The 121,178-nt window shown below is 49.2% G+C and overlaps 3 protein-coding genes across 4 annotated transcripts; all 3 read left to right on the forward strand.

Moving 5' to 3' along the window:
- The first annotated feature begins 4,059 nt into the window (after window positions 1–4,059).
- Window positions 4,060–8,176, forward strand: TMEM250 (transmembrane protein 250). The gene is made up of 3 exons (XM_065648632.1): window positions 4,060–4,231; window positions 5,370–5,549; window positions 7,566–8,176. The coding sequence occupies exon 3, from the start codon at window positions 7,699–7,701 to the stop codon at window positions 8,116–8,118; it is 420 nt and encodes a 139-aa protein (XP_065504704.1). The 5' UTR covers window positions 4,060–4,231; window positions 5,370–5,549; window positions 7,566–7,698; the 3' UTR covers window positions 8,119–8,176.
- A 14,829-nt stretch (window positions 8,177–23,005) lies between these two features.
- On the forward strand, window positions 23,006–77,234 carry NACC2 (NACC family member 2). Its single transcript, XM_065648631.1, has 6 exons — window positions 23,006–23,184; window positions 59,423–60,340; window positions 67,432–67,599; window positions 70,048–70,153; window positions 70,426–70,523; window positions 72,013–77,234. The coding sequence occupies exons 2-6, from the start codon at window positions 59,485–59,487 to the stop codon at window positions 72,510–72,512; spliced, it is 1,728 nt and encodes a 575-aa protein (XP_065504703.1). The 5' UTR covers window positions 23,006–23,184; window positions 59,423–59,484; the 3' UTR covers window positions 72,513–77,234.
- A 15,790-nt stretch (window positions 77,235–93,024) lies between these two features.
- Window positions 93,025–112,390, forward strand: UBAC1 (UBA domain containing 1). 2 transcript variants are annotated; one of them, XM_065648272.1, is made up of 10 exons: window positions 93,025–93,423; window positions 97,007–97,127; window positions 99,184–99,257; window positions 100,140–100,247; window positions 100,844–100,961; window positions 101,647–101,755; window positions 103,014–103,245; window positions 104,337–104,423; window positions 105,335–105,473; window positions 107,748–112,390. In XM_065648272.1, the coding sequence occupies exons 1-10, from the start codon at window positions 93,286–93,288 to the stop codon at window positions 107,861–107,863; spliced, it is 1,242 nt and encodes a 413-aa protein (XP_065504344.1). In that variant the 5' UTR covers window positions 93,025–93,285; the 3' UTR covers window positions 107,864–112,390. The 2 variants fall into 2 exon arrangements, with proteins under 2 accessions (XP_065504344.1, XP_065504345.1); XM_065648273.1 differs by having other exon boundaries at window positions 100,859–100,961.
- The last annotated feature ends 8,788 nt before the right edge of the window (window positions 112,391–121,178 follow it).

Genomic DNA, 121,178 nt, shown 5'->3' on the forward strand with positions numbered 1-121,178 from the left:
TTTGTTTTAGAGACAGTTTCTCACCCACCATATGTGTGCAGCTGGTTCCTGCTCCAGTCCCCGGCGGTCAGCAGGAATCTTTCCATGACTCCAGCATCTCTAAAATAACTATTATATTAATACCTTCCCCTTCTCCAGAGGTGGGGGAACAGCCGTGCTGGCAAGGCTCTGTCTTTTGTGTGTTATTGGGGAAATTAAGTGTCCCCACTATAGGATGACATGCATTTTTCTGTGTATATCAACGTGCAAATAATTTATTTCTTCACAAACTGCAGGCTGGTCTAGATTTATATTTTGCAAGCCAGGTGTGAAATATTTATGTATAAAAATATCCCAGGAGGAGGGATTCCTGCAGGGACGGGACAGCCTGCCCTCGTTGCGCTCTGCGACCTCACCATCTGCCCTGGGATTTCCACTTGTACCTGGCGCTGCTGTTTTCCAGCTTTGCAGCCCATGTTTGAGTTGGGGGTGCGGTGCGGTGTGTACATCACTCCCTCGAAACCCCAACTAACGCCACAAGCTGAGGCTGCCGACTCCCCGGGGCTCGGGGGCTGCAGGCGGGCACTGCGGTGCTGCACAAGTGGGAATTATTCCCACTTTCTGCCACACATATTTTTATTTGATTAGTCTAATATACCGCATTATTATTTACCACATGCAAATCTCTTCCCGCTGATTAAAGCTGGCATTTCAGATAAGAGATGAGATCTGGAAAGAAGTAATAAGGGAAAATTATTTTGCAAGCTTTTGCACTTTAGATTTGCAGGGAGGATCGATTACATTTAAAATTTAAGGCCCAGACTTGACCCTAAATCTCCTTTAAGGAAAAGGAAAGAATTAATTCCTTAATTTGTTATATTTCAGCTTTACAGGCTGGCTCAGCAAAACCCAAGGGAGTTTGCACAAGATGCCGTTGGCTTTCAATGGTGTATTTGGACCCGACCAGCAGCCTGTTTGAAAAATATCATGTTAACACATTTATTATTTTTAAGACCTTAAGAGTTATGGCTACCTATATGGCTATAGGATTACCGTGGAAGTAGTTGTTTCTGGGTCACCAAAGGAAACTTGTTCACTATCTTCCTGGATATTTCTCAGCACACAGATTTTTATTTACTGATTTCTACTGGTGACCAAATGGTGCTAGGTGCTGTACATTTATAAAGCATAATCCCCATTTCAAACAAAAAGTGACAAAAAGGGTCAGTTAGCCTATTTTGCAGAGAGACAGAAAATTAAAAAAAAAAAAAAGAAAGAGAGAGAGGGAGGGAGTTTCGCGATGATGAGTTCATTCCTACAGCCGCTATATGGACACCGTTATTTTTTGTAAAACAGGTGTAGGAAGGTTAAAGACCAAATGAGGGTCTGATTTTTTAGAGGTCCAGGTGTTTTATGGGGTCAAATACCTTATAGCCTCCCTCACGTGAACCTGTAAAGGAAAATCTCTCAATATAGCCTTGCTTACGCTTGCAAAAATGCGATGTTTAGCTCTCCACAAGTAATAGTTTGAAAGCTTTTTCTCGACAGGGTCAGACCCATTTTATTGTAAGTGCAGATCCATTCAAAGTGCAGAAGGATGGAGCTAAAGGACATCTCAATATTACAGGGTTCTCGCTCCAGTGCCAGCCTAAATGCCTTGACCGAGGCTGAAGTACGAACCGGTGCCAGAAAGCGGAGCTGGAAGCTGCAGTTCCCAGCCTGGTGTTCAGAGCAAAACACCAAATTCCTAAAATGAGTAAAAAAAGAGGAGGGAATGCCTGCCTGGGTTCAACTTCTTCACTCAGACTGAGATGCAATTGACTGCGTGGGCCAACATTAAAGTCATTCATCCACACAAGGTCGATCCACAATGGGCCTCTAAGTCTCTGTTGGAAAAAATTCCCCCCAAAACACAAATAAGTTACCATTATAAAACGGTTGTGACTGCTCAGCTGTTACTTTTTTGCCCTCAACCCAGAAAGCATTTCTTGCATTCTTGTCTCAGTGCGCTACCTTCATGTGCAGCACCATCGTAATTTATCATTACCCAGTCTCCAAATTATTCTAGTGTTGATTAAATTAGTAAATGCAATCACAATCTGAAGCAAGTTAATTGAGAGAATTTATTTGTCCCTGACAGTTTTATGCATGTTTGATTAAGTATTATAAGGTTTGTTTTTGATTTTGCATAATTCAACTTTAAATCCTGCACTGGGGGGGTCCATCAACTATTAATGACCAAAATAAACTCCTTTAAGATGCATATATTTATGATTTATTTCTAAACGCAATATCTTCCAGATTTTTTTTGTTCTGTTGCCAAAGTGACAAATATGTTTAAAGTAATATTTTGAGCCATTCGGTTCATGCTATAAATCTTGTGAAATGTGTACAATTCATTAAAAGTTTTGAAAGAAGTACAAGTTTGCATTTATATCGCAACAAGTGACATATAAATGCGTATGTTTGTCTTCGAAGTGTGCCATAAAATATCTCAGCCCTCGCTGGCCGCTGTGACGAGGACTAATGGCCCGCTCTCCGGGCTGATGATAAGTTTCATCACAAATCTTCGACGCTGTCAACACAAAACTGTTCAATCAACAGGAATATGAGTTGTGTCTTTAGTAAAATTAGCACAGGGAAGAAATACAGCCCCAGGCCGTGCCCGAGCGCTGTGGGCGGGTTTGCTTCAGGCTGAACCACAAGTGCTCCTTCAGGATCCTGCCTCTTTGAATGTCACAGCTCCAGTTGATGCCTGACCTGAGGGCAGTTTATTTTTTATAAAGATACATATTCATTTAAGCAGCAAAGGGGGTCAAAATATTTCAGGCAGAAAACCAAATGGGGTCCTCTTGCGCTTTTTTTGTCACCTTGACCTAAGAAATGAACAGGGTCAGTCTCAGCACTGATGCTGCAGCATCACACCCTTGCACACGCGGGTTTCGGTGCGGGATCTGGAGCTGTTTGGGTTTTTCTGGAGGTGAGGAAACCCTCCAGGCCTCCTCGCCCACCCCAAGGGTTCCTGCAGGACGCCAGGAGCGCATTTGCAGCACTTGCACTCAGCAGCATCCCTGCTGTGCTCCAAGGCAAAGCTGGAAAAACAAAGCGACTCCATCATTTTGTTGTCTGGACTGAAATTCCCACCTCTGGGCTGTGGCCCCAGTCCCAGGGAATGGTGGAGATAAATGGAACGTGGCTCTCCTGCTTCTCTTAAGTCACCAAACAGACGTTCCCAGTTTCATGCTACTGGGAAAATGTATCAGCCTCGCGCCTGCCTTCCCCTCCCAGCACAGGGAGACGCAGCAATGGCAGTTTGCTGGGAGGGCACCGCCGCTTCTATAATTTCCCCTCCATGTACGTCCTGCCCCTCAGGCCCCTCGTTGTAATTTTGTAATTTTCAATTTGCAGAACAAAACCGCCGTGCAGGGCAGGAGCGACCGGAGGAACGGAACGCGAGGGGGAGCGTCAGGGCGGCCGCTGGGGCTGCCCCAGCCCTGGCGTTGCCACACGCCTTGACTTGTTGTTGTTGTTATTATTAAATGGTTTTCCACGGTGATGGTGCCCAATGGCAAGTGGGGCAGGGAGCCAACGCCAAAGGTTGGGTTCTTTCCATTACAGAAAGCAATTCCTAATTAAATCTAAGGAAAAACAGCAGGGAGGAAGTTTCTTTACTTTTATCTATTGCTCGCCATGAAACCACTCTCGTAAGTCCAACCGATGAGTGACTTGGAGGAGCCTTCACCACCACCACACCGGTGTCAGGCGGTGCCGTCCGCTCCGCAGGTGATTCTTGTACCGGGAATATTCCGGCACCCTCAGAACGGGGCCCAACCTCAGGCTGCGGGCGGCTGAAACCCCGGCGAGCGGTGCCGAACCCCCCATCCCCTCCGCGGGGTTCGCTGCCGGCCCGGTTTGTGTTACGAGATGACCGTCCAGGCTCCACCGGCCCCGGCAAAGGCCCGTCTGCCCCCCCGGCCCGGGGCACCGGCGGCTCCCGCGTTACCCGGGCAACGCGGCGCCCGCTGCTTCCGGCCGGCGGGGGCGGCGCGGCGCGATGACGCCATCGCCGCGCGCCTCCCCGGCCGCTCCCTGCCCGCCGCCGCCGCCGCCAGCCCCGGCCGGAACCGGAGCGCCGCTCCCCCCGCACATGCGCATTGCGGCGCTCGCCCGTAGGCCCGGGCCTGCCATCCGCCCGGGCCCGGGGCGCCTGGGCTCGGCGGCCGCCGCCCGGCGGGGAGCCATGGGCAGGACGGTGAGTGCGGGGCGAGGCCCCGGGACTGGGGCCGGGGGGAGGCGGTGGCGGGCCGGGCCTCACCTCACCCCACCTCACCCCACTGCGGCGGCCGGGTCCGGCACAAGCGCCTTCGGCGGCAGCGGTCGGCCACCGGCCCCGCCGGTCCGGGCTCCCCGCGCTGAGCCGCAGCCGGGCCCGGCTGTCCCCGGGAAGCCCTGGCCGGGCCTCCCGCCTTCAGCTCCTTTCCCAGGGCGCTGCGGTTTAATTCAGGGTCTGGTAGGATGTAGGAGGAGTCGGTATTTCCCCTCCTCCTGGTGCTCCCGTCTCTCATTTATCAGCGCTAAGCTTTGTTTGTCATTGTCTCCAACCTTGTTTGGCTCCTTCTGGAACACTTTGGTCCCGACTGATGTTCCTGATGAACGTTGCGGTATTTCTGCCATCCCTCCTCCGCCCCGAGCCATGGCAGACCTTGCCTGGAATGGGAGATAGATGCAGACAAGCAGCACTGTATTTTGGTGGCTGTCTTGCCATACGTTCCATTTTTAAAGGAGAGGGAGTGAAAACTCACTAAAATGAATAGTTATCCAGATTTTTAGCTTCCCACTGAGGCCGTCATTAGTGTGATGCTGGGAGTACTGGCAGCTTGGCCAACGTCGAGTTACCTGGGCTGTAGAGTTTAAATCCTTGGAGCTGTAGGGTGATACCCAGAAGGAACCAACTCTTTAGAACAGAACAGCCTCAAAAATGATCTTGAGGTGTGGGTGTCCAAATCTGTTTCTAGACATCCTGTGCCAACATACAGGTTTGGAGACCTGCTCCTCCATATTCTGTTTGGAAAACATTGGCTGTGCCTGCTCCCTGCGTCGTGTTTCGTACACCCTAGATAAACGGGGATGGCTCTGTGATAGGAGAAGGTGACTGACAAGAATTCTCTATCTGTGATTTTCTCTTTTCTGTCCTTGTGTACAGCACTGAACACAAGCAAGCTGATTGTATCCATCGTGTAAGCTGTGATACAGATATTATTGAGTGCATGGTTCTTTTTGGAATCTTTATGGGCTTCAAGATTCATGCTTGGGGAGGAGCCTTGTAATTCTGAACTTTATAACACACAGAATGGGCAAATTGAAACTTACTCTCTCATTTTATCTTTTAGATCAACTCATGTGTAGAATGTTGTGAGTCTCTGAAGCACCTTGGCAGTTTCTTTCCCTCTTCCTAGAAGGCCAGGTGTCACAGCAAAACTTCGCTCTTTGGTTACAAGAATTAAGTGGCATCCAGAAACGGCAGCGGATTACTGACCTTCTGCTGAGTGAATACCAGCGCCGTTAAAAATGTAATATTTCAGAAAGTTCCTTTTATTCTCACAATGTCCCTCTGCTTGTGGCTGTTCCAGTGTTGATAGTTGAGTTTATCTAAAGAGCGTGAACCTACCGGGGGCTGTTTGTGTGGTGGGCACAGTAAATGGGAACAAGCTGCTGCTATTGGTTACAAAGATTAAGTCCCTGCAGCTAAGCTGTTTGAGTGGTTTTCTTGGATTCACCTATTGAAGGTTTTGTCAGAATCAAAACTCATTTCGAAAACAGGGAGTTTGCCCCCGCAAACTACAGCTGATGCAGGTGGGGTTTGCGCTCTGTCTCTCAGGCGCAGATTTGCTGAGTGTTCTAATCATGTACGCGCTGACTTCCCTGCGGCTGCTCAGGGAATCAGGTCAAGAAACTGCGTAAGAAAACGATAAACTGCCTTTTGTGTCCCGGTGAAAGTGGTTGTAAGGAGAGACTGCATCATCAGATATGGAATGCTCTAAATCCAAAATATAGGAATTTTAACCTATCTTGCTAATTTAGTCCTCCAAAAATATCTCTGAAAACAAGCACTGAGCAGTATGTATAAAGCATGTGGGGAGTGTGTTCAGGTGCCTGCTCCAGGCACAAAACCATGCTGGTTTTCAAAATACGCTCCTGTAACACGCTTCCAAGCTGCTCAGTATTTTCTTTCTCCAGGAAGGTCCGGAGACCTTTCTCCAGATAGGAAATTATGGCAAAGAGGCGCTTAAAATTATGAGGGTGACTTTGATAATTGAGAACAGATCTTGATTTCCTAAATTCCTCAATCGTAAGTTAACCTGTGCTCCTTTTTATTAGCTCCTGATTCATGTAGAGCCAACAGATTACCTGCAAACTTCTATAACAGCAAGAAGTTAGAACCTGGGACCAAGCAGAAGAGATCACAACTGCAATTTCCATTTCCCTGTAGTTTGAGGCAGAAAGCAGTTAAGAGACTTAGGCAGTGATGCTGCAGCTTTTGCTCTGTGATTAGTTTTGTTAGTAACAAGGTAAAAAATTATTGAAGTAACTTGTAAATTACTTCAGTTTTAATTTTAAGAGTAATAGGATTTCTGGTTTGACAAAGGGAAGACCTGCCCGGATCTGGGTGCCTGGGTGTGCGAGAGGGCTGGGGAAGTCCTTGTTCTTTGTAGCATTATCTGATGAGTGCATTGTAATTTCATAATTCCCGGAATCTGGCACATCCTAAGCCTGGGGTGAAGCAGGGAGCAGCTAACGGGCTGCTGCTCATCACTTTCACAACAACAATGGATGTGTGGAAGGATGTTAAGATTATAAATCCTAAACACTCCAGAAGATCAAGATATTTCACTTATCTCTGTGGGTCCCAAAGGGAGAAATAAACCTGTAGATGTCTGTGAAAGGCCCTTGCCGTTGGTGCAATGACAGTGTGACCGCGAGGGGAGGGACATCCTGTGGAGTGTGAAAACTATGGTTGCCTCATTGTTCTTGCAAGACCTTCCATTATTTTCAGTTTGTTTATTTGGTGAAGCTTTGCCAAGTTTTGAAATGTGCAGAAATCTGGAGCCACTGCTGTGTCTGGGCTGTGGAATTTACTTGGAAAAGTACTTGGAGAACCTTCTTTTTTTTTTAAAAGAAATATGATCCAATGCAAACACATACCTTAACATTACTATTCGCATGAGTAGACTGTTGCAGGACGGCTCTTTGACTGAGAACGATCTGTGGATTAGCCAGAATAATTCCAGAACTAAGTTCTTATCTTTCCTGCATTAACACTGTAAATCTTACAACAGGTTATGACCAGTGCTGACGTTGCACGCTGCTAGGAGGCTGGTTGCAATCTGACTCGGTGATGATGGAAACAGAATTGTATTCCTGTATGTCTGCCTGTTAAACAATAAGGAAAGAAGCAAAACAAAATCGTTTTAGGCAAAGAAGTCGAGTTTTGCAAAGTAACATCCAAACCGCAGGGTATCTGCCGTGCTGCCTCTCCTCCTGCTGGGGCTACTGAAGTGTGGTTTTCCTTCTCTGCCTTCCCGCAGGTCTCTTCCTTCCTGGAAGTTCAGCAGAGAGTTAGCGTTCCCAGGCTGCTGGATCCCTCCCATGTTAACGGATAAGATTTGCTATGTGCCCTGTAACTCCTGCCCTGGGACTCGCTGAGCGGTGGGGTGCCCGATGCCTGTGATCCCCATTCCCCGCCGGGTCCGCTCGTTCCACGGCCCCCACACGACCTGCCTGCACTCGGCCTGCGGCCCGGTGAGGACCACGCACTTGGTGCGTACCAAGTACAACAACTTTGACATCTATCTCAAATCTCGATGGATGTACGGATTCATCCGATTCCTGCTGTACTTCAGCTGCAGCCTCTTTACCTCCATCCTCTGGGTGTCACTCTCGGTCTTGTTTTGCCTTCAGTACCTGGGCATCCGGATCTTTCTGCGTTTCCAGTATAAACTCTCCATCATCCTCCTCTTGCTGGGGCGAAGGCGGGTGGACTTCAGCCTCATGAATGAACTGCTCATCTACGGGATTCACGTGACCATGCTGCTAGTGGGGGGGCTGGGATGGTGTTTCATGGTATTTGTGGATATGTAAATAAAACAAGCGCATGTGGGCCGAGAAGGTGATTTTTCTTCTACCCCCAAATGTGTCGATATGTTATTTTCTTTTTTATATAAATTAACTTATTTATTAGTGCTACTTTTTATTGATAAATTAATGTATTTGTCTCTGGAATTTGTATCTTTTTGAGGGCTGAGGTGCCATTTTGATTATCAAAGTGCAACGCTTGATAGAGTGTTTTTTCTTTGCGCAATGCAAGTTAATATTAATTTCTTCTAGTCCCTAGGAGCTACCTTGTTGCTGTTCCTGTATTCCTGTGGGCATGAAAAAGCCAATGATTTATCTGGAGGACAGAAGCCAGATGACTTTGCAGCCCATGCTCCTAATCCATCTTCCCCCTTTTTCCAAAAACGGTCCTTAATGTCTCAGGCCTGTAATTTATATCCTGCTTGCCCAGTGTTATCCTTTCTCTATGTAGTTTGCATTTTGCATATTCCCTGCTAAGAATATGGGGCCAAATTTATCAGAGTGCAGGGGTTTGGTGGGGTTTTTTTCTGTTTTGTGTTTAGATTTGTGCGAGACGTGCTTTTGACCCACTCCAGTGTTCTGTTCACTTCAATGTAATTCTGTAGCTTTGAATGACTTTGTCCTTTTCAGGTGGTTAGTGCCAAGTGATTTATCCTCTTAGAACAAATCACTAGGGTGATGTGAGCAGAGTTCGATATCATGTGCTTTTGGAATTCCCAGTCCTGGCAAATATGTTATCATTTTGTAGTGATGAAGAGGAGCCCGTTGCAGAGGCCCTTGGTGTTTAGATCCTGGCATTTGGTTCTACTTTTCCCTGAATTGATTAGTCCCAGCTTTCTCGTAGAGGTACTTCTGTCTTATGGAGTACGGTGAGATGAGACTGGCTTACCTAGGAGAGCTTGAAAGCAGAGCACAGTCTGAAATGGCAATAATTGTTCCCTGTGATTTCAGAAAACACTCTCCTACCTCTGCAGCAGTGAGTGGGGTCACTGGAGAGCTTTACTAACAGCTCAAGAAGGGATTTAAGCATTGAGCTTGGTTTTACTGATCTCGATTTAAAATCTCAGACTATTCATCTGCTGTCAGTCAAGTAACTATTTATCGAGTCCAGAAGCTGGCTTAACATTCATTTTTATTCTGGTTTTGTTTGTTTTTCCTTATAATGGAATATTACCCTTTTCCTTGTGTTCTTTAAAGAACTGTTTAAAAACAAGTTGGTAAAAATGATAAAGACTCCTTTTTAACTCCCCTGAAATCATTGGAGTCAATCATAATGGAATAAGCAAGACTGGAAATACGTGACTGTACTTTTACAATCTCTTTGGTCTGAGATATGAATGTGGTTGAGTACAGAGCCAGTCTGCACACAGAGCAGGATACTTCATATTTCGGCTTGTCAGTATTGCAGCCTTTTGCTGACATACTTTGATTTGTAGGCTTATGGATGCAAAATAGAGAAGCTTCTGTCTGAAGCCCAACGCTAAAGCAAACCCAGAAATTATCTCATTATCAAGTGTTACAGATAATGCAGACTGAGCACGCAGAGCTGAATAAATAACAGGCCGTGGTGGTGTGAACTTTAGATGAGCCCCAGGAGAGCCAGAGGCTGTTTCTGCAGGAGAGATGTGTCAGCATCTGTCACAATCCGGTGTCTGGAAGTTTCCTCCTCCTTGCCGAGCTCCCAGCGCTTTGTTCTGGGGTCACTCTCTGGACTGCAGGTCCTCAGTGTCCTGCAAGTCTGAGCTACAGCTTGTTCTGTGGCCACAGGGAATTCCCAGTAATTCCCAGCCCTGTGCTTCCCTCCCCAGTCCAGCTGTCAGCCTGGGGCGTTGCAGCTCTGGTGTGCAGAGGTGTCTGCGCTGGAGAATTTCTGCAGGGAACCCGTGACAGATGGGCAGCAAACAGCCCTGGTGTGAGCTGAGGGACCAGCGGGACCCCAGTGAGGTGCCACCACAAGCAGATCTCCCTCACCCTTCCAGTATGGAGACTGGTTGGATGGTGGGACCTCGTTTCACCTTGGCGCGGCTGTGTTTCAGCACTCGTTATAATGAGAGTAAGAGGGTGATTAGTGGTACGTGTGGGTGCTCTTTGCGATGGATCCGCTCGTCTCCTTGACCAGACCTGTGGTCGTTTGGTTCAGGCTCTGAAGGAAGTAAGAGGTCTGGGCTGTGACCGGGTCATGAACTTCTCCAGTTCCAATGTGTTCTTTGAAAACCCACACAGGAACAGGGTGACATCGGAGCTTTGATGTATGTGAGCCTGGAAACCGGAACACTGATCATGCGATTAACACATGAATAGCAGGTGGTTCTTCCAAGACTAATTTGGTCGAGGAACAAAGGAGGTTGTGGGTACGGGGTATTGAAATTACTTACCTTTTCCATCGCATGGTATTTGACTACGAGCCAACCGCTTTATTCCATGAATATGAGGGCCTGAGGGGGTTTTTTGAGCTCTCCATGCCAAGCAGCTGGCTGCATGGTGATCTCTCCTTGAGCTGGGACACCTCGGGGTTACTGCTCAAGCTTGAGAGACCCCTCACCAGCTGCAGATCTTTGGCAAGTGACTGATATTGCACATAACGCAGGGCATCAAAATCTTGTATTGCTAACTTTGAATCATTATGATATCCTTTGTGTAGTAAGTAATAGATTGAACCTTGCCATCAGGCTTTGTTAAGCCCCACTTTTACAACATCTTACTTCAATAAAAGCGCTTTTGCTGCTGCCTTTGGCGGTGGTTTTTAGCAGCTCAGATCCGCTCTGCGACTCTCGTGCAGCGGCAGCTTAACGAAGCTTCTGCGCTGCTGCTCGTCGCTTTACTGCACAGGCCTCCCGTCAGCCCTCCGCACCCAGACTCATCGCTGCGTTCCGAGGAAAAAGGACATGTCCTTCGCAAATCACAAAAATGTAACATTTGCCAAATGCCCCCATGTTCCTCAATAGAGAGACCTTGGGGCTGTGTTGTTTAGCAGACGGTGGAAGGTGATTCCTCTTTCTTCTTTTAGAAAAGTGGTCAAATACCTGTGGTGAGAACGCCCTGAATCCCAAGTGGCACACCAAGGTAGGCAGCCCCAAGATTAAATAATTGAGACGGGGGCGTCAAAGTTCAAAATCTCTCATTCTTGGTCATTGCCAGCACTTGGACCCCTGGCAGCGCTCGGGTGCGTGATCCCACCAGCACGGGCTGCAAAGTGAGGGCCCTTTCAAGTCATGCTGGCACGGAAGAGGAATTAATTTTCAAATGATTTGTTTTATGATGTAATAATTTGAATGTTTTAGATCTTCATGAGTGGAGCGGTATTTGGCACCTTTGCGGTGCTTTTCCTCCTCAAAGCATTTTCCAACTGGAGCTCGTTAAACCTCATAACATCCCCAGGAGATTGCTGAAGAAGTAAGAACTTGGTAATGGTTCAGAATTTAAATTCAATGTTTTTAAATTTCAGAATTTTTTTTAAGGCTTTTAGGATTACTTTGCCAAAATATTTTTTTCTCAAGTAGTCGAGATTCTAAAAGTTTCTTACAAGCTCAAGGGGAGCCAAACCACAACTGAAGGAGGGAGAAAGAGGCAGAATAAATGTTACATGAAGTCTATGCAAAGAATAAGATGTTGGTTGTTTGGGGTTTTTTTTCCCACTTGGTTTAACTGAAAAACTTTGCATTTTTAATAAAGGTGGGAGGGAAAACAAACTTTATAGAATCCAACAAATGAGGTGTTTGGGTGACGTTGCACAGAGTTAAGCCCGGGGATGACGGTACGTGTGGTGGCGAAGCTGCCTCGGCCTGTTGTTCAGCCTGTGAACGTGTGAACGAGCCCAAAGTGCTGGAGTTTCACCCCGTTAACTCCTCAGAACGTGACACCAGCTGGTGTTTTGGGTGCCTGTTAAATTCTGTATGAAACATGCCACCTACATTCAACTTTTTTTTTTTGATGGATTGATTGCTTGGGAAGCAAAACGAGCAATTTTGTTTTAGGATGCTGGTATCGTTCTGACGTGGGAGTGTGCTCGATCCTCCTCCTCTGTTTGCACTGGTGCAAATAGAGCAGTTTCCACCAGCCGTGGAAAACAGCACAGCACGTTTACTTTCAGGAACAGCCTTGGCTGTTCTGGAGCCTCTAGCACACGCTGATAACATGCTGTTCCAGTGAAGGCATTGCTGGAAAATGTGAAGCCTTGTTATCTTTTTGCATTTTTATTTAGCCAAACAAGGTTTCCATAGCTCCTGGACAGCTCTGCTGCTGCGGGGGGATGGGAAATTCTCTCATTTCTTCACCTGCCAACTCTCTGCACTAATTTTGTCTTCCTGCTTCAAAGCGGTCGGCATGCCCAGAAAATGTCAGTTCACAGCGAAGTTTTGTCCAGTAATGAGCCCGCGGAAGTTGTTCAGTGTAAGATCTTGTCGTGCAGCTCTCAAACCCGAGCTCAGGTGAGGGCAGAGCTGGGCTGTGGGGGGTGCTTCGAAATCCCGACCACGTGTGTGCTGTGCATAGGAGTAGCTTTAAGGTAATGGAGATGAAAGGAACATCCCTGCATCTCCTGCATCTTTCTCAAGCGATAGATTCATGTACTGGGGGTAAAAAAAAAAAAAAAAAAAAAAAAAAAAGACCACATAAGTTGCACAAGGGCTGTATAAACACAACAATTTTTGGAGCTGATGCATGTCGAGTTTTGGAGCCTCTTCCCCCGCTGACCTCCAGCCCACAGGGCGCTGGCTGCAGAGAGCAGGCTCCAAAAATGCGTGATCTTCCCCCAAGGGGTGAGTGTGCGAAAGGGAGACGAAGGGTTCTGCTGCCCCCAGCGCGGCTCTGCCAGCGCTCGGCCATGTGACGGGGCTGGAGGAGCCGCATCCTGACCTTGGGTGCACAAGACTGTAGTAAATCAGGCTTTAATGCAGCCAAAAGCCAGCTTTCCCCTGCATGGAAAATACCGTATGTAACACCAAGAGACAAATACCAAAGTCCTTAGCTGGGTCTTAAAAAAAAAAAAAAAAATCTCCCATTGGCCCTGGTGAGAGTTTTGCCTGAGTAAGGATGTCGAGATTATGCATGCTAATTAAATGAACCACCCATCCCTTCAGAGTCTGCTCTCTGCTGGGAATTCCCCTCTGAGTAACTTGCTCCCAGTGAGGAAAGGAGTTGCATGAAAAATTTCCCAGATGGTGAATCCGTTAGAGAAAATCACAATCTGTTTGTGGCTTTTTCGAACAAAAAAAGAGCACAGGAGACGCTGTGGAATAAATTTGTTGTTGCAAACCATTTGCTCAGTAATGGGGAGAATTTAGATAGGCAAAGAGCTTTCTTTTTTTTTTTTTTTTTTTTTTTTTTTATTCAGAGGAGTCTTATCTCCATGCCTCTAAAAATGAGCAATGGTTTGAAAAATAAATTACAGCAATGTCTATTTTAAAAGCCTAATTCGGTTACTTTAACGACGCCTGTTCATTTATCCTGGCATCAAGGGTGTCTGAAGCTGCTGGGGGACAGTGGCCTCGTGCAAAGGGACAATGGCTGCTGTGTGCTGTGCCCGGCTTTGTGCACCCACCCACACAAAGGAGCCGTTTCACCCGCACCCACCGTGTCCTGGCCAGTGTCCTGCGTCACCCCTGGGCGCGAGGACATGTGGGACTGACCCATCGTCATCTGGGTTTAGGGCCAAATCCAACCCCAGCCAGGGGAGGGGGTTTGGGGTGATGGAGCAGCCTTGGCCGAGGGGCGGCGATGCCGGTGGAGCTGCTCGATGTCCCTGGGGTGTCCTCCATCCTGCCAGCCCCGCCGGAAGGGGACAGTGCCCAGTGGGGACGGGTGGGTGGCAACGGGGAGGACTTGGATCCCTGTGCATCCCTCAGAGCCCGAGACAGCGCGTTGCTGTGCGCAGCCTGCCTTTGCTGTGGTGCTGATGTTGCCTGGATGCATTCCACTTAAAATCTGAATTTCATGAAAAGCTCCAAGCCAAGAAAAAGTCCTTCCAAGTGTTTCCTTTTTTTTTTTTTTTTTTCATTTCAACTGCAAATGAACACTGCTTAACAGTTTCATGGAAACGCGTTTGCTTGCAGCTCTGTGCAGTGTGGGCTGTAAGTTCCTTCTTGTCCGTGTGAGGCTGGTGCAGCCTGTCTGCTGGTGAACACGGAGCCGCCGTTGTGCAAGGTGGGGCTGGGGGCGAGGGGGCAGCACCACCGCCTCACATGGACCGAATTTGAAATGTGAGGTTTTCTTATTATAGCAAAACTGATGGTGAACTCGCCTTGTGCATGCATTGACTTAATCAGCTCAGATTCATTTAATAACGCAGTCATTGCTATGAATTTCATAAACATGCGCCGTCTTGGTTTTGCCAGGTGGAGTTTAGGAGAGATGGATGTGTCTGCAGGGTTTGTACAACTTGCTGAGCTCCAAGGGCTGAGGGTCCAGCGCAAGTGACAATGGGGACTCACACACGGTTCTCTTGTGCTCCAGCCTCTCCTGATGAACCAAGCTGGTCGTGCTGATTTGCCAAGAAATTTCCTATTTACTGTTCACCAGAGCATCAGTTGTGACGAATAAACAGAAGAAGGCAGCATTTCACTGAAAGCATTTTATGTACTGGTTAAGATGCTATGCAAAGAGAGCTCCTTTGGGCACATGTGAAGGTTTGGTGGCAAAGTAGCTATTGCTGTGCTTCAGGAGGCTCCTGGGAGAGCTCTGCAGCCCCAGCCAGGTCAAAAATCACAGAAATACATATATTTCTGAAATCTGCATGTCCAAAGCCAGGAGAGTGCACTTCACAATAGCAGGGGGGTGGTTTCCACAGACATTGTTTGTTTAAATTATGCTTATATTCACGCATTGTGAACGCCTTCAGACAGGGATGAACGTGGTGCCTGGTTCCGAGAAAACACGGGATAATTTTTATGATCAGTAATGACATGATAGCAATGTGCTACAATAAGGGCAAGCAAATTTCACGCTTCAAGGGCTGTAAGTGCTTACCAGGGAGGGCAGGAGGAGACTGGTGCTGCTTTTTCAATTCTTTGGGAATGTTGGGCATGCATGAAAGGCCGATGGCATTTTTGGTCTCTTCCTTTAAAGTACCAACAAAGAGCTGAAGCAGGAACCAAGCGCTGTAACCTGGTTATAGCTCTGGATAAACATCTCGTTCTGCTGGAGTCAATGGCAAACGCCCAGCGCTTTCAGCAAGGTCAGGATTTCACCTTGTGTCCTTCTCCAACAAAACTGCCTGTTCTTGGGGAAATAAATAAAACATTTGAAGGCGATGCTCGTAAGGTCAAGTCACAATGCGCGTACGTACAGAAGATGTACGTTGCTTTGTGTCGGAGTGTAGCACAAGAAATATGAGGCCAAATCCTCAAGTCCCTCATTGCAGGCTGCTGCTGGGGGCTTCTTCCCAGGCAGACTTTGCTGCCGTTGTAGGTCCCGTGTTGCTGCCGTTGTAGGTCCCGTGTTGCTGCCGTTGTCGGTCCCGTGTTGCTGCCGAGTTCCCCAGCTTGCACAGAAACACCCCGCTGCCTTTGAGAGCAGCGAGTGGATGGGACCATCAGCAGGAACACGCGTTTGCTTGCCCTATCTGGAGCACAAGGGGTTGAATTCAGCCCCGGTGTGCAAGCTGCAGCTCCTGGGGGGGGTCCAAAAGCCCCCAGCAGAACTAGGGAGTGTGGGCCAACCCCTGTGGCTCAGCCCCTTTGGAAAAACCAGCCCACTGTGGTGGGTCCCGCTGGGCACATGGGTCCATCGCCCCGGGCTTGTGCTCTGTGTTGGTTAACACGGTGCCATAAAACCACCGAGGACAGAGATGGGCCATGGCTGTGTTTCCTCGCAGCCCGCCCATGACCTTGAAGATCTTTTACATCCTTCCAGTGCATGATTCGGGGGAGAAAGTAGAGGCGGGGGCGGTGGCACAGTATCGAAACGTTTGTTCAGCAATTGCCGCAAAAAAGAAAACTTGCTTCGATCTGCAGAGATGCCGACTGAATTTTGTTTTGTTTTGGTATCTTGGAGGCGAGCCAAAAGCAGGATGTTGTGAAGTCTTCGGCAGCTACTGCCTGCTTGTTCCATACCAAGCATAACTTTGTATATATTTTTATCGGCAAACTCGGTCCCACGCATCTTGATGCACAAACAAGAGCCCTGGCTGCAGGGCTGCTCTTCCAGGGGACTGGAGACAACAGAGCCCTTTTCCTTGGCTGTTTGCTTAAGCCAGGGTTGCAGGAGCTGGCCTGCAAAGGTATTTTTCTTTTCTTCCCTGCCAGCTGCTAAGAGGAATAGCAAGTGGTGGATTTGATTGGAGAGAGACAGAAAAACAAGTTCCATACCCATTGGGGTCCCTGCTCCTCGGTCTCAATACAGGGGAGATTTCAGCACGGTCCTGGCTGCGGTTCTGCAAAGGTTGCGGTGAATTTCGGGTATTGCTTTTTGCATTTCACGTGGGGATGAGGTGCGTTTCTGCTTTGTCAGCAGAAGGGCCTGTTCTCTCCCTTGCACAATAGAAAGCCGCTGGGTATAAATAGCCTTTCATGCCTGTCACCTCGGTGACTTTAACGGCGATGCCCTGATTTAAGCCCGGCTTCCAGAAGATGCTTCAGGTGTGCGTGCTCCCCACAGGACTGAACATGCATTTAGATTTAAACGCCTGTTTAAGAGGCTCTAAGAAGCAACGCACTAAGCCTGTGTTTTAACACTTTCCAGAGCTGGGACCAGCATGAGGAGGGGAGAACCGAGCTTGTTCTCTCTTTTTAAGCTCTACAAGTGTTGCCTTCACAAAGGATCAGTGCTCAGAGCAGGGAGACATCTTAAGAGTGTCTGACAAATATATGTACATTTGGGGACCGCGAGCTCTGAGTTCCTAATGTGGTGAAGGGTATCGAACATGACAGAGCTCCGCGGAGGATCGAGCCGATGCTCCACCTGCCTGGCTCAGCGGGGCTGGCTCGAACAAGGGGTCAGTAAGCATTGTCACTTTAATACTAACAATTTATCTCGGGGCATTGAAGGTGTGGGCTGGGCTGGGTGCAGCATCCCGACCCGAGCGCCAGGAGAGCCGTGTTGTGACGAGCTGGGCAGGAGCATCTGACGGGGTGGCCGGTCCCACCTCTGCCCTCGCCCCGATTGCGCTGCCGGCACCTGCTCGCCCCTTTGTTCTGAAGTGACTATGGATGCCTTTTTAAATGCTCATCGTCGCATTATCCATCAGATACATATTTACAATCATTCATTAAATTAGGATGTACGTTTCATTCTTCTTTCTTAGAATATTAATGCCTACTCCTGGCTGAAATGCCATATGAATATTCATTAAAAAATCAATCAATTCCTGTGCCAGGAATGATGTCATTTGAGCAATAACTGAAGCAGTAATCGAGCACGCTATGAAAAAATGATGAATGCCATCAGATCTAATGTTTATTGAACTCCATGTGGGTAAATCACAGCAGTTTTTTCCACGCTTTTGTGTGCGTTAACTGGGGCTCCAGTTCCTCCTCCTGCACCTCAGGGCAGGTACGAGACATCCCACGAGGATGGATGAGACCGGGGCTGGGCGGGATGTCACAGTGCCCAGAGCTACTAATGAACAGCGGATTAGAAATTTGTCGTACAACAATGGGAAACAAAAGCCCTCAAAACTGTTGTGGGAAACCTGGAGAATTAATAGTCTGCTTTCCAATAGATCTTTGGCCGGTGAAGCTCTTTCTCTTCACTTAAAGCGTTGTCCTGAGGGAGTTGAAGTGATGGCTTTTCTTGGGTTGTCCGATCCGTTTTTAATGATGGAGCTACCAGGGCAAATACAGCGTAACAATGCGCTTTGGGAGGGACCATTATTACTCTACATTTTCTCGAACTGAGACTTTCTCAACAATAGCAAAGGAGCTGTGCCAGTACACGGGCTTTGACTGTGGCTCCTGTGATAAGATCACACTCTGGTTGTGTGGGAAATATTAAGAGTTTTGGCTTGAATTCAGCAGCAGGAGTTGCTTTGGGAATCTTTTGTGTGCAATGCACCAGCCTTATGAGAGAGGTCATCTTCGGGATCTGCTTTTTGCCATGGCTGCCATATTAAAATTCTCCATTGACTCTGCAGAACAAATTACATGGAGCATTTATCCTGGGGAGAAGTTGGTTTGATTGTAACTCCCTATATTTTCTAAGATAACTTTAATAGTGGTGCTGCCAGCGGCTCTGGACCATGGCAGTGGGCTTGGGGAGCAGCTTTTGGAGGAGCCCAGTGGGCAAATACCCATCTCCTCTTGTTTTTCTGAGTATTTGGGGAGTTGTACCACATTTTATTGTTATTTTTACCCGGCCGACCCCTGCAGAGCATCCTCTACCTGTATCAATATATGCTTAACTTAGAAAAATTAAACGCCTGACTTCATCTCAGGCAGTTTCACGCTCTCGTTGAGGGCGTCGCTGTCTCTTGCAGAGCAGATATGTGGCCACCTTGTCCCCTTGCCACCTGGTCAGAGCTATCTGCCCCTCCAAAGGTGACCTGAGCTGCTTGATTTAAGGCATCTTGCTTGTGTTCCCATGCACCTGAATCACAAAATGCTGAGAGATGGAAGGGAATCAGGAGGGAGAGGCTGAACAGCCACCAAAGGCAACAAACAAAAGGCTTTCTTGGGTAAGAAATTGTCTCCCTGGGTCCTGCGGCTGGGCGAAGATTTCAGAGGTTTGTCCCAAAATGCGGCGTTAGCACCCTGTTCCTCCTCAAGCGGGATGGGTGACAGCACGGTGCGGTGACCGCGCCATTTGTTGTCCCATCGCTGCCGATGGCGCCTGGCAATGGCAAATCGTCATGTTACAATTGGGCAGCAATGGCAGTTGTGTCCCAGGGTCGTGGTCTGGTTCAGAGAGCTCAGGCACCGTCAAAATGCCAATTGGGAGCCCTGGGCAGATCTCTGCGGGGCTGACATGAAAACATTGCCGGGCTGGAATGAGACCCCCTGTGGCCCAGGAGAGATTTACTGCAGCAAGGTTAAAGCTTTCCCAGTAAAATACATCCCAGCAAGGCTCTGTGGCGGGAGCAGAGCGTAATTCTGGAGTGGGAAGTGAAGTGAAGATGCCACAGAGCAGTCCAGGAGCAGCAGAGCGAGAGACTAACGAGGCAGAGCCAGCAGGTGAATTCCCATGGTGGTCACAGGTTGTCATTTAACCTCTTTATCTCCCTTTTCCAAAGGGAGAGGCGGGTGCAACACCAACCTTCAGACCCGTTAGAGCTTCGTGGCCGGGAGGTGCGTACCTGCAGGAACTGCTCTGTGTGTCCTCCCGCACCGCTCTGCTCTGCCACGCCGACTGCAAATCCCCCAGGAACCGGCTCTTTCCTCACTTATGGTGTTACGGTTTTGTACAGGGATGTCAAATATTGTGTTCTTGCAAGCCGGAGGACAACAAGCAAAACTCATCATCTGGCAAAGCCCACTTGGCTGGTGAGATGGGGAGAGGAAAAGGCAAATCCCTCTGCCATAAATAAATGAAGTATGTAAGTGAGGGTTTCTGATACATTTTGTTTTGTCATTTGCTGTTATTCACGATGGTACGTTAATCCCAATGGCTGTAATACAGCTGCTGTGTCCTCTCCTCTCTCCTATGAACAGCAATTCCGCTGCAGCGTTAGCTAAATGTACATCAAAGTGAAGGGTTCTGGCAGCAGGTCATTTTCTCTCCCTACCAGGTTGCCTTGTAGCTCACAGCACAAGGCAAATACTGGTTGCGTGTTTTGGGCTGGGTAGATAACACCTGCAAAGAAAACTTCTGTCCTGGTTACAAAAAATCATCCTAATATGGCCATTGATCTGCTTTGCAAGTCCTCTGAAGGATTGCTTCAGAAAAAGGAGTCTCTCAGACAGACTTCTTGATTTTTGCATTTCTCTTCCAGTCCAGAGCCGCTCAGCTGGGTGTACGGGGCGATTCCCAAAGCTGCAGAGCGCTGGGGAGCAGCCCAGCCTGGAAAAGGAAAGCAAGATACAAAGCCTGTCTGAACCATCTTCAGAGTCCTCAGAGCCCAGAATTTGGAGAAGGAACAAAATCTCTAAAGTTTTGCAGTGGATGGCTAACGTTTAACTGAAGAGCTGCAGCCAGGAAGGGTTAAACGGACATGGGATTATTTCTTCTGCTTCACTAAACTGCTGTTCAGATGGAAAAAAAAAAAAAAGTTAGCTTTGAATGTAAATGTTGGATATTTTATCAAGTGATTTCTTCAGCCCCCTAGCCATTCTTCAATTTGAAATGCTAGATTAAAAAAAAAAATGCGGGGAAGAGAGAGAAAGAAGACATTTTCGTCAGCCCAAGAACACTTTGCAGACATTATGGAAAATGTTGCCTATTTTGTTTCCTCTAGTCGCTGAACCAATCTTTTGCATTAAAATCAGCATAGTAGTAAATAAACATGTTTTCTCTAGCCCTGGAGCCATTCCGAGACATCAAATGGTACTTAAGAAATGTTTCTTTCTCCATCGCAGAACATTTTGATAATGTCCGTGGCTGAGGGGAGGGAAGATGCTCTCTGGGCTGGAGCATTAGCAGCCGCTCCGCTCTCTCAGAGCTGGGGGAGGCCCTGGGCAGGTCGCGGAGCTTGGATTTTCTGTTCCGCTTAAGCGCTTGTGGAAGGACAGGAGTTTTCCAGCTACGCCGCATCTCACAGCTCCTCGTGGATGTGGCTGGAAGTCCCGTGAAGCTTGGAGAGGCGCAGGGGGCTCCCAAAATCCGCATCACCGACTCCCACCTGAGCTCTGCTGGAACACAGAGACGGTCAATGGAGCATCTCTGGGCAATATGAATTATTGGAGTTGCATCCTCACGTCCTCTGCAACACGGGGATGCTCCCACCTGAGCTGTGGTCCCTCCCGGAGGGACAAGGGGCTGTGTCACTGGGGGTGTTGCACGTATTTCTACTGGAATAAAACTCGGTGGATCTGCTCTGTCCGGAAAGCAGCCAAATGGGCCACCCTGCCCAACTCCCTTCTCGGTGACAGGGGCCAGAGGTGTCCGTGCGGGTGCTGAAGTGTTTGGAGCATCATGTTGAGATGCTGCAATGACAAACAAGGGAGGGGAGCGGGGAACGTCACACTCTGAGGGCAGTTATGATTGCTCCATCTCAGAATGCAGTTTTGGGACGTATTTCTCATGCATCATTTCTTAAAAAAAACCCTATTTTCTCTTGCGCAGTAAAGAAAATGTGTTTGTCCTGACCTGACACTGTTTTTTAAAGTGTCAAGTGCTAATGAAATTCCTCAGCCTTGAGCAGTTCTAGGCATCTGATGTTGATTTTTAAAATATGGGGATATTTTGCTGCAGATTTTAAGGCAACCTCGAAATGATAAATGCTCGAGATGTGAGAGAAAAGAAACTTCCAGATTCAAAGAAGTCCTGACACAATCTTGCATGCAAAACAGACAGAAAGAGGCTCGTGCTTTAAAGACGTTTTTGTTATTCCTTTGAAATTTATTTAGAAGATGTAGGGCTAACACTGCACACTTTAATCATGCAAATAGGTTTGCTGATTTTAATATTTTGGGCTTAGAGAAGCAAGAAAGCAAAATGACTTTTTTGTTGTCGTTAGGCTATAGGATGAAATTTGGAATGGAAATTTGCCCACAAGGCTGGAGCAGTCCTGCCTCCGATAACTCTGCTTTTGTGCGTAACACCTGAAAGGCTTTTTACCGCAGGAGGAGGGGATGGAAGGAGAGAGCGGAGCTGGAGGCAGCCGGGGAGGTTGGGCTCAGCGCTAGCCCGGCTCTGGGGCAGCACAGCTCTGGGTTTACTGGGGACGTTTTGCTCGGACATTAAAATCTGGGCCGCAAAACCGTCAAAAACCTGGGGATGCAGAATCCCTTGGGGTGCAGAATCCCCGGGATGCAGGCGGCGGGATGCGGGGATGCCCCGTGCCCGTCCCCTCGCCAACATGCCAAGTTCCACGTATGCACCAACGTTTGTAAAACCAGGGCCTAAACAAGTAAATGTTTGCAGGACCAACTGCTGGGATTGCACAGGGAGCAGCAAATGGAAACGAGACGGTATAGGTGGCAAGAGGTCATTAATTAGAGAAATAAAACAGATAAGGGGCTGGAAAACCCCTCTGTTGGCTTTAATAAACTGGGAGAGCTGGAGGCGCAGGAGGCGGCTCCGAGGCAGAGTGGGGACACATGGGGACACACACTGGGGACACAATCTGGGGACACGTGGGGACACAGGCTGGGGACACAGACTGAGGTCACACCAGCATTTCCCTGCTGCCATCGTCCCTATTCTATTCCATTGTCTTAAAAAAGAAAATAAATAAAACAATGAAATAAAAAATTCAAAATGATAAGATGAAATAAAAAATGAAACTAAAGGAAACTGCAATGAAAAAATTAAAATAATAATAGAAAGCAATAGTAAATAAAAATAAAAATAGCAAGATGAAATGAAAAAATTAAAAAAAGAAAAATAAAAAAAGAAATAAAAGGAAATCACATGAAATCAAACATAAAACAATAAAAAGAAAAAAAAGAAAATACAAGAAAAATAAAGTAAAATAGCATACAAATAAAGTAAAATAAAATAAAATAAACCAGAATAGAATAGAATAAAATAAAATAGAATAAATAAAATAAAATATTTTTTAATGAAATAATTTTTTTAAAAATAAAATAATAAAATAAAATAAAATATCGGCGACTTCGCCGCTGTGCCCCGGCCGCGCCCGGCGATGCCCCGGGTGTGGGGGGGTGTCCGGGGGGGTGTCCGTCTCGGGGTCCCGCCCCCTCGGTCCCTCCTCCCCGCGCGGGGCCACCCCGGGGTGCGGGGGGGGGGCCGAGGGGCGGCGGCGGGAGGTGGGACCCGCGGCGGGGAGCGGCGCGGGGGGGCCGGGCCGGTCCCAGTCCCACCTCCCGCCGCCGCCCGCGTCCCCCGCAGCGGGCCGGCCCGGTCCCGCTCCCGCTGCCGGCGGGGCCGTCACTCCGCGGCGGCCGCGGTGCCGGCGCTGCTGGGCGAGGTCAGGGCAAGTCCGCGAGAGAGCGGCCGGAACCACTTCCTGCCGCCGCCGCCGGGCCCGCCGCGCCGCCGCCGCTAGGCCCAGGGAGCGTCCATGGGGCCGGAGCCCCGCAGGTGAGCGGGGCCCGGCGGGGCGGGCGGGCCGGGGCGGCGCGGGCTGGGGGTGCCGGTGCAGTTACCCGCGGGCCGGCGCGGCCGGCATCCCCCCGCGTTCCATTTTAGTAAGTATTAAAAAAAAACCCCAATGCATGATATTAAAACTCGGGGAACACGCCTCAGCCGTCTCCCCCCCGCCTCCCCCTTTTTTTTTTTTTCTTTAATCTTTATCTTTCATCCTCACACTGCGGTTACCCGGGGGAGGGGCGGGCTCAGCCAAAGCGGGTGCGAGGGGCTGTTTTTGGAGGAGGAAGGGGTGACCCAGGGGTGACCCAGGGGTGACCCAGGGGTGCCGGGTCCCCCCCGGCCCTGGGACGCGGGGTCTGGGGGTGAATTGGGTCAGTTCCTGCTGTGTTTCCAAGTCTTGCATGAAATGTGGGAAATGGGGTTATTATTAGAAATACCTTTCTGAACAGGCTGCGGTGCTGGCTGGATATTTATTTTTTAATGGCTAAATGCAGACACAGGCTCGGACTTTCTCTCCCAGGGGAGGAAAACGCTGTGAAAGGGGAGGTATTAAAAAATAAAACCCGGCCGAACGGCTGAATTCGGAGTTCGGGAAGGATCCCTGAGGTCGCTGGGGTGCCCGGTGCCCTGCTTGTGCGGCGGGACGAGCGTCCGTCCCCCCCATCCCAGCACGCGAGACCCGTCTGTGGGCCAGGGGCAGGGTGTTAACCTGCTCCTTGGTGTCTAAGCGGGGAAAAATTGGGGTAGGTGTTGGGTTTTTATTGGGTAAGCGCCTTCCCGAGGGCCGGCGCGTTCCCCTCTCTGCTGCAGTCTGCAGCCTGCTGTAGTTAAAGTGCGTTTGCTGTGCTCAAGGACTTCTCCAAACATCTTCCCTGCTGTAGGAAAATAAAACGCCAGCAGCACATCGCATGCTGCGCTGCGCCGGGCTCGCGCGTTCCGACCCATGGCAGAGTGCAGGATCGCTTCCAGCCAAGGCTCCATTACCCGCTGCGTCCTTAATTTGAATATTCACTTCTTTCCCCCCTCCTTTCAGGAGGCATTTGCGAGGTTGCGGGCAGCTTGATGTGCTTCGTGCCTGCCAAATGTTTGCCTCGCGCCCCGTGTAATTGAGGGGCTGGCGTGCCGGGTTACCTCCTCCAGCTGAAATATTAAACAGTAGGATAAGTCGAAATGGGTAAACAAACGGGAATGATTGCTGCCCTCTCGGTGGCCTGGCGGCTTCTCGGCCGCCGTGCAAACCCCCCAGGTCCCCAGCGCCCACTGGGTGCTGGCGGGGCCGAGAGAACCGGCCCTGCTCACAGTCACGGCGTTCAAACCCAGCTAGCCCCAAATTACCTGCCTTATTCATAGCCTGCTAATAAATTAAACCCTTGAACTCAAAAGAATAAAGCTGAGCCTCTCCTTATTAGCTAAATTGATGTTGTTCACCCAGCCCAGGGCAATAAGTCTGTGACCTCAAGGTGTGGATAATGGAGGTAATAAAAGTTTGATCTGAAGTAAGCAGCAAATATAAAATAATTAAGGATCTCCTACTCCTGAGAATAAATGTCCTTCTCTAGCTATAACTACTGTAGGTTTGGGGTTTCTCCTCCTTGTGATTAAGGCTTCACAGGAGAGAAGTTGTTATATTTGAACACTAAAGGCCAGGCATGGGTTTCTAAGACTTAAAATTTGTCAAAGCTTCCAAGGCTTGCAGAATGTTAGAAGTAGTCGGGCACAAGTCAGCTGTCAGGAAATGCATAAGCGGGAGGTCTCGGCATCGTTCGAAGGGGTCCCCGGGGACACGTTCCCTGCCCCAGCACGGACGGGACCGCTTGCCGCGCTCACCGCGGCCGGAGCTGCCGCACCAGCTGGTTTTGGTCGTTCACGTCTCCTCAGGCTTTTCCCAGCGTCCTCCCTTCTTCCTCGAAGATGGACACCTTTAAATAAGATGCGTGCGTTGATGCTCTATCTTGTTATTTTGGAAGCGGTGTTTGCAGTGCCCCCTTGTAATGTGGAAGCCTTTTCACTCTCCCAACCATAACTCTGGGCTTTCCCCAGATTGGATTTGGGGCAGGGGGACAGATTTTGGTTCTTCTCTACAGATCGGCATCCCCATGGGGCGGTTATGCTGCTGGTGTGGGAGGTGTAGAGCATCCTTACTGCTAGTAAGTCCAGAAAAAAGAAAAATCTCCTTCAACTAGAAGGAGCCTGGCTGCAAAGTCTAGGTAAGTCCTTTCCAGACTGGGTTTGGGTTCAAATCCCAAGCTGAGGTGCCAGGAGATGCGAAGTGGCTTTGCCGACTGGCGCTTGGGGGAAAAAGCGCCAAGAAATCTCCCACAAGAGCCCATTTGATTCGGTGAGATCCGGGTTTGCTTCACAGAGGCCTCCAGATTAGTGTGTGCTTACCCAACGGGGATGTGAACCATCTCGCCTCGGAATGGAAATATTTATTTTAGGCTGTCGGTGAAGTCCCATTTCCCTGCCAGGCCTTCGGGAGGGCTCTGCAGGGATGTGCTGCCTTTGTTGACGTGCTGGTGCTGAAACGGGTGCGTGGCGGAGGACGGCGAGGATTGGGGATAAACATAGCGAAACAACCTGCGCAAGGGCGACGTGACTCCGCTCTCGCTTTGCTCTGTACGATGCCTGTGTTTAAAAATACCCAGGCCTGACAAAACGGGGTTAGAAGGAGGCTCAGCCATGGGTTTGGATTTTCCCAGGTTTTCAGAACCAGCTTTTTAGGTGGGGAAGTCGGGTGGGCTGTGTTGGGTCAAGAGGAACCGGTCCTAGGGAGCTCCAGGGATGCTGAGGAGCAGGGCGAGGCTGCACTTGAATTGCTTTTTTTTTTTCTTCTTTTCCTACATTTCTTGGAATTTAATTGAATGCAATGAAAGAAAGAAAATACAGGCATTCAACTGGAGGAAATTAAACTGAATTCTGAGCTCCCTGCCATACCTAATGGCCGGAGAGAGCGTTGTACCTGGCTGCAATTAGCCTTCAAACCGAGCCCATGTTTGCCATCCGAGAGCAGCCTCCCAGCCCATCCATTCTCCATCTGGGGCAGTGGAAGCAGATCCGATGCCTTCAGCACCCGGCCGGGATGGGCACACCTAAACAGGGTGTTGTACGGTTGGGTTTTTCTTTAGATCAAGGCTGTAGAGCAATTGAGAAATAGGTGAAGCATGCTTAAAAGAGGGTGAGGCTGTTGGTTTTCTCTACCTGACTTTATTTGCAAAGTGACAGGGATTTTGACAGGCTTTGTGTCTTTTTTAGCAAATCAAGTGTCATGCCAGGTTTGCCTGTGGATGAGATCATTTGCAAAATATGTTTCCCAGCTTGCTTCAGGCATAATTCATTGTGTCAACTGCAATTGCTCATTTGCTAGGAACTGTGATTCATTAGCGGTTTATTATTTTTTTTTTAAGTTCAACTTGTTTTTAAGCAAATGTTTGGAGGCAGAACAGAAATTTAAAAAAATATTAAATCTTACAGCCAGCGTATCCGCAAATGCTGCTGCTAAGGGAAAACTTGCTAAAATGCCACGATCCCAGGGAGGGAGCCGCAATCCCCGGGTGGGCAGGATTGCGCTCGTTTTTGTCATGTGCTTAGTCCTAAACGGGGACGGAGGTAATAAAAATCGGACTGCTGGGACGGAGCCTGCAACTTAGAGCCCTGGCTGATGAAGAGAGCGTGTGGAACGTCCTCCTTTTCCCTCCTGGGGGGTTTCATCCCACCGAGGGTCCCACACTCGGATTTGGCTGGTGCTGCCCTGCGGATGGACAGACGGACGGGGGGCTGCTGGTGTTTGCAGCCCATGCACGACAGTGGCTCTTGCCCTGAGCTCCTGAGGCGTTGGGGCTGCTGGGGATGGGAGCGATTATTTATTTGGTGCGGCGACCGGGACCCCCCGAAAGCTCGCAGCTCAATGAGATAAGATGAAGATAAATAGCGCTTGGCACATGGTTTTGTGCTCTGTGCCTTGCCGGGGCTGTTCACAGACGCCACAGTTTGGCTTCACTCTTTTTAGAGGTTGTCACATCAGACTTTAAAAAAAAAAAAAATTGCACGTCAAGTACATTTTTGTGTTTCTTTTCCTATGAAGACAAATATTTCAGTGCATTTTTTTCCCTTAGGTGGGTGGATGGGGGGGCAGGAATCATTGCTACTGCTTTTGCAGCCACAAACTACCCTCCGATAACAAACTGGTGTGTGGGCTGAATAAATTGATATATGTTTCACAAAAGGATTGTTTTTATTTTTTTTTTATCTTTAAGCGATTATGAACTGCACATTTAAACGTAAGTAACTTCACAGGGTTTCTTTTTCCCCATGCAACAATTCTCTATAAAGCACTCTAAAAATGATTTTTTTGTGTTTTTTTTTTTCCGTGAGAGTTTGCATATTCTCTCTCTTTTTTTTCTCCCAATTTAAGATTTTTTTTTTTAAAGCCAAAAAAACCTGGGAAAAGGGCAGAGGGAGCCCAGGAGCATGGTTATTGTGCCGGGTTGCGGCTCGGCCGGTTTTGCCGCGGGGGCCGGTGCCAGGAGCCAAGGGCAGCCGAGCGTGAGGGGAGGGACGTGACTCCATCAGAGTGACCATATATAGTCACCGGGATGAGATTAAATACTTCACCTCGCACTGTCATCCCCGCAGCAATAAAGCCAATAACAGGATCTATTAATCATGTTAAAAAAACAAAAAACAAAAAACAAAAAAAACCAAAACAAAACAGGAGAAGGAAAAAATCCTCTTTTCTTTGCAGCATCTCCCTTGTAGCGATCAGGGCTCTTCTGGACCTGTCGATGTGGGGAGAGGAGCCAGATGTTTTTCATCCCTGGGTGTCTGCAGACCGAATTTTGGTGGCGCGGTGAAGAATAACGTGTGCGAAGAATTGCAAGTTAAATACGGCCGAGCCTGTGCTTAGTCAGGCTCGTGGGCTCGGTTGTGTGGAAAGGGTCCCGTGCTCGGGTGCCAGCGCTGGCTCGGCTCCACGCGCGCGTTCCGAGCGTGGCATCCACTGGGGAAGCATATGGCAGCCTCGGTTATATATATATATTGTGTGGGGGTACGTGTTTTACATGCCAGTTCTCTCTGTCATAGGACAAACATTTACGCTCTGATTATATGAAGCATTAGGAAAACAGGAGTTAGGTTTGGAAACAACATAATTCCTCGCAGAGATGGTGGAGAAGATGCTGTTCGGTGATGACGCAGCGAAGGAGGGATAATGTTTCGGTGCTTTCCAGGGCGCTGAGCTCCCAAGGGATGATGCTGCGTAGAGGTGTGACATGCAGGTGGATAAATAAAGGGTTGGCGTTTCAGGGCGTGCCGTGCAGAAGGTGATGGCCAGGTGCCCGAAAGATGTGGGGAGTGAGCGTTTATATGTTTGAAAGTGGTTAAAATGACTTGATTTCCAAGGGAGGAGTCAGAAGGGCCAGGCCAGTGACCTTCATAGGGCGGAACCCGAGCAGGATAATGTGCTTTTTCGTTATGTTCTGGTATAGTTATGGTTGGAATCGCGCTCTCATGGGCATTTTATGATGTGCTAATGGTTGTACAGAGGGTTTATATCACTCTGACTAGTCCTTCTCCCTGCTAACAAGTTCTGGTGGATGGTGAAGTAAAACACTGCGGTTTTTGCATCACTCCTATAGCTGCAGCCCAGCCCCGCAGGCAGGTACAGAACCATAGAATCATAGAGTCATTTCAGCTGGAAGAGAGCCTCAGGATCATCGAGTCCAACCATAACCTAACTTAACTCTAGCACTAAGCCGTGTCCATAAGAACCTCGTCTAAACGCCTCTTAAACCCTTCCAGGGTTGGTGACTCCACCACTGCCCTGGGCAGCCTGTTCCAATGCCCGACAGCCCTTTCCAGGAAGAATTTTTTCTTAATATCCAATCTAAACCTCCTGTATCGCTAACAAAGCATTTGTATCATTAACTCAGCCATTTCTACAGAGAAAAGTTGTTTGAAACTTCATCTGCTCTGCAATTATCTTCTCCTTTCGTGCCTCCCTCCGTTTATACACTCGAACATCATCCATAGGTGCCTGTGCTTAATGAAGCACTGCTGCTTAGGTTTAATTGCTTTCTGATTAAATAAAATTTTGCGCGGTAGTTGTAACTGCGTCTTTCGTGTCTGTGGATGCTGCTGTGGCCACAGCAGCTGGGACGCCGAGCGGCGACAGCGATGTCGGTGCCGTTCGGTGAAGAGGGTGGCGGACGAGGGGATCACCCTGATCACGTTAGGTGAGTCGCCAGGTTTAAAACACGCTTTTCTTGATAAACCTCTGAACGCCTTTGGTAAAGCTGCCACTAAAAGCTGCGTATCTGGGGAAGTCAAAAGACAGGGCACGCAACTGCAACGCTGCATTTTTGACTCGTCTGAGCACAATTCCTACTCTTAATGCATCATTAACATGCTTTTCTGCATTTCATTCGGTTCCCATTACAGCGTTCAGTTCTGTCTGTTAATTTTGGTATGTTGATATTTTTGTTGTCAGCAGTTTTTTCTTTTTTGAAGCATATAAAACCGTTAGTGTGAAAGAAGATTAAGAAGATACATTACAATTAAAATGTTAATGAAATTGGCATCATACAACTTTTGAAACCATTTAGGCATTAATCTTTCTTGGTCTTATGTCCATTAACTCTGGTGATTCTTATTCCACACTGACCCCTGCTGAGAGAGTCGTGCTATAATTGGATTTTAAAAACTGGGGGGAAGCAAAGGAGGGAGAGATAAAAGCCTTTTTGAAGAAGTAGAAGCTGGGGGGGTTGTGGTAGGTTCCGCGTGGGTGCCGCGCTCCGCGGTTGGGATGTCGGTGTCGGTGGCCGGTCCCGCGGCGCTGGGCTCCTCCTCGGTGGCCTGGCTGGCACCGTGACCTTGGGCAGGACGGGAGCACCCGCTCCCCTGGGGTGTATCCGGGTGTAACGCAATAGGGCCGTGTTGGGATTTGGGAAGCCCTTTTTAAGGCTCTTGGAGGAAGGGAACGGGGGAACAGCAGGTAAGTGTTTGCCATTGCAGCTTCAGCTTTCCCCCATTCCTCCAAGATAGTATTTCTAGAGATTAACTGGTTTGGGGTTTTTTTTGCAGTTTACACAATATTTGGATGGGGGCCAGCCCCCCGCTTCCAGCCTGCAGGGTAAGCAAAAGAGGAGGATTGACTAATTCCCAGGCTGTGTAATGAAGCCAACAACGGGACTTCTGGACTGGAGGATCCGGCAGGGCCAGGGCTGCTCAGGCTGCTCCAGCCCCACCAAACCCACCCAGAACACCCCGTGCCCATCGCTGGGAGGCTCAGACTCCCTTGGCTCCTGGACACCTTCTCCAGAGCTTTGCCCTGGGCTGTCCAAGAGCTTCACATCTCCTGTACCTCTGGGATGCTGGAGGGGTGGGGAAAGGCAGGTCCTCTAGTGAAAAACCTGAGCAACTGTCTTAACCAGCATGGACACGGGGCATTGGCTTGTTAACAGGGCATTGGCTCGTTAACAGGGTGGGTGTGCTGCTAACGAGGCAGCGATGCGGCTCACGAGGGGATGAGCTGTAAAGCTGAAGGATGAGCACATCCCAATGAGGGAACTGGAGTGGAATAGCAGCCCAGCTTGCGTTTATGCTGCGAGCACGAATTTTAAAAAAAAAAAAAAAAAAGCTAACTAGAAATCTGGAAGTCGCAGAGCTGTCACCTGCCAGCTGCTCCGCGCCCCTCGGCTCGCGGTGCCGTCGCGGGTGCGTTCCTGTGCAGGGGCACGGCGAGGGGTGCGTGGAGGTGCTTTGGGCAGGAGGCCACTTGGGCTGGAACATCTGCAGGGGCCGGGAGGAGATGGTGACCGTCTCCTGGGGCTGGGTTCGTGCCTCGGGAAGCACAGCGCGGGTACCTCCGTGAGGGGCCGGGATGTCGGACAGCTGGGGCAATGGAGGCGATTTCTTGGAGCTCTGAACTAGCTGTTTACCCACAGCAGAGGCTGGGATTTAATTGGTTTATTCTCTTTTTATGTGGGTAAAAAAAAATCATTTATACTGTTGTTGTTTTATGTCAAGTGTTCAGGCATCGTGTGAATCTATAACCTGAGAGAATATGGGTTGAGGATCCAAAGTCATCTTATTTGTGATTCTGTGACAAGGAATGGGGAGGAAACTTGCTAGGGTGTGACCCATCCATGTCCCGTCTCTGCTGGTCGGATGAACTGGGGGTGTTTTGCTGGCACGGGTGTACCCCAGGGTGTTGGTTTGTGCCCATGGGTGAAACCCACAGCGTTTATGCCAAAGTTCCTTCGGGGATGGGAAGGAAAACCAGCCCACCAGAGTGACAAAGAGACCCACAGGACATCCTTGGGTGTTCGACCTCCGTCTCTGCCGTCCCATCCTGTGGTCCCGTGGAGATCCAGCACGAGGACAGGTGGGCTGGAGGTACCAGTCTGGTCCAGCAGCCCGCAGAGATACAGCCGGGTGATGACCAGTATAGAAACAACCACCTGGGAAGGGGATGGGAGATGCGACATCTGTGCCGCACGCTCCTTCTCCTGCGTGGGCACTGAGGCTTCCCCTGCTCGGCCATCTCAGCACGGGAGCAGACGTGCAGGCAGGGAACAAAGAAATCACTGTTTGAGATTTCTGCCTTATTTTATGGCTGTGCACTGGCAACTGCAGGCCAAGGAAGAGGGGAAAAAAGCAAAGCAACCCCAGATATTCCCAGGTGTGTGCTACTGGCCCGGCACGCAGCTGGGATTTCTAGCAAGGTGAATTTCTGTGTTGCAGACTGAATGAGAAGCAAACCAGAATCAATATCTGAGTAGTCCAATAAAATCTGGGGAATTTAATTTCAAGTCATTTCAAGCAATCTAATAACTGGTCTTTCAGATGACTGTTGGGTGGTTTGTTTTCTCTTTTTTTTTTTGGTTGGTGTTTTTTGTTCTGCAGCTGTGAAAATGTAGATTGAGCCCGATAACCATGTTGTGCTTTGGTTTTGCAGTGTAAGTGTCGAGCCCAAGGCTGGTTGACCCTGAAGTCGGGCAGTGATGGCCAAGACCCCGCGTTTCCCCCCGGGCCGGCTCGGCTCTGGGTGGGTTTTCAGATCTGCTCATGGTGGCAAAGCTTCTGCTCCCAGGTTGCGGTGCTGATTTCAGCACACAGGCAGCTTCTATATCCTCGCACCGCATTGCTAAGATTTTTAGCCCTGTATCCTTGAGGATCCACAATCCGGTTTGGGGAAGACCCCGTGGTGTGTTGCCCTGTTCTGTTCCACAGCAGGCACCGGGCTGGAGAGGAACCGGGGACATCTCGAGCCGGGGACAACTGGAGCTGTTGCTTCTCAGAGCCCGTCGCGGTCGTGGGTACGGTCCTGCTGTCACTAATACCTGTGTTGGTGTCCGTCCCTCACCCGGCTGCCCAGATCCCCTCTCGAGCTCCCGCTCAGGCCTGGACAAGTGTCCGTGTGTTTCCTTGGGAGCTTCTGCAGCGAGCAGCTGCACGCACCTGAGCGCTGTGGTACTTTCGTGGGTATTTTTACAACCAAATTTAGGAAGTTTCCTCATTTATCTTCCCCTTAAGATCCCAAACGAGCTGTTGTCTTTTCCATGAGTGGCCTTAGGGGAGGCGTATCCTGCAGTACTTGCTGACTGATCTGGATTCCGTGCAAGAAACGACGCAGAAGGGAGGACTTAACTTTTTGCTCTTTGGAAGGGAGCTGAGCTGGGGCGGGGGGGACAGGAGGAGAACCGAGCGATGAAATCACGGCCTGTCCTTGTGCGGGGCCGGGCTGGGGCTGAGCAGCCCTGGCAGCACTTGTGCTGCACGGGTCGGTTGTTTTCTGCAGATAGACCAGAGCTCTGTGGTTTTTACCAAGGCTCGCAGATCTGACACCGCTAATTGTTCCGGCCCTGCATCCCACCACAGCTCGGCACAGCATCGAGCGTTCTTTTTTCTGCTTGTCCACCAACAAAATACAGAGGGGCCACTGCAGAGGTGATGTCCACAGTGCATTGTGTTTGTTGCTTTTGAAGTGATTTTAAACAACAAAAATATTCCATTAGCCTTTACTGCTGGTTTGTAAGGTCTGATACAGTGAAAGTCGTGAATTTTTTATACTGCCTTGAAAAACAGATGCAGCCCTCGCACCTCCAAGCTGGTATTTCCCCCACTAGGTTCTTAAAGCAGTTTATATACAGTTCAATTGCCATGTATTTGTGAAGCAACACAAGTTAGTGCCGAGTGCCAGCCCAGGAGGAGCCGTGCTGTCCCTGGGTGCGCAGCAGGACACGTGCTGTCCAAACGCCGGGGCTGTGTCGCCGCCGGCCGATGAGCTGCCGTCCGCTCCCCACCCTGCAGCCGCTCCTGTTCTCCGGGCCACGGAAACGTTATGTAAAACACAATGTGCGGCATTAGCAAGAGGAGGGTTTGGTTCAGGCGGTTCCCGGGGCGGTTCCCGCACCCTTGTGATGTGCCAAGCGCACGTGCCAAGGGCTGCGGGGTTTGCTGGGGTTTGGGAGCAGCTTTGCCTCTTGGTGTCCAGGTCAAGTGGCCAGGGGGCATATGAATTATATTTGGTGGTGCCACCCGCCTGTGTTGGTGGATATGTCAGTTTGGGGAAGGAAAGAAGAGATTTGCTTGCAGTTTCTGCAAAGAAAACCAAGTTCCCGATGCTGCTTGCATTGCTTGGTGTCTCTGAGCATTAGGGGCTTCACCCATTAGGGTTTTGGGAAGATCGCCGGAGGGGACACCGCGCGCGGTGGGGACACGGCGCTGGTGGCAGCGTCTTCATTGCCGGTTCATTCCGCAGCCAACCGGGCAAAAGAAGTAACCCGAGGAAACCAGTGCCACCAGTACCTGGGGGCAACTGGGGTATGTCCCAGCGCATCACACAGCATCACGAGGAAGGTTCAGTTTTGGTCTGGTGCTCGGAGGGGTGGGCAGGTTCATGTCCACGCTGCCGTTCATGGAGACTCTTCTGCAGGTTTGCGGTTGGACTCTTTCTGCAGGTTACCAGAACTTGTGAGGGAGAGGAGCGACCATAGGTCTCTGTTACAATTTCTGCTCCAAGCGCAGCAGTTGCTGAGCTCACTCTGACATGCAAGAGGGTATTTTCTCTGTGCCCTGGCTGCACAGATCTGGTATTTGAATTTTAGACTTAGTTTTGTAGGTGGGAAGAAGCCCACCCACCCTCCCGGCTGAATGATGCCCTGTTGTGTGTTGGAGACGTGGGTAGCGCCAGCGGGACCGCATGTACTGTCCTCTGTGCTCCTGGGGATGCCATGGGCACAGCCTGGGGACGTCTGCGTTTGGGGTCACTTCCCAGCATTGGCACCACGTGGCAATGCCCTTGGGAGCAAAACCAACACCGTGGATCCTGCCTCGTGCTCTCCTCCAAATCTGAGACCGTTACATCATTTGAATGATGAGAAATAGATTGGTCGGAATGTGTTGTCTTTCTTTGCTTAATTGGAATCTGTGACTCCTGTATTTGATTGCCTTGTGCAAGGCCTGTCCCGACAACCTCTCTGAATTCCTTTCGCAGTTTTATTTTAGTTCAGGGAAGGTTGGCTCAGGTTTAAACCACTTGGTTGTGGTCGTTAAGTCTTAGTGACATATTAAGCATTTAATATGCAAGTGCATTAGCTTCCCACCCACATCCCCTGTCTGAGAGGGGCTGAGGGAAACAGCCGGTGCCCACATCTAATAGATGCTGCTCGGCACGCCTGTATCGATGGCTTCCTCCTGGACCTCTTTATGTTTAGTTCCTGACCTAATTAGGCATGAACGATGGCGGTAGCGGAGGTGTTGTGACTGCATCCGACAGCACCGAATCCCTCGCGGAGGTTTCGGGAAGATCGCGGGAGGGGACACCGTGCGCGGTGGGGACACGGCGCTGGTGGCAGCGTCTTCATTCCCGGTTCATTCTGCAGCCAACCGGGCGAAAGAAGTAACCCAAGGAAACCGGTGCCACCAGTACCCGGGGGCAACTGGGCTATGTCCCAGTGCCGCCACCTCCGCTCGGTGCAAGTAGGGAGAATCCACCTTAATTGCTGTGGTACGTCTCATTGTTTTACATCTTAATTTCTAGGTCCTTGCTTAACTCGTGCAGCCCAGCAGAAGGTCTTGTGAAATGTGATGTGCCGGAGCATCAGCACAGGAAAAGCTCTGCCTTCTGCGAAGCCAGACTGTTGCAGCGTAATTTGTTTTGTAAGATTTTGAAAGGCGGTGTTGCAATCTGTAACAGTAGAATAGTGGGAAGATGGTCAGGTGGTTCTTGGGACTTCAACAGACAGATTTCATGTCTGTGTGTTTTTGCAACACCTTTCTATAAAGGGAAACATAATTTAAAATATGATTACTTAGTGTTGTAACAGTCTTCTCAAACGTTTTTGCATTATGCAGAGATCATTATCAGAGGCTGATATTAACTTGCAAAGAATATTATGCAAATCGTTCTCCTGTTCTTCTAAAAAGAAATTTCCTTCATAATGCAAAGCGTGACAAAAAAAATTGTGCAGAGGCTTTTGGCAAAATTACATTCAGAAGATGTAACAGTTTTTCTGCTTACTAGCACAATCCATTTGTGCCTTTCTACTGGATTTTCTCAACTCAAGCTGATAAAGGAGGAATTTTAAAATGAAAGCTGAGGGTGGGGGGGGTAGAATATTGTACCTCATGGGTTCAGGAATAGACAGGGAGGCTTTTTGTGTTGAGTTCATTGTTTCAGATCCATACTGATAGTCACTGTGGGCTCTGATAGTTTTCAGCTGTTTGTCTCTCTTTGAAATTATTAATATTTGGTGGCGTGTCTCGTATTTCCAAGGGGCCGTGGTGCGCAGCGTCACCTTCACCATCAGCAGCGCCTTGTAGGTACCTGAATTAAACATGTTTCACAGTGTCAGCCTCCCCAAATCTCCAGTATCACACATTTTTTCCGCCCTTGAGGCTCCGTATCGCTGGAACCGGTAAGAGCATCCTGGGTGCTGGGCACTGCTGGGGATGGAGTTGGACCCGACACCCGCGCTGGGCTGGGGGGTCCTGCCCCAGGATGGTCCAACCTCAGCACCTTTGGGTGTCTCTGGGCACCGGCACGTTCCTGGGGCAGATCCTGGCCCTGCCTGAAGTCACTGTGCATTTTGCCATTCACTTCATCCCTCCTCCATTTTTTTTTTTTTTTGGTTACAAACTGGTTGTATTGGCACAGAGCTGCCCCGTTCTAATACAGAAACCAGACTCTGCTAAAATCAAGAGGATTGTTTTACAGGTATCGACTCTTATTATAGATTGATTGGCAAAAATAGGCTCAAATAAATCTTGTAGCTGGCTTAAATGACTAAAATATTTACAGGCTGCAGATGACAGTCAGAATTGGAAAGGCTCATGCACTGTAGAACCCCATTTTTCAGGCACGTACTATCTTTTTGAAAAACTGTAGCGTTCCTCTTGAATTTTTGGGGGGAACTTCTCAATACAAATGTGATTGAGGAAAAATCAGTAAGATTCAGAGGTATATATTGAATTACAGTGTCATAAAATGGCAGAGTTTTCACTGGCATGGGAAATTTTCAGACTTTTTCCTGTGTCTGGTTAGATAACTCAATATTTTAAAATCAAACCAAATTAGATAAATAAGCTGGAAATCGTCGTTAGCATTCGTCAGGCAACTTAGGCTGGATGTTCGGGCATTGACTGGCTCCACCTCTAGCTGCAGGGTTTCCCTGTTCCGAACGGGTGAATACTAATCCTTGTTTATTCTCTGCTGCAGAGAAATGGATCCAACAGTAGTTTTCAATCCTGAAAAGAAGCTCTTGGCGAGAGCCGGGTGGAGCGGGCACGTCTGCGGGATGCACGGTGATGCTCAGCTGCGTACCGCCGGTTGTGCCAATGCGAAATACCGTGTTTCGGTGGCATGGAGGGGAACTTTTAACACCCCGAAAGTGGCCTCAGGGTGTGGTTGCGATGCGGTAATTAGTGCAGTGAGTAATGACATGGGTCGGCTCTGCCCTGGGCATCTGCTGGTGCCCGGCTCACCCCGTGGTGACACACTGGAACCCAGGGATTCATCAAAGGACCACTTTTCATTTTTTTAAAGATTGCATTAAGAAGGATTAATCAAAGTAATGAGGGATTTTACTCTTAGGTATGGTAGCAGAACAGAATCTTTTTATCTTCTGGGTTTGTTTCCTGAATGTTTCGTAGCGCAGACTTACTAGCGGAGCCGCATTAAGCACGTTTCTGCAAATCTCTTTCTGGTGTCCTCTTGAAAATGCTGATGCTGCCAAATGAAAATCAAATATTTAGCTCTAAAACTTTGGGGTTTTTTTTCCTCCCAAAGACCCTTTCTTTTGCCTGTATTTGCTTGTCCCACAGTGTGGGCTGAGCGGTGACCCCCAGCCGTCCCTGTTGTGCAGATCCCGGGGGACGTGGGGCGGGTGGAATTGCAGTGACCCCTCCTCGGGTTGTCCTGGGTGGGTTTAACGGGGACACCAGGGTTGGCTCTCAGGTTGGACAACTGATTTCTCTTTTCCCGTGTTCCACTCATATTTCCAGATGGATATATATCTAGGAATATTCCTTATCAATGGGGCAGAGTGAATTTTGTTCTCTCAAACTGCTGCAGCAGTTAGTGAAATTTTCCAGACTCTTTAAATGATACTTTCTGTTGGTAAGCCTGACCTCCGTGAAGGGCTGCAGCGTGAAGAAATAGAATTTCTTTGCGGTTTATAGTATTTTGTAGAAGAGCATGTGCAGCGCTAATCATCAAACTCCTCTTTGTTTTCCCCTCTTTCCCAATTAACCTCATATTAGACTGTGCACATCAACAGTGGTTTTTATCCTCTACTGCTCTTCACTGGGTTGTATATTCCTACCTGCCTTGCTAAACCACGTTCTTACCATCGTGTGTTAATAAAACCAAAGCATTGGCGTTAATAAAACCAAAGCAGAGGCCAGCGTGATCATCTGCTGAAGGGAAACTCTTCCCAACAAAAAGATTGAAAATTGCAACTGGCTATGTAAATTATGGACAAAGAAAAGAAAAGTAGTCAAACCTGGTTTAACTTGTTGGTGTACGTCTTGGAAATAAGTTATACTAATGCATAGCACAGGTTATTCTAACGTGAGTTGTGGGCTCGCCCTTGTACAAACACGGTGCTCGCTCATGGATGTGGAAGCTGATATTACAACCTTGAAGAATCTTTTAGGACGTAAAAGTTTTAATTAAAATTCTGGCTTTGTTGAGAGTATTTTGGTTTAGCGTGAATGTCTTCATTTCTTTTGAAAAAGAATTAAATGAAACCCTTAGGTTTTTTTTCTTTTTATTTCTGCATATTTATTCTTGAAGTTGAAGCATTAGAAAATAATTGAGTAAAACAAAATCCACAAGGCTTCAAATTACCTCTAGCTTAATGTTTTATTTAAAAGGTTTGCTAACTGACATTCTTTATAATGAATTAGGTCACGCGGCTCTAAAGAGTGTTGTGGTTTTTCTTTTTTACATTTAAATTTCAGGCTGCTTCCCTCGAAACTTGGGCTCCGCTGCCGTGAAGCGCCGTACGGTTGTGACTCCCCGGCTCGGAGAATCTTGTCTAATTATTCTCAATCACACTAGTGTAAATGAATATATCCATGTTTGGAGGATGGAAGCGGTGTTGTCATGGCAATCTCTGTAAGGTCATGAGAAACTCGTGGAGATTGTTCGCCGCCTCTCCCAGGAGACTTTTGCAAAACTATGGATTTTGGGGGTTTGGGTAATAACTTTAAAGCACAATTTGGTAACGATTTGGCTGGAAGGGTTCTCTTGTTTCCCACTGGGTGGTTGCAGGTGCTGGGGTTCAGGTGAAGGAGATGGTGGATGTGACTCACGTTTCCCATTCTGACCCATCACCTTCCTCGGGAGCTGCAGCTGGTACCTTGTTTTGGGGGGTGGGATCCAGTTGGGGCACCAGTTCGTGGTGCTCGTTGTGCTGGGACGGGCTGTGTCTTGGGTTTGCTAGGGAAGGAGTTTTCTTGTGTGCAATTCATGCAGTTGGACTCGATGATCCTTGTGAGTCCCTTCCAACTCGGGACTTTCGATGATTCTCTTTCATTTTGTGATTCTAATTTAACAAAAATACTAAAACACAAAGACCAAAAAAACCCTCCAGCAACACAAAACAAAACAATCCTAAAAATAAGCCTTATTGATTGAGAGCCATTAAAACATTTTGATTTGCAACTAAATGCATGTTAAATCTGCAATTCTAGCCCAAAGAAGTTATATGTGCATACATATGTACATACATACACACACCCCATCTTCATTTGAGCCTTTAGCACATACTTATGCAACTTTTCGATGTACAGGTTACTTGACTTGAAAGATCTGAGAATATTTAATGATTGATATCAATATTCTACAAAAAATGTATGAGATCCATATTTAAAATTTTTAAAAATCTCAAACGTTATTTGCTACAGAAGAGACATGACCGCGCCTGTCAGGGAGCCATGTAAGTCTATTACGTTATACGTGTTCTTTACGCTTAATTGCTTCTGGTGACCGCATCTTTCAAGATTTTGAACGTAGCCGATCTTGTCCTCTCACACCCAAGGCGCACTCACTCGTCAGCGGAAGAAAACAGGTTTTCACGGGTTTTGGCGGCTGGCAGGTGTACAGGCCGGTCCCCTTCCCGAGCAAGGCCCGGCTTGCAGGGCCGGGTTTGCTCCTCTCCCTGCCCGGGGTGCTCCTGGGTTCCAGTGGAGAGGAGTTGGATAAAAAAAATAATTTAAAGATTTATTTAAAATGAACTGTCTTTCTACAGAGGGACGGAGCAGAGGCCAGGCTGCAAATGAAGCTGGTTTTCTCAGCTGACTTCCTGGCCCACGGGCCTTCTCATTTGCTGCTGTGTCCGCACCCACACGGGGCTTGCACTTCATCTTGGCACCTGCAATATGTTCGTTAACACTTCCAGGTCTTCAGGACTTGCTGAGGAAACTCTCCGTATAACTTCTTGTGACCTATTCCGGCTTGTACACCCAACAGCTGGAGAAGCGGCCAGCGAGCTGCTGTCCTGTGTGAGGGGCTCGGTGTGTCTGATGGGGTTGAAAAGACACGGTAGAAGCTTTGATGATGGGAGAGCCATTAACTGCAACTTCTGCAACATTTAACGGTGCTTCAGAAACCTCCGGTTATCCCTCGCGTTGGCTTTTGTCAATCGTTTGGTTGACTAACAAGTGGTAGGACAAGAGGAGATGGCCTCAAGTTGCGCCAGGGGAGGTTTAGATTGGACATTTTGGATCTTGGGAACAACTTCTTCCTGGAAAGGGCTGTGGGGCATTGGAACAGGCTGCCCAGGGCAGTGCTGGAGTCGCCATCCCTGGAGGGGTTGGACAGACGGACATGAGGTTCTCAGGGACACGGGGCAGTGCCAAGGTTGGGGTATTGGTTGGACTCAATGACCTTGAGGGTCTCTTCCAGCAAAATTAATTAGATCATTTTGTGTTCCTTTCAGCTTTGGTGACAATCATGTGAGAGTAAGCAGAATACCCGAATTTCTGAACGATGGCTTGTGGCGATTTCCTAATTTCCTGAGTGAGCACAGGCTTCTTGGGGTTCCATTCCTGTGCCAGAAAGCCTATTTGCTCATACAAAGTTCTTCATTGTAATAGGAAAAAAAATCAATTTGATTACTTTCATGTCAGCATGCATGTCTAATGGCTTAGAAGTTATTGCAGCCATAAAATATACAGTATCATTTCTCTCTCACTCTGAAATTTGACAGGATTAATATAGTCAGCATGAAATCTTAGTCATAAAGTCGGCCATAAGTGATGGTAAAATTAGCTGCTGAAATCGTCTGCTTATGGAAAGCATCTTCTGTTTTTCCTTCTGGGAAAAAATACCAAGGGGCTGGTGTGTGGATCGGAACGGAGCTTTCTGCGTTTCAGGCTCTTACACAAATGTGGCCCTTTCATCTCACGCTTTTCTAACGAGGGAAATGGCGAGGGCTGTGCAGCTCTGGGGTGTCCCCAGGAGCCCGGAGGGCGGGTTTGTGGTCCAGGTGGTGGTGGGGCTGGGTCTCCTGCCCGCGATGGGGGGATCGTGACTCTCCCGCATCCCTCCATCACCTGTAAGTCACCCCTCTGTGAGCCAGAGGGACGTATGTTGCCCGGAAAGCATCTCCCCCTTCAGCAGTGGGACTTTGGGTTAGAAACCGGAGGTTTGTGGTGTGGCCCTTTGTGTTCGGCTGCCCGGGGGGTTGGGTGGACGATGCACCAGTTTATCTCATGCTGTGCAGACCTCGTCGTGGTTGAAAAGCTGCTTCTTTCCATGGGTCAGCGCTCCGGTGAGGCTGGAGGGAGGTGAGGTCCAGGTGAGCTGAGCTTTGCCCGTGGTCTTCACCCATGGGCTTTGGCGCACGTTCCTGCTGGTGCAACCTGCTCCTTCGCGTGTGTCACCGGCTGTGCTCGCACAGTCCCCGTGGGATGCAGGCTGACCACCCTCATGGGGCAGGAGAAATGCCCTGCAGAAAGGTGCCTTGCCCTGAGCTGAGACTGGGAAACCTCTGCGTGAAGCTGCGTTCCCTCCTGCCGAGCGAGCACGCCGGGTGCCAGGAGGTGCCGGAGCAGCCGCCCATTCCTGCTCACCCACCTCCGCCCCTGCCCTTGGAGTGGAGATGGAGCCCTGGGCTCAGGCCAGGGGCTGTTTGCTGACCTGTCATCCCTCACCAGCCCAGCCTCTGAGTTACTTGTTAATGTTTTTCTTTAATGACAGCTCGTTTCGGCTGCTTCTATCAGGTGCCCATAGCTGTTTTTTCTGCTTATGGAGCTGGTTCCAGAAAGAAGTAATGAGCTGGGTGTTGGCATCTTTATTATCAACTTTAAAATTAGACCAAGGGAAGACAGCGTCTCACACCTGGGCATCATTACCCACCCCGTAAGGTTTTGTTACTAACCCTTGGCTTTATTGAGGGGACATTTCTCCTGCCTCTTGAGCAAAAATCACAGGGTTTTCCTTCTCCAGGGGGGCTCGTGGGTCCCCCCCGGCCGTATCCGGATGCCTCCGCTGGAAGCTCTTGTCCTGCTGGTTTCGCATGTTCTGCCTCCTTTGGCAGCCCGTTGTGAAAAGTTAATATCTGGTCATTGGTTTTGGCTGCATCTCCAAGGCAACTTCATTCATACGCCGGCTCCCGGCTCATACCGATCCGGACATGCCCCGATGAGTAACTCCCGTCTCCTGTTACGCCGTCCCAGAAGAGCTGTTAACTCCTTCGGCCCAGGTAGGTGCTCGTACAATGGAAATGGGCGAAGTGAGCGGACAGGTGCCGTAAACACCCGGCAAATGCCAGTTTGCTCTGTTGCCCCTCCATTCTTTGTGCTCTGGTTTGCTTCCCAGCCTGGAGAGCAAAGAGCTCGTCGCTATTTAGGATCTTTTCCAGTGCAGAAAGGTCTCAGACTAAGTTTGTTTCTCCTGAAATTGCCATGCTTTGTTATCCTTTGGTTTGGACAGAATGTTGCCTTTGGGATCTAAACTTACTGCAAATTTTCATTTAAAAAAAAAAAAAAAACAAACTTGTCTGCACGCTAGCAATACACTCTGAAATGCAGCTAAAATTTGATTTTGCGTTTCATACAAGCCGAGGGGGCATTTTCCTCCAAGGGGCAGGTGATGCAGTGAGACCACCACATTCCTGGTGCCGTGACAGGTTAAATGTGGATCCACCCGGGCGTTGCTGCAGCACCCGGTCCCTCACTGACGTGCCTGTTTCTGTCTGGGTTTGTCGCATACAGATTTACAGCCCCCAGAGACTCCTTTTGATTCTCACCAAAAGATGTAGGAAGGAGGAAAATGAGCCAAACTCTGTTGGGTGTTTTTTTGCTGCTTGTTCCTCTCACGGCCGTGCTGAGAGGTGCGGTTGCACTAGATGATATCTATGTCCTTATAACCTGCACCGCTGGCTGGGATGGGTCCTGCAGCACCAGCAATTCCCCGGTCCCCAGGAAAGCATCCGACCCAGAAGAGAGTGGGGCTGGGGAGGATAGAGCAGCTCTGGCTCGCACCAGCACCAAGGAAAATTTGCCTGGAGCCTAATGAGCATTGCTAGGACACGAAGCTGCACTCTCGCCTTGGTGCGTTTGAATACTGACATGCTCCATGTGTCCAATGTGGATGTCGTGATGCTGCTTTTCTTGGGGTCCTGGAGGTGATTTGCAGGAGCGTAGGTACAGGTAGGAAAAAGACGTCAGGTTTTACTGGTCGTATTCCTGTCCTCCTTGCAGCCTAAGTAGGGTATCGCAGCAGAAATCAAGGGTCACAATCGCCCTGAGGATCACTAAGATGTACAAACTTGAAACCCTGTTAATTTTTTAGCGCCCGGTGCGTTTTGGGAGATCCATTACGCTGAAACACCAGGCAGAGAATTAAATGCGCTGGGAAGACGAACCTGCCGTGAGTGGTGGCCGTGCTGAGCGGCTGGACGAGGCTGCTCGCGCCGTGGAGGAGTTAATTAGAGGAATATCAGAGCGGTTACCCCGGGGAGCTGGGGTGCAGCTCGGTCACCCCGTGCACCACGGATGGAACCTGCTGTCCCACCAGCCTCCCGCCTCCAGGAGCTGCTTTCCCTTCCTCGAGCAGCCCAGCCGCGGTAGGACTGCTTGAAATGTAGCTGCTATAACCCTTAAATTTTAATAATAGATTACCATTAGGATCAGCCTTATATAATGCACACCTCATTATTGCTTACGCAGAATAATTTCTCAGCCTCCTTATAGAACCTTGGAACTTTATTTGCTGAGTATAAAATATGCAGAAATGCATGAATAGTTTTAAGACTGGGTACCCTAAACTAATACAATGTGTTTTTTTTTTTTTCCTGCACCATGATTGAAGTCGAATTAACATATTTACCTTCAGTGCTCCCAGGAGTAGCATTAAAAAATTCAAGAGGTGATTCAGAATAGTCTCCAATTTACTGTGTTTAAAGCTGGTTTTCATTTCTCAATAAAACCATGCAAACACTTGACTCCCTTTCAGCTTTGAAGCCTCTTCCCTCCCTGTGCAGGTCCTTGGACTTATCAACAGATGGTAGCGGTATTATTACCACCACGTTCCCAAAAGGAAGCTTTTTATTTTATTTTATTGTCTTTTCAGGGTGGGGGAGAAAGCAAGGACAGAGAATAAGGGAGGGAATGAGTTATAACATATAGCACAGAAGTGTAGCTGCTATTTTAATCTGAAATAAGGAAAGGTATTGAGCGTGATTCTGTCTTGCTGCCTGTGAGCGCCGGTTTGCTGGGTAACGTTGGTTACGTTATCATGCTCTGCAGTGATAACTGTTTCCTAGAGAAAATCATGAAGCTTAATTTTTGCTATAGGTTGACATCTTCCCAGAAAGAAAAACTGTGTAAATGCAGGAGTAGGAGATGGAAACGGTTGCTTTATTGCCCAGTGGTTTCTTTATTCTCACCAATTAGCCAGGAGCTGTCCTGCCTGTGCTGTGGTTTATTCCTACAGCTGTAGGATGCAGCTCCTGGAGCTCCCAGGGTTCAGACCTCCCGACAGCCGGGTTCAGGGGTGCACATTCCTGCCCCGCAGCCCCAGGCTGCTCCACCATCTGCTCTGCCCCGGGCTCTTCAGTGCTGCAGGGAACGATTCAACCCATCGTTTTCCTGACCAGGTGATAAATACTGTGGGGAGAGGGTCTGTGTAACAAGCCCCAATACTTGGAGTCAGAACCCTCCAAGTGGCCTGAAAATTTTGTTTGCCGTGGACTAAGATACTTGCAGTGGCTTTTTTTCCATGCCTGCTCCTAGATTAGGAAGTTATTTCAGCAGATGTTGTTTCCTAAGAAAATGGGTTAATGTTTGGTGGTTAGAATGGTGTGGCAAAAGGAGCTTATTTGTGTGAGGTTTTGGCTAATTGCCTTGCAAGTGTTACAGAGTGTTGCAGCAAATTTCCTGGATTTCGCAATCGCGATGGTTCTGGTTTAACTGGCCAGAAAGATTTTCAAAATTACACAAATAAATGAAAAACGAGAGGCAAATCACTTGCCTTGTTGCTGCAAAAAGCTGAAGGACCTTGTGTCTGAGGTGAAAAGTCTCCAGGTGTTTGAGCAAGTAATTGAGACTTGGGGCTGGGCAGGTCTCAGAGTTTTATCATCTTTTAGTCGATGAAAGGCGGATGTTGCTCTGGGGCAGGCCAGAACAAGCCCCTCTTAGAAACAAGAAGTAATTCCCAGATGAAGAGTTCCCTGGGAGAACTGGGGTTGTTTTTCATTCCCAGTTTGTAGGAAATGAATGGGGAAAGGGTTGTTATGTGGGGAGGGGACCACAGCTGGTGTGCAAACCATCCTCTGCCCCCAGGGCAGGGACCTGGGGAGGTGGTGGGTGCCGTCCCTACCGTGGGAGCTCTTTCTCAGCGTGGAAAGCCCTTGTGAGCCATATTCCCTTGTTTTTTCCTGGCGGTGAGTATCCGGGTGCAAGGGGGGCTGCTCTCGGTGCCCGCACTGTGCTGCAAGGACGATGCTGCTGAGCTGGGGTGACACTTTGAGATCACCCCCATTCTTACCTGCACGGGGTGCCCAGCCCCGCTGGGGCTTTTCTCCACACCTGCTCCTACGCTGGCCCGTGATGATAGACCAAAGCTTGTTCTCTGCGTTCCCAAATTTGGGGACGAGCCACCTCCTCCTGCTCTGCATCTCCACCAGCTCCCTGTCAGCGGTGGCACCGCACGGGCGAGCAGGAAGAAAAGGAGGGGAGGTGGATGTCGAGCACTTGTGAAATGCATCTGTGGAAGGTACTGGTGCAGGTGGAAGCAGAGCCTGGCCCCAGAAACACAGCTGGTTTATGTTTGATGATACTTGTGTGATGAGTCCCGCTGCTCTGTGTCGTGACGGTTGCATCGTGTGTCTCACTAACGTGATGCCATCTCGGTGGGGAATGCTGCCTGTCTGTAAGGTTTAGAAATACCTAAAGGGGGAGTGTCAGGAGGATGGAGCCAGGCTCTTCTCGGTGACAACCAAGGATGGGACAAGGGGCAACGGATACAAACTGGAACACAGGAGGTTCCACTTAAATATGAGAAGAAACTTCTTCCCGGTGAGGGTGCCAGAGCCTGGCCCAGGCTGCCCAGGGAGGTTGTGGAGTCTCCTTCTCTGCAGACATTCCAACCCGCCTGGACACCTTCCTGTGTAACCTCATCTGGGTGTTCCTGCACTGGATGAGCTTTCGAGGTCCTTTCTGATGCCTGACATCCTGTGATTCTGTCCCCGGTGTCACCTGCCAGCATCCCAACCGCCGGCGGCAGGGCTGGTCCCCAGCACTGATCCTGCCGCAACCGGTGCAGCTGGGAGCTGCCCTGAGCCGAGCAGACGAGGAGGAGGGTCAGTCTGCACGCAGAGAAGGCAGTGATTCAGTAGGAAAGTGTGCAGGAAAAATGCAAATCGGGCGTTGTAATTTCAAAGAGCATCGCTGCAAAAAGACTTCGTGTCGACAAGCACGATGGTGATGAGCTGGGGCTGGAAGGAAACCTCGGGCTCTCTCCCGGGCTCCCCCACGCTGCCTGTCCCTGGCGTGCTCCGGGGAGGGGTGGCCGCGGTGTCACCCTGCAGCCGGTCCCGCCGTCCTGTGCCGTGCAGAAAACCCGTTTCTGGGCCAGGTTCCGCGGGGCCGAGCGCCGGCACAGCCACGGGTCGGGGGCTCACAGCGTCGGCCAGCGCCGCATCCCCACCGTGCTGCTGAAACCGCTAATTAGATTCCATCCGAGCAGCAACAGAAACCAGGAATAAATGGACTTTGCTTCATAAACTTAGCGCTTAAATATTTTCCCAGGCAGGAAAAAAAAAAAAAGACACATTTGCTTTCCATGCAAAACACATAAATCTTGGAAAAGTTCCCGAAGTTGCATGTTTAACTGTTCAGATCTGTGCGTTTGTAGACTAGAAGTGGTTATTCCCCCGCGTAATTATTTTTCTTTTAAAAAGGAAGCTGAAATGTTTGCGAGGAAGACATTTTAAGTGACTGCTAGGGATGAGCAAGAGTGAAGGGAGAGTCAAGTTTAATGATGATTGCTTCGCTTTGCTTTATCGCTGCTGGAAATGAAGCACCTTCTCCTCATCCCCTCTCCGCAAGGACTAACCACAAATGCCACTTTTACTGGTGCGTTTTGGGGCTGTTTCTGCTTGTCTTATGAATTTTATTGGGTGCTAGTTTCTTTTTAATCCTACTGAAATACAAGAGCTGTTACTGGAGTTTATTTAACATGATGGAGTCTTTGCATGGTTAAAATTGCAGATGTTGTATAAAACCCAGGGTCTCTCCTTCCTTCCCAACAGCCCTGGTGTAGAAGATGCTGCAGTCGGATGCTCTTTTATTTACCCAGCGTGGGCAAGGGCTGGGAGTTTGGTGGTCTCTGTATTTGAGGAATTGTCAAAACAAGATTATCGGGGGGTTCTCGGAGCCGGGATAAGGTGGGGTTGGGGTGCACCCAGCAGGACTTTGCCCAGGATGGCGATACGCTTGAGGAGGCTTTTCAGCACATCAGCCCTTCACAAGCACCTTGAACATGGGTTGAAAGAAGGTAGAAAATAAAAACACACAACAGTCTCCTATGCAGGGAAAAAAAAAAAAACAAACAACAAAAAACTATCCTGGAGCTTCTCTCCACGAGCACTTCCTGCATGTTTTGCTGTCATTAATAGTCACCATTCCGGAGCTAGAGATGCTTAATTTATTTATGTTCTCCTAGCACCTTTCTGTTTCATAACAGCAATCACCTCTGCGGTGTGGCCGGGAGGCAGCGGCGTCTGCCGTGCTCCCTGTAATTCAGGAGTGAATCAAAGCAACTTTTTACAAAACAAGATTCTCTCACTGTTGCAAAAGAGCTTTGGGGAAATCTGGTTTTTGTGGTTAAGGATCTTACTCTGATGCACAAGGAAAATTATGTGTAGCTTTTATTTGGCCCAAAGGATTCTTACAACATTATCCGTATTTCCTTTAATTTGTGGGATTTCTAGTAAATGGGCTTAAAAATAGGTCCGGGCAAGATGCCAGGGTACATATGAACAGCAAAAAGTCTTTGCAGGCTGCGAGTAGCTCGCTTTCACTTCTCCCTGGGCACGGGCTGGGGGCACGGAGCAAACGCTCGCTTCGGGGGGTTAAATTTAGTGACATCTCTGGAATTCTTTGGAAGTAGATATTGCAGAAAAGGTCCTGTAACTCTTTAATAGGACCGATGCAATGTTGTTGAGCTGGACACAAGTCTGGAAAGGGAGCAGGATGAGCTGAGGGGACTCGGGGGGGACCCTCAAACAAGCCCCTGATGGGATTTGGGGACCTTGGAAACGTGGTGTTTGTGTAAGAGCAGAACATAGTGATTATAAACTTTTTTCTTCTTTCAGCTTTTCTTTCTCTGCAGTTTCTTTAAGCCTTTTGTAAAACGGGAAAAATCTCAGAAGGGAGAGGCCGTGGCTCAGGGCCGCGCTCCCAGCCGGGGTGACTGCCGAGCGCCCGGCTCCCTTTGGGGAGATGGAGCCGGCTCTTGCTTCAAAATCAATCTCGGTTCAAGTGACTTAAAGATGCATTTTTCCCTGGGGACAGCGACCCGCTAAAGCCTTTCATTAAGACGCAGTGGGTTGATGCAGCTGGAGTCCCAGCGGTGAAGGGAAGGCGAGCGGGGAGGATGCCAGCCGTGCCGTACGGCAGCCAGCCCGCCGCGCCCGGCGTCCCCAAAATGTGCCATTTTGCAAAGTTTGGTTCATTTGATTTTAACTAAATCTTTGGGCATAAATCTGTAGAACTTTATTTTGAGTACTGTGGATGCCGTATCGTTCTGTTGGGAGTAGCTTCTTGGGAGGTGGGTGAAGAGGGGGGACGGGGAGATGGGTGAAGAGGAGGAAGGCTTTGAGCAGCAGCAGCGTGTGGGGTCGGTGCAGCGAAGGACAGGAGCAACGGCACTAAAATCATGCGTTTTCACATGATGGTGGCGATGGACTTCCATAAAATCAAGAGGACCCCAGTGCTCCATGCAGAAGCAAGCTTGTTAGAGGGGAAATTACTCCTGCCATTGGCAGCAGTGTACTAATAACACTTTTCATCCGAGGATACGAAGTTGCTTTACAGATATTAAGTCTTCTGGTGCCTCTGTGAAGTGGGGGAATATGATGCATTGGGTTGTATGGATGGGGACACTCATGTCTGCCACCCACGCACAGCCTGGCTCCTCCTGCCCACACCGAGACTGGGACCGCAATTTTCCTTCAAAGTCGACAACTTCAGAGTTGTCATGGGACCCGACCCTGCAGATTGCACTGGATGGGACCTGAAGTCCCATGAGCCGTTAACCCTCCGCCCAGCCCCGCGGTGCCCGTTCTGGAGGAGGCAGGGGAATTTGCTTTAGCTCTTATGAAAAGGGATCACATCTGGGATGTGTCTGGAGGGCACCCGGCCCCGTAACACCAAACCTGTCCCCTTGAAGCATCACAGGGACCTTGAGCCTTTTCCACAGGACTGATGCCGGTGGGTCCCGCCGCATCATGGGGCAGCTCCCGGCTCTGAGGGCTCTTCCACATTTCAGGAAAAAAGCAGAGCAGAGAAAAACACCCCGTGCTACCCGGCATGGTTTTGGTACGTTGTGAGCAGAAATCATCTGTTTCCTTCTGAAGCTGCTGAGCACAAGCCCCCCAAGACGTGGTCGATGGTTGGACTTGATGATCTTGCAGGTATCTTCCAACCAGAATGATTTCATGATTCTAAGACGCCCCTTTTCTCAAACCCGAGGGTTTAGCAGCTCCCAGCTGACCGCACCAAAGCACCAACCTCCAGCCAGCCCAGCGCTGGAGCAGGAGTTCACGTTCAAGCTGATCCTTCAAATTTACCTCCCCTGCTGGAGATCAGCTTTCCCGGCTGCCCCAGGGGAAAAGGCTCCCGTTGTTTTTTCAGAGATGAAGGTGAAATGAACAGCTGCGGGTGCAGCTCGGTGGAAATTGCAGGTTTTTTGGGGCTGCCGCTGGGCTCCATGGCCAGGGCTGGGGCTTGGACGCCTGAGCTCCCCTCTTAGAACAGTGTCATCCCCGCTACACACGCCTATAAGCCTCTTTGATTTTTCTTTTTAAATATAATTGGGTTTGTGCATGTAGTGGGGTTTTTTTGTTGTTTTTGTTGGTTTTTTTGTTTTTTTTAAAGATTTTTAACTGAGAGACAGCAAATTTAATATTTTCTGTGTCTTGGATGTGTTGTGATTTACATTTGATTTTAGGCATAATTAGAAATGCAAGTAGAGCGCTTTGTGTTTTACCTCTGCTTCAACTATTTATGGCATGATATGCAAATGAAGCAAGCTATGAATATTAAAGATTAGAGTACGTTACGAAGTATCACTGTCTTTAATGAGTTGGGTAATGGGCACAGGCTTTGCAGGCTCTTTAATATGGAGGTATTTTATGTTGTGTGCTGTCTGGGCGGCTCTGCAGCCATCGATGCCGTGTTTGGTTACATCCCGGGAGAGCGGGGCCGTGATTTAAAGCCCCTCGAGCCCCGATGGGCTGCGGGAGGTGGGTGCGATTCCCAAACGTCCCCACGGCAAAGGCGGCAGCGGCTGGCGAAGGGTGTTGATGGATTATTTCACAGAGACTGTTTCAGTTCTCGTCTAGGTCAATCCGTTTCATCTGCTGCAGCGTCGTAGATGGATCTGAGAATATGAAAGCGCTTGTCGACCTTTCAAGGTGCTTTGCAGCACTGGGAGGGAATCTTAAGCACGCTCCTGCCAAAATGGAGCTGCTGCCCGTAGCATCACGCAGACCCCACCAAATTAATTTTGCTGCTTCTCACCAGTTAGATGTATTAACACAGAATCATTTTGGGGTTTATTGACACATCTGAAGGCATTTGAAGGAACATTTTATCTACTGGATAGCAGAGAGTTGGGAAGTGGGGCTCCTCGCATTAACCCTTTCTTGCCCTAGGAGTCTGGGCAGCTTGGCTAGCACGGGTTTATCTCTAAACCAGCACGCGGGTTTATCTCTAAACCAGCATTGTGGTTGGAAAAGGGGAAGGTAACGATGTTTTTGGGTGCTGCAATGCGTACAGAGATTTCATCCGCGGGTAATCTGAAGAACAAACTTCTGCTGGAGCGCCGGGGTCCCCGCGGGATGCGGCGGATGCTGTGGGGTGACGCCGGGGGGACGCGGGAGGTGGGGAAAAACCAGCCAGATACGGAAAACAACGGATTTAATGCCAAATGGGGCTTGGGGAGGGTGGGCGGCGAGGAGGGAGAATGAAGCATGCCCCAGGGAGCGTGCTTTTCAGATTTGAGGTATTTAAATTACAAATTTTGATGAGGAAGATTGTCAGCAGTATTCAAAACAGTGCTTAAATTCTTTTGAAACACTGTCGAGCTGTGCTGTGGCAGTTGAAAAGTTTGGCACACAAGAACTTGGCCCAGAAGTTGCTGCTTGGGTTTTTTTTTTTTTCTCCCTTTAAAACTCAATTCATCTGTATTCAAGTATCCAACATGCTTAAGGAAAAAAAACCCACCAGGCTCACAGTGGTTTGAGTCAGACCCTTGTGTGCGAGCGGAGCTGCAGAAGTGATCGGTCTCTAATATTAGCGGGTTTCCTTGTCGGTTAATGAGCATTAATAACTATTTATAATTCTGCATTTAAGAAAAAAGTACAGTGCTTGTGCCTACCCATAAAAACAACCAGCAAACTAAACTGGGATTTAGAATATGCATGCGATCCACTGGATTATTAACCCCCATGCATTAGCTGTACCTAATTTTTCTGATGGGTTGATGGGTGTTGGTTGGGTGTGGGATCAGCTCGGTGTTTGCAGCACGACGTGAACGTTGGGGAGACTTTCTTACCTATATATAAAATTTAATATTGTATATGATATATTGACCGCATATGATCTGTATTATAATGTCATCTCTATATAACATGATATTCTGGGCTGCAGAGTTGTCTGGGGGTGTTTTAGGGCACGTTACAGAAATAGTCGCATTCTGAAGCTTTGGGCAAAATCTGTTGGACCTGTAAATGGTTTCGTTGCAAAAGCAGAGAAGTTGGAAATGAAAAGACGATGTTGAGCTTGATGCTGCGATTCTGAGGGTGGGAACTGAGTCTGTAGGGGGGGGTTCTCCCCGGGAAGTGGGGAGAGAGGAAATTGTTTGCTGAATGTAAGCGTTAAATGCAATACATGAAAAATGTGAGTCTTCTGCTTTGCCCCCATCTCCCTGGGGAAGGTTATCAGGTCGAGGTGACCACCTCATGTCACAAATTTTAGGTTTCTCAGGGTTTTTGATCAATGACCAGAAAGCTCAGTTTTGAAAAAAACACCCTGTGCAATCGAGTATTTGCTTCTATAAACCTGGAGGTGCAGAGTGAAATGTCTGCAGTGTAACTTCCCTTATCTGCAAGCTTATATTTCCATTAAGGATCAAGCTCAGATGAAATTGTAGCTTCGCTTTATAGAGTATTAAAAGTTTAATGTATAAATGTCTTCCTTCGCCAGAACTTTTTGGCAGTATTGTTTTCCAGCGCTGAAATTCCTACAAAAAACCTGGAGATCCCGATATCTGCAAGGGCTGGGCTGCCCTTGAAGGGTTAATTACATTATGCCTACTGTTTTTTCTCTTAAAGCAGGGAGAATAAGCTGTAGCCAAAAGTAAAAGTCATTAATTTTAAGACAGAGATGTAAGCAAAGTTTCCTTCCCCTCTGCAGGTTGGTCAGGGTAGGCTATGCAGTAATTGAAAAGTAAAGGCAATTGAATTACAGGCTCCTGTCCAAACCCAGCGCGATTTCTTCTTTTTTTTTTTTTTTTTTTTTTTTACAACCTCCATTGCATCAGAACTAGGCAGTATTCCTGATGTTCTCATGTGTGTTAATGCTGACTCACAGACTAACTTGCACAAGAAAAAAAAACACACAGGCAGCTCCACCATACTAGGTAATGAGCTCTAGCAAGAAGCAGCGTCTGATGTTTTGTAAGCTTTTTTTAATTGACCTTTTCAGCTATTTACTTTATTTTAAGGCTTTCTGTTCCGTGCTGGCACGATGGTAGAACTGAGTCATGCATGTTATATATTGCTCGCTCTGCTGTTGTGTACGGGGAGTGAGGAGAATACAATTGAGCATGGCACTTGTCTTTTTGATGTGTTACGGATGTGAATTAGTGTTTGCGATGGGATGCGGGCGATGCTCGCGGTGCGGAAGGCGCGGGAGCCGGTGCTGTGTCTGGTGGACGGAACTTAGTCGGGGTCTTGAGCTTTTATTAGATTGCAAAAAATGAATTTCTGCAGAATAATTGTATCTTTTATCCACGTCTCTCTCCTTTACCCTTTTCCTTGCAGCAATCTGCCAAAAAAAAAAAAAAAAATTAAAATGTTGCATTTTCTATTTTTGCTTTTCCTTGCTTTGAGAGCTCTTAAAATCAGTGATAGATAAGGGGGGAGGGAAAAAAAAAAAAGAGGGGGAGGGGGGCAGCGAAAAACAACACCTAATTAAAAAATAATGGCAATAACATGCTTTGCCTTGGCTGAATGACTGCACTTTTTGGAGACGGCAGCCGGCGGTGGGTGACCCTGAGCGGCGATGGTGCTGCCGTGACTCACCTTGCAGCAGGACGGAGCCGCCAGGCACTGGGGGGGTCCCCTGGGCTGGTTTATGGGGTCCCCAGGGAGGGTTTGGGGGTCCCCAGGGAGGGTTTGGGGGGTCCCCAGGCAGAGCTCCCCGTCCCCGGGCTGCCCTGCCTGTGGGGCTGCATCATCAGCGTTCATTTAATTCACTTTTCCATCTTTCTTCCCTGCCCAAGCCTCCAGGTTTTTACTTTCCGTGCGAACTTTGAGGGTTATAAAGCAAAGGTGGCTCCACGTCGGCTGCGTGTGCGTGGCTTATGTGTTACCGAGCAATATTTGCGAATTCGGTTTCTGCTATCTTAATAAGGCAGAAATAATCCTCTTTCCCCCTTTGCCACTGGCTGCTACACTAAAAATAGGGAATGTTAGCGCTGCTCGCCGCTTGCCACTTGCAGCATTTCAAAAATAAATATTTTGGAGCTGCAGAAACAAATGCTGCAGAAGAGAAAAGGAGTCTCGGTATGACTGTCATTTGATTACCAAACTTAACCTTGTTTTCCTTCCCGTGCCCAAGCCGGGCATTCCGCTGTGCCGGCATCCGCGGCCGTTCCCGTTTGTGCCCCGTCCCTCTCCCTTCCCCTCCCCGGGCTTTCTCCCCCCAAACCCCGATGCGAGCAAAGGGGAGGCTCGTTTTGAGGTGGGGGGCGTATTGTTTTATAAATATCTTTTCTGTGGTTCTTTTTCACTTCTTGGTCCCCCGACACAGATCTGCAGCACATGGGGGGGTACGCACAGCATGGACCTGAAGTGCATGTTATTTGACTTTATTTAACTATTTCTTTGATGGAAGGCGTTACAGCAGCTCGGGGAATGGGACTTCACCGTCAGTTTGGCGCTTCGCTGTTGCATATTTTCCTTCGGGCTTATGTAAAAAGTGCATTTCTTTTTCATTAAAAGTGTGTGTAGGGGGGAATAAAAGCTTGTAGCAAGAGCTGGGTGGGTGACACCCCAGTGCTTGGGGGGACGGGCGGCTTTGGGGCCCCCGCCCTGTGGGGCGACATCCCCCAAAAGCCAGCCTCAAATCCAAGGGTGGGATTTCCCCCCTCTCTCCTCATTTACAGAAGAAAGAAAAGTTTCCTTTGACCCTTTGGGGCCTTCAAGGGCATCACTTTTCAGCTCTTTTCTTTGGAGGGGTTTTGGCTGGGGGGGTGAAGCCACTTTGTCCCCCACGCCGGGTCCGGCTGCCTTTGTCCCTGCCCCAGCTGCCCCCAGCGCCTCTTCTGCGGGAAACTGGGGATTTGGGGGTTTTGGGGGGGACAGGGTGAAGTCTGCAAGCCTCTGTACATTAGCTAAAGGAAAAAGACAATTGAAATACATTATCTAATGATTTCTGATAACTGCTAGGGGAGCTCTGATGCCAGCATCTTATTCTAGGTCGATGCTTTTTTTCTTTTATTATTGTTGCCTTGCCCCAACCTTTCAGGCCTTGGAGCAGGAAAATAGTTTAGAAAAGAGCAAACCTGGTTTGGTTTTATTGTTTGTTTGGTTTTTTTCTTCCCCAAAGCGCTTGAACAGAGGATTCTCAAACTCCTATGGAAGTTGTATCAAATAACAGCTGCATTTTTAATGAAGATCTTGTGACAAAGGCTATGACTTTACAAAAATCATGCAGACATGTGCAAATTGTCTGGTATATCCAAGAGGTGGAAAAAGAGAGGCTGCGAGTAGAAAACAAAATGATGTTTTGCTTGAATGGTCACGTATCTGAAATGATCAGAGGGGGCGGTTTTCATCCAGTTTTGTCCCAGTTTTCCCATTTGTAGGACGTGTCCATCTCATCATCTGTCACCTGTAGGGCATGGCAGGCCAAAGAGGACGGGGGGGTTGGTTTTGGGTGGCACTGGGGGCTCCTCCTGCACCCCGGCTGCAGCTCAGCTTGGGAGACAAGTTTGCAAAATACAGTTTACAGCTGTAACTGCTAAGGTCACTTCTCCTGCAGCACCGTTCTCCCTGTGTCAAATGGACTGAAGGCATTTCAAACCATCCAAAAGTAGCTTGGTGCTTTGGTTTTGTTGGTGGTTTTTTTTTTAAAGCGTTTTTAGTAGAGGATATTTTTAAGTTAGACATTATCAAGTGTTATTGCATTCACTACCTAGTCACAGTAATATTTTGTTGCTGTTGTTTTTTGGGGATGGGTGGTCACATGGTGAACAGGTTCACCTTGGTTTTCAGGGTTGGTGGGCAGGTTTTCCTTTGCTTTCAAGACTGTCTTCTTTTATTTCTTGGATTTTTGAGGGGTTTGGCGTTGTTCTTTTGGTTTTGTTTGGGGTTTTTTTTTCTATATTCTGGTCATAAAAAGGCAAGGACAGAGGTAAGAGGAAGAAACAAAAAGCCAGCAGTCTTGGCCCGCGGTTTATCGAAGTGGTTTGGACTTTTTCAGCTCACTGGTGCTGGGTGTCTCCAGGGCAGGGGGTTGTGAGGGGCTTCAAAGGGGTCCCGTCCAGTGCCCCCCTGGTCCCTCCAGCTCTAAGGGAGCTCTTGCTGGAAGCAAAGAGGAGGAGATGGATCCTTCTCCACCCATGGTCTGCCATCCGCATGGACAAGGCTTCCCTCAGGCTCCCGGGTGGAGAAGTCATATTTCAGTAAAGCACATTTAACGGCAGTAATTCTCACAGATCTGGAGTGGATCTGTTTGCCAGGGCAGACTCTTCTCCTCCTCCGATGGAGGTCGGCGGTGTTGTGGTTGGAAGAGGTCTTGGGCTTGGCTGTCGCGGTGTCTTCTCTGAGCTCCTCGCAGGATGTCACCTTGGTGCCTTAACCTCATCATCACCACCAGCCAGAGATGCCGTTGACCCGACACCGGGTTTGGATGAACTTGTTGAGCTCTCCCGACTCCTGGAGCTCCCGGGCTGGGAGCACCGCGGGTCCGGTGGGACGCGGAGCAGCCGTGTCCGTGCCGGTTGCTGGAGGAGCCGAAGCCGGCACGTCGCCAGCCCCGGGCGCTCGGCAGCCGTTCTGCTGCTGTGGACTTGAACCTAATGCACCAAACATCTACTTGGACGGTGGAAGCGCGTGATGGGCAGGGGAGGGTCGTGCCGGAGCATCGCCGGCCCCGTCCGCGCTCCCCACAGCTCTTCTCCTGGAACGGTGGCTTCATCTCTCATCTCTTAAATTTTAACTGCGTGTGACCATCCGAGCGGGGCCATTGAAACAAATCTAAGAGCAGTAGCAGAAATAAAAACGCTCTGGGCAAGACAGAAGTAAGCAAAGTGAGGCCCCACCCTCTTTCCCAGAAAAAAGCACTAAACATGCTCAATAAATGCGAAGGTAATTTAAAATCTGAATCCAGGAGACAATGTGACTAGGATTTCATTACTTAAGCAAATGGATTTGCTTTTAGTGGATTCAGCCACAGACTGAAAGAAGCTTTCCCCAAGGGGTAAACATTTTTCCTGCCTTTGAAAGGCTTTCTTGTATGGTGCCGGGGGGAGGCTGGGGGCCAGGAATAAGGACTGGGGCTGCACGAGCACCTTTATTTTGGGCAGATTTGGGCATTCCCAAAGCCGTGCTTTTGGGTGGGTGGTTTTGAGGAGCCCCTGGCGTGGGGCGGGAGTGCAGGGCGCTGCTGGGGAGATGCCGGGGGGTGCAGGAGGATGCTGGGGGGCGCAGGGGAACGCTGGGGGGTGCAGGGAGATGCTCTCATCCCTTCCTCCATCCGCAGGAGTTAACCAGCAGCAGTGCCAGCTCTGCAGACTGTTTGGAATAGTTTAAATGCTTTGACACTCTGGATGTACTAGATGGCAGGGGAGGCAGTTTACAGCGTAATTCATATGCAAAACTGCACTATAAATTTAAAACCTGTCTCAGTTGCCGTGGCACCACTAAGCATTTCATCAGCATACAGTACAGTATTTCTGCCATCTTTGTTTGCATTGCAGTGACTCATCAAAAGTCTGTCTTGTACCAACACTGAGAGCATTCCTCTGGCACTGATATTTCTCTGTTTTTAAAGCTTCGGTTTGAAACTGGCATTTACTTCAGGTCCCTAATCAAAGGGCTCTATTCATTGCAGAGAGCAGCCTGAATGTTAATCTGCATCCGGCCTATTCATTTGGATGCTGTGCGCTGCCGGGGAGATTTGACTTGGTAAAAGCTTGAGCTGCAGCAGATACAAACCCAGGGTTTGATACTATATTTTATTTTTCCTCCCCCGAGTGGTCGCTGGTGCTGCCGACAGTGCGGTGGCCGGGGGGACGCGGGGGGACGTGAATCCCCTCCGGCGAGCGGCCGCTGCTGAAGGTACGTTCGCTCCCCCCAGCCGAAGGGACTGGGAACTTCTCGCTCGGAAGAATTTTTTTGAACCATGCAGATACAATTAAATTGGCTCTGAGTGTGTTCCCTTTTCTTCCTGTTACCCCGTGGCCTTGCAGATAGGACTTTTTTCTTTTTTTTCTCCCCAGCAGTGGGAACAGAGCAGCTCTTTGTGGGTTATTATTTTCTTTTTGGAGGAGATTTTTTTTTTTTTAAATCTTTCTCAGGTAAACTTCTCTTTTTTTTTTTTTTTTTTTTTTTTTTTTAATGTTGTTCTTATGAGCTTTCAGTACTAGTTAACCATAGTTTTTCTTCAGTAGCATTTGAGGCAAACAGGATTTTAAATCTGGACTCTTGCGTGAAGCTCAGGGAGGGGACGGGGGTGGGTTTGGGCTCCAGCTGGTGCCGGTGAATCCGCGGTGATTTGGAGTTCGGCACACGGGCTGTGCTACCGCTACCTGCCCCGCCGGGGCTCGGGGTCCGTGTCTGAGCTCCCTGCGCCCCCCAGCCTTGATTTGCTCGGTGGAAGGAGGAATTACCCCCATGGCCCAAAGGTACAGCCGGCCTGGCAGGGCGGCCGCGGGGGGATGTCGAGCCGGTGGGTGCCGAGCCGGAGCCGTCACCTCGAGCCCGTTCGGTGTGAGGTGACCCGGAGGGGTCCCCGATGCCACTGGGCTGGGGGGGTTCTGGGCTGGGGGTCCCCCTGCCTCGCTTTGGATTTAGGGGAGAAAAATAAGAAGACAACCTGGTAGGTGGCTCGCTGCGGCATGTTGGTTTGTTTTATTGGGGCTCAAATATCTGACTTAATTTGGAGATAAGCCTCGTTTTGTTGGAGGATAAATCTGTTGAGAAAGGGTTTAACTGTTGAAATGCTCCCTCTTTCTGGTGCGAATGGGAAGATTGCTTTTCAAAGTGCTTTTTCCTGGGAGCTGTCGCTCCGGCAGAATCCTGTATTTATTTCAGGCAGAATGGCACATTGTTTTATAAATATCTTTTCTGTAGTTTCAACATAGCTACTGGTTGTTGTGTTTCTTATATAATGCTACCAGAGATTTGTCTGACTATCTTATGTTTGCTGTACTGTTCGCTCCTCTCCCATTACCGTTCAGATTTTCCTGCATAAAGTAAAACCCCCGGGGGAATAAATCAGTGGTGCTGATTTAAACAGACCACAGCTTGAAGAAAATACTCGCGTTTTTTGGAATATCCCTTGCCATCCACCAGCAGCATTTCCAACATTGTTTGAAAACATGGATAAGTAATTCTTACAAGCAATTGCTTTTCCGCATCGGCTCTCAGAGCTCGGCTTCGAGCCTTTGATGTGGGGTGAGGTGGGTTCCTCTGCTCCCGCCTGCTTTGGTGAACTGTCTAAAAACGCTGTGCCTCTCTCCCTGCCTTCTCCTTTCTTTCAGATGTGCCCTACTTTGGATATTCCTGCATTGAATGTCTGAGGAGCTCCAGCCGATCCTGAGCCATGTCGCAGATGTTGCACATAGAGATTCCCAACTTCGGGAACACCGTTCTGGGCTGCCTGAACGAGCAGCGGCTGCTGGGGCTGTACTGCGATGTGTCCATCGTGGTGAAGGGCCAGGCCTTCAAGGCTCACCGGGCAGTCCTGGCCGCCAGCAGCCTCTACTTCCGAGACTTGTTCAGTGGGAACAGCAAAAACGCCTTTGAGCTGCCGGGAACCGTCCCCCCAGCTTGCTTCCAGCAGATCCTCTCCTTCTGCTACACCGGGAAGCTGACCATGGCGGCGAGCGAGCAGCTGGTGGTGATGTACACGGCGGGTTTCCTGCAGATCCAGCACATCGTGGAGAAAGGGACGGACTTGATGTTCAAGGTCAGCTCTCCTCACTGTGACTCTCAGACCACCATGATCGAAGACCCCAGCTCGGAGCCGCAGAGTCCCTGCAACCAGCTGCAGTCGGCCTCGGCGCCCTACGTCATGTCCCCCTCCATGCCCATCCCGCTCCTCACGCGCGTCAAACACGAGAACCTGGAGCTGCAGGCAGCGGCCCTGCCCGGCAAGCGGCCCCTCGAGCCCGGCGCCCGGGAGGGGACAGCTGCTGGTGGCCCCAACGCCGCTCCCCTGAAGCTCTCCCGTGTCTCCTACTACGGGATGCCCAACCTGGCCACCCTCATCCCCAACGTCCAGCAGGTCCAGTACTCGCAGGGGGAGCGGACGAGCCCCGGCGCCAGCAGCATCCCCACCACCGACAGCCCCACCTCCTACCACAATGAGGAGGACGAGGAGGACGACGAGGCGTACGACACCATGGTGGAGGAGCAGTACGGGCAGATGTACATCAAGTCCTCGGGAGGCTACTCTGGTAATGGGCTGTCTCGCTCCTTGGGTTTTCTGCTCTCCTTCTGTGCTCGCTTGGTCCTTCTCCGACCAGCACGGGGAGTTTGGGGCTTGTTCAGCACTGTTTTGGGGGGCTTCGTTTGGTTATTTGTATAGCAGAAAGTGATGCACGTGGTGGGCTTGGTGCTGGTGCCTGGGTATGGCGGGGGCTTCCTCATCTCAGACACGCGGTGTGAACCGTGGGGTCATCCTGTGCAGGGACGGGAGCTGGACTCAATGATCCTTGTGGGTCCCTTCCAACTCAGGACATTGTGTGATTCCTCAGGCCAGCACCCTGTGGCCCTGGGCAGTTTGCAGGCTCAGACGCTGCTGAGGAGCAGGGGGGGTGAGGGATGCGGAGCGGGGGGCTCAGGACCGGAGCGGGGGATGCTCGGGGGGGTTGCTGCCGCGCCTGCACCCCGCGCAGGTGGAACTCGCAGCATCCGGCGCAGAGCCTGGCCCAGGAGCCGCAGGGGGCTGTGGTGGCAGCTTTGATCCGCGGTCGCTCCCCTGGAGGGACATCTTCCCACCGGCCTGGCAGTGCGGAGCGTCCTCTGCCTGGAGCTGCTTTGCCCGCCACGGTTCTGCGCTGAAATTGCTGGACCGATTTTGCAAATATTTAACTCCTGTCTGTTGAAGAGCTGGCATGCTTTCCTAAAAGACGTTTGATTTTATTCTTAAGCAAGGGAGAGGATTTGACAAATATGACCAGTTCTGTCGCTTAAAGCCAGGCTTTCCCTACTACTGAGAGTGGGTTCATCCCCACACACCATCCCATCCCATCCCAGCGTCCCCTTGGCGTGTCCCCCTGCCAGGCACCAAGCAGATAAGTAATATTTTCCAAGCATTTTTACCAAGCCACGTGCAACAGGGGGAGAGCACGCTGCTAGCAATGTTACTATTTTAATATTAGAAATATTGGCTGAGGAAAACAGACAAGCCAGTTGTGGACGATGAGCCTCAAAAGCCCATCTACTCTCTCTGCCGTGCTTCACGTCCCAGTGCTCGGTCCCGGACAAGTGAGGAGGAGCAGGATCGGGAGATGGGGACAAGGTCGGGGTCCCCTCTGTGGCTGTCCCCCCAGCAGGAGTGGGGCCGTGGTTGCCAAGACCGAGGGAAATCAGGCTGGTTTCCTGCACGCTGCTTCTGGTTCTATTTTGCTTTGCACTTCCCCGCTGTAGAGCACGCGGTGAGCAATGTGGGTTTGCCGTCAGCGCCGGGACTCGCGGCGTTATTCCTCAGAGCAGTGGGATTATACCCTTGGACACAGCATTTTCCTTCGCTGTCACAGGACCAGTTCACACAGTAACAGAACAAAATAAATTCCGGAGGCGATGGCAGGACCAGCCCCGGGATGAGGCAGGCAGCAGCTATTAGCCTGTACCTAATTCTTGTGGTGTGGGAGTTGTTCCAGTTGGAAAAGGGAAAATCCGAACAGGTTTCTTGGGTGTCGCTGGAGATCCAGCCCTCATGCCGGAGCCGGGCATCTCGCAGCAAAGCTTTCCTGCTTGTTTTCTGTAGGGAATAGGCTCGACCCGTGTCGCAATGCCAAGGAGCAGGTGGGGAGCACAGCGCTGCTGTAAGGCTCTAATATACCACATTTCTGCTAAAATATCTCTTCCCCACCAGCACGCTTCAAGGGAGTTTCCTGTTTTAAATAAGCCAGCTATAGTATCAGGCTTCCTGGAAAAGCGGGCACACAAAAAGGAGATTAAAAAAAATAAAACCTAAGCTATTCCATTATGGTTTGGACTTGTACAGCTAACTGTGTTTTAATTACTCGGGATAAACTGTACCCTCAAAAGGTGCAGAATAATAAAACCATAAGATGGAAGAGAGAAGCCAGCTAATCCTGCTCCTGGCATGTAGATCCTGACAGCCTTACAAAGACCTGGGGGAGGGGGGAGCCCTTTAAAATAGTGATTGCCAAGGTTTCCAAGAGCCCCGTTCGTAAAAACAAAAACAAAGCCAAAGTAGAGCACAGCAGATGAAGCCCTGAAATTCAGAGATTTTTTTTTTTTTTCCTTCATCCTTTTTCTCCACTTTTTCCTTCCTCAGCTGAAGTGTTGACTGAGCTCATGCTGGCGAGCGGGTGGTGGGATGCTGGGGGCTGATGTTCTGCGCTTCTCTTGAGCATCATCCACCTCAGGCATCACCCACCTTGAGCTTCACCACCCACTGCAGGACCGCGCTGAGCCCGGGGGGCACAAAGCCTCTTCTTGCTCCAGGAATGGTTTGGTTTGTTTGTTTTGGTTTTTTTGCCCCTTTTTATAGTCAGAACCATGCTGAATCTCCAAAGCCAGGATCAGAGCAACAAGGAGCACATGGTCAAGGGTTTGATGCTAGAAGAGGGAGCCAGGAGAAAGTCTTTGTGAAGTGATGTCCGTCTTGCAGCGGTGACACTGGTGTGACGGACCAGGAAAAGTGCTGGACCTGCAAAAGGAGCTGCAGATAAATGAGAGGATAAGCCCGGTCTTAAACACAGACCGATGGGAGGAGTAGGTTTAGGTGTCAGTAGGCAGGGTGGCAGCTTGCAGAGGGAGGCAGGAGAAGGAGCATCAGCTCCCACCGGCCTCTGGGCCACGTTTGGTGGCCGCAGTGTCGCTGCCACTGTCCCCTGCCCGCCCGCTGCTGCGTCAGGCTGGGAGCATCGTGGTAAAATGGCTCCTTATTCTGTAACTAGGGCTGGTGATGGAGAACATGTGGGCCTGAAGGACACGAGTGAGACTTAACGAGGTTTCTAGCATCTGATCTGAGGAGCGCACAACTCCAGAAAATATTAAACAAAAGGAAAGTATTTTTATCCTGTTAATTACTGTTGTGGGCCTGATCTGAAGTGGGTTTCAGCAGGACTTGCAGATGCTCGGCGTTTTTCTGCGCCGAACCGCGTTCTTGTCAGTCAGCTCGCTGCTTAGCAGATGCAGTTAATTGAATTTTGACAGGCGCAGGCGAAGTCGCGCGGGGGTCCGTCCTCCCCTGCTCCTGCTGCGCCGGTTTGCAGGGGAGAGGAGAAACCTTTATGCAGCAAATGGCTGGAATGTAAAGGCTGGGCTTGAAAGTTATGAAATCCTGAACTGACAAGAGCACACTTCATTAAAAATTCATCTAAAATAGCCATTATAGAATAGTTGTGGTAATTAGCTGAGAGAATAGTTTTCTCTCCTGGCCTCTGATTCCTGACAGTAAGGAAAGAGGGCAAGAAACAGCCCAGAATGCGTAATGAGCGGCTCTGGCGCAGCATCCCGGACCCAGCCTGGGGCCGACGCGCTGCGACGATGGAAATCACGGCTGGCGACACCGGATAATTGCAGCTGTAATGAAGTAGCTGGTTCTAACCGCGGGAACGGCGATTCGATCCTGCGAGGACCGGGGCCGGTCTGACCCTGCTGCGCACGGGGTGGGATGCTGGCCAGCGAAGAGCTGCTGGGGTTTTGTTAGGGGAAAAAAGGTGTTTATTCACCCGAACGCTTTTCCTGCGGGTTTTTGTCGGGGTCGCAGGCAGCCCTGCCGCGGGACGTGCCGCTGGGGGCTGGCGGGAGCCGGGCAGCACCAGCATCGCCCATCCCGGCACACGGGGACGGCAGAACCTGCGCTGGGGCTGTGCAGCCCCTGGCCTTTTTTGGCATTAAACTTCCAGCCCCGGTTTCCTCCCTGTAAAACACAGATGTTTAATTTTAGGCTGGCAGATGTTTCACTCCTGGCTGAGATCTGAAGCGAAGGCGAGATAGGGGTATTTATAAACCAGTAGTACTTTTCCTATACTCATTCCAGGTTACCTCCCTGTATAAATAGGTCACAAATCAAATCTCTGCATTCCAGTACTTTGTTATAAATGTGCTATTTGTAAGGTGTAAACTGTCCCGGTTGGGACTCTATCGTATATCTCTCCCGCGGTGCATGCGTGTGTCCTCTGTGGTCCAGGTTTACGCACATGGGCAGATGCTGGCGATGCCACGGATGCTATTTTTGGGGTAGTCCCACTGCCAGTGGAAAATAGGCTAATGGGATAAAAATGTTTGTAAAATGTCGTTGTTTGCAAAGAAACTTCTTGCCGTGTAGAGAACAGGAGAGAATTATCCACGTGTTTACGTACGTGGTGACTGGCGGTGGAGCAGATGGAGGTGGTTTTGTAGCCGTTGTGATGGACCAGGGCGCATGACTTGTGGGTCCATGTTGGGGCTCTGTAAACTTTCATATTTGGGTGATATTTCTGTATCTCAAAATCCTACTTCTTTTATCTCAGAATCCCATTCCTAACGCATCTCTGGTCCCAGTCACCTTGGGCAGGATGTGCGACCCTCCCGGTGTCACTAAAACCATCCCGGGCTTAGCAGGAGGGTTGTGCAGTGGATCTCTGAGCGGGGCGGGAGGTTTTGGGGACGAGGAGGACACGCACAGCCCGGAGCCGTGGAGCACTGGTGGTTCCCAAACTCCGGCTTTCCTCTGAGCATGGACCGGTGAGTTGGTCTGAAGCCAGAAAACTGGGGATATTTCCCATTCTGGACCACTTGTTGCCAGCTGCAGCATCCATAGAAGTTTGAGATGGAAGCGTATATCTGAATAAATAAAATATCGCAGTGTTTGGCTGGCGGCTCTCGTTGCTTCCTCCGTCGCGATTTCCTGCCCCTCTCCGCTCCTTTCTTGGTCGTGAACAAAACCGTATTAAACAATACTTCGCATTGTTTGCCCCTTTCATTCAAAGGGAAGGAGCCGCTGCCCTCTGAAGATACAAATTAATTAGAAGCAAATACTATCCTGTTCTCCGGAGCAGAAAGGCCAAACAGACTGGCTTTCTTTGAAAACGTGGGACCAAAGTGTCTCTTGTATCCTGCTTCTTTACATAACCGATTGCTATCTGCTCAATTGAGGTGGCACTGAAAGGCCTGAATCTTCGGTCAGTTTTGTTTGGTATCATTGAATTCGTGCTAATGCTTCACTGGAAACAAAGTCCAAGAAAATGATTCATGCCCATGTTTAATAAGAGATTTATAGACAGCGAGCCAGCAGGACAGATGTAACCAAAATAGAATAGCGGATTGAGTTACGCTTGGGCTTTTTAGCCTGAGTTTTAGTTCGCTTTATGAAGTATTTGATTTCACAGGAAAAAAAATGTAAACTTTACCTTTTAGTTCAACCTGCGGAGGACTCTGGCTGGGAGCTGACTGCGGTGTCCATTCCTGCTGCTTCCTCTCCCCTGGAGATTCGCACTTGTTTTTATTTATCATTTATTTTTATTAATTATTGTGCTGTAGCCCGCCTGGGTGACGCTCACGCCTGGCCAGAGAGCCCCTGAAGGACAGCACAGCGGGGTGTCGGGTCCCCCAGACCTCCTGCCCCTCTGCTTTTGATTTGTTCAAGCTGGAAAAAAATCCTGGGAGTTAATTGGATATACTCTGCTTATCGCTCTTTGAAAGCAGCAGAAATACAGGAGGTCTTTCAGATGCTCCCTCTGCATGAGCAGGAGATGACTCCGATCTCCAAAGAGAGGGTGTCTGGATGCTCGGGAGCGTGTTAAACAGGGAAATATTGCAGCTGGTGACAATTCCATGTGTCAGTGGGTCTGCACAGCAGCATTGCAAAGCCCCAGCACTTTGCACAGATAATTGGGCCGCGATGGCAAGAAAAGTTAATTTTAAAACATCACATGGATTGCTCTGCCGCTGTTTGGTCCTTTATCACTGAAGGAAGCGCCGCTGCTTCGGTCCGGCTCCATAAACAAGGGGCATCCTCCCGGTGTTCCGTCTTTTTCAGGGTTTTTAGGAAGGGATGGTGAGGAGGGGACGGTCCCAGCCCCGTGCCCGCGCTGGGATCCCGCGGCACAGCCCGGTGTCGTGGGGCATGGCCCACTTAGAACACTGCTCCCATTGTACAGGAGCCATCGCCCTTCGGTTACTGCAGCAACAAGTCTGCAAAACTTGTAATATTATCTAGAGAGTGGAAAAGCGGCCCCCAGAACACTGAAATAATTGCAGGAAAGGACACCTCTCGAGTAGGAGACATTTTGAGTGCAGGAACGCTGATTGCTGGGTTGTTTTCTTCTCTCCGTATTCACAGATAGTGAGGCACAGAGCTGGGTTCGATTTTACACGTGGCACTTGACACGTTATCAGACCTTTTTGGGGAAAAGAGACGGATCGTTGTGGAGCTGGGCTGCCGTTCCGAGCTGCCGCTGCTCCCACCACGACCCAGTGCAGCTGGAGCTGATGTGCACCCATCAGGCCTCTTTCGCGGTCAAAAATTATCATTTTAAGCAAGCCTGTGGACTTGCGCTGTAAATGTGCTTTAGAAAGGGAATGCTCTGGATGTCCACAAGACCCGGTGCTGTGGGATATCTCGGTGCTTGCGGCCGTCCCGCGTTACTGGGTGCCGATGGGCAGCGCTGGGCTCCGGGTGTTGTGTTGGGGCGAGTGACAGCTGCGTCCCAGCAAAACCCAGTGATTTGGCTTGGAAGCCACAGCTTAATAACATTTTTTGACTTGTCGGTTGGGGTCTCTCTTGTTATCAAGAGGGAACGTTAGCCTGTGAAAGGCAGAGGAAGAGAGGGCGCTTCAGGGGGTGAGCTGGAGCTTGCAGGAGGTGCTGCTGGGTTCTGTCCTTGGGGGTATCTGCAGAGTCTGGCTTTGAACTTCAGCAGGAAAAACAAACATCAAGAGAAGTATTTATGGTATTGATGCAGGTATTTATCAACCTCGGGCAATTTATTGCCTGTTTTAGAGACTCCTGGTGAAGTCACCTGCCCGTCTTCTGAGGGCGCCCAAGGAACCAGCTCCGTGTGCTGCACTTCCAGAGCGATGCCGGCTGTGCGGGGTTGCCTGTTTTCATAACTGATTAACTTAGGGAAAGTGAAAGAATCCCTCTCCCAGAACCTGAATGTGCACATGAGACCACTGTGGTAGATGGTGGGGGAGACCAGGAGATGTTTCCACGTGGTCAAGTGGCATCTGCCCCATGGCCGATAGCCCCGGTGCAGGGAGGAATATTTCCAAGAGCTACCTGCAAAAGTCAAAATCTGACCTTCCATTCATGTTGTGTCTGCATAATAAACTGTTTTAATGGTTTTCCCTTTTAATTTTTAAGTTCCTCAAGAGAAGCCAGAGCAGATCCCACTGGAGAACCGCTCCTGTGTCCTCATACGACGGGATCTAGTTGCTCTCCCAGCCAGTCTTATCAGTCAGATCGGATACCGCTGCCACCCAAAACTCTACTCGGAGGGAGATCCTGGAGAAAAACTTGAGCTTGTTGCAGGTAATGAGGGAGAAACTTTTCTTTGCTTGATAATGCTGGCGATTACTGATATTTTCCTTCCTGAAATGTGTTCGTCTTGCACTGTTGCTGGAGTCGTGCATCTTGTGTGCCCTTGCTGTGTCTTTCTGGATTATTCATCACCAATCATCTTTTAAAAAGTTTTAAGTTTCCTTTAATTTGCTGATGGAAAAATGTGTCATTAACAGGATTTATTCAATTGAATTAATTTAGCATTTTAATTGAATTCTCCAGCTTGTGTTCTTCCTGATTGGTGTGGGCTGCATTGCAATTGTATTTTGATTTAGATGTGCAGATCTTAGGAAAAAAACCCCAAACCATCGCGTTATAACATTTGCAAAGCAAGGGAGATAAAATTTGTGTCAGTGAACAAGGTTTGAAAAAGCTGTAAAAGTTTTTTACAAATTGAGAATATTACTAGACTGTGAAATGCTGCAGTAGGAAGGAAGAGAAGGAATTGGGTTTGGTCCTTTCTTTTCTCTTTATTTTCATTTGGGGAGGAGAATTCTCTACTCTGTGCAGGATTTCTGGCCAGCCTAGGGTGGAAGATGCTGCTGTTCAGCTGTCAGCGATCCTGCTGGGGTAGGTGAACTGATCTTCACACGACAGCCCGTACCCGCTGCCCAGATGAGGAGGTTTCATTAATACCTGTAGAGCCCTTGGTACAAAAGGACGTGTGGCAGCACAGTCAATCCAAATCAGTTGTCCTTTCTTTCTGGCCATTTATCTCTTGGTGAGCAGCATGATTTTATTTTCAGTCTGTAGAAGGACTCTGGGTTTCAGAGGATGCCCAGAAAGGTTTCCAGCGGATGGAGGGCGGCTCTTTGATGAGCACACGCTGTAGCACAGTGGACAACACAAGTATTTATCTTGTATCGGGAATATTCATTTTGTACCCAAGTACATTTTATGTGAGCCTTCTTAAAACCATCAAGTGGTGCAGGTTATTTTCACAGTGAGAGCTGCAAATTGGCTTGAGGCAGCTCTGTTTGATTGGCATTTTTCGATCTGGAAAAAAAAGTAGATTGATATCTCTAACTGATGGTGGCTGCATGGGTTATTTTGTATTTATTAAAGTGAAGTTACCCTGGGTAGCGTCTGGCATTCCCCCGATGCCTTATCTCTTAAAACACCACTGCTGAAGAAAGTTAATTCCTGTCTTGAAGCTGGTGAGACCTGGGGGGATCTTGACCCTGGCGCACGCAGGAGGATCCCGCAGCCAAAGTTTTCCTCGACTCTTCATTTGGTATGTTTTCCCTTTGGTCCCTGGTTTTTCATGCCACGACTGATTCTGCAAACTTCAGCAGCTCTCTCCAAGAGGGTCTTCAACAACCCTGGCAGTCATCGTGGCACGTCAGATGGACAAATATAATGTGTGGAAGAGAACACATGGGAGATACCTGGCCAGACAAGGGATGGCTCGGAGATCCGGGGCCATTATTGTGATTTTCTGTGGCTCGGGGAGCTGGTGGGATCTTGCCCCGGCGTGGGCTGCTCTGCAGCTCCGTCTGCATCCAGAGGGTCGGGGACAATCACCCGTAGGCTTTCCTGGAAATCCAGGAGGTAATTTTATTTCTCCGGTAGATGTTTTTTCTATCTTGAGAACAGCGTTCTGGATCTGGATACAACCCATTATTTAATCTTAATTAAAAGCAAATACCAAAACCCTCTCATATTATAATACACTTGAAAAATAGGATAACCCCCTGCAAGCGAATGCCGAGGCAGGAGCCGTTCGGTCCGTGTGAGCTACGTGCGAAGTAAAAGTGTTTGATAAGAAACCTGCTGTAAAGTGCTGCCAGACCCCGGCCGTGGGAAACTGCTTTGGCAGGGGCTCCTTTTTCTTCCAGAGAGCATCCTGAAAGACGGGATTTCAAAGTCAGCAGTTCCTGTGCATTAGAAGGAAAATTCCCTGCTCGCCAGAAGTATCAAGAGGTGATGGGCTGGGGTTTTTGGAAACAGATCTGTAGCGTAAATGAGTACCTTTCCTGTGCTAGATGGGTTATTTTTCCTTTCTTTCTAGCTATATGTTCCGTGATCTTTCGCTTGAGAAAAGAAAAGGCCAAATGGATTGGGGTTTTCTTCCTTTAGAAAGAATAAATAGTCTGATCTGTACACATAAAATCACAGAATGAAGCCTTGCACTGTGTGTCTTTACAAAAAAAAAAAGGGGAAAAGAAGAGTCCTTTCATTTGATATCCATAGACTTCCTTTCTGTACAGATAAAATTAGGAATTATGATTACTTGGGGCTTGCCAACACCCCAAGGGGCTGCGGTAAGAGTGCCTGATGAGCTTTTCCAAAATCCTGCTGTCCTTGTTGGACTTTCGTAGCAGCACGTGAAGAGGACGTCGAGAGGAGCAGGAGCAGCGCGGCACTGCCGGCTCGGCAAGGGTTTAATTCTGAATTCTCCCTCTCCAACCCTTCCAGGCTCAGGTGTTTACATCACCCGGGGGCAGCTGATGAATTGCCACTTATGTGCCGGTGTCAAACACAAGGTTCTCCTGAGACGTCTCCTGGCCACCTTCTTTGATCGGTACGTGCTCTTTGTGCTCTCCCGAGGGATTCGGTTTATTTTCTGCTGTTTTAACCACGTTAATAGATAATGTGTCGTGAGTGCTTCACCCTCTGTATATGTTGCGCTGACTTCTGTGCTTTTTCTCAAAGCTGCTTGAACCTGAGCACCCATTTTTCCAACTCCTCACCTTAAAATCACGTAACGTGGTGATCCCTCCATAAGAACCTAAAGGGAGGAGGACGGTGTCCCCTGCAGTCCCCGTGTAAGGGACCTTTTTGCCTTTCTTGCAGGAACACGCTTGCCAACAGCTGCGGGACGGGGATCCGCTCTTCAACCAGCGATCCCAGCAGGAAGCCCCTGGACAGCCGGGTCCTCAACGCAGTCAAACGTAAGGACAGAGATTTACTGCTGCTCTGGTGGAACAGCAGCCGAGAGCAGCACGAGACCTAAGCGGGGAAGGCCACCTCTGTTGTGTAATAGCAAAAACTATATATAGTGAATTCAGGTTATAGGAAAATTAATTTATTTTTATTTCGCACCATTTTTGGGGTGTCTGAAGTGAGAAATTTTTTTAGTTTGGCAGTATCTTAATATAAAACATTGCTACTTGACTGGTTTGCTATATCTTAAAGCACTGTTTTTGCAGTGAATTATTTTACTGATAGGAGCTCTGAGAAGGAAATCGGGGTGGTGATTTCCTACCCCTGGGGCTGTAGGAAACCCTGATGGGTTGGTGCAGTGAGGCCTGTTTACCATGATGTACAGTGGAAAGCAATGCTTTCTCTCGCATCACTGGATTCTGGATAGTGCGTCCCTATATAAATATTATTGTGCTGGAAGTTGAAACTCTAAGCAATTTTTTTTAATTTTTAAGATTTGGAAGATGAATCCTTTTTTCTTCCTAATTATTGCTGTGCTGCTGAACTCCAGAGGCCCTCCAGCCACCCTCTGAGATCTGTAGCACCATGGAGAGAAAGGATAAGACAGCAGATGTGCGATTCATAAAGACAAAACCACTAAAGTGCGCTGTTGGTTCTTGCCCATAGCTCGTGCATGGTGTCCTCCTGAGACAGCTCCCTGTTAGACTCCCAAGTCCAGACCTTCCTTGGTCCTCGCCAAGGCTTGCACAGGGTTTCAGAGGCTGGGAAGCCTGCGCTGCCCAGGGACAGTGCCTACAGCACGCTGTCGTGTCTCGGGGCACAAGGCAACTTCTCGCCACCTGGATTTTCCGTGTTGATAGTCACTCCCCATGGCCGTGTGACGATGCTGCTCCATCACATCGGGTGCCAGGTCCCCGCGGAGGAGCGGGGCTGCGGCCGGGGTGTCGCTGGGCTGTGCCGGGGATGCAGGAGCAGCCGCGCTGGCCGGGCCGCTGGTCCGCGCGTGGTTGTCCCCGCGGTGGCCGGTGTGGGTCGGGCAGAGGATGGTCTTGCGGGCTCCACCGCTTGGTCACGAGCAGCTCTGACACTTGCCAGCCCCGCAGCTCTGCCTGCACCACCACGGTTGTAAGAGCCATCAGTGGATCTACTGTTGAGGGGTTCACGTTGAGCTTTTGTGTGTCCATCTGTGGTTTTGGCCACCCCAGCGTGCTGCGGCTCCTCTGGGGCTCCCTGGGGAGCGTGTGGTCCTTCTCCAGCCCCCTTCCCCATGCCACCTGGGCTTTTTATGCCTTCTGGTTTTATCCTTCTTGATTGTCTCTATTTCGAGCTAAGGAGTCCTTGTCTGTCAGTCTCTCCTTGCGAGAGCTCTGGCACGCGGGTGGCACCAGCCCGTGCCAAGACATGTCTCTGGGACGGGGCAGAGGCTGCGGTCACCGTCGTGCTGCCCTGATGTCACTTCCTCCGCATCCTCAGCTCTGTGTATCCCTGTCTTTGCAGTGTATTGTCAGAATTTTGCCCCGAGCTTTAAGGAAAGCGAGATGAATGTTATCGCAGCCGATATGTGCACCAACGCCCGCCGGGTCCGCAAGCGCTGGCTGCCGAAGATTAAGTCCATGCTGCCGGAGGGGATGGAGATGTACCGCACAGTCATGGGCTCCACCACAAACAGTGTCCCCCTGGATCCCGAATTCCAGCCCAACACCGCTCAGGTCTTTGAGCAGCGAATCTATGCAGAAAGGAGGAGCGACTCGGGAACTATAGTAGCCTTGAGAACTAACACGGTGAACGTGGAGCTGAGCAACGGATCCAACCAGTCCTTCGAACAGAGCGAGGACGCCGAAGGGGCTGGCTCGGTGATCCAGGAGCCGGCTGCCACAGACGCGATGGCATCGGATACCCAAAGCACTCCGCAACCTTTCGAACAAGGCTCGGGCTCCTCCAGCCGGCCCGAAACTCCCGTGAGAAGACAAGATGGTACTTACGGAGGGACTTTATAAAGAGGGCAAACAAATAAGGGATCTGTAATACTAAAGCTGCTTGCATGCGTTACTAATACAAAACAAAAAATGTGATCAAGCCACTTACCTACTGAACTGCTACTGTTGCCTGAAAAAAATGTGATTTTTATTCTGCTTGTATTTAAAATTTATGAAGGAAATAATCGCATTCGTTATACTGTAAACGACTAGGTCTGTGGCGACCTACTTAAAAAAAAATATTGGGCTCCTTTTTTGATATTCCTGAGGTTAGTCTATAAGATCGTAGCTTTTTCTTTTTTTTTCTTCCTTTTTCTTTTTTTTTTTTTCTTCTTATTTTAAGAAGGGGAGGAGAAAAGCTAGCCACCCCCCCAACCACCACCACCCCCGTCATCACCACCCCATCCATTACTCAGCTCAGAAGTAAAGCCATCGATAACCTTGTCCTCTAAAGAAAGTTTTACCGTCACTTAACAGGAAAGCGAGGTGTGTTCGGGTACAAGTGCTGCGACTGGCGATGTTTGTCTCTAGCAGAGGGGCTTTGGCCAAGTGGGGCAGGGTGGGGGGAATCGTTCAAGGTTTCTGGTGTCGGAGGGAGCCCCCGGGGGCTCGGTGCCGCTGTCTCGGGGAGTTTTATCCGTTTCCCGGGAGCAGAGATGGTTCCGCAGACGTTCAGGCTGGCACGTGTCGGGAGGACCGCGTGGAATGCAGGTGGAGACCCTGGCCGGTGTTGTGGTTGTCGTCTTTTTTGTTTATTTGGTTTTTTGTTTCTTTTTTTTTTCTCAAGACGGCTGAGCTTTGGGTTTGGTTTCTCTCTCCCTCCCTCCCCGCGACTCCTTTTTGTTTGCTTCTCCTCACACCTTCACGTCGCCCGCTTCTCGGGCGAATGGGCTCGTGTCACCCGCTGCTCCCCATCACCCCGGGGCAACGGGGTGGGCAGGGGGACCAAGTTGTGGGGGGGATGTAGCCCCCCCCAGCTGCCTGTGAAGGGCTTGGGGAGGAACCCCAGTGCAGAAAGCACATGGGTCTTGCTCCAGAGCCGCGAGCTCTTGGCGTCGGCTCCCGGCAGCATCCGCACCGGAGACAGAGCGCGGTGCAGCCGCCGGCGCGGGGCTCGCCCGCTGCCCCCTCCTCTCTTCCCCGGGCCAGATGAGCTCACGCTTTTCAATAATTTGGAGTGCACTGGATGCAGAAAGGTTGGGGGAAAAAAAAAAAAAAAAAAGAAATTAGCTTTGAGCCCTTCTTCTTTGAAGAGGTTTTGGGGAAGAGGAAGCATTTCGCCTCTTGCTCTTCCTCCAGACAGGCCCTTCTGGGGAAAAGCCCATTGTGAGTTGTTTGTTGTTTGTTTGTTGAAAGCCGATGTCCCCAGGCTGTGTTGGCCTTGGTGGCGCCGCTGGCCTTGGCTCGGTGGTGTGGGCACGGGGATGGGACCCTCAGGCGGCCCCGGAGCGTGGGGGGGGCCCCGCTCGGCCCCCGCTCGCTGCCTCCTGCCCGCGTGGCCTTGGAAACCCCCAAAAGGACCGTCCCCCCCCGCAGACCCGGCCCCGCGGGGCTCTGGGTGCTGTCACCCAAGGGATGGGGTCAGGGATGTGAAAGCCAAGTAGAGCTTTTTAATTTTTCTTTTTTTAATTATTTTAATTATGATTTGTACTGTGACTAAACGGCCTGCTTTAATGAGATTTACAGCTTGTTCTTTAACAAGTTTGAGACTATGAACAAGTGCGACGTGCACAAAAAGTCACTTTTGAAGGCGACTGTGGCTGCGCTCTTCTTGTCTTTCCTGCTTTGGTTCCCGAATCCAGACGGCGCTTTGCTCAGGGTTTTCTTCCTTCTTTGTATTTCCATTGGGAAAGGGGGAGCGGGGAGAGGATAACCCAACTTTTTGGCCATTTGTTTTGTTTTCTTCGATACTTGAAGCAGTTTTTTGCATCCTAGGAACAAAGCTGTCCGGCGTTTAGCCCCTTCTACTGCTCTTTGCCCTGAGAAAAAACTCCATGGTGAGTCTCGCACAGCTCTGGGTTTTTGGCACGGCTTGGTGTGGGTGCACGGCGGTGCGGGGGGAGCTCGAGCAGCCGGTGCGGGGGTGCGCGATGCTCCGGGCCCAGCGCGGCCGGGGGCTCTATTTGCACTTTACCCACCGCAGCAAACAAAACTCGGGCTCTTGCCGAGGCCGGTGCAGCTCGGGAGGGCGACAAACCTGAGCAGGGGGACCCGAGAGCGGAGCTGGGGGGCTCCTTCCCCAGCACCCCCGAGGAGATGGAGCCGTTCAGGTCCTTGGCCCTGGGGGTGTCCCTGTTCCCCCGGGCGGCTGCTGGGGTGCAGCTCTTGGGCAGGTTGGGGGGCTGTGGGGGTCCGGTTTGGCTGAGGGCCCCCCGATCCCTCATCACCTCGCCAAAAGTTTGGGTTTGCCGAAAGCTTCAGGCAAGGCGGGAGCGGATCCAGGCGTCGGAGATCGAACGCTGGCCCTCTGTGTGTGTCTGTGCATATATATATATATAAAAATATATATATATTTAAGAGATATTGCAAAGGGTTCCTCCTCCTGGTTGGCCCTGGAGTTTGGGGAGCAGGGTGACCCCCCGCTGGAGTTCGCAGTTGGCTGAGGGATTAATTCCAGACCAAACCCCGACGGCCGGCGGGGGCACCGGGGGGCAGCAGCAGAAGTACTTGAATGGCTTAGGACAGAGAGTCTGAAGAGAGTCAAGTTGCACAGTGAAAATATATATTTTTATACCTAGCACAACTTCCTGTATATTTCTGGGGCTTTTTCTTTTTTTTTTTTTCTTTCTTTTATTTTTTTTAATTTGGGTTTGTTTTATTAATTATTATTATTAGAAAGGCAAACTTCTAAAATGTGAAGGGCGTTGGGTTTTTTTCCTTATCTGGTAGATGAGGGCAAGCATTTTGCACTAATGTTTCCTGTGTGTGGAGGATTAATGATATGTTTGAAAATGTTATATGATAATGATTGTATTCTTCCGAAAACAAAAAAAAAAAAACAAAAAAAAAAAAGAAAAAAAAGTAACCCCTTTAAAACACTGAATGTAAGGTGAGAACAGAGCAGTCCATCGATTGTATGCGGCTTTCCTGAGTGCCTTAGAATTTTTTGATCATTTTTTCCAAGGAAAACAAGATTAAGAAGATCAGATCATAACCGACTCCTTCCTCCTCTTTGTTTACGACACTATTTTAAATTCTAGAATTTGGGGCTGCTTTATAATGTGAATAGGAAACTGCATTCATCTAGGTCTGGTAGTGTAAAATCAAAGCATCAGTATTTATGGTATGTCTGCACCTTTATTCTTATGCTTGACTATTAGCAATATTACATGTATATTATATATCTAAAGTTATACCAAGCACCTTTAAAGAAAACCGAGCGTAAGCGTCCGAGTTACCTGCAGCTGCCATATAGAGTAGGAGCCAGCCCCTCTCCTCGTTAGCGCCAATTAACGCCGCCGTCCCCAGGGCTGCTGCTTTGCAGAAGGGCTGCATGACCTTCTGCCTCCCCGCGGGTCCCACGTTGGGTCCCCCCGTGTCCCATCCCCGTGTGCCACCCCGGTGGCCGTCCCGGCCGGTTTGGCCGCGGTGCCACGGGCACAGGCCGCCCGGGGGGGGCTCAGCGGGAGGGACGGGGCTGGCGTCACCGCGGAGCGGGTCCAGTTTGTCACCGTGATGGTTTAATTCTTCTAACTGTGGTTTCACCCAACAAGTTCCCCTGGGGGCTCCTCCAGCCGTGCGAGGGGTTCAACCCAACCCGGCCCCCCCAAAACTGGAATTCCCGGGGCTTGGGGGAGCATCGCAGCCCTCAGGCCTCTGCCCCCGCGGTTTTGCTCAATTCGCTTGGTTTTTCTGGAAATCGCGGGCGGGGAAGGGCCAAGGGGCCCCGGGAGGACCCCCAGCCGCCCCCCCGGCGGTAAATCCCGGTGTCCATCCCGCGGGCTCCAGCCGCCGGGCGAACGTTCCGCTGCCCGAGTCCCTGCGGGGAGGGGGCCGGGGTCCAGCGCGCCCGCATTGAAACCCCTCGACTCCTCCAACGAGTTTCTTCCACTGTTAAAAGCGTTTTGCACAAAAAAAAAAAAAAATATAAAAAATAAAAAAAAAATTAAAAAATTAAAAATTGTGATTTTTATGTCAAGGTAAAAGCCAAAACTTGCAATACTATTTTTAGCAGACAAAAAAATAAATAAATAAATAAAGAACAACTGAGTATAAATGTATAAATATTTTTGACTTGAACATTTGGATGGCACTTGATTCAAATAGAACATTAATCCTTTGGACAGAATGTTTGGGAAAAAAAAAAAAGGACTTAAAGTACAAGGTTGTTTTTAAAGCGTCTTCATAGGGTATTAAGTAGTACTGTAATTCATGACTGTTAAAAATACTTTCTGTGCTGTAAGGAAATCTCACAGTACCACTGAATTATGTTCCTCAGCTGTCTCAGCCACGAACGATGCTAGCTTCTTTTTTTTTTTATCCTGCATTATTCACTAGTATTTATGTGCTCTTACTCTGTATAGTTAAGACTGTTATTTTGTAGCCATGGCTGACACGATATATCAGTAACTAAAACAAAAAAAAAGAAAAGATTAAGACCCCCCGAGTTGGAACTGTGCTCATAGCTGTTTTCATATGAAGAAAAATCCATTTAAAAAAATAAAATAAAAACCAACAATGTGATCATTAATTGTAAAACGCTTTGTAAAATTCACATTTACAAAATAATAAAGTAAATGACAATTAAAGGCTTTTCTTTGCTCTGTTTGCTTTCTTTCTGGGTGGTGGGTGTTGTCAATCAGGTGGTTGTTAATAGGGGCTGAAGGGGCCACGTGTCCCTGTGCTGCTGGTGGTGACACAAACCCCAACCGTCACCAATTGCCCAAATTTGGGGGTTTTCAGAGTTCCCTGCCCTGGGCTCCCCCCTCCTCACCCGAGCTGCCTTGAGCATCTTTTGGCTCTTTTTCCTGGACGCATCACGCGCTCCCTCCACCTCGCGCTCCCTTTATTTATTATTCTTTTTAAAACTTGAATTTGCAGCCCCCCAGAGCAGCGCTGGGGCCGCAGCATCAGCCGAACCCACCGATTCCACGCTCCGCCGAGGGAAAAACCTTCATCGGGCTCCGAAAATCCGGGCAGGTAACCAGGTAACTGGGTTTTTGCAGGGGCAGGACCCAGCGCCCCGGCTGGGACCCAGCGCAGAGCTGCCAGGGTGCTCGTTCTGCTCTCCATCATTTTCATCTTCTTTTTTTTTTTTTTTTTTTTTCCCCCAACCCAATTGGCCATAAAATTGCTGAGAAGCTGCATTTCCTCTGCTTAGCAAAAAAAAAAAAAAAAAAAAAGTGCCCAAAACCACTTGCATTTGGGGTTTCATTTAATCTCTTCTCACTGAAAGGAAAAACACAGAAACTTGGATGCTCATGGACGGCACATACCGCCGTGTTATATAAACCATTTCAAACTGATTTATTCTAAATGAGTTGTTATAATCAGAATTTTCCTTACGAGCAGCTTTCTTGCAAACGTCAGTATTTCAGGGGAAAAAAAAAAAAAGCCATCACACGGCCGCTCCAATATTTCAAACTGATTACTTATAAACACCATTTCTAAAATTAGGTCTTTGGTGTGCGGTATTGTCAGAGTGGGTGTATTATGATCTGCAGAGAGTATAAAAAGATAAATGAGTTATTTAACCAAGTAAACGACGTTGCTGTAGAAATGTGCAGTGGGGAAGCGCGGGGGGACAGGACCTCGCATTGCGGCACCGCGTGCGGAGGAGCCGCTGGAGTCCGCGCAGGGCAGGTGGAGGGAGGTTTCTTCTTTGCGTTAACGTTATTTTTTATTGCTATTGTGATAAAACAGCCGATCCCTCTGCCTGGCGCAGGGCCGAGATTTTGGCTGGAGGCTGAGCCGTGGGGTGGCGGGTGCACCCGTGGGTGCGTCCTTCCCGGGGCCATTAGAAAATTACTATTTTTCGATGCTGTATTGGGTCACAGCTGATTTTTGGGAGGCAGCACTGGGTTTTCAAGATTCGACTTCATTTTCTCAGGATCTGCTCTGGAGGGAGAGACACCGGAGCACCGTACCTGCTCAAACTCTCTGAATTTGGCTTTTCACCTCCACCCCCAGCCGGTGTTTGGCCCCCGGGGTGTTACGGGGCTGGCCTGGGTGCGCGTTGTCCCCACCATGGGCCCCCAGGGATGCAGCCGGGTGAGTGCTGGGGTTGGGGACAGCAGGGACGCCGCACCGCGCTGCGTGGCTGGGGGGAAAATCCGTCCAGGTGTCTCGCAGTGCCCAGCAGCTCCCCCCTCCTCCAGAAAAAACAGCCCAAATTGAGTGAAAGCTCATCCACCTGCTGCCGTCCCTGCTGGGCTGCAGATTCAGGCTGCTTTTTGATTTTATTTTTTTTTTTTTAATAGTTGATCTTTTCCAGCGCTGCTCTGCACCAACTCCTGATGGTGACCCACCCAGGAGGGCGAAGGGGAGCTCGTCACCCACCGCGGCGGAGGAGGTGAGGCCACCCGGTGGCACCCACACGTGGCCGAGCCCACAGGGCCAGGAGGTGTCTGGAGCGGTCCCGACATGGGAGCCGTAGAGAGGGGAGAGCCCTGGAAGGCAGCTGGCCAGGACCTCGGCCAGGAGGGCCCAGGAGCAGCACAGCCTGGGGCAGACATCCGCACGTTGGCCATTGCAGAAGGTGGTGGTTATTGCAGAAGGTGTTGGCCATTGCAGAAGGTGTTGGCCATTGCAGGTCATGTTGGCCATTGTAGAAGGTGTTGGTTATTGCAGATAGAGTTCGCCACTGAAGAAGGTGTTGACCATTGTAGGTGGTGTTGGTCATTGCAGGTGGTGTTGACCACTGCGGAAGGTGTTGACCACTGCGGAAGGTGTTGACCACTGCGGAAGGTGTTGGCCACTGCGGAAGGTGTTGGCCACTGCGGAAGGTGTTGGCCACTGCGGAAGGTGTTGGCCATTGCAGATGGTGTTCGCCACTGAAGAAGGTGTTGACCATTGCAGGTGGTGTTGGTCATTGCAGGTGCTGTTGACCGCTGCAGAAGGTGTTGGCCGCTGTAGAAGGTGTTGGTCATTGCAGGTGGTGTTGGTCATTGCAGGTGCTGTTGACCGCTGCAGAAGGTGTTGGCCGCTGTAGAAGGTGTTGGCTACTACAGAAGGTGTTGGCTACTGCAGAAGGTGTGGGCCATTGCCTTTGCTGCTGGGGGATGCTGGTGGGCAGCCAGGGGATGCCGGGGGCTGGGGTATCCCAGCAGGACACTGTTGCACCTGCCGCAAGCCTCTGTGTGACCCAGCACCATCCCTGCCCTCACCCCATGGGAGAGGAGCAGGAGCTGTGCCCAGTCAGAGCTGAAACACAAGTACGGCTGGATCTGTCCCTGCCCGCCGTCCCGTCCCCACCGGCTGCCCGGGAGGGCGGCACTGGGGGACGGCGGGGAGGGTGTGCGCCTGCGGGTGCTGGGGGTGCTGCGCTCCCCCTCCCTCCCTCCGTACATGTGAACCAAGGGTGAGATTTATGCCCGAGAGGCCCGTGGAGCAGGTGCCATAAATCACGGCCGCCAGCGCTCCCTGCCCCAGCGGCTGCAGAACACTTCACTCTTCTCTTATTTATATGCATCTTTTGCACCCAGTCGTTTTCTAATAGACTGTGGCGCGGCACTCCAGCACCGGCGAGGGCTGAGATATATCGTGCAGGACAGAAAATACAAATAAAGGGTGAAGGGTGGGAACTGCATCATTCCCCGCGCACGCCGCCGTGCCCGCCTCGCTCTGCGGCGCTGCCTCGGGCGCACGGGCGCGGGATGAAGGTTGTCGGTGGCACATCCATCATCCCGGCGAGCAGGGGCTTGGGGGTGTTATTGTGGGGGAGCTTAAGAGTGATAATAAAACCAGTGATGATAATGCCCTGGGTTTGGTGAAGGGACGGGGAGGGGGTGGCAGGGATGGGTTGGATGTGAGTATTGCAGCCGGCACATCCTTGGGGTCGTGCTGGGGTGGTGACAGCCGGTGACGGTGACAGTGGCACGGTGACAATTAACGCATTCCTGCAGGAAAGCTGCTAGTGCAGGTAATTAATGTGCAGCTAACGGGGGGATGCGTCGTGGGAGGGCGGCTGAGCCAGACCCTGGATTTTTGGCCCCGGCTGATGCCGCCTGCGCCGGGGCCGGGACAGGACGATGACAGCGGAGCGACACCCAAACCTGCCGTGCTGGGCAGGGTCCCGTGGGACTGGCAGCCCTTGCCCGGCCCTCAGCCCTCTGGGTAAGGAACTAGATCAGTGTAATTCAATGCTAGGACAAAATGAAAAAAAAAAAATTAAAAAAATAAAAAAGGAAGAAATGCCGAGCCGCAAACCAAGACGACAGATAAATCCAGAAGGGGAATGTAATCTCACTCCCTGGGCCCAACCAGAAGTTAGGATACATAAATTATTGCGCTTAAAAGCTTCTATAATTTCACTTCTATTTGATTCACCATAAAGTCCCACAATGCCCTCTGCATCTGCCTGTCTGATTATACATTTGTACCAAGACACAGCTTATGCTTAAAATAACATTACTGGAATAGAGACGGACAAGAGAATTCATTTGAATGGAAATCAATTTGATTAGAGAAGTAAATTACCCAGAGTATATGAGCAGCATATTGCAGTTCTGAATAATAATAATAATAATAATAATAATAATAAATAAATCAGTGGCAGTAAAGGGTCTTCAATGTTTTCACGGAATGGAGCGGCCTGGGCAGGGTCTGGGCGTGATCCCTGCGCTGGGCAGCGCTGGCCCATGTCCCCGGGACCCCCGTGTCACCGGGACCCACCGCAGGGGACGAGCCCAGCTGTGGTCATGACAGGATCGGAGGAAACGGCCTCAAGTTGCGCCAGGGGAGGTTTAGATTGGAAATTAGGAATGACTTCTTCCCCAAAGGGCTGTGGGGCATTGGAACAGGCTGCCCAGGGCAGTGCTGGAGTCACCGTCCCTGGAGGGGTTGGACAGACAGACGTGAGGTTCTCAGGACATGGGGCAGTGCCAGGGCTGGGGAATGGTTGGACTCGATGACCCTGAGGGCCTTTTCCAACCAAAATGATTCTGTGATTCTGCGATGGATTCTATGACCCTTGGGAGAGGTGCTGGCCTGGCTGGGGGTGGCCGCGTCCCCCCGGCGTGTCCGTCCCCCGCTGCCGAAAAAGGTGCCCGGGAGGGGGACAAAGCGTCAGGAGCCGGGGAGGCCGGTGGCATCGGAGCTCCCGTCGCTCCCTAAAGGTGTGTTTCTCCCGCACCAGCCGCAGTGGAGACAACTGAGCCTCACACTTTGCTGAGCTGTGATATTTTACAAATAATCAATTGGTATTTAATTCCCACGTGATAACTGTCTTATTAAATCTAAATTTAATGTGTATTTGGGAAACCCTAATTTAAAGTGTTACTGCATGCACCATCTGGTGTGCTCTCTAAATACAAATGCAATAACATAATTCAGAATTACATCATAAAAGTAAGTTATAAGAGATTAAAATGCACAACTATGTTCTTCAGTCAAGGCAGCTTTTATGCTTTTTCTCCTGATTTAGACACAAATCACAACCAAAACATCCCGACCCTGATTAAGTGGTTTTCTGCAGGGATTTTTGTTTTAATGGCGAAGAGGAACGCGCGGGAGGGAGGTGAGAGCGGAGCAGCCGACAGGCTCTGGTGCCACCGAAGTCCCGGAGCTGCGGAAACCTCGGCTCAGCGGTGCCGGGGGGTGCCGGGCACGGGGGACCCGGGTGCTGCGTCCCCCACCCCAACAAACCACCTGGAGCGCTGGGGTTTTTGTAAATTTAACACCTGAACGCTGGTCAGAGCATCCTCTCCTGGCCCCTTTCCTCCAGCAAGGGCTGAACAGGCACAGGGGACACTCAGCGACCCCCCAGCTGCTTTTTGTTAAAAACTGGTCAAATATAACGCCGTGTTAGGTGCATCAATGATCTTTTATAGCGGCAATAAATCTAATATCTTTGCAAAAAACCCCCGTTTTCTCTCTACGTTGAATGAAACATGAGATTCCTTAATAGAGAGGGAAATTAAAATCTAGTTTTATTGCAGTTCCTGTAACTGGTATCTAAGCTATTAATAATCAATCCATCCTTGCTTAAAAGCTAACATTTATCACACCAGCGACGATGAGCTGACGGGCACTGGGGGGAAAGTACAATTGACTGCAATTACACTTTGAAAAATGTTATCTGTGCCACTGACCACTGGGGATAAATGATGAGATTTCATTTGTTTCTTTGAGCTTCAGATTCTTTTTCCCAACTTTTTGTTTTGTTGGTTTCTTTCTTCCTTTTGCCTATAGGTTTCCTCAATGCCGAGTTGCTCAGGGCAGGACCGGAGGGACCTGCAGTGTCCTCAGGTCATGGGGATCCTGCACATTGTGCCCTGGTGAGTGCAAGTGCTGTCCCTCTGCTCGTGTTCTGGCTGAGGACATCGCACCTTCCTCATCCTCACCAGGGGACATCATACCCAGGGATGTCACACCTTCCTCATCCTCACCAGGGGACATCATACTTAGGGATGTCACACCTTCCTCATCCTCACCAGGGGACACCATACTTAGGGATGTCACACCTTCCTCATCCTCACCAGGGGACATCATACTTAGGGATGTCACACCTTCCTCATCCTCACCTGGGGACACCATACCCAGGGATGTCACACCTTCCTCATCCTCACCAGGGGACATCATACTTAGGGATGTCACACCTTCCTCATCCTCACCAGGGGACACCATACTTAGGGATGTCACACCTTCCTCATCCTCACCTGGGGACACCATACCCAGGGATGTCACACCTTCCTCATCCTCACCAGGGGACATCGTGCTCAGGTGAGCGGTGATTTTGGCAGCCGGTGGTCACTGAAGGGCACCCATGGGTGCCTGTTGGGGCCCTACCGTGGGGTCCCTCCCCCTGATTTTGGATAAAACCTCCTTGCAGAGCGAGGCTGCACCATCCCCGGGTCCCGCAGCCTGGAGAGGGACCCCAGACCAGCCTCGTTGTGAGGCCACTTTTAGCACGAAAAGCACAAAAGTTTATTAGTTTTGTTCCTGGATTTTACAGCGGGAAGGAAGATGCTGGTGAAGGAATTGATTTGCTTGATTTACTGGTATTAACGAAGCAGCTGACCGTAGATCTCCTGCAGCAATATTACGCTCCCAGCGATAATTCTCCAGACTCCAAACTTTTCAAATGAGTTTTTGCAATTTAAAATTAATAATTGTTCTGTCTAGAACAAGGATAATTAAATGCCTGTTCATCCTCATTATTGTCAGCCTTGTGATTTGTTGTTTTCTCTGTAATAAAATTAACCGGTTTAACTAATGGGTGCCAAAACTTGATAATTAAAGCTGAGCAAATAATTTGCAACAAATGATTTACCCACTGGGTTTGAGGGGGTCCGTGGCAGACATGGGGCTGACGGTGAGGGGCTGGGGGCTGGTGTGGGGCACCCCGGGCTACCTCCTTTTTCTCACAATGGTCATTTTTTTAGTGGAATTTATGGAATTTTCGATTTTTTTTTTTTCTTTCTAGGAGGAGAGGTTCCCACAAGGGGCTTTGTCACACAGCTGGAGCACAAGGCAGGTTGTCCATCTAAGTTTTGTGGGGACGAGAAGGCCCACGAGAAACAGCAGCTGCTCCCTGGTAAATCCCGACCATGTGCAGGTGGGTCCGAAAATGGCAACTCTGGGAGGGAGGAGAGAAATTAAAATAATGAGCCCACAAAAGAGATTTGGTCAGACACAATCCTCTAACAAGAATGGGCTTTAAAATTACGGTTATTAGCCAGGTTTCATTTCAGCAGCAGTTAAAGAAGCTTTGGAAGGTATCGCAATTAATTTGTAAGTTTATATTACACATTATAACACGAGAGACCATTAACGAGGCGGTGGCATTAAATTTAATGTACTTGGGACTGTTTGTCTCTCCCTCCTGGGTTCCCAAGGGACGGTCGGGGTTCGGAACTGCCGGGTTTGTCCCCGGGGCAGCACCGGGACCCCCGACGCCGGTGACACGGGGGGGTCATCGTGGTGCCGCTGCGCGGTGCCGGGTCTGGGGTCATGGGGGGGATGAGAAGTTTTGGCCCCAGCTCCACGGCACAGCCGGGGAGGCTCAGATGAATCTAAGGAAAATACGCAATGTCTCATACCTATAACTTTAAATTAAAAAAGCAATGTACTGTTTATTGGTTCTTCCGAGTGTCTCTGGAACGGCAGGCTCATAAAGATCATATTACAGTACAAGCCATTATGCAAAGAGTTTACTATATATACATTTCTAAATGCTTCAGCAAACAGCAGCCTGCTTACGAGCAGAGAAGGATAACTGGTTCGTTTGGGGTAACAAATGATCCTTGATTTGATTTTAAATGCAATGACAGCAAAATTTATTTCTTATTTAATCACTTGCCAGAGCTGTTGAGGACGGGATGGTATTAAACTGCACAATGCAGCATATGACTACTGAATCAGTTGAAATAGGCATAAGAATATATTATGTTTATAGGATAGAAAAAGATTGTACAGCAATGCATATAACTAGAATGGGTATTTTTGTCATTTATACAGTAGCTTATATCATTATTTCTTCCCACTTCCAATTTTACAGTAATAAAAATACAGGGGATGTGATTCTCTTTGCATTACAGATAAACCATCTTGATTCTTTATTAAATATTTTTATTAATCTGAAGTACTACAAAGCATTTGAGCAGATAAATCAGGCTCCGAATAGTCATTTCCTCTCTGCTATGGCTCTATAAAGTGGATTCATTTGTGAGTATGCAATACCAGAAAAGAAGGTTTCCATATTCATTAATATGCTCCCTTATGGTCCTATTTTTATAACCCGCTGTACCGTGCAGAAGCACCGACTTGGTCCCCAAAATGAAGCAGGTCTTGGTGGGTGATGGGCTCTGTAATGGTTTTGTGTCCCATTTAATTGGGAATCACCACTCCGGTACCCCCTGCCAACCCCAGTGGGAGGATGCTGGGGGTCTCACCCGGTCAGCAGTGGGGGGGACACCAGCACTTCGGGGTGATTTGGGGCTTGATCCAGCCTCAGCATCACCCCCTCGGTGTCTTTGCCCATCGCCCCGGCCGCTCTCCCCATAATATGTAGGGACCCCATTATTCAGGACCGATGGAGGATTTGGGGTTCAGCCCCCCTGGGAAGGTACCCAATACCCTGGGGCTCTGCCAGAGGCTGTTTGAGCCCCTAAAGCGTCACCAGCCCCTCGCTGTCCCTTCGCCCCCATCACCCCACTATGGAAAGCGGCACTTTGGGGCCAGCACGGCGCTTTTTTGGCCAAGCCCCCCCATGCCCATCAGCTCGGGGCCCCCCGCTGTCCCCAGGGATGCTGCCGGGGGGGACACACGCCAGCGCGGGGGTGACTTGGCACTGTCAGCATTCAGCTTCACCAGCTGACAAGTCATTTAGTCATCAGAGGGAGCTGCGGAGAGGCACAAAGGAATTAAACCTCTTTAAAACACAGCCAGGTGTGCAAACAAGTTTATCCTACTGTATCAGCGAACGCGTGAGTCAGGGGGGGCTCCATAAAGGTTACGGCAGCCGCCGGGTTATTTAGGGCTCCCCGGGAGACGTGACATTCAGTGTCTGCATTTGTTGGGGCCGTGGGACTCGCTGGGACCCCCAGAGCCTTTTCCCTGCCCCACGCCCGGGTTGGCCTCATCCTGCCCCTCGGTCCCCCCCTTGCCCCAGCCGCTGCTGCCACCCCCGGGGGACTTGGCTTTGGTGGCAAATTTTACTGCAGCAGCTGTCTAACATTTGTTTGCTGTTTGGAAACAGGAATTAACAGCACTCGGCAAAACACATTGAGGGCCCTCTGGAGCCGCTGCTGGCAGCCGGCACAGCCCCAGCCCAGCACCCCGGGCTCCAAAATCCTCCTCCTGCTACGAGTGGCCTTTTGCAGCCCAGCTGCGATCGCACGCCGTGGAGCAGGAGCCCGGCTGTGCAGGGATTTAGCCGGGATTCTGCCCAAACTGCTGCTTTTTCCTGCTTTGGAGCATCCCTGCTCTCCCCAGGGCATCCTCACACCCTGGTCCAGCTCACGGGTGAGAGCCCCAGCAGCGCGGGAGGACACAGATGGGGCTTTTCCCCCCTTTTCCCATTGATTGCGCTGGGCTGAGGTGAAGCAGAGGTTTGTCCCCACGAGAAACTGCAGATTTCATGTGTTTTACCGACATGGTAGGAGCCGGTTCAGGGGCTGTTACACCTCTCCATGTGCACTGGCTGTTTTCCTCACTGGAGCCGCTGGGGCTGCACATAAATCCACCGTCAGCCGCAACTGTGCCACAGATGTCCCAGGACATGAATTTTTTTTATCCAGTTTTAGTGCTGGTGTAAAGCTAAATTATGGTAGTTGTCAGCATTAGCAAAAGCTGTCACCGCCATCCTGCCTGTGAAAAGCGCAGCGGTGGGACCTGGGGCTGGAAAAGACGGAGGAGAGGTGGGTCGGCTCCTGTTTTCTGGAAATTATAAGGACCGGCTTATTGTGCCGCGGAGCTGGGACTGGTGCTGATGGGTTGGCCACGGCTGAGGTCACCGGCACCGCGGCAGAAGCCACGGCAGGGCGCAGCGCAGGCACCTTGGCCACCAGAAACTCTTGTCCATCCCTCTGCAACGTCAGCAAGGTCCGAAGGCATGTTCAGACGCCTCTCAGCTCCCACGTCGAGGATGGTGGAAGCTGCATTTGAGCAGAATCCAACCCAGAAGCTCTTACGGCACCTGCCAGGGCTTGGGCACGGGAATCATCGGAGGTTTGTGCCTCCATCCCGCGCCAGATCCCCGCTGATGGAGGGCACCAGCCTCTCCTTTCCAGGACACGCTGATGCTATTAAGCAAAAACTTAGGAAAAGTGGGAGCGGAAGAGTTTTACACCTTCGCAAAACAGCGTTCAAGAAGGAAATGAGCAGCCAGCAATTGTAATTGAGACGGATGAAAGGGCGGCCAGCTTTCCCCAAAGCGTTTCAGGCAACGTACTTGAGAAGAATATGAAGTGCTGCTGCTCTCTAAAGATCGCCACGCTGCAGCTAAATTATTAATGACTAGGAATGATTTCATATTTAATCTAAAGACTATTAATTACTCTGCAGAAGAGCAACACACCATCCTGAGAGCCCCTCTCACCAACTGAATAATTTAGTGGTGCCCCATATTTTACCTCAATGTCAAGGCGGGCGCTGACGCCTCCTGCGAGCGCAGCCGGGTGGCGTTTGGGACAGACGTCGATGTCCCAAGGGGTACATGGTGCTGAGGACTCCCCCTGACCTCTGAGCTCCCCCGGGTGAAGGGGGGGACATGTGGGGCTCCCACGGGGCTGGGGACACAATTATCCCCCCCACCGTGGCCAGGCTTGGAGCCCAGCGGCGGCCCCAGCTGTGGAAACGCTGAAGACAGATGTTTATTTGTCCAGAATTAGTGGCTGATCACTGTTACGGTGATCCAAAATGATCATTAAAAAGTGAAATGGGCTGTTTAATAATAATGCTCGGCACACACAGTGTGCCTCGCATTACGAGGATGTTTAAGCATGAGCCCAATTAAGCTTCTCGCATCCCTACAGAATTACCCCAGTTGTGCAAACTATTAGGTGAACTCCAGGCTCCTGGTACTCGCAGGCGATGCTGGAGCCCGGCGCTCTGCTAGAGCCCCATTTCTATCCTGAAGCTAAATTAAAATCCTATTGTGCCGGTGCTGCTAATATTTCCTGCTCTTGTTTCCAGCAATTAAATTGTGACAATCTGCCAAAATGTACGAGGAAACTAGAAAACTCGATCAGCTGGAAAGAGGGAGCGAATCCTCCCGGCTGCCGCCCAGATGCCACGGTGACTGTCGCGGGCGATCCGGCCCCGATGGCAGCGGCAGGTGGACATGGGCGTTCGTGCTTCTCTGCCAGCACAGGTGGGAAGCGGGACTTTAAACATGAAGTTGAAAGGTTTTTCTTCTCCTTTTAGGAAAGAAATCTGTGAACTGGATCCATGCAGTAGCAAAAGGCAAAACACTGATCGTAAGGGAGGAGTCGGAGAGTGATTTCCACTGCTGCCCCCCCAGCACCGCCACCGATTCTGCCACCCTCCCCGCACAGGTACTGCTGCATCCTTTTAAATACTTTCCTGGTTTCTAATTCTCTTTTGTCCCTTTGCTCCTCTGGCTGCTGCTCCTCTGGCTGCTGCTCCTCGGGTAGGGCACGGGGGGTCCCCTGCCCCACGCTGCCTCCAAAGCCCCACAGTGACCCCCGCATAGTGATGCTCTGTGGGCAGAGCTGCCCTGTGGCTGCTCTTGGGGAGGAAAGAGCTGGTGGGGAGCAGGGGGTGCCGGGGGGTCCCTGCGGTGGGACAGGCAGGGACAGGCACCTGCGGAGCTGCGGGTCCTGCAGAGCTGGTGGGGGGAAGGAGGGAGAAAAGAAAAGGCTGTCTAAGAAATAAAATGACTATGTGGTCATGGCTTAGAAGCTGGTACTTAGAAATTCCATGAATTTTAAAATAAAGACATTGTGAGATCTGAACTTATCTTTTGAATAGTCCCAAACTGCGGCACTAATACCTTTGCTGGCTGTTGCGGAGCTGTGCGGGGAAGCAGAGAGCACTAAGTGCTGCACTGATAGAGCAGTTAAACACTGTAATAGAATTGTGTTTGGAGAGGCTGCAAAGCCAGGTATAGAGCCCATACATAAACAAGGCCATTACCAGCCAGGGTAAGCGGTGATAGAATTTCATGAATATCCCCACAAAAAGCTTTGTATATTTATAACAATCTACAGAGTCGTTTGGCACACAGTCAGGGGCCTTTCGGAGCGATGCTGAAGGTGAATTGTGCAGCAGCTCCGTGTGTCTGCACTAGGGCATCGGCTGCAGCCGCTGTGGGCGAAGCGGGACGGGGCAGGGAGGTGCTGGGTGCTGTGTGTCCCGAAGCAGCACCGGCAATTACAAAAAAAGCTTGACAGATATTGCCCACAAGTTTTTCCATTTTCCAATTTAACATAACTCTTTTTAGAAAGTTTTTTAAGACGAGCCTCTGTTTGCGGGGAAGAGGAAGCAGAAGGGCGATGCTTCCCCAGCTGGGATGGAGAGGGGACCAGGAGAAGCTCTTTGCTCCTCCTCTGTCACCCTGGGAAAGTTGCTAAAGGGCAAGAGACAGAAGTTTCCATGTCTGAAAAAGGGAGATGAGCCTGGGATCCATCGGCCTCGAAGCATCAGGACATGAGCCAGCACCCCAAGAAGCCTCTGCAAGAAATCCACGCTCTCAATGTCTGCAGCTTAAAAAGAAGAAAGCAACCTTTTGAGCATATTTATTACTTTACTTTAAATAAATAGGAACTTTAAACTGACCAAAACTTTACTCTGCAACTCTTGCAAAACCTGGACCCAAGTCATAGGGACACAGCTCGTGCATGAGCCATAATAAAATGCTAATTGCAATTCATAAATTATATGGGGATGCCTGGGACTATTGAAGACCCTGGATGAAGTGTAGTGTTCAATTTATTGTGTGCATGTTGCCAGCGGCACTGCCAGCCTCCTCCTTGTCCCCCTGTGTTGTTTTGTCATCTCTGTACTATCACCAATTCATCACAACGGCAACTGAACTCGCCGATGTCCACCCACCGGGTGACTTTGTCTTCGCTACTCTATGACTTCTAAATTAAATTGTCAAAACACATTACTGAGAAAAATATCATGAAGGGAAAGTTCTTCACCCTTTTATCCCACCCTGAGAGAGGATGGGTTTGATGTGAAGCAAACATGTCTGCTTCATTATCCCTCCCGCTATCATATTTCTTCATTCGGCAGCAGCAGGAAAAGAGTCGATACTCAAGTCTTGGGTGACATGATGTAGCGTCCCACTGGAGCTGTCTCAATAAATTCTGAGATTGCCCAGGAAAAGCTGGGAAGGGGGCATCATTTGCACTCTCCTTTATTCCTCCCACTCTCAGACAATTTCAAAGAGATTATGGGGTTGCTGGAAGGTCCCTGGTGTGGATTTCCCCGAGTCCTTGGAGTCCTTGTAGCAGAAGAAACCAGCCCAGGAGGTACGGCCAGTGCCCTCAGACCCGTGTCCTCCCTAGAGAGCCACAGACAACTTGCAGTTCCCCCTCCTCTGCTTTCCTTCCCCCCCAAAAAATCGGGTTATCCCCCAGGCCAACACCTGCAATCATCAAATCAACAGAGTTTTGCAAACACTTTCCCCAGGACCTGCATCGCTCTCAGTAACGCAGGAGGTTCCTGCTGCGAGATGCAACCACGGAAAATAATTCACCCAGAGACGTAAAACAAAAGGAGCAGTTTCTCAAAGGGAAAGAGCTGTTTGTTTCCCCCTTTTCTCACTCACACATCGGTCTCTGGCCATAATGGATCAGTCATAAAAAAAGCAAGTAACACGTTGTGCGCTTATTCTTCTGGCTTTGGAGAATATTAACATAATACACACATATTGTTTATTTATTCGGTTATAGTACGAGTAACAGAGGTAATGCCCGATGTTTAAATGGGGTATTTTTAAATGCTCACATTTCCTTAGCCGTTATGATGCATTAGCCATCAGTAGTCAAATTGCCTCGTATTTGCAATTTTATGGGTACATTTTATCAAGCACACAGGAGCTGCATTCAAAGCATGAAAATAAAGTATTCCACTTGTGTTAGGCAAGCACTGTTTCGACACAAGATACAGCCAGAGAGCAGAAATCTCCTTTTTTTCCCTGCCTCAGCTGCAGATTAATCTCCAAATATTGCCTCTACTTGCAGTAGCTACTGCTAAGAGCCCCATTTGTGGCTGGGTGACACTGAGAGCTCATGACTGAATTTGGCTGGCTGTGAAATCACCCAATGTTTCTTTGCTGTTTTAAAATATCTCCTGAAACTTTATCGTCGCTTTTCCCCACAGAGAGAGGGGCTGCTGGCGTCACTGAGAGTTGCCTTCCCGAGTCGGCGTCTGCACTTTCAGCTCTCCCTGTGAAGCAGGAAAAGTTGCAAATAATGCAAATAATCGGGGAAAAAAGTGCGGTCGTCACTGGGCAGCACCCCGAGTGGCGTCAGGACTTGGGGTCACCCCACTGCTGTCCCCTGGAGTGAGCCCTGGGGACACCCCACAGCTCCAGGGCCACACTGATGGAAGGGGGAAAGTCACCTGGGTTGTCCCCAAAAGGAGTTGCTGGTGGCAGAGACTTTGATAAGGGGGAATTTGCTCCCTCTCGTGGGCTCTGGGAGCCGATGTCTGAGCCCGATGCACCAGCAGTGGGCACAGAAAGGGATGGGACTTCTTTGCATCTTGGGAAAAAGGAAAGAAAATCTCTGGTTTGACCCCAGCACAGTGCGATGTAAATGTCCAGACCCCCCCCAGAGATGCTCCTGGGTGGGGGCTTCAGCAGAACTCGCTGCTTTTGACAGCACAAAACTCCATCTGTGTTTTGATGGGATCGAATTGTGGCTCTCTGGAGCTCTCAGCTCTTTCTCACCTAACACTTTATTGCTTTTATTGTCTCTGGGTCTGATCATTCTGTCTGGATTTATTTCTTCCAGGGAGCTTTAGCTGCCACTCGACCAACTCCAGACTGTGTAATGCGAATATCAGAGAGCTCATTCTTGGAGATGAAATGATATATTCCTCGTATTTTCTCAACAAGTACAGTTTCATTTAATACTCACACAAAACCCCGGCAGCTACAGCTGCAGAGCTCTTGTTTCATTTCAAGCTCCCTTTAACAGTGTGTTTAACACCAGAAAACCGCCGGCGATAACCTGGGAAGGGAAAACACGTCAAAGCACACGGAGCACGTAGAAAGCGCAGAAAGTGCGTGACCAGCGTCCGAAACGTCACTTTTTCCCCCTGGGAAATGAATCGCCGCAGCCGGTAGCACCCGGGGGCATGTGGGAAAGGCAGGAGACGGGCGGGGAGTCGCAGAGACGGCCAGACGGCCAGGCCGGACAGACGGCCAGGCCTGGACAGACGGCCAGGCCCGGACACACGGTGCCACCGCCCGGCGCCTCCTCGGCTGCCAGCGGCCGCCGACCCGTGGCCGTGGGGCCGAGCCCGAGAGCGGCTTTAGCCGCTTCCCCCGCCCGCCTGCGGTGCCCGGGCGCCGCCGGCAGCTCTCGGTCCCCCTCTACCGGCGGCCGGGACAGCGCCGTGTCCCCCGTCCCGCCCGGGCCCGGCGGGCGGCGCCTCCGCGGCCCGCACTACAACTCCCAGCGTGCACCGGGACGGAACTACACTTCCCACAGTGCTCCGGGGCGGGGGGAGAGGCGATTCCCACAAAGCACTGGGAAAAAACGTTTTAATAAATTATTTTAATTTTTTAAGCCGCGCCGCCCCGCCCGCCGCGGAGCCATTAGCGAGCGGTGAAAACACTCCCGGGCGCACCCAGGGGTGAAGGATCCCACCCTCGCCCGCGGCCGTTGCCGCCTTCACTTCCGGCGCGGCGGCAGAAGACTACAGCTCCCAGCATGCACCGCGGCGCCGCACCCTTTCCGGTTCCGGCCGCGGCGGGAGCTGCCCTGTCCCCTCGGAGGGGCCGCCGGGCGGTGCCAGGAGCGGCGGGGCCGGGACGGGGCGGCGGGGCCGGGCGGGGCGGCCGCGACCCTCCGAGCTCCCCCTCTCCCAGCGCGGCCCGGCCGGGCTCGCCGCTCCCCTCGGGCCTGGCGGGGTCACCTTCATGGGCGGGCGGTAGCGCGGGGCCCGGCGGTGCCCGGCGAAGCGGGGGCCGGAGGCGGCGGAGCCCGGGGCGATGTTCGTGCAGGAGGAGAAGATCTTCGCGGGGAAGGTGCTGAGGCTCCATGTGTGCACCATGGAGGGCGCCGAGTGGCTGGAGGAGGTTCCCGAGGACACCACGGTGGAGAAGCTGAAGGAGCGGTGCCTGAAGCACGTAAGGAGCCGGGTCCCCCCGTCCCGTCCCGTCCCGTCCCCCGGGCTGGGGCTGCTCCCTGTGCCCCCGGGGAGCCCTCGGGTGTGTGCGGTCGTGGGGAGGGAAAATCACGGGTAGAGGAAAGGGCAGACAACTCCCCGTGGGAAGAAAACAGATTTTTCCGACGCCCTGTAAAATCTTTCAAAAGGGGGAAAAAAAAAAAAATGCAAGCTCAAGTAAACAAGTGTTTCAATGTTCTGGTTCTGTATAGGAAGAAAATGCCTGTTTTGAGAGTTTTACGTGTTGGAAAAGGAGGATTTGCAGGGAAATCACTTTGCAACCTTTAGTTATGGCATTTGGCGTGTGTTTTCTGGTAGTGTTAGAGATCGTTAGCGATCACCAGCTCCTGCGTGCGCTCTGTGAGCTGGTGACCTGGCTTCTGATGATTTCCCCTCAAAAGTTAGAGAATTATAGCCCAGTTTGTTTCTTGTTTGTATTTAAGGTCAAACAAGGGAAGTTGTGACTGTGGAGGAGAAAGTTCCTTTTTTTGAAAAAGTCTCAGTGCAGCCTTGCCCTTGGTTGGCACAGTAGCTGGTGGGGTGTTCGGGGGGGAGATAATAAACTTCTAATGCTCTCTGGGTGCTCTGAGCAGTAAGGTCTTAATGGACGTGTCCAAAGGGTGAGTTACGCATTGCTGTCTGGAAGAGAAAACGTGTAAAAATGCACAGGCACGGTCTGTAGAGCTTGAACTGGAAAACAGAGGCTCTTTGTGCTCCCATGCTTAGTTACCACTGGTGTGTTTGTGGGTGTTAAACGCTGAAACCAGTGGTTTCAAAACTATTGGACTGAATTTTGAAGATTTGCCATGACAGCGTTTTACTTTCAAGCAAAACCATGATTGACAACAACAGCCTGTGAGGTTGTGACCCATGACCAGGCCTGTCCTAAAGTCTGTCGTTCTGGAACCAGCACGGCATGATCTGGCAGCTCGACTCAGAACCTGCTGAATTTCTTGCTGAGAAATGTGTAACTTTTGAGTGGCAAAAGTACGAGCCTCCACTCCCACCTCTGCGAGTGCAGTTTACTAAATCAGACTGAATAGTGGGTTTTGTCTTCTGAGTCTTGCAAAGACTTTTTCCACAAAACTCAGCTGCAATAGGGGAATATACCTGTGATATTAATTACTTAATTCCCATTTGAAGGGTATAAAAGGTTTTATTTTTCGAAGGAGCACACTGTGAGGTAAGGGCAGCCCAGTGCCCGCTGCCTTGGACCTGCTGCTCATTTGCTCTCAGCTGGAGCCCCTGGGAACGACAGGTCACAGCACACGCTTGTTATTGTCCCATAGTCTTTGTGAGGGCTTTTTGATTTAGGGATGAGAAGGGCAGTGTTTGGGTTGGCTTCTCCTGAGGTGGGTGTGATCCTTCTGGACGGAAACAGGGGTGCTGCGCTGGGTGCAGGGCCCCCCACGCTGTTCTGTTCCTGGAAGCAGTCTGGTGATCCCCTCTTGTCCCTTTTTGGTGCTGCTGATGAAGCACAAAGGTGGTGCAAATCCTGCTGAAACAGGGTGGGGTAATAATTACATGCAGATGTGCAGAGCTGAAAGGCCTTTAATTATCAGGAAGCTTAATTGAATAGTAGCTTGCACTGCAGTATGAGTTGGGGCAGAAGACAATTGATAGCTTGGCGCAATGTTTGATTTCATTCTCTGCTGCCTTCTGCTAATGGTGTGGATTTGCATAACGGTTATGGGTAATGTATAGTTTTATGGAGGGGAAAAAATAGAAATGGAAAAATCATGACTCCTGATCATGGGGGTGTTGCAATGAGGCTTGATAGCACCTTGGGATGATTTATGGAGCCATCTTTTGTGAGATGCTGATTATTGTGTTTGCTAAAGTCTTTGAAATCATTCTTTTGGGAGACAGAGGAAGATGATACTTGTGAGAGACTTGAACTAGGAAAGTGTCTGATTTTTCCCTCCATAACATTCAAATCCCTACTGATCTCTGAAGAGTCACTCTTTAGGTCTTCCTTTTTTCCTGAATATTATGGTTTGGGTTTGTTATTTGTTTGTGTTTTGGTGGGCTTTTTTGTTACAGATGAGCAAAAAAACCCCACCTCCCAGTAATTTAATCGCTTGACCTGCTAGGGGGAAAAAAAAAAAAAGATAATAGGTCCTGTCCCAAACATACACCTCCCAGCTCCTATTTTTGAGTTCTTCCTTTTGGGGTCTGACTCTAAGGATCTGTAACAGTAATATTTTGGGCTTGTTCAGAGGAGCTATTCCAGTGGTGCACTCTTACCCATTTTGGGGGACTTACCGAATCGATTACAGGAGGTACTCCCAGCTGCATTGAGGCTTTAATGTGTTCCTTGGCTTTTATTCAGCAGTTAATATGCTGAAGGATTAGTAAGAGGCTCCTGTTATACAAAGCAGGACTCAAACGTTCTCACCTCAATCTGCACAGAAGTTCAGATGAGGAACTGAAGATCCCTGTTAAAAACAAAGGCGCTATGTTAGAAAAAAGAGCAGGTAGCTGAGTTTGCCAGCAGTTGCAATCGCACCAGAAAAGGTGATGATAGACTAAAAGGGTTCCTGGTAACACAAATGATGAACAGGACTAAATGCTACAGCCAAGTGAAGCGCTGGTTTCACTGGGCTTTGGAGATGGCTCTGTTACCTGGGGGGGTGAATGTACTTTTCTACTTGGTAGAAATGTGTATTGCAAGAAGTGTCACTAAAAGCTTTTTTCTGGGAGCAGAGCAGGTGAGGTCAGTATTCTGTGGCAAGAACAGCAGCATCAAATTTATGGGTTTGGTAGGTTGTTATTTTTAATTTTGTCTTTTTGGAGTTGCAACCACTATGCTCTTTTTCCACTCAAACAAATTAGAAGCCTCTAGATGCGCTGATGTAATGTTCTTGAACTCTGTTGGTTCTGGGAGCCACTCTGGTGTGAAGATGAGTCAGTTCAAGGTCTCTATGTACATGCCCTTTCTTTCTTTCAGGATTTGAACTTGATTTCCTAGTGAATTAATTGGCATACAATTTAGAATTGTAATAAGGAATTGAGCACAACATCCATATTTGAAAAAATCGTCTGTATGTTGATGATTTATGTTTGGGAAGAGAAGTCTGCTCAGCACTTTAAGCAGGATCCCAGGTTAGGGCTCCTGCAGCCAAACCTCTTGACTTCAGTGTGAAACAAGGTGAGATTGGGCTGTAACAGTGGGTCTTTGAAACAAGCTGTTTAAAGAAGATTTTTAGAGCATCATAGTAAGTTGGAACTTAGATGTAGCTATTAATTTAGCAGCATCAAGGAAGAAAACTTAGAATCCTTCCTTTTGATTATTCTTCCCAGCCAGGAGTTTGGATCTGCAGGTAGAACCTACTGCAGTCAGTGTCGTTACAGCACAATTCAACCCTCAGTTTCTTTAATAAAATACATCCTGTGCCCTGGTCTCTGCATGTTGTGCTGTTACTTAAGAAGTCGGTAAATGATGGCCCAGTTGATACGTGGAGAATCTTAAATGCAAAGTGCAGTGATACGTGCCGTAGGATTATTTCTGTCTTCTGATCTTCAATATTTATTATCTTCTGCAGTGTGTACCTGGGAGCTTGGAGGATCCAAAAACTGTGACACATCATAAGTTGATACATGCTACTTCTGAGAAGGTGCTGACAGATACAAAAACAGTGTTGGAGGAAAACATCCAGGACAGAGGTGAGATTGTCTGTTTTTTTAATCTCGTCAGCCTGGAAACGTGAGATTGTATTTAACTATTTGGCGAGTTCCAAACTGTAACCGTTTTAGTATCTACACTCTGCTTTGACATAGGAAGCTAATAAGGTGGAAAAAACGAAGAGGAAAAAAGACTTTGTTTTCTTCTCCTCCCACCCAGGGAAAGCACCTTGAACAGTTTGCTTTCTTCACTCTTCCTTTTAAGAGTTGAAAAGGAAATAGGAGTGTTCATTAAGTTGATAAGTTAAACAGATGATTTTTATCTCCTTTTAAAGGATTTTTTTTTAAACCCTCAGGGCAGCATTTATGCTCCAAAATGATTAAAAAATAGTTACCATGGCTCAGTATTCCCAGACAGACAACCCAGTGCTTTTGGGGGGTTTTTTGAGGTCTCCAGCTCAGGCAGTAGGATGGTTGTTGAGGTGCATGTGAGTGTCTGCAGTTCAGATCTCACTCTGTCCTCTGCAAATGTAGGTCAGAATCCACCACACTATTGTGTCACTGACTCCAGTAGAGTATGTGAGGTATGTATTTGCTCCTGTACTTCAAAGGTGTAGAGGATTAACGTGAAACAAAAGAAGACCTAAAGATGATAGCTGGAGTCAGTTTTTACTAGACAGCTTAAGCTAATGGCCCCTTCTGGAGCGCAGGGGCAGTGGTGCAGAAGGAGAAGCAGGATGGCTGTAGCCTGAAATATTGTCTGAGCCAGAAACTCAGCAGGAGTGAAGTTCCTGGGCTTTTGCCTGAGCTCACACAGGCTGGATCTCAGCTGCCGTGACCACGAGTGCTTTGGTCTCTCTCCTAAGGCAGCGTCACCTGTCACCTTTGGAACCGAACAGGAGCCGGGAAGTGCCACCCGAGGCAGAGGCGAGGGGCAGCATTTTGCTGATGGCTGGTGTATTATTTCTAGGCGAGGCGCCGGCTCCTGCGGAGTTTTGAATTGCAGTTTGCAGAGCTAAGCAGAATTAACTGTGTGGCCGGAGCAAGCTGTCATGCAAAGCCTCTTTGCTCCGCAGCGAGCTCTGCCGTCTCTGTGCCTCGCTTGGCAGGGACACCAGATCGCAGCCGACAGCTGGTGGCACCGGCTGGCTGCATGGGGCAGCCAGGAGTCAGCACGTGGGTCCTTTTGCGTTCTGATCAGCTGGACACAGGAGGGTTAACAGCTTTCACCAGCTGTTAAGTGCTGAGCCAGACCAAGGAAACTTGTTGTGCAGAGCATGCTTTGTTTGCTTCTTACCCGCTTAATGCAATGGGCTAGAAACTGCATGTCAAGCCGTACTTGGCTGGAAGGCGGCAGCTGCTGACCCGTTCGGGGCTCTGAGCAGTGTGTCTGCGTCTTTCCGCTTGTAGATAGTACGTGGTAGTAACTGAGGTGCTAGAAACCTGTAAAGCATCATGTGATCTCCAGAAAAAGGTGCCTTGTAAGGGGAAACTTAGTCCTAAAAGCCCCAAACAAGCTTGTGCCAGGTCGTGGGGGATATCTGAGACTTGTTTGCCCTGGACACTTGCCCTGCTGCGCTACCAGGGCTGCATCCCTGCTGCAGACCGTGCATCGCTCTGCTGCCCTTCACACCCCAGGTGAGCTGCAGCCTCGCACTGGAAGCTCTTGTTGAAGCTTGCCGCTTGCCTTGCTGCAGCTGAAAGGCCCAGCTTAGACCAAAACCCACCCGTGGCCTCTCTTTACTGCTTCCTTCTCAGGGAAGCACTGAAAGTGCTGACACCTTATTACGGTGAGCCAGTTGCTCTAATATTAGTGTATGAGGCAACAGGAGCCTCTAATACATTTATGGTATATGAGAAGAAACCAGTGACAAAGTGTAATAATGAACCATGTTTTAAATTCACTGTGCACTAAGGAACTGCAGATACCGAAGGGGAGTGTGTAAAGCCATACAGGTTTTAAAGTGTGAAAAAGCTCTGCTGCTGCAGTGGAATTAATACAAAATTCGTCTCCAGGAAAAATTGCATTTGTGTGGTATCTTGTAAGAATTGTTTTCACGTTATTTTCTAACGTATTTCAGTATCATTCTCTTTCTAGATGTCTTGCTTTTAATAAAGAAGCGTGCGCCACCTCCCCTCCCCAAAATGGCAGATGTGTCAGCAGAGGAGAAGGTGAGTTTGAAAGACCTCTTGACTTGGGCGTTTCGATTAACTGCTTTATTAATGACCTGCAGAAGGATTACTATGGTCTGCTCTTTTTGTTTGTAGAGGCAAATGCAGCCAGTTAAATTCTAGGGAAGTTATTTCATGTTCCTTCCAAACTTGGAGAAAGCTGATACTACATTTTTTATTTTGATTGTGAGAACATTGCCTTAGAATAAGACGTGCAGATACACTCTCTGGAAGTGGTATAGATTTGACTTTTCACCAAATGTCTGATAACTGCATAAGCATAGTTCAGCAAGTGCTTTTGTCTCTGAAAACCCAATAGGAATATGTTGATTTGTTGTTATGCTGTCTTCTGTCTCTGTGTGTGGCTTGTCACCCTCTAAGCAGATGTATAGAACTGAAGTATTGTCCTACTACTATTCTTTTTTTTTAATGTATTTTACTGGAATACAGTTGTTCCTGAGAGTCAGTGATGCCCAGGGTGTGCTTATGTACAAGTGCTGCTGCAATTGATGTTACGGCATAAACACTTTGAGCAATATTTGTGCTCAACATTATGAGTTCCAAGGTGTCTCTGCGTTGTCTCACCATGTTTGATACATCACTTTCCCTCTTTCTGCTGGAATTTTCCTGCATATTTAGAGAACAGAAATCGGTGTAAGGACTGAAAGTGGGGCAACCCGACAGGTCCAATTTTGCTCCATAATTGCAAAATGATCCTTGCATTATTAATCCCTTGTGCTGCCAGGCTGCTGTTTCTCAGTTGCAAGTTCCAGAGCGCTGCTTCGTGCCTGGTGAAGAACCTGAAACTGCTCTGAGCTGTGCTGTGTTCTCTGTTCTGTGGATAATGGGTTATGAAACCTGACCATGTTTCCTGTCCTTCAGAGGAAACAAGAGCAGAAAGCTCCCGATAAGGATGCCATTCTCAAAGCAACTGCAAATCTGCCCTCTCGCAATGTAGATCGCACCGTGGCCCATCACAACATGAGGGATGTAAGTATTAGACTTGGCTTTAACTCGCATGCTAACAGCCGAATAGGCTTTTATCTTGTATAATCTTTTCTCTTGCGTATGAATGACAGTCTTTATAAGAGAAATTGAAATGTATGTAGTGAATATTAAAATAGCTTAAGATACAGACACATGTCATACTATTTAGTGATAATAAAACACTCTAAGTTAGGATATTAAATGTATTGTTTGTCTGCGGGAAAGCCTCATTAAACATATTCAAGATATGGCAAATGTGAAATTAGGAGGGTTTATTTCTTCAGTCTTAAATAGTTCAGGTGTTTGCAGTTGTTTGTTTTTTCTCTTCTGTGGTTTTGAAAAGAGAAATTAGTCAAATTCTGACTTCAGTAATTAAATGTTGATAGTCTGTAATGTTTGTAATTGTGTCTTCAGCAGTGCTACTTACATGCAGCACTCCACAGGAAAGGGCCAGTGTTTCTTGAGAGACTAAACAAGGAAAATAAAGCCCTAATAAAGCAACTTGCTTTATAGGGAGCCAGACTACTGCTGAGATACTAACAATAGATCTATTAAGAGTTCATGATGGCTGGTGACTTCCCGTCTAAATGTTTTGACAGTTTCCTTTCTTGCAGTTCCAGACAGAGCTCCGGAAGATCTTAGTGTCTCTGATAGAAGTTGCACAGAAATTGCTAGCGCTGAACCCAGATGCAGTTGAACTATTTAAGAAGGCAAATGGTATGAACATATCTTTATAGTTACTAGTTCAGTTCTGGGAAGTTGTTTGCTTCAGTAGCAGAAGAGTGGACTTGGTGTAACAGCAAAGCTGCTACAAACTTCATGGCAAAGATTTCACCTTATTGTGTAAAACTTGTCAATGTATAAGGTGCCTTTGGGATGGACGAGAAGTTCCGTTTTAAAAAATAAAATCGGTAGTAGTGAAAAGATTTGAAAACTTGATGAGTTGAGCTTTAGAGATAGTAAAGAGTAGTTGAAAATGCACAAGGACATAGTAATATGAGGAGAAAGTGTAGCTGTTCATTCATTTTGTGGGAAGCGCTTGCCCTTGAGATCTGCTATGACCAGATCCAACTTACTTTCACTGAATATCTATTTATCATCTATCTAGAATCTCCTGTGTATTTACTGATGTGGAAATGCCATGGTCGTGTGAGAGTTAGCTATCTTTTATTTGAGATCTTGAACACATCCAGGCAAAGTCTTTGTCCTGGAAGAATCTATCTGAGCTGAACCAAGCTGAATGCAGCAAATTAAATGATGAGATGGCAAATTCGGGGCAGGAACAAAAGAAGGGGTGGAAGAGGAGAATAGGGTTTCAACTTAACATGTGCCATTCCATTGAGAAAGGATTTTATTTTAGGTTGAAGTCAATCTGAACGTTGTTTTGTTTGTGTATGTGTAGCCATGCTGGACGAGGATGAGGAAGACAGAGTGGATGAGATAGCTCTGCGACAGCTCACAGAAATGGGGTTTCCAGAAAGCAGAGCTGTCAAAGCCCTTCGGTTAAATCAGTAAGTATACTCAGCATGCTGCCTGTAAATTACTTGGTGTCGTTAAAAAAAACAGTTTGCTTTTTTTTTTTTTTCTGAAGTCTCCTTATGTGGGTCACCTAAAACTAGGTTGGAGAAAGCATTTCCTCCAAGATCAGCGCTGCCTCGGGTGGTGTGCGGGTACGGATGGCACAGGGAAGGGAAACCACACTGTACTTGCTCTGGAAAGAATCGCTGGCCTGCGGTTCACAAGGCCACCAGGCTGACACTGTTTCCAAGTGTTAAACTCACGTTTTCTTCCGCTTTAGAATTCAGATTTTACAGAGGAAAAAAAGCAAACCTAGCCCATCCACATTGGTCTTTCAGCTGTAGAAAAATACATTGTGCTGATGTTTTAAAAACATTCCAAGAATATTGTGGAGTCCAGATAGCAACAGTAAGAAAACAGGAGGTAATGTAGTTCTTGTCATGCCCTAAGCAGCATCAGCTGTACCCCTGAGAGGGGTTTGTTAGACCATTCTCAATTTTCTAGTGATGGAGAATCCACAACATATTCCAGCTGCGCTTTTCCAGTGTCTCTCACTTGTTGCTCAGAAAGATTTTCTCCCCGATATCTTTCATGTTGTAACTGAAAAGCCAAATAGGCAAAGGCTTTCCTTTCTGTGAACATGGAATAATTCCTGTGTGTCAAATGTCTCCTTTGAGGGATCACAGATTTCTTCTGAAGTCTGAGTAGAGGAAGAACAGACCAGTACATGTTCAAGTGCAACTGCCTGTGTTCAGTTTTGCTCTTGCTCCAGACACGTTGTGCACATACAATGTTTTTCACCCTCTTCTTGTGTTGCTAATGGCATTTCTTGGTCACTGGGTGGATGTCTGAGAGCGATCTCCTTAAGAAGCAACAGAGCAGATTGCATCTGGTTCCATGTAAATTTGGAACGTGCTTTGTTTGCAGTTTTGTTGACAGTTGCAAATAGCTGGCGTTTGGTGTGAAATAAAGCAGATGATGTGGAGAATAAGGTGACTCCCTCGGAAGTGCCTTTAGAAATCTGGGTTACAGCTCTGCAAGTTGGACTTCGTGGCTTTGGAGATGATTGTGGTGCCCTGAATGCACGGAGAATTCAGGTGCTCTGGGATTTCTTTATTATTTATGACCTTTCAGGTACTAATTAACCTGCAAGTCAGTGTCCATGGGAATAAATGCAAAGGCAAATATATGTTTTAACACTGCTGTACATCTGGAGTGTTTCTCATCCCTGTGTTTTGATTTGTTTTCCAGTATGTCGGTGACACAGGCCATGGAGTGGCTGATAGAACACGCAGATGACCCTGCAGTGGATGCTCCGCTGCCAGGCCAAGCTCCCCCAGAAGCCACAGCTGAAGCTGGTGCAGCCTCCGCTGAAGCGACTGCGGGTCCCAGTTCAGAAGTGGGTGAGGAAGAGGCCAAGGATGAGCTGACAGAGATATTCAAGAAGATCCGGAGGAAAAGAGAGTTTCGTCCAGACCCACGAGTATGTGCTGCTTATCTCACTGTGTAACTGTTGGGATTGGAAAGGACTGTGTGGGCACTGTGGAATCCATTAGTTAATAAATGAAATGGGACACCTGGGTAGATATGTATTATGCTGGCTTGACAGTATTTTAGTGGAAGTCTTTAGGGACTGTTTAAATTCAAGTTGCTGAAAGGGATATTACCTAATTAATGCATCACTGTTTCAGAGAACAGTATCTAAATTACTGACACACTTATTTCTGCACCTGAAAATTAACTGATGGAACTGAAATGAGCTGGCAGCCTCCTGGCACTGCCGGCTGGGAAGGAAGCGTTGCAAGACAGGAGTAGGTCCTTTTGCTGTAGAAAAGGACAGAAGAGCTCTACTGTATTTAGGGAGCAAAGAGAAGTATCACCAGCAGATTTTAATTCTTGCAGCAAATGCAGAAGTTAGCTTTTTTTTGTTGTTTAGAACACAGTATTAGCTGAAGTGAAAATATGTGTTGTTATCACCCTGGAAACTCACCAGGAGGTGCTCTTTAGAATACAACACTTTGCTTTTACAACTAACTGTTCCTTGTGATTTCCATTTAAAGCTGCAAGTGCATTTGGTGACCTGGGTACAATTTCTAAATGTTTAAACGTTCTCATAACAATATCTAGGTATGCTTGTCTAAATATATAACCCTCACTAGCAATATAATAACCCAGGAAGTAAAATTAAATGGAGTGAATAGAACTATAAATGAACGCGTAGCTTGATCTGTAAGTGAGATGCGAACAAAAACTTTGATGTGAGAGAAGTTCTGAAACAAGGTGTTTCTGTCCTGTTCTTGTGCTTTCTACCCCAGGTATGCTTGCTCGTTGCCTTGCTTTCAGGGCTGAGGACAGAAACTACCTTTGCTTCTAAGACTTATTCTTCCATAATAAAGCACTTTTGCTATACGCTATTTGAAAACTTTGTAGATAAGATTACTTAGTGGTCTACAAATGGGAACAATGAGGTTTTTTTACCCCACAAAAAGCTCCTATGCAGAAGGTGGGAGGATGTAATTGTTCTCATTTCTGTTTTAAACGTTACATTTATTAAGCTGTGTAAATCTGATACAGGCTGTCATTGCCCTAATGGAGATGGGGTTTGATGAAAAAGAAGTGGTGGATGCACTCAGAGTAAACAACAACCAGCAAAATGCAGCCGTGAGTACAATGTCATTTCTGTTCTTTATTGCCATAATAGTCTGTTCAACTGATTCTTTTCATCATTGAATTGACGTTTGGATCTGTCATAAAGCTCAACTGTTACTGGAGATGAAATGACCTCTATATATTCTGTGCCTCTTTCAAATTAGATACACAACTAGAATACAAAGGCTTTAGACTTCTTAGAGGAACTCGGCACGCCTGAGGTGGAGGCTGATCTGGTTGGGACAGCATAGGTGGATTTTCAAAAAGCTTTTGAGAAACACCCTCACCAGAGTCTGCAAAAGAGATTATGCTGTCATGAGAAAGGAAATGTATTCCCAGTAATTCATAACCAGTTAAAGGACAAGAGTAAATGATCAAGCAAGAAATTCAAGCCATGCAGTGTGTAAATTGCCATACTGCAGCAATGCATTCTACAGTTTATGGAACAAAAAACTTCAAAGACCTATTAGTCCCCTGCTAATGGATATGTTATGGAAAATTATGTGGACACAGCTGACAGCCAAGGGATCTCTTCTTCTTAATCATCCAGTGCTGGCTACAGGTAGAGAGAGGATATTGGGCTGGATGGTACTCGGGGCTGCCGCACTGTGACCATGTTGTTGTGGTTCTTTTGAGTCATAACGTGTGCAGGGTAACAGACGTGTTCCCTGAGCTTTGAAACATCCAAACTTTGCTTTACCTTTATTGCCATACCAGGCACTGCTGCTGTTCCCATTGAAATAAAAGTGGATTTCTGTGGGCGCAACACACAAATGAATAGTAATCTAGTGTGAAAAGAAGTATACAGCTATTTAACTGAGAGGGGAAAAAAATTATCATGCCACATTGTCAAAACTTTTGAGACGCTTTCATTCTAATGGAAGCAATCATGAAATGTGTTGTGCCTGGTGATTTTCTTGCAGTGTGAATGGTTGCTGGGAGACAGAAAGCCTTCTCCGGAGGACCTAGATAAGGGCATTGACACCAACAGCCCTCTCTTCCAAGCCATCTTAGAAAACCCAGTGGTACAGTTAGGACTGACCAACCCAAAAACTCTACTAGGTAAGTCCTGCTTGGGTACCTGATCTCTGTGTGTGTAGGTATCTATCTATCTATCTAGATATATACAGTCTCTGTTGCCAGCAAATAAGAGCAGAGGCTGGATGATGACAGCGCTTTGCGGGGTGGGTGCAGCTCTGAACCCTTTTCCTCACTTTCAGCAGCTGGTTTGTTTGTTCGCTTCGTACCATAACTCAGCTAAACCCGGAACAGAACTTGGGGCTAACCCAGAAATGATACTAATTCCCCAGGCTACTGGATTACACTTGCTGAACTCAGAACTTTAATAACTGCTGGCTGCAATGCTGTTGTGCATTTAGGGGCCCTGTGGCCACAAGGGGAAAAATCAGGAATGTCTGTCTAGAACTCTGATTATTTCACAGAAAAAACAAGGCTGTCTCCTGCTGTGCAGCTCACTGTGTGCTGAAGCCTGGTCATTGAGATGGAAGATAACTTGTGGAAGAGCCTGAGCTAAGGCCTTGCCTATCAGAGTTGAGATAACTGTGAAAATATGCTTCCCCTTGCTTGGATTTCAGCTCTGGGTAACATCTGTGTGCTCGTGGTCAGAAGGGCTGCGAGCACAGCGATTCCCCAGCTGATGAGCCTGGCAGGGAAACACAAATCTGTGATGAATTGATCTCTCTGACACGGGAGAATGATACAAAAAAAATGACATTGGCTCTGTGACATGTATCAAAAGTTTTGCGTTTAGCCTTTGGCTACAAAATTTACTTGAAGCAATGCTTTTAAACAAAGGGTGTATGCACAACGCTTTCGAAGGAGCTTTTAAAAATACTGCTTTAAATGTAATTAGGAGAGTTTGCAAGCCTTTAAATAATTCAAGAGCAGAACTTTCCCACTCTGATTTCTGAACAAATGGTCTCTTCATTTCCGAGGGTTCCACACTGCAGCTCAAAATATAAATAGAAAATGAAATGCTGTTATATGCACTTGGAAAGCTTGGATGAACATCAGAGAATATATTCCTAATGATACATCTCCAAATTGCTGATGTCACAGATTTTAGTAGTGAATGTTTTCATTTAATTGGATACTTACAGAATGTTGATAAATCTTTAGTTTTAAGCTTTTGATTCTGTAGAAGAATAAAGTGGTGAAAGACAAGATCTGTACTTTATTCTGGGCTTTTCTGTAGGAATGCTGCATGACCTTCAGCAAGGTATTAACGCTGAGCCTTTCAGAGGTGCTGGGTACTTACAGCTCCCACTAATGTCAGCTGGAGCTTTGCACACTAACGCTCCTGGGAAAGCGAAACCCCTGCGTTTGGTGCTGCTCTGCCGGACTCTCACAGCGCTGACATTTTGGTGACTTCTGAATAGGTCAGATGTGCCACTGCTTTTTTTGTCCTGCTCCATAACGACTGCTCCAAGTGTCCGGTAGTCCAGCTCAGTGTCTGTCATAAGGCTTATAAATTATTGCCTGGACTGTTCTTGTGCCAGATTTGCAGCTTAGCTCTTGCAGTAGCTGTCTGCTTCCTTGAACATTAGAAGATAGCACATAAAAAAAAAAAAAAAAGGACGCTCATTGTGAAGACAGCTGCATATAGAAAGAAAAAAACACTAGAGCTCTGAGATTGGCTGGATTAAGGGGCTACACTTCTGCTGGCTCTGCTGCTCGTTCCCATGTAGCCTTTGGTGTGTCTACTACTCGTTCTGCTGCCTTAGTTTTCCCTTCTGAGATGTTGAGGGAGCAGCTGTAGGACACACAAAGTGCAGCAAAGGGCTGGTGGTGCTTTTTGTGAACTGACTTAGTGAAGCACCAGGGAGAAAGGTGATACTGGTGCCAGAACTGGCCGTTAAGGAATCTAGGCTGGGTTGTGGAAAATCTTGGATCAGAAGAGCCTTCCTGCAGGAGATGACCCAGTTCTAAGCTGGGCTTTCTTACGTGGGTGAACTGCAGAGCGTGTTCCCTGCTGCTGCGTGCAGACATCTGCCAAGGCTTTAGCTCCTCAAACCCATGTCCTTGGGGTTCTGTAAGATGGACTGTAATCCAGGCTGAGTATTTAATCACCTGCCGTCTGCGGTGAATTTAATGCTGAGGAATGGGGAAAGCGCAACAGCCCATCCCATCCCGCTCTGCGGAGACTGAGGGGTGCAACGGGTCGATGTTTGGTGTGTTCCTGCTGGTTTGGGGCGATTCTTGCCCATTGCCTTTGAGCTGCAGCTGTTTCTAACTGTCCTGTAGCTGAACACTCCAAACATGGAAGCATTTGCTGACTGAAGGACTAATTGTGTTGCAATTTCCATCTCTTGGCAGCCTTCGAGGACATGCTTGAAAACCCCTTGAACAGCACTCAGTGGATGAACGATCCCGAAACGGGGCCCGTCATGCTACAGATCTCGCGAATCTTCCAGACGCTGAACCGCACGTAGAGGGGAGCGCCGGTCACGGTGCCGCTTCCGACTGTCCCCCTGCCACCCCCTCCTCACCGGGAGGGCGCACGGGGCCTTTGGGGAGGGGGCAGATCCTGCCCGAGGGGGCCTCTGGCACCAGAGCTTATGTAGTTATGGCCAACTGAAGTTCATTGCCTTGTGGATTTAGTGTTAGTGGAAGAGGTTGAAGACTTGTTTATGTTTTCAGGTGTTAGGTTTAAAATAAAGTATATAAAAAAGAAAATAGGAAAAGGTTTTGTGAAAACAAGAATCTGATTGTTGGGAAGAAATATGACAATGCTTGTTCAAAAGGCCTGTGATGGTGGTTTTCTAGCCAGATTAGCTAGCGTCTGGCTGGTGTTTACAAAAGGTCGCTGACCACTAGCATAGGATATTAATCATCTCCATACAGTATTAATTTATGGCTATATCAAATTATAAAATGTTTGGGTTTTTTTTAAATGGATTCTTAGGAAATGGGGGTTTTTTTAAAGTCCAAATATTGGGAGAGCAAACACATTTCTATCCAAACTTGTTTACCTTGCATTATAATTTAAGGAGAATAATTCAGAGATGGAATTCTTTTAATAAATAGCATCACTTTTTCCTATTTCTTTTCTGCGTTAGTGTTGTTGCAGTCCCGCAGTGGTTGTACTTGTCGGAGATGCTCTGTCAGCTGCGTTAAAGATGCAGCATCTCTGTCACGACAGGACTCGCTACGCCAGGACTTGGATTCTCAAGTAGGCTGCAGTTCAGAAGTTCATACTCTGACATATCCTCACACAAGGAGGGATATATTCATGTAGTGGGTTTTTTCCATTTTTATGTGCACGGTTTTGGAAAGGGAGATCTGTGGGGTCTGACTTTGTTTCAAACTGTTTACAAAAAAGCAACTCATTTGCATGGATTTTTCATTGGTGGTCTGTAAGGAAGCAGAACTGCTTAGGTTTTTATCTTGTTTGACATATTTAAAAGCACGCTTGAAATTGTTATCTTATTTGAGGTAGAAGTGGTTTTTCTTAATGCTTATTTTCACCTTGGAAATACCCAGAATGTCAGGCTGCGTCTTTCCTATTTTGTCAGAAGGCTGACTTGAGATTTCAGACAGGAGTTGGGAGCTTTTAGGAGCAGAACTCGCTGTGAATATCCAGCTGGTTTTTATGGCTCTGCAGATGTTACTTTTTTAAGTCTGAAGAGAAATGATTTTTATTTTCAAATGAATGAAATACGATTGACATCTGTCATGATCCCTGCCATGTCTGGTGTTTTTTGGAAGGGCAGGTTAGGCAAGACCTGTCTCTCCAAAATGCAGAGTAACCAGGTGGAGACCCTGTCCCTAAATAGCACAAAGGTTCCTGTCAAATACAGATCCTGAGTAGCTCCGTGAGTCACCTTTTTAAGTGTGGGGTTTTTGTGTGTGGTTGGATTTTTAAACAAAAATGCAACAAGATGCAACCCGAAACCCTACAACAAGTTTTGGCCTGAACTTGGCATCTGATCTGGGCTGTTGTGCAGCCAAGGCACTGAAGTTGCCAATTTCACATAATTAATACGAAGGGCGGGGAAATCAAATCAGCATGAGATTTTATCTTGACTTACTATCCCAGGATTTTTTTTTTTTGTTACCTGTAATTTTACATTAAGCTTCACAGTTCATGGCTGCTGAAATATTTACTTCTATATTTAGAAATTCCAGGCTTTAGAGAGATGCTGCCGCAGTTCAGATTGGACAGTAAAACCATTTTCTGGGACTCTTGCTCGGAGCAGACTGACGGTGTGGCACGAAATCCTGACCTTGGCCTGTGACTGCAACAGGCAGGAACCTGATCCTGCAGCCCAGTGAGTTCAGCACAACCGCTCATGAGTAGCTGTGACTGAATGTTGTGGTGCTCTGAAAGGTTTTGATTATCTTGTCCTTATTTTTTCTTACTCCCTGAAGCTTTTTGCCACTAATACTACCAAAAGATGCTATTACTTGAAGCTCTTAATGTTAGAGGCACGTGTCCTTCTCTGCCAACCAGGATTCCTGTGAATGTTCCTTTTAATGAGTGTTTTTTAGAAGACAAAGCTGGGAAAAACTCACCTCTAGTTTGGTGGGGATTTTTTTGGCTTTTGAATTAATCAGGACTGGTTCAGACTTATCGAATAGATTCTTTGGTTGCAGTCTTGGTCTTAGAAGAACATGACGGCTTGTTGAAATGCTTCTGTTGAATTCAGTAATGCTTTTGTGAGGAAGAACTACTCATAGAAGTAAGGATTTTTAGGTTCCAGTCCTGTGCTGTTGAAGTTATAAGTAGCAAAGATGTGTCATATTTAGGTGTCTTATAACATGGTCAAGGGAATATTTGGCAGTCTGTGAAATCAAGTAGTAAATGGGGCTCTGGGTGGCTCATACAACGCAGTGACTATTTCTTGCAGTTCCAGCTCTTTGCCCCATCAGTTGATACAGACAATCTTCTGCCCTTTGATGTTACATGGCTCTTGAAAGCTGACTAGTTATTTATTTAAATATATATAACTTACAATTTTGTCATCAAAACACTGATATTTTAAATAGGAATGTACTATAGGGATGTTTGTTCTCAGGGCCTCATATTTATGCTCTCCAGATAGGGGGATGCAGCTAAAGGGATGTATTTGGGAAAAAAAAAAAATGCCAGTGGCTGCGTTACACCTTGGACCTCGATTGTCCTGACCTGTGAGCCTGAGCTCGTGGAACTGTCCTGAGAAACCTCTGGTGTCTGGTCCCCCAAAGAACCTGCTGCCCCGTCTCTCCTTGTGAGCGGTGACGAGTCTTCCTTCAAGGTCGCTGCGTCCCTCTGGACACGGTCACACCAGATTACCCAGCTGCTGCAGGGTTTGCTGATCTTTACACTGTTTCAGGGACGATTCTGTCCTCCGTGCAGCTGGAAAATTAACTTGTGCAGTTTCCAAAGCAGCAGCGTGCTCCTGCTTTTTGGGGATGGTGCAAGATCTGCTCCTGTGAGAGCCCCGAAACCTCCGGCTCGTTCCTGCTTTTGGCTGCTCGCAGCCGTTGTCACAGACCTGCCCTAGAATCAAACTTGGCTTTTGGAGATTTATCTTCATATCTAAGAGACATTCAAATGGTTATTTAAATCCTTTTTAGTTGGGACTGTTACAATTTATTTTTTGTTTTAGGTATTGTGCTTCATGGGCTGAGGATGTTTTAATGTATTTTGAAAGTTGTTTAAATAAGCATTGCACCAAACGAATGTATCGTAATGCTGTCAGCAGGTGTTCCCTGTGGAAGAGACGGAGGTTACCAGTGATCTCTGCTTCAGTGGCAATTTTACAAAAGCAGCGCACCCAGGATAGCAAGTGTTTGGGAAGTAAATACCCCATTTTTCTACTTTTAATAAATAGCATTTTTATCAACTAGCAGCATAGCGGCACTTGCAGCTGGGTATTTCCATCCGATCATAGGTCCTTGTGCTTTGAGACATCAGCAAAGCACTGGCTGTGTCCTCCTCCCTGGGCTCGTTGTTCTCCCGTGGGATTTGCGGTGCTGTGGGAGGTGGGATGGGGGTGACCGTCCCCACCTGCCCGCAGAGGACACAGCGAGTGAGTGGGTGTCTGTATCTGTCTGTGAATGTGCTCCCATGGTGGTTGTTCTCACCTGCATCTGACACGTAGGTTTAACAAAAGGGGTTTTTAAGGACTCCTTGCCCCAGATTTGAAGATCTTCAACACAGATCCTGTTTGCGGCATGTGAACTTCAATAAATGTAAATGCATTTAATTCTTACTGAATTTGGGTATAGTTTTGTATTATGCTCTGGGGAGAGAGAAGAATTTGGAGCGTATTTAAACTAAGCCCCACAAAACAAAGTGTCTTTGTTGCAGCAGGTAACAGAGGCTTGTAGAGATTTTTAATTTGCATATTTTTTATCATCGTTTAATGAACTGTACAAGAATGTGATTTGCTATCCAGCACTTAGCACAGGGCAGCACTGGTAAAATGACATTGCAAGGTACTGACTGAACACTTTTCATTTCACCTGTGTGTTAAATAATTAGGTACAGCATATGATGATTTTGATATGACACTGGCGTGTGGCATGCACATCTGTTTCTCAGATGTAACATTAATTTTATGAAGCTTAACTAGGGTGGACATCACGGAACCTGTGGAATTCAGGGTTCATTCTGGACACGCTCGTGTGGGTCCCTGACCTCTCCCTGAGTGGGAAAACCCGTAGGTTTTGTCCTTGAGGCAAAAACAAACAAACAAAACCCACGCAGGAAATGCTACTAATTTGTTACCCTTTTAAGCAGATGCTGTTGTCTACTGAAGGGTATTCCTGGAGGTTATCAAGGTTTTTGGCAAAGCCAGACTGTTCGGACTGAAACCATTATGTACCTGTAGCATACGGAGAAGTCGGACCCATGAATGAGATCAGAATGAACGCTGAGGCTTTAAACCTGCTCTCACACACAAGACACTGATGTTACGTGTGTTGTAAATTTATAATATATCTTAAAAATAAAGTTTTTTGATTTATTACAAGGTGTACTGAAACATCATTTTCAGGACCGGCAGAGGTTTATGAATCCAGGTTGCTCAATGCTGTTCTCTAGACTGTGCTCTTGCCAAGAGAGGTTGGACCAGGTGGTCCTGGAGGTCCCTTCTCACCTGGTATCTGTGGTTCATATGATTCTGTGAATGCTCCTTGTATCTGCGAACTGCTAGAATTGTTCCTCTGAAAATAAGATATTTCGATAGTTGGTCAAGAAACCTATAACAAAATCTGTGCAGAGAATCCTGTTCCAATCGTAGGTTTTGCCACCTGGAAGTTATTTCCCTATTTTCCAGGACAAGTTGTGTGAGTAAGACTCATTGACTCATTGCAAGAGCTGCACGAGATGAGATTGGCTGATCCCCTGTGATGGGCTGATGCTGTTGGAGAGGGATTTATCTTGATGGTGGTTGACTGATAAATTGGAAGCCTTTTTTTTCCACACCAGGGGAACTCTGGTGAAGGGAACCAGCTGGAGCAAACAGCAGCTGAGGTGTGGTAGGATGAGCAGCTCGCACATGGTGAAGCCAGAATGCCCGCGCAGGTGATGCCGGTGCCGGCGCTTTGGGAAGGAGCCGGGAAGCACCTCCAAGTCCTGCCCACGTGTGCACGGCAGCTGCTTCAGCGTGTAAATGCGTGAGGTGGTTTCTCTAATGAAGTGGTGGGGTTATTAGCATTTTCACACAATGTTCAGGGCACAGAGGAGCACCTGCTAGCAGCCTGTTTGTTCAGCAAGTGTTATAGGAATCGGTGAGGAGTTCAGAGTCATTTTCATTACATCCTTTGAAAGATGGAGGATTAGCATAAGAGACTTCTGAACACTTGTTCAGTGCAGGTTTTTAAATGTGGTGGTGGTAAACGTGGGTATTCTCTTGGTGCCAGCTGGCCCCTAACTCAGATTTCCTTTAATGCACAGATCAGCAGCAGGCTGCAGTACAATTCAAAGGTCCAGCTCTCCACTAAATTAAAATTAAAACAAAACAAAAAAATCCCTAAAGCAGCTCATGGTGTATCATTAGATAATGGTACTTCTGAACCTAAACTGGTACAGCAGGTCTGGGCAGAAATCCACACCTTAAAAAATGAAAAGTGCTAGCTGAGTGATGGGATGGGTTGTAATTGGCGTAGTGTCGGTCAGCTCTCGAAGCGTGCTTTTGGCACCGGGACGTGTCGCTGGCCTGGCGTTCTCCAGCAGCAATAAGATACGGAGCAAAGGAGATACGGAGCTAAGGAGAGGGGCGGCCGCTGCTCCGGCACCACCAGAGCCCTGTTCTGCACCGTGAAGAGTGGGGAAGGTGAGTGCAGGTTGCGCTGGGCTGTGAAAGCACAGCTTGGCGTTGGCAAGGTGAGACATCGCTAACGACATGAACGGTGTGGTAAGAGTTGTTCCCCATCCCTCTATGGGTGGTTCACCGGAGCCTCTCCCACTGCTCGCTCTGCTCCCCGGGATCGGTGGTCGCTGGTCGTGTTAACCCACAAAAAGGAGTAGCATATTGTACAATTGTACAATTCCTCATTCCAGCAGAAACAGAAGGAAATGGCAGATGCTACCCCTGGGATGTGCCCGGGTTGAGGCCGCGCTCCCTGCTGTGATGATCCCATCGTTTGCTCTGTGCTTGATCATGCTATATTTTTTTTTTAATGGTCATTTTACTATAAGAGAGGAATTAGCCAAAGGAAGCAGCAGCTCTGCAAGCTGCTGGGGATGCTTTGCTATGGGGGAAGTGGGTTTTGGGTAGAATTAATGGAGCAAATTATTTCTCTTGCTATTCTCCACTGCAAGACTTGCACGCGTGAGCTGGCCCATTGCTACAGCAGTTTGGTCCTGGAAAACGGCTTGAAAGCGGTCAGGTCTGTGGCGTTGGTGTGACTGCCAGGGAGTGTGACCTGAAAAGGGACAGCGGTGCCCAAGCCCTGTGTATCCAGTGTCACCAGGAATCCGGTCACGGGTGGAGCTGGGGGAGGAACATGGGTAACCCGAGATGTGCTGGACCAGACCACACTGGACCAAAATAAACCTGGAGAGGTGACCGGCTCTCTCGAACCCGGGGTGTAAATGTGATGCCTGGCTGAGGAGCTGGTGCCCAAATAAATGGCCCGAGTTCAGAGCCTGCAAGTGCCCAGGGCTCCTGGGGGGTCACTGGGTTTCTGGGGGTGTCACCGGGGCTCCAGCAGCGTGTCCAGTGGGTGCTCTGCTGTGGGCGGTTCATGCAGCAGCTGGTGCGGTGCAAACCCCGTGTCTTGGGGTCCTGCGCAGGATGCAGAACTGCCCCTTCCCCGGGGCTGTCAGAGGGAAGAGTTGCAGCTCTCAAGCAGGTTTCATTAACGATGCCATCAGCAGTTGCCTAACGAGCTGTCCCGTGCGCGGAGCCGTGAGCTGGTCGGGCTGGTTCCACATCAGGGCTCTGCCCTCGCGGTGCGAGCGGCGGCTGCAGAGGCTTCACGCTCAGTTCTTGGCGTGGGCTGTGTGAACGTCCCGGTGCTGTGCAGGTGTGAGTGGCTGCCAGTAACCCTGCAAAAAACATTATTCATGGAAGACTTGTAGCACTTATGCATGATGTGGTTACTTGGCTTTTATGAGCTGTGGCTTGGGCATAAACCACATTTATGTTGAAGTGAACCTCTATTTGTCCTCTGAGGAAGGGCAGCTCCGCAGGGAATATGTGCCCGGGAGTCCCGAACCTGCCGTAGCTCCTGTGTGCGTGGAGTTGGGTTGAATTATTCAGCTGCTCCTTGATGCTGCGACAGCCCTGGGGACAGCACAGCCCCGGGGCCACGCTGAACCTGCCGCCTCCAGCCCCGTGCCCCTTCCCGTCCACAGGGCGGGTTTGGGACATCTCTCTGGATTTCTTGGCACCTGGGATTAGATTTTTTGCTCTGTTCTCACATGGTCTGGGCAGCAGGACAGCCCCAGCCGGGGTGAGCCAGGCGGCGGGGGCTGCTGGACCCCCACACGGCTCCTCTGTGAAGCATGCAAGAAAAGGAAGGTAATTCAGACCCTTCTAAATCATCCTTAAAAGGACACCAGCTGCCTATTTCCGTGCTGCTGGCTCAGTGTTGCAGCAGCTCTCCTCCATCTGTGTTTTCCTCTAGATAGGAGCTCGTTGCCAGGCTGCGTGCGATGAATCACGGGGTGCTCTCTGCATGTCCCCTCGTACACCCAATTCCTTGCAGACAAGCGCCTTCCTCCTCTACTTGCACAAATGCTCACCAAGAAAAGCAAAAATGCACAATCCTCCATGAAATCTGCACTGCGGCCTCTGAGCGATCCGTCCCCATCCCTCCTCTGCCCCAGCGCAGGCAGGAGGCAGCAGCAGCTCTCTCCTCCTCCAAACCCTGCTCAGGAACATCGTGCCCGGCAGAGCCCGTAAGCCGTTTGAAGTGTCTTATATTTTTGTCCAGCCTGGGTGTTTGGGAGCTGAACGGTGCCTTTCCCCTCGGGAGCCGGCACTGGCCACGCAGCTCTGGCCACCACGGGCTTCCCCGGTGCCATCACTACCCGGCCTAAGAAGTCGCTCAGATTTTCATGGGTTACCGTGGGCTGTATTTATAGCTTGACGTGCTAAAAATAAAAGCACCAAGTGTTGGGTTCCCTGATCGCAGCCTCACGTAAGGAGGGACACCCAGAACGGTGCCCCCGGGGCTGCTCCCCCCAAGGGCTGAGAAAGTTCATTTCTTGGCTTGGAGCTGGTGTAGCTGCTGCACCGCTGAGCCGGCACAGCTCCTGCTCAGCACGGAGCCTCGTGCACGACTCGCACCCTACTAAAAATATTTCATTCTGCCTCATCGGGCTCGATCGAAGGGAGGCTGTGATTGAGAGCGGACAAAGCGTCAGCACATCGGGCTGTGGTTTTCTGATGGTGCATAATGGAGACCTGCACAGAACAGCTACCAGCAAAGGTGCTACCAGCAAAGGTGCTACCAAAATGCTCTGAAAAACACCTAGGTGTGGAGTCTGTGTGTGTGATGGTGCCTAAACCCCCTGTGCGCGTGCCCAGCTAATGCTTCTGCCTCTTCCTGACCAGTTTCCACTTTGCAGCTCCCGCGGTGTGACGGTGCCGGCGCTGGGGAGCTGCCGATGTCTCCCAGGCACAGGCAGGGTCCCCTGGGTGACGAGGAGCCCAACGTGCCCCCCTGAAGGCGACCTCCCCCTGGTTTGTGTGCCCAGCACGAAGGCAAAGCTGGTCAAGGCAAGCCACTCCTAACCCGGTTTCCTTAACCTGGTTGTTGTGAACAGAGCCAAGGCCCCAGAGCAGCACAGGGGCCACGGAACCTCGTCCGCCCCCGGGGTCTCTCCTGCTCTGCCCCCGCTGCCAGTGCCGGCGGCTCTCAGGGCTGACCCACGGGGGAAATCCGGCGTCTCCCCGCTCCCGACTCCGTGGGTCTCCTGGAAAATGACACACGACCCCAGCAAGACGCTGCCCTGGCGGGGGCTGGGGCTGGGTGTTTTCCCTGCACAAAACCTTCCAGCTTTAACCAGTAAAACTAAACTGGGAACCTCAGCTCCCTGCATCGCCCTTGGCCCCTCCAGCCCCCGACCCCCTCCTCTGCATCTCTGATGTCACTCAGAAACCAATGTGACTCATTCGGCAGTTGCCGTGGCAACGCTGGTGATGCTGGGGAGCACAGCGCTGCCCCACTCCCCCCAGCCCTTCCCGGGGAGCGGAGGGGACCGAGCCCCCCGGCACTGAGCCCCCGGGACGTGCCATGGGCTCCCATGTCACCAGCTGCTGCCCACAGCCCCCCAGGACCCCCGAGGCTGCGCAGATGCCATCGGCTGCCACCGGTAAGTCCGCGCTGTCGGGATTTACCATCTGGGGGGGCTTCTGCCAGGGGTCTTGTAGCATCTGTGCATCCTCTGTGGCGCTCAGAGCCCTAGGGATACAGGGCATCCTTTGCAGCATCCCCTTCTCCGTGTGCTCCTGGCAGCTCCAGGGGTCTTGTCACCCCAGTTCCCAGGGCCGGCAGGGGGACACCGGCTGCTCTCAGCCAGCTCTGAACCAAGGGGACCCCGGGGCAGAGGGGTGCCGGGCAGGGACCAGCCCCAGCACGTGTGGGGACAGGGATGGTACGGCCTGGCACGCATGGGCACCATCTGTGCCTGGGACACTGGGGTCACCCCGTCACAGCAGGATGGGACCCCCTGAGCGAGATGCCAGCAGGGCTTGGTTCCCTGCTCAGTGTCCTGAGTTTTACAGGCCTCGAGTTCTTGCTGTAAACAGGACCCGGGCAAGCAGGATCGAGATGTTTCAATTACTCTAATTTGTACGTTAACATATTTCTCTGGTGTCCCGGCTGGCAGGGACCCATGGGGGTGAGGAGGGCGGTGTTGGCTCTGGCAGCTCCGAGGGCAGGGCGAGGGCACAGGGTGCCAGGGAAGGTGAACCAGGAGCTGCATCCAACCAGAACAGCAGGAACTGAAAATACTGAACGGGAATAAGTCAAAATGAGTCGAAATGCAGGGGGAAGCCGCTGCCCTCTCAACGCCTCCTGTCAGACCTTGCCGTGGTGGAATTAGATGAGCTTCGATTTGCTTTTGAGGCAGTTTCTGCTCTTTAGAAACTCTCTGGGCTGAAGCCTTGCGCGTCAGTGTCACCTGGAGCGCGTTGCAGTGCTGTCCCCTCAGCCCAGGGCTGTGTGGTTTATATTTATGGAGAGGGAAGACTGAAAATTTCTAAATGACAGCCCTTTCCTCAAAATACCCCCTGTATGTCCAGACCATAATGCAAACCTGCCAGAGGGAAAGGGAACGCCTGGGCTGGTCCATCCCCCTGTGTCCACGGGTGATGCTCCAGCAGCTCCTGCCTCACGCATCCCTGGGGGGACACGGAACAAGGCGGCCCCGCTGCCGTTCCCACGCAAACACCTCCCTCTGTGCACTGAATGCAAAACATTCTGGTGAAATAATGATGCCGCAACACGTTTTTGGAAAAGGTTGGTTGGAGACGGCTGTGAATTCCCCGAGGTAACGCCTAGCAGCGGTTCGGGGTGTTGTTTTCGAGCACAACCACGCACCGGCTCACGGGGAGAGCGGAGGTCGTGGGTGGTTTCACAGTCGGGGGCTCGGGGTGCCGAGGGTTTGTCCTGCTCCGGCCACAAACCTGGTGGCGTTTATGGGGATGAAGATGCTGAATACATTCAGTCTTACCCTTGGCTATTGGACTTCGCAAAGATGTTGTATTTTGGAATTCAATTAGATTTTCTTATTCATTCATTCTGCCTTTCAATTATTTGTTGCTTTCTAATAATGTTTAAACAGCGGTGAAAACGTTGGAGATAAGTCATTCTCTGTTTGCATGCTTACACAGTTGTGGTAAATATAGTTTTGCTTCCCGAAGTGTCCTTAGGAAAAAACACGTTTTAAAAAGAAATCATCTGGGTAAAGCAAATCAACAGTTCCCATAGAAATGGATTCTGCCTCAATACTACCCAAATCTGACTACTAGAAAGATACATGGGAACAGAGAAAAAAATCTTGTTTGCTCATTAATTAGATTGTGGCAACACTCAGACACCTTTCGGTGCTCAGCCGGGCAGTCCCCGGGGTCCCTGTGGTTGGGGTTTGTTTAAGGAAGGACAAGGCACGGGGAAGGCGCCCTGGGACCAAACCTCTGGTACAGAGCTCTCTCTGGAAAACCTGGCGGGCTGTAAATGCGATTGACCCGTCAGCCTCCCAAACACAGTCCGGGGACTTTAAAAGTAAATAATCTTGTAGATCAAAATATCTTACATGCTAGAACCTCTGGTGTTATTAATGCAGGCACTCAAAACCCACTGCCAGTGCCTCCAGAACTGAAATTGCTGCCGGTAACCGCGATCGCAGTGAGGCAGCATCCCCATCCCGCTCCCGGCGAGGCAGCCGGGGTGAGCCGTCACCTTCCCACCGGCAATAACGGAGCCATTAATTAATGTTTGTACAGCGCTTGGGAGATAAGCGCTAAATAGAAGTATTATTTAAAAGGCAATAGGGATCATCCTCACCCCTGCACGCCGTGCGGGGGAGGCCCCTCTCTGCAAGGCCAGTGTTCCCAGTTCATGTGTCCCCGGACCAGTCGGGTCCTGGGGTGCCGAGGGGCAGGAGCAGCCCCGGAGCAGCCCCACAAGCCCAAATGGCAGGCGGAGGTGTGAAGCGGTACCTCCTCTGGCACCGTTTGATACACGTCAATCATTTTAAGCAAGGGGAAAATAAATAAATCTGAATAACTCGTTGCACTCGTCAGCATAATACCTGAATTGCATGCGCATTACCTTTAATGCAAGTGCATGAATGGAGTCCTACTATCTGTACTTAACTTGTTTTCTTTATTTACATTAAAAATATTGCTCATTGCATTCTGTTCCCCAATGCACAAGGCCATGCCACTGCATATTCCTCGTGAGTTACAGAACTAGATATACGTAATTACTGACAACAGCATTATGTGGTAGAAACTGTTCCCGTGGTGTCGGTAATCACGCCCAAGTGCCTGTTCTATTACCAAGAATAATATTCTGCTCTCTCCTCCTTGAGGCTGGCTGTATGATGAACTGCCACAGGAAACTATTTTGTACAAGGGAGAAAAAGACATTTTGAAGCTGTCAGAGCAGCGACTGAATGAGGAGTCTGCCAGCCCCCTGCTTCCACCCCCGCGTTATGGTACCCCAGCTCTGTTCATTCAGGCCAGTTTTTAAACATCTTTTTGACCACATCTCTTTTTCCCCCGTGAATTTCTGGGAAGATGTAACTTTTTTTGAACTTTGTCTCATGCACCGGGGGATGCTAAAGGCTACGGGCATAGAGATGACAGACTTCAGGGAATCACAGAACAGTTTGGGTTGAAGGGCCTTTCCCAGCTTCCCCAGTGCCCCCCCTGCCATGAGCAGGGACATCTGCACCAGCTCAGGTTGCTCAGAGCCCCGTCCAGCCCGGCCTGGGATGTCTCCAGGGATGGTTCATCCACCACCTCTCTGGCCAACCTGGGCCAGGCTCTCACCGCCCTCAGTGTACAAAATTCCTCCTCCTCCCACTGGTACCAGTGTCACCCCGCGCAGTGACCTTGAGAAGCACCCGGGCTCTAAGTCAATCCCAGCCGGGGATATTAAGTGCTCAGCACCGGGGCAAACGAGGTCCCACAGAACTAAGCACTGGGAAGCAGATACAGCCGTGTTCAAAATTAGTGCAGGATTGGAAATAGAGCCATAAGGAGAGGACTGCACTGCAAACACACGAGCTGCTCCTCGCTGCTCTGCCGGGGCCGTCCTCAGCAATTCTGACCATCAGGGGGATTTTGCACAGATAACAGGGGAAAAAAATCCTGTTGATTCCTTTGGCTGTCCTCTCTTGCTGCTCCTGAGAGCGCAGGCAGGAGCTGTTGAGCAAGACTGAAGGCAAAGAACCTCTTCCCAGATAGAGCCACCACCTTCCCACGCTGCCCAAGGGGAGGGGTTGATTAGTAAGCGCTCCCGGCAGTGCTAACGAGCAGCAGTTTGGTCCTGAAGGATCATAAACCAGCACCAGACCTCAGCGGTTTCTTCTCGTCTGCTCTGCGGCGATGCTGCCTGGAGCGAACCCACCTGTGCGGGGTTTGTGCTGTAGGACCGGGCTTTGGTAAACTTGACCTGGGCGTGGGAAGCGTGTGAGGAGCTGGGGGAAGGAAAAGCTCCCCCTCCTGCTTGGAACTTCTGTTCCTGGAGAGAGGAAGAAAGGAGGTGAAAGATGGGAAATCACCACTGTGGAAAGTCTCCTGAGTCCTCATGGAGGAAAGCAAGCAAAGCAGAAATCAGGCTACCCGGCGTGCC

This window comes from Caloenas nicobarica, chromosome 19 (genome assembly GCF_036013445.1).
Source record: "Caloenas nicobarica isolate bCalNic1 chromosome 19, bCalNic1.hap1, whole genome shotgun sequence".
NCBI classification, from domain to species: Eukaryota; Metazoa; Chordata; class Aves; order Columbiformes; family Columbidae; genus Caloenas; species Caloenas nicobarica.

Coding starts and splice junctions, on each gene's coding strand:
- TMEM250 (XM_065648632.1), top strand. CDS start 7,699: ATGCCTGTGATCCCCATTCCCCGCCGGGTCCGCTCGTTCCACGGCCCC.
- UBAC1 (XM_065648272.1), top strand. CDS start 93,286: ATGTTCGTGCAGGAGGAGAAGATCTTCGCGGGGAAGGTGCTGAGGCTC. Junction 103,246..104,336: donor AGTTTCGTCCAGACCCACGA/GTATGTGCTGCT, acceptor AATCTGATACAG/GCTGTCATTGCCCTAATGGA. Junction 104,424..105,334: donor ACAACCAGCAAAATGCAGCC/GTGAGTACAATG, acceptor ATTTTCTTGCAG/TGTGAATGGTTGCTGGGAGA.
- NACC2 (XM_065648631.1), top strand. CDS start 59,485: ATGTCGCAGATGTTGCACATAGAGATTCCCAACTTCGGGAACACCGTT. Junction 67,600..70,047: donor AAAACTTGAGCTTGTTGCAG/GTAATGAGGGAG, acceptor CAACCCTTCCAG/GCTCAGGTGTTTACATCACC. Junction 70,524..72,012: donor GGTCCTCAACGCAGTCAAAC/GTAAGGACAGAG, acceptor CTGTCTTTGCAG/TGTATTGTCAGAATTTTGCC.